The sequence below is a fragment of the Muscardinus avellanarius genome (genome assembly GCF_963383645.1).
Source record: "Muscardinus avellanarius genome assembly, chromosome: 7".
Classification (NCBI taxonomy): Eukaryota; Metazoa; Chordata; class Mammalia; order Rodentia; family Gliridae; genus Muscardinus; species Muscardinus avellanarius.
In genome coordinates, this window is record NC_137793.1 from 25,058,877 (window position 1) to 25,203,055 (window position 144,179).

Consider the following 144,179-nt stretch of genomic DNA (forward strand, 5'->3'; position numbering starts at 1 on the left):
TTTTTTATGTAGGTCTGGGATTTTCCTTAGTTCCCCAATTTGTGGGCAGGTGGCATGTTCTGATGATTCAATAAGTTTTACTGGACAATGGGAATCATGTCAGAAAATCTAGCAGGAGATCGATGCCCGGTCGCTAGATTGAAAACCGCCCAAGTGGAGCTGTTAAGGACAGTGCTGTTTTGAGCCTCCAGCCCTCCTTCCCTGGCCTCGGCTCCTGCCATAACCAGACTCCCCCTGCTTGCCTTAGGTCTGGAAGAAAGGCAGAAGGATGGTGAAGCTGAACAGCAACCCCGGTGAGAAGGGAGCGAAGCCACCTTCCGTGGAGGATGGCTTCCAGACCGTTCCTCTCATCACCCCCTTGGAGGTGAACCACTTGCAGCTTCCTGCTCCGGAGAAGGTAAATCGGGTGCTTTTCTTCCGTCAGCCCCCAGGACCCCCATCCTGGGAAATAAAACAGCAGACATTTCCACCCCTAGTCCTTCCATCAGCCAAATAGGCTCCTTTCCTGTAAAATGTAGTTATTCCTTCCAGGGATGAGACATCTTTTGTGCTATTTCAGTTTATGGTAAGTGTTTATTCATCTTTAATTCATTTTTTGGGATCCATATTTATGTATGTGGGCAAGCAAATGAACATTTCCTTGTTAAAATTTTATCTTGGCAGGTGAATGTAAATAAGCTTCCAGGTGGTGACAGAGAAAAATCCCATCTTGATTATTTTGGGGAGGTGTTTAAAAAATTGGCTGGTGTAGATTTGAGGACAGAGTTGGATTCAGTCCAGCAAGCATTTGGTTTTGCACCTGCTAAGGCCCTGGCCCCTACGCTAGGAGTTGCTTATAAAAAAAGGCAAAATTACAAAATCTCCGTTCAATTTAACAAATGAGCATAATGCATCATGGTGAATACTGTACTCGGACATTACAAAGAATATGAGGGTGCTTGGGGGAAGGAAGTGAATTCTGTTGAGGGGAGAAGTGGGTGGGAGGCTCTGGGGCGAGGATTGGGAGTATAGGTCAGGTAAGCTGCAGAGGAGAAAGTTTGAGCTGAGATTTTAAAGGTGAGTCAAATCTCCTGGTAGACTGGGGGAGCAAAAGGCCTTGAAGGCAAAGGACACACATGTGTGAAGTATGGAGAGCTTCGGGGAGCAGTGTGACTGGAGTAGTGTCTTTGGGGGAGGCGTGGCTGAGATTGAATGACTGGCTGATGGCGCATCTCCTGACATGGGACAGTCCACGAGGAAAGGAGGTGGGCATTCATGCAAAGGTGGGGGATTGTTCCCACATGGTTGCAGGTGGGGGAAATAGTTACCCATGACCCACCTGGGAGAACTTGGGGTCTTATAATGAGTGCTTCTGCACATCCTAAGAGAGAGATTTGGAGGTGAATAATGGAGTTCCCTGGCTGAGGAGTGAACAATGGATCATTCCATCTGTTTGATTTTCTCAGGGCATCTCCAGGAGGGCATTGTGTATCTTAACCAATTGGCTCCATCCAATCCAGAGACTAGGAGCCAGAGCTAGATAAAGAGCCTAGCTGATGGGCTGGGGGTTGAGTCATTTGTTTTGGAAGTACAGAGGTTGTCGATATGAGACTGTTCTGGGGTGAGACGGTAGAAATAAAAAATTCTTGAGCCATCTTGAAAAAGTGATAAAACCTTTAAAAATAAAATTTAAACAAGCAATTAACACTAAAGAAATGTGAAGAGACAGTATTAATTTGGTACCTGCTACATGCATAGCAAATGTTCTCAGTTTTTTAATTTTTATTTTTAACTACATGTTAAAATCACCAAAGGAGATTTTAAAAATTCCTGACATGTAGGCCACATGCTCGAACAATTCCGTCAGAATCTCTGGGTGTGAGACCCAGGTATCAGTGTTAATTAAATCTTCCCAAGATTTTATTAATAATACTGTTATACCTTGGGGGTAATACCCTTGGGGTTAACAGTATTATCTGTGCAGCCAAAGTTGAGAACCACTGTTTTAGATGTGCCAGACCCCGGGAGTCAGGAATTATGCACTTACATTTGCAGGTGAAAATTTAGTGAGTTATCCAAGCTCACAGGAAGAGTAAGTGGAAATGCTGGAATTTGAAGCCAGATATTAGTGGAAGTTGGGAAGGAGAGGGGAGTAGTGCAAGGTTCGGTGAGGCCCACAGCTGTGGCCTTGCTGACCTGCATGTCCCTGGGAGGTGAGGAATGAAACAGGTTATGGTGAGCCGCCTCTCCCCAACTTTCTGTACACCTGCAGGTAGATTGGAGATTACTGTAAGCTCTTTCTTCCCTTACTCTACCCACCCACCTTTGGGTTTTTTTCCTCTTTGAAAGAGGAAACAGGCCTGGTAACAACTGAGCATCCAGTCCAGAGATACCAGAAAGCTGTCTTAAGCCTAAGGATAAATACCTTATCTCTCATGGTGGATCTGCATGCATGACATACAAAGCAATGTATCTTTAAAGATGCAGTAGGTCCTAGTTTAAAAGTAAACCTTTATAGGGTCATATCCCTAAGGAGCACACCATGGACTCTCTCTGATGCTCATTACAAAATCTTTATGCCAGGTGACCTCAGTTTTCCAAAGTGAGGAGAGTCACACTACTTCACAATGTCAGAACACAGTTAGATGTGGCCTCATACATATGAAGTGTCTGGCACAAAACTAACGATAAAAGAACAATAATTACAATTCTTTAAGTGCTTCTTATATGTTAGATACTGTACTAAGCTATATGTATACACACACACATACACACAATTTGCTTTCAGTTTTTCAGTAGTTGTTATTTTGACACAAGTTTTAAAGAAATTCAAACAAAGAGCAGTCATGTAACTTCTCAAGGCAAAGAATTGGTACATCTTAGATGTAGAATCTGGGCAATGTTCTAGAACCTTCCCTTTCCACAGAAACATGGAGTGAGCTGGCCTGGGATTTCAAAGACCTGGGCTCCACCTCTAACACAGTCATGAGCCTGCAGTGCCACACTTCTCTTCCTTTAGGGCTCTGTCTTCCTGAAGTGGCGAGTTACACCAGCAGTTGTCTGAGCTAAAATTTAGATTTTATGATCTTTACAAGAGAAAACATACTTTCTCCCTGACATTAGGATGGATGAATTATTAGTGAATTCCAGTCAAGAAGCCAGAGTTCCCACCATGCTTAAGATGGTTCTGTGGCTGCAGCATGGAGTCCGAAGCCATCTCTTTGTGGGTTCAAGTCCCTGTCTCACCATTCATGAGCCTGCCGTGGCTGAGGACTTGGGTGAGTTCCTTAAACACCTCAAGTTCCTCGTGTGTAAATTAGGGTGGGAATGTTGGGATTTACCTCACATGTCTATGAAAAAGGGGGTGATGTGATCCCCCATACATTCGTTGGCCCTTTATTAGGTTCCAGTCATACTGTGACTCTTTAAAGCTAACATGATTATTGGAGTTTACCATTGGGGTTTTTGACCCCAATGTTAAGTCATAGTTTTCTCTTTGCAAAATGTAAAATGTGAGATGTGCTTGGTGTACTGGAAACCATCCTTGGATTCACTCACCAAATACTCTTCAGCAGTGTGGTATATGAATATCAGGAGAAACCATTTTGGAGGCAAAATGGAGAGGATGGTGTCCTAGGCCATAACAGAATGCCCAAGACTAGGTACTTTATAAAGGAAAGAGGTTTATTCAGCTCACAGATTTGGAGGCTGAAAGTCCAAACAGCATGGTGCCACAACATGGTTGGTGGCATCATAGTGGGAGAATGTGTGAGAGGGAGACAGCACATGGTAGCCAGGGATCCAGGGAGATTCAGGAACCAGACTTAATGCTTTTCATAAGGAGCTAACTGAGGTCCCAGAAGAATATCATCCCTTTGGAGGGCAGCACCTTGATGACATCATCATATTTTATCAGTAGGCCCTTCCTCTCAGCGCTGCTATCCTGAGGACCTGGCTCCTAGCACACAGGCCTCTGAGGACTCTCTCAAATCAGAGAAAAAGAGAGCACCAAGCATGTCTGCCATGCTTGCTCTGGGATACGAATGAGGCTATGTGGGCCCTTCCTGTCTGTGATTTAGTTCATGGTCCCTGCGGCCCTGTGAGGTAGGCTTTGGTGCACACATTTCACTGATAAAGCAAAGAAGCTCAGCTCAACAGAGGACCTGCCCAACCTTCACAAAGGGAGTGGAAGAGCTAGGTTTGGAGGCCCAGTGTACATGGCATCCAGATAGAACAACACCAGCACCCCGAGTGTTCCCTCCCTGCCCAGTTCTGGGAGACTGCCTGCTCAAAGGAAAAGCAGCCAGGTCTTAGGGCACCTGCCTCGTCTTTCTTAACTCAGTGCTCTGCACTGCTCCTAAGGCTCCCCAGACCTGTCACCGGTGGTTCTCCCATGGAAACCCTTTTCAGTCCCTTGTCCCCAATGATACCTTCCTCAAACCCTTACCTTGGCATTCAGGGTCTTTCCTGAACTCCCTTCCAGCATTCACTGCCTGTCACACCTTCCTAGAGCAGCAGATTTCATTGGGGGTAATCTTGCTTCCTGGGGGGGACACTTAACAATGTCTGGAGACATTCTTGTTTGTCACAACTGGAGCAGAAATTCCATTGGCATCTGGTGAGTAGAGGCCAGCAGTGCTCCTAAAAACCCTACAGCACACATGGCAGCTATCTCAGCCTCCAAAAGAATTGTTCTGCCCTAAATGTCAGCAGTGCTAAAGCCGAAAAACCATGCCCTCAAGTTTTCCACAGTGTCCATGGAATTTTGTGTCTCCTCCTCTTGCAATATGCCAGTCTTCTGGACAGGATGCCCTAACAATTTGCTTGATAACACAGTACTCTTCCTAAACTCAGCTCACACGGCAGCTCTACTGGATACTTTTCCTGATTACTTAAAAGTATAGCTATGGTTGTTTAGAAAGTATCCATCCATCCATCCATTTATCCATCCATCCAGTCTTGTTGGGTAACTTCTATGCAACAAGCACCAGGATATATATATATATATATATATATATATATATATATATATATGCATGAAAAGATAGCATGGTCATTGACTTTATGGAGCTCCAATTTCAGAGAGACAGAGAGAGTTTAAGCAACTTTCACTCGAGCAGAAATACAGAGCTGGGCGTGGTGGCACATGCTTGTAATTCCAGCATCTGGGAGGCTGAAATGAAAGGATCCTGGTTCATGGACAACCTCAGCTACTTAGTGAGGCCTTTTGCAACTCAGTGAGACCTTGTTTTAAAATAAAGAATAAAACATAGGGATGGGGGTGTAGTTGAGGTAGAATGCCCCTGAGTTCCATCCCCAGCACTATAAAAAAAAAAGGAAGAAGAAGTTCAGAGATGCAAGTGTGAGAAGGGCTACTAGGAAAGAATAAAGCACTCTAGTGTGAGAAAGGATACACTTAGGAGGATCTACCTATGGTAGGAGGATGGTCAGGGGAAGTCTTTCTAAGGAAGCAGGCCTGGCTGAGACCCAGTAAGAGGAGTAGGGGCAAAAGGACCAGGATGCAGGCAGACACCGAGGGCATAGGAAGGATCAGAGGGCAGATTGGCTGGGGATGCTGACAGGAAGAGCTAGAAGAGCTGGGCTGGGCACCAGCTTATAGGGGGCCAAGTGCATCTTTTTGGATGGGTTCAAAGCAGAGGAGTATCAGGATCAGAGATGCATTTTAGGGAGATGATGCTGGCTGCTATGGGATACCTTTGAGAACAGGATCAGCCTCAGGCTTGGTCTTCAGGGCTTCTCTTCTTTCTTTCCAATCACTCTTCTGCATAGCACCAGGGAAGTTACCCCCAAATACAGGTGGCTTGGTTTCCTGCAGCAGCCCCATAATGAGTGGTGGAAGGAGAGAGAGGTGCAGGGAAGTGGCTCTGTGAGGCTGCTGCTTGACCTCATGAGGAGATGGTGGCTGTGAGAGCAGGGGGATGAGAGGAGGGTGGATTTATTGTGACTTGCTGCAGGCTGGCCACGAGGAGAATTTTCTTTCTCTGCTCCACTTGCCCACCAGGCCTGAGGGCCCCAGATCTTTGTCATCTCAGTAGACTTAGTTCCCACACTCAGCTGACTGTGGAAAATTCCAACTGAATAAGGGCCCCCCTCCCTTCTCTAGTTGAAAACTGGGATCAGTTTCTCCACTTGATGAGTGGGAAAATGGACTAAAAAACTAAGCAGTCGAGTGGATTTCTGTAGTGTGGGGGAGCAAGCTCTTGAAGAGCTGAGGCATGAATGGGCAGACACCCAGTTCCAGGACATGGCGCTGGAGGTCTCACTGCCTTCAGTTGGTCCATGTAACCACAGCAGCCCAGATATCTTCACTACCCCTGTGGAACTACTACCATTATCCCCATTTAACTGATGCAGAAGCAGGTGCAGAGAGTTGACCTGCCATCCTGGGATGTACCAAACAAAATAGAGCAGCCAAGATGGGCACACAGGTGTGCTGGGAGATGCCAACAAACAGAAGGCAGGTTCCCAGACAGGAACAGCTCCACCTTGGCAAAGACCCAGATGAGTCGTGTACAGACAGGCCAGCTGCCAGGTTCTGGACAAAGGCTCCTTGCCTTTTTGCTGGTTCCCAAGTCTTTCATGAGTCCTGGAAGAGGCTATCTCACCTGCACGTGGATGAACACAGACATTTAGACACCAATTTTTAATGTTTCACATGCTTCAAAGTTTGCATGCTAGACTGCATACACTCTGGAGTCCTAGAGACCTGGGTTCATATCTCAGCTGAACTATTTATTTACTGTGTAGCTTTAAGCAAATTATTTAGCTATTTGGGCTTTGTAGTTTTCTAACTGTACAATGAGCATGATATCTACCTTATAGGGTTACCATCAGGAAGAAAATGTGAAATTATTTTTGGGTCTAGCTCAGAGTACAGCACACAGAGAGCTCATTGGTATAGCTTCACCCAGTATATGTGACCTGGAGGTGCTATGTTTGGAGAGAGACTGTAAAGGCGAAACATTCAAGAATGATGAGATTTGGGGGCAGGGAGCCGGGTCTGGTGCTGTGTGGTCTGTTGCCTCACAGGGGACATCTGGAGGGATGTTGGCTGTTTTTGTCCCTGAAGCCTGCATACCCCTTTCTTTGGTGTCTTTCCTTCCCTGAATCACGGGATCAGAGAAATGACAGCTTTTCCCCAGGGAGCAGCAGAAGGTGCTTTTCTGCAGTGCAGGCCCATGGGCCCCTTGTTGTTCTAAGACTCGCAACACACAGGCTGCAATCACCTAGTGCTGAGGCAAAGGTATGACGAGGCAATTCTTGCATCAAATGTAAAATGACCAATGCATATATAAAAACTCCATAATTCAAAAGCATAATAATTTTTAAGAATATATTTTCACTTATCAGATTGGCCTCCCCAACTTTTTTTTTAATGCCAGCAACAAGTTTGACCTCAATATATTCTTGTTGGTTATATAATTCAATGCAGTATTTTTCAGGAAGTATTTTGACATTGTTTATAAACTCTATCATATATATGTATATATGCATATATATGTATATATACATGGGCTTTTGCATACTTGAAAAATATATTTTAAAAAGTATATATATTTAAAACTTGGAAAATTTTAGATGCTTCCATAAGAAGGGGCTGGTGAAATAAACTGTTGCATGGACTGGAATACCAAGCAGTAGTTATGAGAAAGAGAGAGCTGACTGTGCTGACAGGGAAAGAAGCAAGGGGCGTGTTGCTCAGTTAAATGACTTCAGATAGAGGGATGAGGAGTGCCCATTTTTGGAATACAGATAATGAGTGAATTTTTATTCTGTTCTAGATATTTTATTTTGGTTGACACATAATAATAGTAAATATTTATAGGGTACAACATGGTAATATCTTTTTTTTTTTTTTGCAGTACTGGGGATGGAACCCAGGGGCTTTCTACCTTTAAGCTATACCTCCAGCCTTATATTTTATTCTTTATTTTAAATCAGTGTTTCACTAAGTTGCAGAGAGCCTCACGAAGCATCTGAGGCTGGTTGTGAACCTGCGGTCCTCCTGTCTAAGCCTCCCAAGTACTGGGGTTACAAATGTGCATGATCACACCTGGCCAACATAGTGTTTTGATACATGCACATGTTATGAAATGATAATACACAATGGAATATTATTCAGTCACAAAAGAACCAAATTGTGTCATTCGTGACAACTTGGATCAACCTGGAGAATATTATGTGTATATTTTATTCCTATAGTTCATAAAAAATGTTTTGAAAGGACATGAAAAAACTGTTAAATTTTTCAGAAACAAAGATAGGGGTGAGTGGGCTCCATTTGAAGACTTTTATCCTCTTTTTTTCTTTCTTTCATGAGCAAATATCAAATTTTTTAACTGAAAACAGGCAGCTCATTTCGCAGTTGATCAGACAGTGTAGGAGATCTGATGTAACGACCCACTCTCCCCCCACAGTGTCCCCTCACCCACAGAGTGAGCAGCGTCCCCACATGTACAGAGAGTCATTATGGCAGCATGGTCTGAATTCAAATGTCAACTCCACTGCCTACTTTCTGGTGAGCCTGAGCAAGTGTACTAACCACTGTGAGCTTCCAGTTCCTCCTAACAATATTTTCCTTTAAGGATTGCTGTAAGGATAAAATGAGAAAAATGCATACCAAATATTTATCAGCCTTAGTGCTAATAAACTAATGTTTATTAGTGTTGACACTGATAGGATTACCATCATCAGTTCAGACCTAGAATCAGGTCCCCTGTTCCTGGGGATCACAGCGGCTGCCAGCAGCAAGAGGAGATGAATCAGGAAGTGGCTCAGGACCCTGGAGCATGGAGGACTATGGAGAGCCCCTCATCTTGCCCTGTAGTTCACATTGCCATAGAACCGAAGAATCATACAGGTTTTGGGCCACAGGTCCCATTGGAGACCATAAGAGCCAAACTTTCATGTTGTCTCTGAAAAAGAAAAGGTCCAGCAAGGAAGAGGGACTGGTTCTCAAGGAAAGAGCCCAGGCTGGGGGTTGGTAGGTTTTTATTAGAGATCTGTTTCTGACTGGGTCTCACTGTGTGACTGGTACCAAAGCCCTTCCCCTCCCTGGGCTTCATCTTCCCACCTGTGAATGGAGACTAATGTCCCTTTTGCACTCACATTTCCCCTGTGTTTAGTTGTACTTTTTCATATATTCATTCATTCACAGTCCCTCTTGTGTCCCAGCCCTGCTGGGATCAGAGGTCAGGTGTGGGGCCCCCAGAAGGCATAGGAGGGATGGGACTCAGGCTCCTTATCTGCACAGCGGGGATAACCACCCATCCTCACAGAGGAAGCACGAGCATTTGCTGAGATACAGGATGTAAGCGCTGGGCCCCACCGCAGGTATACCTTGAGAACCTTAAAAATACATGGTTGTCAGGAGAGAGCATGATTGCTCTGAGTTTGCACACTGATCAACCACTTACTGGTCACTGGATTGTGGGCAATACACCAAACATACCAACTGTCTTCATCTGGAAAGTGGGAATAATACTGATTTTAAAGGAGAGAATTGAAGATGGGGGAGAATGGGGATTAAGTGACTCCCCGTCAGCAGCCCAGTGTGGAGTCATCCTGGCACACAGTAGGTGCTGAGCAGCCAGCTGTGCACCTTGCTGGCTCGGAACCTCTCTCCTGGCTGCAGGGAAGAGCCGAGGGTACAGCATATATCTAATTTTGGCCTGTGCAGGTCCAGCTTATCAAAAAAATAATTTTTTTTCCTTGTGGCACTTGTGCACTTTTATTTATTGTTCCTGCCAATCTTGGGGCCTCTCCATGTGGGAACCTCTTCATTATTGATAGTCCCGGGAAGTAGTATTTTAAATTTTTATGATCTGTGCTTTGTGCCATCTGAATCATCATGCAGTATCAGGGGATTCTGGCCAGACTGGGGGTTATGTTAAATTATGTTCCTGACATTAGCAGCTGAAAGGACAATGGAAGCCCACATGTAAAAATGAAAACAAAACAAAGCTTTTTTCTTGCCCCAAACCAAAGTAATACCTGAAATTCAGAGTTTCATTTTTCTGAATAAAATAAAATCCTACTTTAAATAATGAAAAGATTAGGAAGAGATTTTTTTTTCTATTTCCCTCTCCATGTTTTCTCCTTCCATTTCTGTTATTAAATCAAGGAGCTCAGGGCTCTGGTTTTTTTTTTTTGTTGTTGTTGTTATTGTTTTTTTTTTTTTTTTGGTGGTACGTACTGGGGTTCCTGGAAACCCTTCTACCTCCGGGCTATACTCCCAGACCTATTTTTATGTTTTTATTTGGAAACAGGGTCTCTTAAGATGGCGAGGCTGGCTTCAAACCTGCGCAATTTTCCTGTCTCCGCCTCCCAAGCGCAGGGATTACAAGCGTGCGCCACCATGCCCGGCTCAGGGCTCTGTTTTGCTCCTTAAAAAAAAAAAACTGCAGGTAAAAAGAATAATATCCAAATAGAGCCTTTCTTTGTCAGCTTCCTCTCTCTCTCTCTCTCTCTCTCTCTCTCTCTCTCTCTCTCTCTCCCCTTATGCAAGCTTATTCCTCCAAGGTACAATCAATAATGATGGCTAACATGTCTTCTTTTCCCCTTCATAGTACTAAAAAAAGGGTAATTGTTAGAGCATCTTTCATATAAAGGGAAATGTTCCTGGCTCCACCCATGGGGACAAAGCGCCAAGCTTCCTGTGAATCCTAGTAGCTGGGTGATTCCAGTAACCGTTCAGGGCTGCACCTTCCCTGTTGTCCATCTCTTTCTGCCATGCCATGCCTTCACTGTGGCTGGGGCTCCTTCTGTGCCTCTGATGCACATCTGGAAAGCCATCCTCTTGTCTTTGTCCTTCTCCAGCTCCTCTCTACCCTCAGGTGAACTGTCAGGGAGCTTAGCATGGCATTTCGAGCCTCTTTCTGCCTTCTACCTCCATCCCTGTCACATCCCCTCCCCTGCCCTGTTCTCTAGCCACTCAGAGTGGCCTCTTGGGGCTCCCCTCGGGGTCAGACTCCCGTGTCTTCTGAAGGTTTGCTGGTGAAGTGCTCCCTTGGTTGAGAAAGATCTTTTCTTTGTGTTTGGGGAGGCCAGAACGAAACCAAGGAAGCCAAAGATGATGAACAGATGAGTGTACCCTGAGCTGAAGAGGAGGTGGTGTGACTAGGCACACAGGCAAATTCAGGAAAAATACTTGAAAAATCTGAAGCTGAAATGGGTGGAAAAATGGAATGGGTTTGGGAACTGAAAGGAAGGAAGAGATGATGAAAGATCCTTGTGTTTCATTTGATATAAACAGTAGCAGGTCCATGCTGCCATCTTCTGGGCTGGGATTCCACAGGTGTCAAAATGTTGAGGGGCAAGGTCATTGGGGAATATGGGTCAGGGCCCAAGAGCTTGACCCTGGCTTTGATAAATTTAGTTGTGTGGATCCAAGGGCAAATGTCCAGTAGGACAAACAGAATATGGGGTGAGATCTGCATGGAGATGTGCTTTTGAGAGTCACAGAATAAAGGGTGGACTTGGCAGTAGGGGGAGTGGGTGAGAGCACTCCAGGGACTTTCAGAAGGAGAGAGGAGAGGCCACCACCTAGCTTTGAGAGGTCCAGCACTGAGGGATCAAGTAGAAGGGGAGGAGCTGGAGGAGGGCTGGCCAGAGTGGTAGAAAGGCAAGCAAGAAAAAATCGCCACAGACCCAGGGAAGAGAATGCTTCAAGGAGGGGGAGGGCAAGCCTGTCAAAAGATACTGCTCAACTTACAGTGGGGTTATGCCCAGATAAGCCCATCATAAATTGAAAATATCATCATGTCAGAAATGCATATAATCCACCTAACTTAGGGAACACCCTAGCTTAGCAACAGCACACGCTAGCGTCACTGGTTCCCCTCTTGACCTCTTGGCTGACTGGGGGCTGGGCTCCCTCATGCCGTCTAGCATAGAAGCAGTGCCTGCACATTGCTAGCTTGGTAAAGGACCAAATGTCACAATTCCAAGTAGTTTCCATGGGGTGTGCGCACTGTTTTTACACCATTGTAAAGTTGACAGTTCTTAAGGTAAAACAAGTTGTGGATTATCAGCACCACTGAGAAGTCAGGGAAGACTAGGGCAGAGAGACCTCCATCTGTCCCAGGCAAATGGCCCAGGCACTCTTCAAGGGTGATGGGGATGCAGGGAAAGATGCAAGGAAAATGTGGCCTAGCTAAAAAGACAAAAGTAGATGGCCATGACTCACACGATTTCAGGTACATACAAGTCCCCTTGGCCTGTGTTTGGGCTCTTTGGTTTGATAAGTGAGATGTTAAAGTAAAAAAGAAGTGTTTTCATTAGAAAATGACTCAGAGGATAAGCAGCATTTTATACATGTTGAGCAAAGCAGGACATGGATTAGAAGAGAAGACCCTGGCCCAAATCTTCCTGAATTCAATACCTCCTAACCTCATTACGGCCAATGGGAAGTGCTATACTTTAAAAACAAATGTTATGTAAATATACAGATTATATGTTATATATACATTTTATAATATACAAATTATATAAATAATGTATTTTAAATGTGCATAGATACAATTATACAACATATAGAGATCTTTAGTTTCTAATTTCTTCCCCCCACCCCGGGCCCAGGCCACTGGGGATGGAAACCAGGGCATCCTACCTCCAAACTATACCCCCAGCCCTATTTTTTATTCTTCATCTTGAAGCAAGGTTTCACTAAGCTGCAGAGGACCTCACTAAGTAGCTGAGGCTGGCTGTGAACCCCTGAACCCCGATTCTCCTGTCTCAGCCTCCCAAGTACTGGGATTGTAAGCATGCATCACCACTCCAAGCTTCTAATTTCTTTTGTTTAATGCATTGTCTATGAGATTCATCCATGCATATGTAGGGTTATAACATTCCCATTTCATGAATAAGCCACAATGTACTCTTTCTCTTATACTAGACATTTGAGTTGTTCTCAGTCCAAGGCTCTTCTAAAGAAAGTAGCTCTGAAAATTCTCTTATGCATTTTTTGATGGATCCATTAGATTTTTAAGTTGTTTTGTTGACACCTAGAAAACCTACTGATTTTTGTATGCTTATTTAGTATTTGGCTATCTTACTGAATTCTAATAGCTTTTCAGTTCATTTTCTTGGAAAATATTTATATCAAATAGAAATCTTTTAGTCTAAAGTAACAGAAAATCAAACCCAAATTGGATTAACGGCCACAGAGCACTTGTTTGCCCCCAAAACTGCAGAGCTCAACATGGGTCAGGCTTCAGGAAAGGTGTGATCCAGAGGACAGGATCATCAGGACCCAGCTCCCTTCTCTCCCTTCACAGTAGCAACAGTTGCCACAGCAGTTCCAGAGCTCTGGTGTTCATACATCACCTGAAGAGCATCATCTGAAGAAGACCCAGGAAGACCAAGGAGATATCTTTCTTCACACCCTGCTCACTTGGCCTCACATCTTATTGGCCAGATGATTGAATGGAGGGCCAATGTCTGAGCCAATCAAATGGTGTGATGTGAAGATAGTATTCTCTAATGAACCTAACTGGACAAGGGATGATACTTGTGGTTAAAGGAAGGGGTGGTTCTTATCAAATCACAGGGCTGCCACACAGTAGGTCAGGGGGCTTCTGAGAGGGTCCTTGGGAGCTTTGGCTGGAAGATGGAGATGGTGCTAACGAAGCAACCTCAAAATGCTGATCATGATGATTAGAGTGATATTGCCTCTGATAATTGTTCCTAGTTTCATCCAACATTAAAATTGTTTAGTTCTGTCTCTTGACTCTACATGTTGGCCAGAATACGGGTCTCTTCAGCTTATGCGAAATGATGAAAACTGCTGTAAGTTTTTTTGAGAAGCTCTGGAAAATAATTTTATAAAAACAGAGCAGTGGGAAGGACTATTAAGCTAATGATCCTTAACATTTGCTGTTCCAAGGTGAGATGCCAGAGATGAGTCTGATGGTTATATCTAGAAAGGAAGGTATAAAGCCAAGAGGTGATTGAGATGGGCTTGGCAGTATGGGAAGATGGTGATTAGCTTTCTATTGCTGTGGAACAAACTGACACATTTTTGTTTTAAAACAACACACACACACACACACACACACACACACACACACACAAAACACCCACCCTACCTCTGTGCTACACACCAGCCCTTTTTCAATTTTTAATTTTGAAACAAGGTCTCGCTAAACTGCTGAGGCTGGCCTTGAACCTGTGAACCTCCTGTCTCAGCCTCCCTACTACTGGGATTATAGGCATGTGACAACACACCAGTGTCAAACACAAATTTCCTACCTGCAGGTTCAGTAGGTCAGAAGACCACACCTGTGTTAGCAAGGTTCTCTGCCCAGAGTCCCACAAGCCTGAAGTCAAGGTAATGACAGTGTGGTGTTCTTATCTGGTGCTTGAGTCCTCTTCCAAGTTTATGACACTTACTTGCAGAATTCAATTCCTTGTGGTTGTAGGACTGAAGTCATCATTTCTTGTTGGCTGTCAGCTGAGAGTTGCCTTAGGATATTTGATGCAGGGTCCTGCCACAATATATCAGTTTAGTTCTTCACGGTCAATGGAGAACTCTCTTTCTAGTCAGCTAGAGTTTTATATAGAATAATGTACACAGGAAGGACTATATTCTACAATATGTTTTTGCTTTCCTATTCTTTGGCATAGGAGGCAAGAACAAAATAATAATAATGGAACATGTTCCCTCCTCCCCACCCAGAAGTAAGTCCTCATCTGAGTTTGGCTACAATACTTCCCTATTAAAAGAAGCCAAATGTTCTCATTTCATTGTTTGGAAGAGGAGACTGCAAAAAGACTTGGCTACAGTGGCAGAATTTACACCTGTAAACCAGCTGTAAAGGTCAGGGAGGGAGTGAGGGAGGCCTATAAGGATGTGCCCAGGACCTCTCTAACCAGCACAGTTAAGTGCGACATGATAAACATGCACTATGTGGTAACAGGTGTCCTCGTTCCTCTCCTTCCTGAGCTGTACCGGATCAATGGCATCCCTCACAGATCTTTTTGTGTGTTGCTGAGGATTGGACCCAGGGGCTATCTACCTATAGCTACACCTGCAGCTCGAATTTTTATTCTTTAATTTGAAACAGGGTCTACTAAGTTGTGGAGGGTGTCACTAAGTAGCTGAGACTATCCGAGAACCAGATCTTCCTGTCTCAGCCTCCTGAGTACTGGGATTACAAGCGTGCACCACCACGCCTGGCTTGCCTCATGGATGTTAAAGAACATTCTGCGTAAAGAATTTCTACTCTAGTCAGTACACTTGACCATTGTCTCCTGGAGAAGTCAGCAGTAGTTTTCAGTGAATATAGTGTTAATTTAAGCCACAATGGGAATTAAGAGTAATCATGGTCAGAAGCGACTTACTTAGCATTTCTAAACTTCAATTTCCTTGTCAGGAGATTAGAAAGAGTAGTAGTGTAGAGGTAAAGTATATAAAGCTCTCACTCTAGTTCTGGCACATAATAAATGATTTAAAATATTAACCATTTCGTCTCAACTCTCAAAGGAACCTTACTCCATAGAAATCATGATTATGATTACTGACCGTGTTTTCAGGTGAAATCCTGAGGCCCGGCAGCTTCTGTGTTCCTCACAGTACTGCATCCCTGGGCAGTAGTTATTGACTATCTATCAGGTGTCTTTTTCTTCCACTCTACCTGCACAGCGGGATGGAGTTCCATAGATGTCTTGGCTGACAGCATATCTTGGTAAGAGAACAGCTACCCTGCATAAATAGACAAATTTTAGAAAAATAAGATGATATAATAGATTGAGCAAACTTTTGTCTTTTTTTCTTTTTGCAAGACCACAAATAAATTAGAATTAAAAAAGTGCTCAAAGTTTTAGCTACAGGATGTTCATCATAGTTTGTTTATATAACTCAGACTGTGAACATGAACTGAATGTTCAACAACTGAAGATCGATTTTATTATATAGAAACATTATACTATACCAAAAGGCAAAATGAAAGTCTGGGAATGTAGGTAAGTGATAGAATGCTTGCCTAGCATGTGCTTGGCCTTGAGTTCCATCCCCATTACCCCCCCCCAAAAAAAGGCAAAAATCAGATTGTATACTTGTCTGCATTAGAAAATGGAAAAAGGCATAGTTTTAAACTAGATTATGAAGTATAAATCTATTTCATAAAAAGGATATATGTTTTCATAGATAGCACATATAATATACATATTAAAAACATCTGGAAAGATATAATCAAAATTGTCTCTGGTGGTTATCTCTGTTGGAATAGGAAAATATTATGGGTAACTTGAATTTCTCTTTTGTGAATTTGGGAGGGGAGATTTTTAAATATTATGATCTTTATGCTATGGATAATAAATTCTAGCTACTAGAAACAGAAAAAGAAGGAAATGCCTTCAATCTCCATACGTGTTAACACTAATTAAACATTTCAGGTGATTGTGAAGACAAGAACAGAGTATCAGCCAGAACAGAAGAACAAAGGGAAGTTCCGGGTGCCGAAGATTGCAGAATTTACGGTCAGTTTCCTTTTTTTCTCTAAAATAATTCTATTTCTTTTTTCTAAAAAGATACTTTTAGAATTCTATTAGTGCATTGTAAGTATACATCATAGGAAGATTCAAAGTGATCCGTGGATGCCTACACATATCTTGGTGTGATTCCTCTCCACACCCCACCCTCTCCTCCACCTCTCTCCCCCTACATGCAGTGAGGTTGGTACATTCACATACAAGCACAGAGCTATTTTGTCTGTTTCCTTCCACAAGCTCTTTTTCCCCTTCTCTCCTTCTTCATCCAATCCTCTTCCACTGCTCTACTGGTCTCCTTAATTTCATGAAGTTATTTTTCTTTCCTGTGTACTCTAGCTTCCATATGTGGGGTAAAACATATGGTCTTTCACTTTTGGAGTCTAGCTGATCTCACTTAGCCTGGTATCTTCTAGTTCCATTCATTTTCCTGCAAATGACATTATTTCATTTTTCTTCATGGATGAGAAAACCTCTATTGTGTGAATATACCACATTTTCTTTATCCATTCAGTTATGATCAGTTTCCCCTTAAGGTAACAGGAGGAAGTAGGGTGGGCACAGCCAGCTCAGCACGCCCCCTGCTGGTAGAGCAGATACTACCGCTCAGCGGGAAAACTGCACACCCTTCTGGGGAATTTCCTGAAACCACACTGTCCTGTCACTGAGTAGAATCAAATGACAAGAACTCTAGTCATGCTCTCTCGAACTCCAAAATGCTCTGATAATTTTGATAATTGTTGAATGCCTCTCTTTTATTCCATTTTGTCCTGTCCATTTTTGCTTGGACATCACCATCTTCAAAAAATATATGAAGAAACTCACAGTGTCATAAGTGGCTGTGGTTGCAACAAATGCAAACAAACACACAGCAGCAACAACAACAAGAGCAAAGCAAAACATAAAAGGAAAGAAAAATGGACTCTACTTCTTGGTGGTGGGGTCACTGGGCCCACTGGCAAACACATATCACTGGCTGTGGCAGGTTGCATGACTGCTCCATGGGATGGAAGAGGAGCCTGAGCGAGGTTGCTTAGCTGCTGAGAGACAGGAGGCGTCAGTGGAAGGGGTTGCTGGTGGCCAGGGAGAGTGTAGCTGGTGCAAAGGTCACAAGGCTGGAGGAGTGCTAGCCCCTGCAGAAATAAGGACAGTGAGCTAGGCTTTAGGAGAGAGTGGGAGTAGATGGCTGAGGCAGGAAAGGCAGACAGAATGCACACAGTTCTAGGTTTTGTAGACTATAGGGGAGAACTCAGGTTTTATGCGAAAAGCAATAGGAAACCATTGGAAGACTTCAGGAAGATGAGGGACGTGACTGGATTTGGGATGTAGAAAAATCTTGCTATCTTCTCTGTGGCTGACGGAGTGTAGATGGCAAGGTGGAAAATGGCGAAACTGTTGGTCTATGGTGGTAGCCCAAACAGAAGACAACAGTGGCTTAGGCGGGGATGGTGAGTGCGTGGAGAGAGGCAGGAGACCTAGGCGATATTTGGGAGGCAAAATCACTTATGGAGGTGGTAAAACAAGTGGTCTTGTGGACATTGGAGTGGACCGGCCAGGGTTGAGCCTTGTTCCCACTTTATATTAGCTGTGTGGCTATAAGCAAGTTAGGAAACCTCACTGGTCAAATGGAGTCATGGAGCCTTGTTTATCAAAGGGAGATAATATTAGGATTGTCATGAGAATACAATATAGAATACACGAGAAGTACTAGAGTCTGTAAAGAATATGTTGTGTGGCTAGTAGCAGCTGCTTTATGTCAACTGCACAAGGGGACTTTGAAGGTGAAAACAGCGCTTGGTTGGGTATCTGTGGACTGGAGTAGGTGCATGGATAAACATATTGGTCTGTTTCTGTCCTTGACTTTCTTTCTCTGTGCTAAATCCATGTTAGAGCATCTGGATGTGTGAGGCTGAGTGGGTATGTGGCACATGGGCATTCCCTAGAGGGTGGACCTTCTGGAACCATCTTCCCCTTTTCAAGAGCAGGAGCTGCTCTTTTACTATAACACACACTGTGGACCCATTCAGGAACCTGCACAAACAAGCCCCCACCTGCAGGGAGGAGTGCAGAGCTCTGGGGGAGGGCTGCTGCATCAGGCCAAGGTAAAGATGACCTGTCCTGGCAGAGGAGGTCATGGGAAATATGCCCAGATTGATATAACAGCACTTAATGCAGTGCTATTTATAAAATAAAAGTATTGTGAATATTATCCTTTCACCAACTTTCTTGTGATTCCATATATAAAAGCACATCTAGGTGATGGACTATTTTATAATTAAGACTCACTTTTTTTCAGAAAGTACTTCATGATAAAATAAAGCATTTGAGATAGTTTTATCTTCTTTTTTCTCTTTTTTGTGCTTTCAAAAAAATTTCTTTGTGCATGTGTATGGTGGGGAGGTACTAGGGATTGGACTCAGGGGCATTCTGGGCTAAGGTCCCAGCCTTGTTTTATTTTTTTATTTGGAAACCAGGTCTCAGTAAATTGTTGAGGCTGGCTGTGAACTTGTGATCCTTCTGTCTCAAGTCTTCCAAGTACTGGAATTACAAACATGTGCCACCATGTCTGGCTGTGATTTGTACAATGAGGATGTCTTGTTGCAATAATCAGACAAAAATTAGGCCGGGCGTGGTGGCGCACGCTTGTAATCCCCGTGCTTGGGAGGCAGAGACAGGAGGATCACGCAGGTTTGAAGCCAGCCTTGCTGGCTTAAGAGACCCTGTTTCCAAATAAAATATAAAATAGGTCTGGGAGTGTAGCCTGGTGGTAGAAGGGTTCCATCCCCAGTACCACCAAAAAAATAATAACCAGACAAAAATTAAAATTATTTAAAAACTTTTGCTTCTTTTAACAAATAGAGAACTGAGAGTTTTTAATGAAATCATAAGGACTGACTTAGAGTCCTTATGACTATGAAAACATGTGAAAGTTTGGGCAAAGACTTAAAAGATGATCTTAAATAAAAAAGTCATAGATTAAAATAGTATGCATTCTAGGATTGGAACTGTGGGAATCCTACTGATACAGAGGAATATAATTCAGGAAGACATGTATTAACATGCTACGTGTGGTGGAGTTCATCAGTGGATATGCTGGATTGTGTTACTTCCCTCTCTCTTCTTCAATATCTTCAGTCATGTGGCTGTTCTTAGTTAATTATGAGACTCTGATACATGGCATTACCTGTGGATATGCTTTCCCTGGGTTCAGTTACCCACAGTCAACTATGGTCCAAAAATATCAAATGGAAAGTTCCAGAAATAAATAATTCATAAATTTCTAGTTGTGTCCCGTTCTGAGTAGTTGGTGAAATTTTGTGCCACCTCACTCTGCCCAGCCCAGGGCATGAGCCTCCCTTTACCCAGTGTCCCCAGTGACCCTGCCTGCTAGTCACTTAGCAGATGTCCCAGTCATCAGATCAACTGTCATGGTACCCCAGTGCTTGTGTTCAATAAGAATGGCTCCCAAGCCCAAGAGTAGTGATGTTGGCAATTCATAAATGCCAAGAACAGCAGCAAAGTACTTCCTCTAAGTGAAAAGGTGAACATTTTTTATTTCACAAAGAAATAAAAAGAATTGTATGCTGAGATTGCTAAGGTCCATGGTATATTACTGTTGTTAATCTCTTACTGAGCTTAATTTATAAACTAAGTTTTTTCATAGATATGTATTTATGGTTGTTGTTAGTCTCTTACTGTGCTTAATTGAGAAACTAAACTTTATGTCTGTCCAGGAGAAAACATAATATGTATAGGCTACAATATGATGTGAGGTTTCAGGCATCACTGGGATTCTATCCCCATAGGGGAGGGGTAACAACTGTAGTCTCCCATTTCTCAAAGGGGAACTATGGTTTCAAGAGGCGATGGGACCTGCTTACCCAGTTGTCCAGAGGCAGAGCCAGTGGTCAGAACTGAGGCCTGCCTGGCTTTTTCCTTCTGCCATGCTGCCTGCATGCAGTAGGTGACCACCACATAAAATAGGAACAAGTTCCCTAGGATGAAAGGAGCTCTCAGCCAGGGTCCAGGGCTGTAGACTCATCTGTCCTCGGCAGTTTGGGGTTTGCTGTGCCTCAGTATCCCTTGTCAGGGTCAACTGCCAGGCATGGTGGAGGAGGGGTCTGCCAGTGGAGCAATAAAGGGAGGGATGAAGCACGTTCTCATTTGCTTATGTAAAGCTGCAAGCATTAATTAGCCTCGTTTTCTACTTTCTTCCAGAGAGCTCCCTTTGGGCTGAGAGAATGAATCTTCTGGCTGGAGGGTGGATGTGGGGTGATGGGGGAGGAAGCTGTGTGGAAATGAAGAAGAATCTGAGGGTCTGAGTTGAGTCAGCTCTGTAGAGATTAGGCTGCAAGTAGGGCTGCTTTTAGAATTCAGAAAGTGCTTCTGGTTGGAGAAAGGGTGGGTTGAGGGATGCTGGAGAGCTCCTTGGTATCTGGCTTTTCTGACTAGGCCCTAGGGTACCTTGCACTGAGATAAGAAGTTGGGGAATATATTGAGTGCAAAGTGCCTAGAAATTGTGTGTGGGAGGGGGAAGCAGGCCACTTGGTGGAACTGACAGATCTGGAGTTAAAGACAGAGATTTTAGCTGGAGGAGCAGGTGTAAGTCAGAGCTTACACTTAGTCTTAGAACGCTTGGTGCTAGTGAACAGTTGCTGGGCCCCCTCTATTGTGATGTAATGTCCATCACTAATGGAACCTTAGGAATGACAAAAGTCATCCCCTTGCTATGGGGGTCCCTTCAAAGAGGTAGGGCAGCTATGGCTTTGGATTCCAAAATTGACCTGGAGAGAGTAGTTCATGGCAATTATTGTCAGAGAGAAAAAGAGAGCAGGGCAGAGGGTGACTCAGTCAACATTCTCATTGTTCCAGTGCAAATTACTCACCACACAACTTAAAGGAAGGAAGATTTATTTGATCACAGATTTTGGAGATTTGAGGATTCAGTCCGTGTGAGACCAGCATCTGTGGAGCTCAAAGCATGGTAGCAGGAAGAAGAGAGAGAGGAAGAGTGCAAAGCTCTACTCACATTTTGGAGGCTAGAAGTAGAGATCAAGAGGGGAAGGAAAGACCTCATATAATCCTTAAGGCCACATCCCCAGGTACCCCTTCTTAGCCACCAGGCCCTGCTTCCAGTATTGCTATCTTGCTTCTGTGAGGCCTAGGAGGACATTCTAAATCCAAACCATCATACGCTGCCCCTGACCCCCTAGACCTCATGGCACCTCACAATGCAACATGCATTTAGTCTATCTCCAAGAGTTCCCACATCTTAACAATTTCAGCATTATTCAAAAGTCCAAAGTCTTCTCTGAGACTAAAGGTAAACTCTTGGCTCTGAGCCCCTTAAAAACAAAAAAGCAAGTTACATACATCCAATGTACAATGGCACAGAGACAACATTTGTATCCCAAAAGGGAGAGATAGGACCACAGAAAGGAGGAATGGGACCAAAACAGTATCATAACCCAGCAGGGCAAGCATTTGATCCTGCAGCTCTATTTCTGGCATCTGGGCACATGGTGGTGAGATGTGATCTCCAAGGAGCCTTGGCAGTCCCACCCCTGTGGCCTGGTTGATTGCAATGGGTGACATACTGACTCTTCTAACCTGTCTTCATTGGCTCACATCTTGTAGTCTTTCCCAGCAGTTGTTTTACATTTTTGGTACTTTCAAATTTTAAGAGTTTTCTTTTCAATTTTGGCTTTATCCTCACAGCCTTAAAAATTGCCTCATTTAGGCCTGCTTACAGGGATTCTGACCCCACCACACATCACTTGTATTCCAAGGCCTTACTTTGAAATCTGGGGGGAAGCCTCCATAATACCTTTTTTCCTTCAAAGCCAGCATTATATGAGCACTGAGTTTGATCAACAGCAGGAAAAATAGTCATGCCCTCTTTAATCACTGCCATTGAGCCCTTTTCAATCATAGCTACTGGATCCACCTTCATCCAGGTTGCTTCTGGACTTGCTGCCATCCAGGCCACTGCTGGCTCAGCCTCCATCCAGGCCACCGCAGGCTCCACCTTTATCATGGCCACCACGTCCCCCTTCCTTTCATCTACTATACTTTCTTCCACAGCATCATCTCTGGGCCCTAGTTTTAGATGTGCCTTTCTGGTCAAACTAAATCTATAATGTCTCTCTGCTTTACTCTCTGCTTCCAAAATTTGGTGTACAATTCACCGAACACAGACATTCATAATGCAGCTTGGATACTTTGCTATTTTGAGATTTTCTTCACCAGTCCAATCAGTCATCTTTAAATTTGTCCTGAAATACAAAATTTTAGGACACAGGAAAAATGTCAATAAGTTCTTTACCAGAATGTAGCACATGTGGCCTCTACTTCATCTCCCTGTGGAGTCTACCTTGCCCTCTGAAATCTCATGAACATTCCTACCATCCACTTTCCTTTTGGGGCCCTTCTAATTCTTAAAAAAAAAAAACAGCACCTAAATTGAACAATTCATGTGGTCACACATAAATAGCAATAACACAAATTCCTGGTACTAATGTCCATCTCAATAAAAAATCCAAAACAACTGACCACACAACTTAAAGTTTTTTATTTTTAAATTTTATTTTTATTGATGCACTGTAGTCATACATCTTAATGGGGTGTAAGATGGTAGAGGCTTACATGCACACATCACTTATTTAGCCCTTCTTCCCTTCCCATCCCATTCCCTCCCCCTCCCTCCTTCTCACATTTGGCTTATGATTGACTTTGATATGTTTGTGAATATACATCATGTGCATTAGGGAATGTACCTCTCCCCCCTTATTTGTTCATAGATTTTGAAAGTTTAGAGTTTCAGTCCACGTGAGGCTGGTATCTGTAGAGCTCAAGGAATGGTAATAGGAAGTGGGGAAAGAGAGATCACAGAACTCCACTCAGTTCATGGAAGCCAGAAGCAGAGATCAAGCAGGAGGAGAAGACTTTATATAATCTTCAAGACCACACCCCCAGGAGCTTCACCTTAGCAACCAAGCTCCACTTCTAACATTGCTGCCTTATTTATGTAAGGGATAGGGAGATGTTATGAATCCAAACCATTACAACTGCCTGAAAGTATTGCCTGCAGTTTTTGTCATCTCTGATCTGATACCAAAGAGGCTCTTCCTGTCATTGTAAAAGGCCAGAGACTTGCAATATTTTCAGGAGATTAATCTTAGAAGACCAGAGGTGCAGCAAATGCTAGGAGCTGGGGTTCTTATAATGCTGCTGACTTTTCTTTGGAGAGTGCTGGTGCTGGGAAGGTGCTGGTACAGTGGTATTGTTGGTGCTATGGCTGGGTACTAGTGCTATGGAGGACGCTGTTGGGGGCACTATGATGCTATGGAAGATGTGGTTGCTATGAAGGTGCTGTTGCTAAGCAAAGTGCTAGTGCTTCTTACATTCCTGCTATGTAAGATGTGGTGTTATGGAGGTGTCTGTCACTGAAGAATTTTGATGCTACGGAGAATACTGGTGGAGTGGGGTTGGCTAGTGGTATGGAAAATGGTGGTGCTTTAGAAGGTACTAGAGTTATAGAGACTCCTTAGATTACGGAAGGCTCTGGTGCTATGGAAGATGCTGTGTCCATGGGGGTGCTGGTTGTATGGATGATGTGGTGCTATGGTGTTATTGTTGTGTCTACCCACACCCCACACCTGCTCATTTCAAGTTGATCCACTAGTAGGAAGTGAGTGTTATATTTGGAAGCCATTGTGTCAAGAGGATGAGAAAAGTTTTAGGAAAACTTTTTTCCTAAAACTGGCCTGAGGCTGGGCTCATCTGAGCATCTCAGTTCATGATCTCCTCTTATAGCTTCATGACCTTGGGAAATCCTTCTTTCTCTTGATTCCCCATCATTAAAACCGAAGCACAATCTTGAGATAACAAACAGTGTAACTTCCTAATGCACTCTGGGGACTTAATAAATGATCACATATTTCCTTCCTATTTGCATTCTTTTTCTCTTTTCTGAGTTCTTAACTTCCTGCCTAATTAGCTGGGTTTTATCTGTTTGCTGGGCTCTGGGCCTCCATTTCCTGGCCATTTCTCATGAGATGTGACAAGGAAACCCTGGAGGAAGTGTTCAGTGTCAGGATTAGTGAGTGGCCTATGGATTTTAACAGTGACCCATGGAATCATGTCTTTACCTACTAATAAGTGTAGGCTATTTTGTTTTGGTAAACTGTTTTTCAAGACATTAGTTATAACATGAATAATTATAATGTGCTTAAAAATGCTTTTGCATCCACTTTTTAGCCTAACAACTACCTTGTGAACTAGACACTCTTTTTTGTTTATTTTTGTTATACAGGGATGGAACCCAGGGACCTTCTACCTCCAGGCAACAGTCCCAGACCTATTTTATATTTTATTTAGAAACAGAGTCTTACTAAGTTTCTGAGAGCCTCACTAAGCAGCCAAGGCTGGCTTCAAACCTGCACAATCCTCCTGTCTCAGCCTCCCAGGTACTGGGATTACAACTGTGGGCCACCACGCCTGGCTAGATACTGTTATCATTTCCATTTTACAGGTGAGTAAACAGATGCCTAGAGAAGTGAAGTGGTTTTCCCAAGGTTGCTCAGCCAGGAAATGTCAGAACAAATTAGAATACAGCTCCAAGGCTCCATATCCTACCCTTTCTGCCATAACTCAGTGTTACCCTGCCAGTGTCCTTGACCAGCTGTGATCTTCCTGCCTTCATTTTCTCCTTCTTTTCTTCTCTCCCTTTCTTTCTTTGTCTTTGTTAGTATTTTATCTGAGCTTGGCTCAATACCTGTTGCTGGGAGACACTAAGGTGGCTTAACAATATCCCTGCTCTTAGGAGCTTGCTGAAATGAAGAACAGACAGGAAACATTCCAGCCAGTTTCTCAGCTATAGTGTTCCTGAAAAGTCATTTCTCTGCAACTCCTATCCAGGTCATCTTAGTCTGGTTAAAGACTTCCTCTGGCCTATGTAGGATCATATGAGGGCCTCCATTGTAACTCTGCTTTAGCTGGAAGCCTCATCCATCCCTGATGCAGGGAGATGTCTGTCCACCTCTGTGTTCCTAGTTCCTGGCACAAGGACTGGCATGCAGCAGGTGTTGGATGTGCTGGAATGCAGGCCCAGTCTTTTGGGTTGCTCTCAGCAGTCCTTTCTTGCCCATGGCTTGACTCAGTGTTCAGAAGATCTGGCTCCTTGGGTTACATCCTGAGCAGGATCAGACTGGAGGGTGACTGAGGAAAGATGGTAGGGATGCCTGCGGAGCAGACACAGGGCACAATCCAGTGTGTGTGTGTGTGTGTGTGTGTGTGTGTGTGTGTGTGTGTGTGTATGTGTGTGTGTGTGCATGTAGGGGATAGAGTGCAGGACACGTTAGTCCAAAGGGACAGGAGCTCACCATTTCTATCAGCCAAATTTACCCCTAAAACTATAAAGCAGAGAAGCTCTGGACGTGAGAGGCTGGTCCTTTTCAAAGAACTGTCATTGCTGGGCTGTTATTCAGATCAAACAACCACAACAAACAAAACAAAAATGAGACAAAGCGTCTCGAGTTGGCATTTCTGGCCTAACATCCTTCAGCTCTAGCAGATCATTAGAATCAACCTCGCAGTGCTGGCTACTGTGTGTAACAACCTTGAGTTCAGGACCCTCCCTCTCGGAAGTCTCTAGTGACCATCCTTGCATCTCGTTCTCATGCCCTAGTCTAGTTTGGTTGTATAACTGCCTGCTCAGCCCCCTCCCTGGTCCTCTTCCTCCTTCCTTAGCTCCCTTACCTATTTTTTTTTTTTTTTTTTTACTGCCCCAAAGCCTAGCTTCCTGTCTATCCTCTGCTGAAAACCTTGTGGTGGTTTCTGCTGCTCACCTGCCTGTTCTAAAGTGGCCACGGGCTTCCACAGTGCTCACCTGTGCCCCATGATGCCATCTATGACTTTTATGCCTCCCTGTCCATATCTATACAGCGGGAAAGCTTTTGCTTTCTTCACCACTGGGCCTCCTCCCTGTTCCTCCCCAGCCCATTCAAATGGCCCCTGGTCTGTGCAGTCCAGTCTTGCCAGCAATCTCGTGCTAAGCCTGTTCTTCCTCTTTTGGATTCCTGTGCCAGTTACACATTGTTGGCATCAACAAGGTGCCTCCTGGGTCTTGCATGGACAGGACTGTGAGCCTCTTGAGGCTGAGATGGTAACCTCTTCATCTCTGCCGCCCACGTACCTAGCAAGAGCCTCACCAGGGCCACACCAAAAGATGTTTTTAGTAAGTGAATAGTGACATGAATGAGCAAACAGAAAGTCTCTCCATCTGGCCGAGAAATGCTTCCCCGATAACGCCAATGGCTCTGGCTGCCTTGTTTTCATTATCTTTATTTAAAATCGGGGCTTATCTTTCCTTCTGAGCTCTTTGCTGATGACACGTTCTCATAAATGTCTTCTCCCTGACCCTGTGTTCCTAGGGAGATGAGGCCTCATTTATAGCTTTGCTGTTTGCTTCTACTGATTTTTCATTAAAGATCCAGGGACTGCCTTCCATTGGTGGGCTTTCAATATTTGCTGACAGTAGCAACTAGAGATAAGAGATTTTACTTTATTATCTGTTGTCTTGGTTATTATTGCTCTCTCTCTTTCTCTCTCTTCATTTTAAAGAACATTTTTTAGGCAAGTTATTAAAAAAAAAACACTGCCTGCTGGGCTAGGAGTAGAGTCATTATCTGGCATAGAAATAATTTGCATATGAGTAGTTGGCAGAGAAAACCCGTGATAGTATTTAATGTTTATTATTTCACTTCTGGATATGGTTTTATCAAAAATCAGAGTAAAGATGCTGGTCTGTGTTTTGGGCTGGGTATTTTTTTCTTGCTGGATAGGTGTCCTATTAGAGTGACCTTCAATAATATATATTGTTATTAGTTGATAGATGAAAACCAAATAAGGTTTATTAATTTATTTTAAATGAAATATTTTTCTGAGAGAGAAAACATACATGGTGCTGTCTTGGAGGAAGGGGCGGAGGGTCTGGATTAGTGGCTGGGAGATTCAGTGCCTCCAAAGCCAAGTGACTGGGCTGCTTTTACTGCTGGCTGCTCATTCTGGTTGACTCAAATAAACCTCGGTAAATAAATGCTGCCTGCAATCAAACAAGTCATGTTAATAATCTAGCAAAGGAGACTAACAGAGTTTTGTGACTGTTCTTGTTTCCTTTGGGTCTCCTGCAGGGACGAGCTAAAGCTAGCTCACACCCACTCCCTAGAGCTGCTTGTGTGAAGCTTGCAAGGCAGTGGTTAAACTGTTGGAAGCTGAAAAGCAACCACGGTGGGAGTATTTACACCAGAGAAATCAGCAACCACTACATTTATCCTCCTTCCCCTGCCAAGAACTGGCTCACCAGAACATCACTGTGTATATACCAGGGGAAAGTACATAGGTTGAGGGTTTGACATTATGAGTTTCTGTGACTGCAGTGAGTCCTTTCCTTCCTTCGAATCTGTGCTTCCCACTCTGTAATACTGGATAATGATGTCTATATTATATGTTTGTTGTGGGGCCTAATGAGATAAAATAAATTAATACTCATTCCATAATAACCCCATAAATGTGAGCTGCCTCCTGTCTTTACATGACAACTTCATTTCTGGGGAGCCAGTCATCTTACTGGATAAGATGCTGCCACCGTGCTCATTCTGAGTGGGAGACCATGTCTGGAACCAATGGGCTGTCCATTGCAAGTGGTACTGTGTGAGCTCAGCTGCTCCTCCTCCTCCTCACTTCCCCTCTCTGCTACAACAGCTTTGGATTCTCCATTCTATCCCACCCTCTTCATCTCTGATAAACAAAGCCAGAGTAGATCAACAGATTGCTCTTTTGCTTGAGCAATCTTTGATGGCTCCCTATTTCCTTCAAGCAACTATGTGAAATCCTTAGCACAGCAAGGCAGGCTTTTCCCATGGTGGTCCTGGCTGCAGGTCCTGTCCCTCTGCCACTGGACATGCCTTTCTGCATGTCCAGTGCTTTGGGCTTTCTCAGTCTACAAAGCAGTCTTTCCACACCTCCAACACTCTCCCCAGGCAGCTTTCTCTGCCTCTAATTCCATCCCATGTTTCTTCTTGTGACTCAGCCCAGGTCTAACCTCCTCCTAGAACTTGTGTCCTTGATTTTCCACATCAGTTTTTTGTCTGGGGAGTTTATGGTCCCAGTGTTCACCCCATTCCTGCTCTTCTCTCTACTCTGAAATGGCACTTCAGTTTTCTTAGCATTGTCCTCCTCCCTGGCTGTATTGCTGAAGGTAATATTGAAGGTGGAGCTTCATATAGATTTCCCAGGTCCTAGGCTGGGGTAATGAAAGAAAGATGCTCATAGAGGGTCAAGAAACATCTTTAAAATCATTTTTTATAGCTGGACATAGTGATGCATGCCTGTAATCCCAGTACTTGGGAAGCTGAGAAAAGAGGATTGCCGTTCCAAGACCAGCCTCAGCAACTTAGCTATATCCTATTTCAAAATTAAAAAAAGATTAAATAGGGCTGAGGTTGTGGCCTGGAGATAGAATGCTACTTGATTTGATACTCAGTATATTTATATTTAACTAAATAATAACAACTTCCATTTTATTAAATGCCTGTGATGTGCCAAGCAATTTACTATTTTCTATTTTGTCTTTATTATACCTCATGAAGTAGATATTATTATAATTATTATTATTTTTGCAGTACTGGGGATGAAACCCAGGACCATTCTACCTCTGAGCTACACCTCCAGCCCTATTTTTTTATTCTTTATTTTGAAACAGGGTCTCACTGAGTTGCAAAGGGTCTCACTAAGTAGCTGAGTCTGTCTACAAACCGCAATCCTTCTGTCTCCGCCTCCTGAATGCTGGGACTACAAGAATACGCCACCACGCCTGGTTTAGACATTACTTTTGATGCACAGATGAGGACACTGAGCTTGGAATGGCCAACAGGCTCACACAGGGCAGAGTCAGCTATGTGTGTCCATTTGTGCTCACGTGTATGTGTGCACACAGACAAACACTCTCTTGCCAATGTTATCTTCTCAGTTGGGAAGCCCTGTACTTTTGGGGAATGGCCTAAATTACACTAACCAGAAAGTGGTTGCCAGAATACTAACATTTTGCTGCCTATCCTTATTTGCCAAGTATTAGGTTTATTTGGTTCTTTTCTTCTTTATTCTCTTTGAATAAACTCTTTGTTTAAATCCTGAAATGCACTTATCCAAAGGCAAAAAAGGGAAGCAAATATTTCCCCAGGGAAAGATGCAGTTTTCCTGGAGGCTCGCCATAGGACTTGCTGCATGACGGCCCACACGAGGTGGGAGGGCTCACCTCTGGCCTTTCTCCACCTCTGGGCCTCCACTGCTGCAATACATGATTACAATAAATGAGATTTTTCTTTGTCTTCAAATTGTGATGCTTAAGCTCCTGGAACTGTCAGGGGAAGACAGGCTCTAACAAAGTGATAGTGTGTGCAGCTTGTCATGTTACCACCATGTTCTATAATTATAAGGAAACTAGTTGTCATAGCAACTGCCGTAGAGCCCCGGCTTCCTCTGGAGGATGCTGACAAGCTGCGTGGCTCTGTGATTTGAGCAATTGGGAAGGGATTTAATTCTCTAAGGGGATTCAGCCCTCACTCGGGATCTTCATTAACTCATCCCAGTTCTCCATATGATCTGAGCTCAGTTTTACTTTGCATACGACAGATCTGGGTTTGAATGTTTGTTCTGTAACTTGCTGGTTTGTGATCTTGGGCAAGCCATGGTGCTTCCCTGAGCCTCAGTTTCCTTGTTTGTAAAGCGTGGATGTCAATGATAAAATGCTCATGGGTATGAGGTAAGTAGCATAATTCCTGGCATACAGATGAAAAGTGAAATGTTAGGAATAGAGAGGGTGTTTGTCTTTAAAAGAAATTTTTTAAAAAAATTATCCATTTTGGTAGTATCTGTGGCTGGAAAACTAAATTATTACATAGAGATTCTAGGCTGAATCATGGGGAGATAGAGAAAGAGAGAGAGAGAATATTAAATAAGTATTTAGTTAGAGGAAACTAACTTAAATGTCCTTTTTCCCATTGTATTTTTCCCATTGCATTTCCGTGCGGCTAAAAAATAAATCTCTAATCTCTAAAAAGCTTCCTCTAAACCACCAAGGAAAAACTTTTTTTTGAGTCTCTTGACTTCAGTTTCTCATCTATAAAATGGGTGTTTCGATGAGCTGATTTCCAAGGGGCCCTGGGCTCTGCTGTTTGAGGACAGTAGTCGTAGGGATGCTTTGGCTCCTCGGGCTTTGCAAGTGTCTGAGACATTTTTGGTTGTCTAATGCTGGGTTTCTCTGTATGTGGGTTATGAGCATCTCATGAGTAGAGTTCAGGAATACTGTTATATATCCTATAATGCATGGGGCAGCTCTCTACAGCAAAGAGTGCCACAGTCATTCCAATGTCACTCCAATGTCACTAGTCTCAAGGATAGGAAACCTCGATCTAGAATTTACTGGCATGTTTATTGGGTTTATAATCAGGAATCATCCCACACACATGCCACCTTGATAAGTCAGATTTATCCTGTATTTCTGCTTGTTATCCTTGCAATCTTCTAGAGATTTTAGGCCTTAGAAAAATTAGTGAGAGTAAAGACCAAAATACTTTTTGCAGTTTTAGAGGGCTTAAGGAAAAATGGGATGGCCGTAGGAGGCAGGAAAAGTACATTCCTTTAAAGGTTCTTTCCCCTCAGTACTGCATGACTTTAAACAAACCAATATGATTGTTTCATGCTCAAAAAATATACCAAATGAAATTTCAGGTATAGAAATAGCTTTATTATTTTTTTATCCAGGGCAATAAAAATAGATCTTGCATATATTTCAACTGCTTTCCTCATTTCTGGCTTCTGTCTGGGATCTTGATATTCCAAGATATAGCCAGCGTGCGTCTCTCCTTAGTCTCTTGTCATTTCCTTCTCCTCCTAATGACATTCAGGACATCTCCTGACTTCAGGGTGAGCTCCTTGGAATCTCTCTCTTGCTCAACTCTTCATTCTCCTTTCCTCCTGGCCTCCAACTCTTTATACTATCCTAAATTACTATGGAATCCTCGACACACTCTCCTTTACCTCACCTACACTTCTCTGCCCAGCTGATCCTTCATCCTGAGTATTATTCTTTTCCCCATGGTCTGCTGAACGCCTTATTCATCTAATAGCACCGAATCAAACACCAGCTTTTAGATATGTGTAGTCTTAGTGGTCACTCTTCTCATTCCCACTGACAGGTTGGGACTGTTTCCTCCTGGGACCTTATCCTCTGGACAGGTCATCTTTCCTCCTTCGTGTGGTTATTTCCTGGCATGCATTTTCTCTGTGGTCCTAGCAAAGCCTGTACTCTCGAGGATGGTAACTGCTCCTGATTCAGTTCCATAGCCTCTACACCTCTGTATATTGGAGCTTTGGATAGGATAGGTGTCCAGTAACATTTATTTTTAAGCAAGAGTAATACAAGTTCTCTTCCATCTCCCTTCATAATCCTTTCCAAATATCTGTTGTTCAGATATGTGCTGTCCAACTTGGATACTCCTAGGTCCCTTGTGCCTGTATACACTTAAGATGTACACCTAATCTATATACAAGATCCAGAATTCAATTCTGTAGTCATATGAGCCAACTTTCCAATGCTAATAGCCACATAAACCTAGGGGTTACCATATTGGACAGCTCAAAATAATAGAGCATTTCCACCTGTGTAGAAAGTTCTTTTAGAGAGCCCAGGAATAATTTCCTATCCAGAGGCATCTTCTATATGTCAGTATTGATATTTATATATGCAAATAAACACTTGGCATCTTCTTTCATTTTCCCAAATGAGACCATTTTACACACATTCATCTGTACCTTGCTTTTTTTCTCTTAATAATATAGCTCAGAGATCTTTCCACATCTGCACATTCAGATCTTTTTTTGTTCTTGTTAATTGCTGTAGACTGAGGATTTTTCATAATCTTTCTCAATTAGTCCACTATTGTTGCTCTAGCTGTCTTCTACTAAAAAACATCCTGCAGTGAGTTTCCTCACATGTGTCATTACACACACACACACACACACACACACACACACACAGCTATAGTCTGAGTGTTTTTCTTGGCTTCTATTTTATATATTGAAATACTAAACCCCAGAGCTACTGTATTGGTGAGAGCAGTCTTCACAAATGGGATTTGAGCTCTCATGAAATCCTGCAAAGGGAGCTTATCTTCCCCTTCTTCTATGTGGGGACACATTGAGAAGACACCACCAATAAATCAGAAAGTGGACCTTGCTGACAATGAATGTGCAGACATCTTGCTCTTGAACTTGCCAGGTTCCACAATAGAAAGAAACAAATTTTGTTGTTTATAATCTACTCAGTCTACAGCAGGGCATGGTGGTGCACGCTTGTAATCCCAGCATTCGGGAGGCTGAGACTGGAGGATCACGGTTCATGGACAGCCTCAGCTACTTAGTGAGGCCCTTTGCAACTCAGTGAGACCTGGTTTCAAAATAAAGAATAAAAAGTAGGGCAGGGGATATAGCTCAGAGGTAGAATGCCCCTGGTTCCATCCCCAGACCCGAAAAAAAAAATCTACTCAGTCTAGGAAATTTTGAAATAACAACCCAGTGGGTCTAAGATAGACAGACAAATAGATACACACAACTTTCATATATTTTATAAGTAAATTTGTAGGGTATGAGTATTTCCAGTCTTAGAAATTTTGTCAGAAGATATGTGAGCCCTCAATTTTAATAGACTTCACCAAATAGTCTTCCAAAAATTTTCACCAATTGGTATTTCCTCCATGACTTGTGATTCTTTCCACATTGCCACCACCAAATGTTAACAAACTTTAAAAGTTTTGCCAATAAGACAGATAGAAAATAACATTTAGCCTGGCGTGGTGGTGCATGCTTGTAATCCCTGCACTTGGGAGGCTGAGACAGGAGGATCACGCAGGTTCGAAGCCAGCCTCAGCTACTTAGTGAGGCTCTCAGCAACTTAGTGAGACCCTGTTTCCAAATAAAACACAAAATAGGTCTGGGAGTATAGCCCAAAGGTAGAAAGCCTCTGGGTTCCATCCCAAGAACCACCAAAAAAAAAAAAAAAAAAAAAAAAAAGAAAAAAAAGAAAATAACATTTGTATTAGTCAGCTTTTTGTTGTTCTGACAAAATACCTGAGAACAACAGCTTAAAGGAGAAAAGATTTGTTTTGGCTCATGGTTTCAGAGGTTTCAGTGCGTGGTCAGTTGGCTCCATTGTTTCTGGCCTGTGGTGAAGCAGAACATCATGGTAGAAGGGTGTGGTGCAGCAGAGATGTAATGCTCACCTCATGACAGCTGGGAAGGAGAGAGGGAGAGAGAGAGGAGAGAGAGAGAGAGAGAGAGAGAGAGAGAGAGAGAGAGAGAGAGAGAGAGAGAGAGAGAGAGAAAGGGTCCAGGGACAAGATCAACTTTCCCAGGGCAAGCCCCCAGTGACCTATTTCCTCCCACCAGGTCCCACCTTCTACAGTTTTACTGTCTTAATGTAGTGCCACCAGCTGGGGACCAAGCCTTCAACACATGACCCTTTGGAGGACATTCCAGATTCAAACTATATCAACACTTCATCTTTAAGTTTGCATAACTCTCATTACAGGGATTTTAAGCCTCTCCATATTCTTTTATTCAGCAATATATATGTATATATATATAGAGAATTATATTAGTGGAGTTCAAAGGGATCTCTCTCTCTCTCTCTCTCTCTCTCTATATATATATATATATATATATATATATATATATATATACAGTGAACACTGATCAAATACAATCTCCCTTTATCCATTACCCCTCCAACTTCCAAAATCACTATTCTACAGGTCCGCTTTTTTCTTTTCCTTCCACCTATGAGACAGTACATGTATACTGCTCTTAGTCTTTCTGTGCCTGGCTTGTTTCACTTAACATAATGTCTTCCAGTTTTATATATTGTGCTGCAAATGAAAGGATTTTATTCTTTTTTATTTAAAAAAATTTTTTTGGTGGTACTGGGGTTCCTGGAAGCCCTTCTACTTCCAGAATACACTCCCAGACCTATTTTTACATGTTTATTTGGAAACAGGGTCTCCTAAGCCAGCACGCGGCTGGCTTCGAACCTGTGCGATCCTCCTGTCTCTGCCTCCCAAGCGTGGGGATTACAAGTGTGCGCCACCACGCCCGACCAAAGAATTTTATTCTTATGAAAGGATTTATTCTTTATTGTGACTGAATAATATCCCACTGTGTGTGTGTGAGTGTGTGTGTGTGTGCATGTGTATCAATCACATTTTCTTTATCCATTCATATATTGGTGGGAACTTAGATTAGTTTCCTATCTCAGCTATTGTGAGTACTGCCATAAACATGGGCAAACAGGAATCTCTTCAGTATGCTGATTTAATTTCCTTTGGATACATACAAAGAGGTGGGGTATCATATGATAGACCTATTTCTGTTTTTCTCATGGAAATTCCATATTGTTCTCTAAAATTATTGTACAAATTTATGCTCTCACTAAAGGTATAAATGTTTCTTTTTCTCCACATCCTTGTCAACACTTGTTCTTCTTTGTTTTGTAATGACTATTTGGCCTTTGGATCTTTCCTGGAAAATTTGTTATTGGTTGGACTACTTGAAGTTCTTTCCTACTGATTTGCATGGCTGTGTCCCAAAGCTACAAACTCAGGCTTCTCACTTGCTTGGTATTTTCCTACTTTCCCTTTGCCTTCTAGCTTTGTTCATAACATAAGCTCTTTTTTATTCCTACAGGATTTTTGAGTTTTGTTTCAACTCAAATTTATTTTGAGCCTTCATGCTCAGCTTCTAAAATACTGATTTTTTTAATTTTATAGATAGATAACTACTTCCCCTGCATATAGTACTAATATTCTTTCTATTTTTCTGGTATTTAGTTTTCTTATGTTATTACCTATTTCAAATTTTTAGATTTCTAATGTAATTTTCTTACTGAATTGCATTGGTCAGTAACTGCATATCTGCTGTTTCTAGTGTTTCTAGTTAAATGAATCCACTCTCAATGCCCTTTCTGCATTTTTGAAGATGATTATATGGTTTTCATCTTTGATTCAATATTTTAATAAATTATACCAATCAATTTTTAAATATTAGGCCATTTTTGCATGTCCTTATTTGGTCATGGAATACCACTGAATATTTGCTTGGATATTATTTAAAAATTTTTCCTAAATACTAATACCATGATACTGTATTATACTGTATGTGTGTGTGTGAGAGTGACAGACAGAGAGAGAGAGACAGACAGACAGAGATAGAGTGAGCTATCTTTGTCAAGTCTGTTATAGTGTTATGCTGCCTCTAAAAAAATAAAATATATGTGCCTTTTTCTTTCTCCATGCCCTATATAATTTGAAAGAGAAGAAAATAATATATATATATATATATATATATATGTATTTTTTTTTTTTTTTTGGTGGTACTGGGGTTCCTGGAAGCCCTTCTACCTCCGGGCTACACTCCCAGACCTATTTTTTACATTTTCATTTTGGAAACAGGGTCTCCTAAACCAGCGCACGCTGCTGGCTTCGAACCTGCGCGATCCTCCTGTCTCTGCCTCCCAAGCGCGGGGATTACAAGCGTGCGCCACCACGCCCGGCGAAAATAATATATTTTTAAAAAAACATAATCAACTCATAAAATTATCTGGCTTAGTATTGCTGGCAGAGTTGTTAGTTTTTAGTAAATATGTGAAGTTACAAATTCCATTTATACCCAGCTGCCTCTCTAAAGCTTTGAAAGATTGCATTTAGAAACATGCCATTGCCATTGCGTTATTGTCACTCCCTTCAGCAGTCTGTCTCCAAGTGGCCTCATTCAGTCAGTACATATTCACAGAGTGGTAGCCATGTCCCAAGCCTCAGGGTGTGCGGTGAGGGTGATTCTTGGAAGCACCAGACACAGTTCACATTCTAAGTTCCTAGGATGCTGTCATACACTGCAAGCTTCCATTTATGTGAGTTTGATTCTAATGCAATGTCACTCGTCATTGACTATTAATAGAGTTTGAGGCTCTTCGTGTTTTCATTAGTCATCCTTGGATCTAGAGAGCAGTATGCCACTCCAAGCTGTACATAGATGTAATAAATGGTCTTTTCTTTTTGCTCCCATTTCCCATGTGGGTCTGCAAAGTGAGGCCACATTGTCCTGTGGGCTGGGGGCCCCACCAGACCTGGCTTACTTGTGTGATTTTCTTCTCTTCACCTCCCCGAGCTTTATGATTTTTACCTGTAATATGGAGATACTACGTTTTTGTTGCGGGACTCTTAAATAACACACATAAAGCATCTAAAACACAGATGACACTAGGAAAATATGTTTACCTTCTTGATTTGGTATTATCCCAAATACCAATACAGTCTTGAGATATGAAGTACCATGAGTTGTGGAATACTTGTTCAGATCTTGATTAGTTTTAGATCCCTTAATCGGTCTTTCTTCTTAAGTTTACCCTCTCCAAGTCAATTTCCACACAAAGTAATTTTTAAAATTCAAAAGGAATCCTGTCAATGAACATCGGATATTAAAGACAGTGTTAGCTCTCTAGAATTCCCAGTAATCTCTTGAGTCTGACACATCACTTCTTAAAATTACCTCTGTTTATCATAGAAGCACACCTTTCATTATCATGTACCTCTCCCCCATCCATGCCTGAAGCACCCTTTGCCCTTCTTTTTCCAGGCTCACTCAGTAGTACAAGCCTTGTTATAGGACTTCTGATCTCAGCTTACAATGGTTTCTCCTAGGAGCTAAAACCACATGTGTGCCATCCCTGCATTCCATGTGCCCAGCCCTGGGCTTGTAACTAATGAGGCATTCAGCCTGTGTCTGTGGTTCAGAAGATGATTAGTCTTTAGGCAACATGGTAATATATGAATGAAATTTTCTCCATTTCAGTTCTCTAAGGAATTCTGGGAAATTGTTTCTTAAAATAAATGAGAATGAGGCCAAGAAAAGCAATTGAATTTCTCAGCTGTGGGAAATGATGCACAAGTGTGACTCTCCCAAGCAGATCCCAGGACACAGCACTGTGACTGGGAGTTGAAGGTCCCTTTCTTTTTTTTTCCCATAACATCAGAATGGTTTAAATCTTTTTAGTCATTCATATATCATTATTTATTTGAAATCGATTTCTTCCTTTATTTCTTATTAGGTTTTTAAAATTAAACTTTTTGATCAACATATGATGTGTACTTCATGAAGTAGTGTGATGTTTTGATTCATGTACATACTGGGTCATGATCAACTCAGGATAATGAGCTCATCCATCACTTTTAACTTCAATCATTTCTTTATGATGAATACATTCAAACTCCTCCCTTCTACTTTAAGATATATAATGCATTATTTGAATTATATTAACCTGCTGTGCCACAGGACACCAGGGCTCATTCCTCCCATCTATCTGTAACATGATATCCATTGACCAACCTTTCTCTTCCTCTCTCTAGCCTTTTGTAGCTACTATTTTACTCTCAACTTCCATGAGATGAACCCTTTTAGATTCCACATGAGTGAGATCACGCCATTTTTGGTTTTTTTTGCCTGACATTTCACTTAACATAATGTTCTTCAAGTCTGTGCATGTTGTTACAAATAATAGGACTTCATGTTTTCTTATAGATGAGTATTATTCCACTGTGCACAAATATTACTTTTTCTTTATCCATTTGTCTATTGATACATACCTAAGTTGATTCCATAACCTGGCTATTGTGAACAGTGATGCAATAAATATGGCAGTATAGGTATCCCTTTGGCATATTGATTTTATTTCTCTCTGGTATATATCAGAAGTGGTATAGCTGGATCACATAGTAGTTCTATTTTCAGGTTTTTTAGAAAACTCCCTATTGTTCTCCATAGAGGCTGTAGGAATTTACATTCCCACCAACAGTGTGCGAGGGTTCCTCTTTCTCCACATTCTTGACAGCATTCATTTATTTTTTTATCTTTAGTGGTACTGAGAATGGAACCCATGGACATTGTACTTCCGAGCTACACCCCCAGCCCCATTTTTTAGTCTTTTTATTTCTTGAAACAGGAGTTCAGTAAGTTGCAGAGGGCCTCACTAGTAGCTGAGGCTGTCCACGAACCACAATCCTCCTGTCTCAGCCTCCTGAATGCTGGGATTACAAGCATGGGCCACCATGCTCGGCTTCATTATTCTTTTTAAAAAATCTTTTTGTTACTAGCCATTGGAACTAAGTGAGGTGGAGACTCATTGTGGTTTTTATTTGCATTTCCCTGATAGTGACACCGAGCACTTTTACATGTCCTTGTTAGCCATTTGCCCCTCTCCTTTCAATGTTTATTTCAAGAGGAACCCAGGCAGAACCCATTGCACTGGCAGCCATGCCTGCTCATGCAATCCAGGAGCAGGTGCACATGGAAAGCCCAAGCCGTCCTGTTAGCTCCTTTCTTCTTTTTTGGTAATGCCAATGATTTTACAGTTAAACACCCACGCTCCAAGATAACTACTTCAAGAAGTGAAGGCGGGGGTTGGGGGAGAGGCCAAAAATAAGACAGGAGGGTGAATCTTGGCGGAACATCCTCTGGAGTTCGGTGCTACGCTTACTGCATTTGTCATCTGCTTTGACCTTTGTATCTGCACTGTGATGGGAATGTGGTTTGGACAGAGGATAGAACAGAGGGTGAGAGGGAAGCAACTTGCCCAAAGCCATACAAATGAGACAGGAGCCATTTGGGCATCTTCAGAGTCATCAGTTTGTGTTTTTCTTCTGGGTTCTGGGACTGTTACCACTGATCCAATGCCTATCTTTGGTCAGGTTTCTAGAAAACCATAAGCCAATTTATTGTGCATGCAATTTAAAGATTGGCACTGTTATCCCCCTCCCTCCAAGGCATGCCCATTCTTGTTTTTCCCATTTACCTCATGTTATTTCAATTTAGTGTAGTGGTGATAGTACCTATCACCCATGTAGGCTGAGTACCCTTTGCCCAAAATGCATGCAGCTGAAAGATTTTTGGATTTCAGATTTTGGAATATTTGCATATATTCAAATCTTGGGAATAGGACTCAAGTCTAAACCTAACATTCATTTATGTTTCATATGCACCTTATCACAAAACCTGACAGTATTCTACTATAGTCAAATGCATCTGCATTTTGGCTGCAACCCATTGTATGATGAGGTATAGAATTTTTGACTTGTGGCATCATGTCAGTGTTCAGAAAGTTCCAGATTTTGTAGTACTGTGGGCTTTGGGGAACGTGGCTATTGGAATTTGGGATTAGTGATGATCAACCTGGAATCATTGTGAAAGCCATAGAAAGAAAAACAGAATAGAATAGAAGCCATGGAAAGTGCTGTGGGTGGGAGGGCATGCGGTGAGCCTCTGTGAATGTCAGAGGCTCCTAAACCATGAAGTCTGTCAGTTGCCTTACATCATTTGTGAAAAAAGATGGGGTGTGATTAAGAAAATAGATGAATGAGACTAGTCACATGGCATTTGCTGAGCAGAGGTTCTTTGAGCAGCCACTGCAGCCAAACCTGGCCAGATGCAGAGTCTACTGAGATGAATAGTAAAATCTACAGCCCTAAAGGAGTGAACAACCCAGTCAGAACCTGGCCTGGCATAGGCAAATCTCAAATGGGTGCTCAGCTGGTATATTGTGGTTTCCTTCCATGGAGTCTGTAGCAAAGAATAGTTCATATTTTCTGTATATCCTGTGAACCTTATTTTCGATGTTCAGGAAGCATCCCAGACCTGAACCTCATGTCAAACCTGTAGTTTGTTCACGGCCCTTCAAAGAGAGCTTTTCATAAAGGCAAGGCAGGGTCACCTTACTCCAGACCTGGTTCCCCTGACCTTTCCAACCCCATCCTACAAAACAGGGACTGCAATAACAGCTGCTTTAGGCTAGTGGAAGGTGATTTTGTTGGGTTCCAGGCCTTGACTGCAATGCTTGTGAGGTGTCTCTCTGTGGCTTCCCAGGCAGGTCGATGATTATTTTTCATGTTTGTAGAGACAGAGCAGTTTATAAGGAGCATATACTTCCATTATTGGCAAGTGTAGGTGAAATGAAAGAGTTTGATTCCTGCCCCAATGAAACCAGGAGAAAGCTAATTCAGGTGGTGACTCACCAGCCCATCTTGGTGAAATAAAGCCATGCATCCAGCTACTTCAGAGGCAAGAGGTCATGCAGTTGTCTGTATTGGTAACTGCACCAGGAGAATGTTTAAATAACCATGACAAGAATAATACCCAGCCTTTCCCAGGGCCTTACTTCCAGCCTCTTACGATGTTTTTCCTTTGCACTTGGGAGGTGAGTATTATGATTTATACCATTTTTTCAGATAAGGAGGCTGAAATTCAGAGATGTGAAATAAGTTACTTATGGTCACACAGTCAGTGAATAGTGACAGGGACGTTGGATCCTGGGTCAGTCTGATGCTAAGGCCTGGCTCCTCCTCCTGCCTTCCTCTCTCTTTTTCTCTTTCAAACTGCTGGGTTCCAGCCTCCGAATACTCCGAACTACGTGAGTCTATCTTGAACTCTCAGTAGCCCTTCATTTTCTTCATAATAAATTAAAATCATCTTGTGGCAGTAGTGAATAAACTCCATGACTTTGCATCTCAAACCCCATTTGCATGTTGGGACAGTTTGGGCTAGGGTTGCTACTTGTGGAAATAGCAAGGCCATACAACTTCTTCAAGTTGTACGAATTGCACTTTATGCCTAACAACCCTGTGAATGCTGGTGGGGATTTTCTTGTCTGGACTATTTTCCCAAAATGCTGGTGAAAGACAAAACTGTGGTGAAACCAATCAAGAGCCCAGGAAGAGGAAGGCCCAGGGCTGCTGAATGAATACCAGAAGGAAGTGTTCCAGCTGGCCTGGCTGTGTGATCCTGAGAAGTCCCCTCCCTTCTCTAGCCTTTAGTAAGATGGGAATAATAACATTTTCATCCAACTGTTGTGGGCCTGAAACAAAGCACTGTATGACAAGCCCGGTGCCTGGCTTGTAGCAAAAGCTCAATACATGTTAGGCTCTTCTTTTCCCCTTTGCCCAATCCCTCCACTGTGGTGCCTATGGGGAGATATTTCATGTACAAAGCTCCACAATCCTTTAATTCCCACCCTGTTCCACTGTAACTGGTCTCAGGGGCCCGTAGTGCCACTTGGGCGCTGGCTGTAACTCAGCCTCAAACCAATCACACTCCCGGCCTTATCTCTGACCTTGTCCAAAGCAGATAGGTGATTACTAGCTATCTGACCTTGGAATAAGCACTTTTAGGAGCATATTTCTTATAAAATAAGGATAAAATGCTCTACTTTACAGGGTTGTTGAAAGATGGAAATTGAATAATGAGGTTGCTGCCTCCAATCTAAGAACTGGGAAATTTCACATAAAGTTCACAATCTCTGATTTTTTTTTTTAAATCAGAAGGTCTGCTATCATAGGACCTTATTTAGTCCTTGACAACAAATTGGAGCAGAGAAGCTGGCATCCCCTGCAGATGGGTGTTTCTCTCCAGGTCCCCATAATTTCCAGTGTGCCCAGTGCCCTCCTCCTATCTCTTGGTACTTTTTGCACTGGTTGTCTGCTCTGGACTTGCCAGAGAAGCTGGCCAGGGATGGCTGGCTCCTTTTCTTTTGACAGGTTGGTTATATCTAGGTAAATAAGTTCAAATCTATTTTGCATTTACCTTTACTTTGTCTCTTTATAAAAACACAATCTTATGAGTTTAGGTCTCATCCTGTAAGAGGTTCCCTGTCAAAGGTCTTAATACCCTTTGGCCTAAATTGAATGATGATTTGAACTTTCAAAATGAAAAATACTTCAGGAGGCCAGAGATTTATCTCCTGCATAAGCAGGGCCCCAGACCCTCATTTCTCCTTTGTAATGATTATGCCAATAGCACATTAAATTGGGAAATGAGTTATTGCCTTGGAATGCTCCAATTTAAATGGTGCTTCTTCTCTTTCAAGGATTCCACAGATATTAATGAATTCCTGGCAACACACCCCAGGATCACACTTCTGTACCAGCTCCCCTCCCATGGGGAGTTTTCCTCCCTGAGCTCTGAAAGAGACTCTTGAATTATTGCTCATATGAAGTTTGAGGCCACAGATGTTTCATTTTCCCTTTACTCTCAAAAGGCAATTTACTTAGCAAGATTCACTGGGGCCTTAGGGAGTGGGATTCTTTAATGGATTTGGGGGGGCTTCCTTAGGGAGTCAACCAAACATTAGCAGCAGCTACGTACAGCCATGGGAGTGAATGTGAAGTGCTCACAGCTTTGGGGTCGGACTTGAATTCAAATCTCAGCTATTCCATTCATTATTTGAGTTTCCTGAGGCAAATGACTTAATTTTTCTGCATTTCATTTTCTTCATTTATAAAACAGGAAAAATGATAGGACCTACTTTATATGATTAGATTTGAAGATTATTAATAATATGAAATTAAAATAACCACATCATGTTAAATAAATCATAATGTCATCTTAACCCTTCCCGGTTCTATGGGAACGTAGCCCATGGCAAAGCTAACTTTTTCTTGAGCACTGACCTTAGCTGAGGACTTAAACTAAGTAGCACAGTGCACAAGACCACCCATTAGATGCTTGCTCCCAGACCTGTCTTGTCATTTTAGGGGTGGAGCTTCTACCCAAGATTGTAACTTCATAGAAATTGTTCAGATACATTCACTTAAATGTCACTTAACAAATATGCACTATTTCAGAGCAAAGCCAGACAGATGACCTCTGTGATCTCATTTCCCCTTGCAATGCTTGAATGCTAGAGATTACTATAATTCCTACCTAAGGGATAGAGAAACTGAGACTTCAAGATGTCACAAAACCTGTTCAAAGTCATGCAGATGGTAGTAGGGGGAGAAGCCACAGTTGAAGAACATGTTTGTTCTCAGAATCTGCACTGGCTTCAAACCAGCTCTGATCAGTTAGCAATGACCATCTTCAATTTCATTCCAATATTTCATAAAACACAAAGGTAATTATTTCTTTTCTCCTGATTAGGCGAAACAGACCAACACTCTGGTTATTTCCTATCCCCAAGTATGTGCTTTACTCTAATGAATACAAAGTATAATCAGTTCATTAGAATTTAATGAATGCAGTCTGTTCTCAAAGTGGGGAACAGGAGACAGGCAGGGGAAGGGATATTTTAATTCTAGGGCACATTAATTCTTCCCAGATACTTGGTATCTGGGTTCCTGCCCTGTGTGGGGCACTGTGCTCAGCATTTTCATACAATGATTTTATTTCTTATATCCCTGCCTCGAGGTAGTTACTGTTGTTTCAATTCCTAGATAAACAGCTAAGGCCATGGACATTTATTAAGAGAACCAGGAAAGGAGAGGTTTGGGGAACAAGTTTGTGGGTTTCTGGTCTCAAAACCAAGGTATTGGCCATTGCTCTTCTTTTCTGTCTATCAGGACAAAGAAGACTGATGGAAAGCATTCTATCTGAGGTCACAGTGAAACAGACACACTGACCTGAGATCATTTGGGCTTCAGGGAAACTTGGCTTCTAGATATTATTTAAAAATGAGATTGATAAACACCTACATACATGGGGCCAAATGCATGCCAGTCAGGCCTCCTCACCCACAGCATTGATGGGCAGGGATTAGAAGCAAGTTCTTGGTGTTACAATCCTACCACTTTTCCTCCTTCCCAAGACTTGCTTGCTGCAAAGGTCTACATATAAAGACAGACTCCAAGTGGAAGGCAAAGATCTTCTCTATTTCCCTAGCCTAGCAAGCGTTCAGTAATTTCCAGGAGCAGCTTCTCTTGTGGGCAGGGCCAGGCCCTGAGGCTCAGAAGGCCCTGGGAGAATCCTCAGCTTCTCAACCTGTGTGCCACTGCACCCCAGGGAGGGATCCCTTACTGCAGTGTAAAGAGGTGGCCATATAAGTCTATTTTTAATTGCTATAAAAATGCCAGGATATGCATACTTCATAAAGAAAAGAGGCTTAATTAGCCCAGGGTTTTGATTCCAAAAGTCCAAACCACAGGGCACCTGCTCTGGCAAGGGTCCCCTTCACTATGCCACATCATGGTAATGGGTATCATAGTGGGCACCTGTGGGAGAGAGAAAATATCATGGTATAACAAGAAGCCAAAGACCAGGCTGGGCCAGGCTTGCTCTATAACTCTAATGAGAATCAAGCAGGGTCTCCTGAAAAAAAATCTTAATCTCTTCTAAAGGCAGTGCCTCCAAATGACCTCATCACCACTACTGACACCATTTCTTAAAGTTTCTATCATCTCCTAACAGCACCACTCTGGGGAACAGGAACTCAAACCATATTTAGACCACAGCAGTAGCCCAAAGTGGACTTACCATCACCAAAGGAGAAATACTTAAGGTGGATTACAGGAGAAAGTGCATTTGTCCCATTTTGTAGCATCAGGCTCACTGACTATAGAGACCCAAATCAGATGGTTTGCTCCTTTATGCAGAAGAATAAGATCCTTACCCTCATCCTGACCCCTGAGGCAAGAAGGAAGTGTTAATGGGGCCCAGGCCCTGGCATGCAGGGACAGAATGATATGCCTGCCTCCTCGAAGACACAGGATCCCTAGCAAAGCCCAGCTCATTACTGCCAGGTTCTGAAACAGGATGCACATGGCTTCTCTTGTAGGAGATATCAGAAAAGGAAAGGTGGGAACTAACTTGGTGGTTCCTAAGACCACCCCCAGCTTAGTGATTCACCAGGAAGACTCACAGGACTCAACATAGAGCTGTGTGCATGAGTACAATTCATCACAGAGAAGGGTCTTGCAGCAAAGTATCCAAAGAAAAAGGAATGTGTGTCAGAGCCCAGGGGAGGCTGACCACACACTTACAAGAGTCATGCTACACACACACACACACACACACACACACACACACACGTGCTCAATTCCCCTGGGTTTAGTAACGTGTGACGTGTTGTCTCCTGGGGATGCTCATTAGAGGCCTGTGCCCAGGGTTTTCCTGGGGCTGCTCACACAATCATCTGCTTATCACCTGCCTAAGAAGAACCAGGTTCCCAGAAGAAAGACAGGCATGCAGCATAAGCTGCACTGTGTGCACAATTTAGGCCCAGAGGACACTCTTATCATTTCCAGGAATAGTGGAAATATTCTAAAATCCCAGACACCAGCCAAGGGCCAGCCTTTCAACCAACCTCTTCAAGGGGAGTAATCTTCAATCTCCAAGGCAGCGGACTCTTTTCTGCCAAAAAAACAACCTCCAAGTCCCTCCCAAGTATAATGCGTCTGTGTGAGGTGTGTAGAAGAGGTGGAAGATTCTGCAGAGATTCCTTCCTCCTTGTGTACAAAGGTAGTGACTGAGTGGAGGAACAGAAATGCCACCTCCCCAGGTATGGTTACCCTGTCCCAAGGAGATACTTCCATACGTGCCTGATTACAGCCTTAGTGGGCCTTGTTTCTTACCCTTGCAGGAATCAGAGGAAGACATGGATTCATTTATTTAGTTCAAGAACTCTGCTGGCCTGCCTAGCAGTGCCATCCATTGGAATTTGGAGAAGGGGGTTTCTAATTTTCCAAAGCAATTTCACTGACCTGATTATTTATTTATTTATTTATTTATTTATTTATTTATTTACTTTTTACCAACACTTCTGCCAAGAAAGGGGATTGAGGAATGAAAGTACCTTAATGGAATAAGCTCTTTTGGCTGCAGGTTTTGTGTCTCTATAGAGATAGGAATACAGGCTGTGTCTAGACCATCAGGCTGCCTGGGAGGCAGGGAGATAGTTATGTACCTCTGACTATCTCCAGGATCTGTATCAATGGCCTGATGGGCAGAGGAGATGGCCTGGCCTGTCACTTGGGACTGGCTGAAGCAGAGATGTTAGTCCTTTAAAGTTCACTCGTGCTCTGCAGGCCAAGCCCAGCCTGAGAGCAGGGCAGGAGGGCGCTGGGGCAGGGCTCCTTCTCTTGGGAAGCTCACAGTCTGGTGGGACAGGATGGCAGGTCAAGAAGCAGTGATAACATGGAGAGAGATGTATGGCCAGGATCAGTAGCCATGGGAGTCCAGGGTGGCCTTGTTCATGAGGGCTTCCTGGTGTGTGTGTGTGTGTGTGTGTGTGTGTGTGTGTGTGTGTGTGTGCCTTCCATGCTGAAGACAGGGAAGCCATGCCAGAGGCAGAAAACCTACAGCTTTTGAGAATGAGGGCATGTGTGTTTGTTTTCTGGGGGGTGATCCCTGAGACAGTAGTAATGATGTTGTAGAATACCACTACTAGAGCATGTGAGAATTTTGGCTTTGGCAAGGGGTCCTGAAATCAATCCACCTGAAGGACACTGTATTTGATAACCAAGGGACATGAATTCCTGGTCTTTTTCTCTTTAGATGCTAGACAGAGGATTTTGGACTTCTTTTGAGCTAATAGGCTCCAGGCAATTTGCATTCAAACCTCATGGATGTGTGTGGCTGTTATGATTTCTGGGTGTTGGGCAGACCAAGGCATTCAGGACCAAAACTCAGCCTCTGATCTGTCTCCTTAGCTGGTGCCGAAGCCTAGGAAAATCACAGGCCTACTGTGCCAGGAGATGGAAGTGAGCACAGGGATTTTAGTTTCTCATGTACTATTCAGAAAAGCAATTTAGGAAGATTCCGTGGTGGTCTGCAAAGAGAACAGGTTAGGCAAGGAGGCAGACCAGAAGAGAGGTGGGACATACCATAGGTGCTTTACTGTCCCCTCACCTTGAGTCACCAGCAAATCCTTTAAGAGAGGACTCTCAGGCCCTGAAAAGCTCAGAGACAGAGGAATTGGCCCTGCCCTGGGTGGAGGCTGTCAGTCAGCTAGGCAGGATGGGTCATAAGTGACAATGGGACTTTGTAAAACTCAGTGGCCCTGGTGCCAAGGCAAAAACTGTACCAAATCCAGTCCTAATGATGTACAGTTGTAACATGAACAACAGTGGGGAGAAGCATTGGTTCAACATTTTAGTGCATTCAGGACACCCTTTCTGTTTGCACCGTTCATCTTGATTATACCCCAGGACAGTTTGGTGCAGGTTAGTGCAAAGAATTAGTGCCACTTTATAGGTGGTGAGGTTGAGGGATAGATACCCTGTGTTACTGTGGAAAACTGGTGGGACATAGGTATGTGAAATGAGGTGGGGCAGAAAGGATCAGGTGGATGCTGGGATGTGGTGCCTAGGAACAGAAGCACATGTGCAAAACAAGTAAGGATGATGGTGTCCTCTTGGAATTCCAATATTGTTTCTGTGATAATGCCGCATACATTTTTATTTTTATATTTTTTTCAGGGCTGGGAATTGAACACAGGGTTTCAGACATGCTAGAAAAGCTCTCTACTACTGAGTTCTACATTCCCAGCCTCAATACTTTATTTATTTATTTATTAATTATTATTATTATTATTATTATTATTATTATTATTATTATTATACTGGGGCTGGAACCCAGGGGCTTTCTACCTCTGGGCTATACTCCCAGACCTATTTTATATTTTATTTGGAAACAGGGTCTCACTAAGTTGCTGAGAGCCTCACTAAGTAGCTGAGGCTGGCTTCAAACCTGTGTGATCCTCCTGTCTCAGCCTCCCAAATGCTGGGATTACAAGCGTACGCCACCACACCCGGCGTTCCAATACGTTTTAATACAAGCAAATCCTAATGTGTCTATGGGTTTATAGGCAGGCTAAGGAATGGTTAGGCAGCTGGACTTTCTGCCTAGGTAAAGTCATTTTGTCTGCCTCTGATGTAACTTCTGTAAAGTGGACACATGGAAAGTGGCTTCCCAGAGTATCAAGGACACAGAGAGGTGGCATGCACATGTGTGCTCCATGTGCCTTAAGGGCGGTCCTGCAAGGTGAAGGGTGAGCATGTCCTATGCACTCTATGCTCGGCCTTACAGCCAAGAGAAAGTCACCAGCCTTACCCCATCTAAGGGAGAGATAAACTGAGGGTCCCGGAGCCTCTTGTGCAGGTTCACATGGTAAAGAGTTGGACCTGGGCTTCAGCATAGATAATCTGGCCCCTCAGGCTCTGCTCCATCACTACTCAGTACTAGGGAAAGGTCTAAGAAAACCGAGTTGCCGTTTGGGTGCGATTAACAGAGGCTCTGATCCCCTGGGTCTTTCCACTCCGCTATTGCCAGGATCTTTGGGGCTGATCCAGAAACAAGGTTCCGGGCAGCCTAATTCTGTCTCTGGAGGTTTCAGCTGTCATGTACCAAAGACGAATGTCTATTGGATAACCCTGTTTTCATCTCCCCACAAATGTAATTCTGTGCTCTGAGTGGTCCTATAGCATCTGAGCCGCCTGGGTTTGATGCTTCATTAGAAAGGGCTGAGAGGGCATGGTGGCACACGCTTGTAATCCCAGCATTCGGGAGGCTGAGACCGGAGGATTACGGTTCGCAGACAGCCTCAGCTACTTAGTGAGACCTCTGCAATTCAGTGAGACCCGGTTTCAAAATAAAGAATAAAAAATAGGGCAGGAGGTGTAGCTCGGGGGTCAAATGCCCCTGGGTTCCACCCCCAGACCCGCAAAAAAAAAAAAAAAAAAAAAGAAAGAGAGAACTGTGCTCCGGCTGTCGTGGCGGTGGGATGCTGCAGCAACCGAATGTTAATGAAGTCCATGTTTCCTGGCACAGGGAGGTCCTAGATTAGTGTCGGGCTTGGTGGACAGTGGGAGAGAGTTTGCTTTTCTTTCTCTCTTTCTAGCTCCTGGGTTTCTACATCTGCAGGACATGCCCTCCTAGAATAAATTTACTGTGCGTGTCATGCATAACATCTTGTTTCCTTGTATGCCTGCAAGCAAATGCCGCAGGAGGATAGAGAAGCATTTGTCAAAGGCCATTTAAGGGAATGGTAGGGATGAAGGCCTTCAGAGACCCGCAGTTCCAGAGCTCTAGCCAGGCCCTGCTCCTTCAGTAACCCAACAAGCCTGCCTCAGAGAAGCTACTGAAGTCTGAGGTGCCTCAGTTCCCACTGCTGTAAAATAGTGATAATAATTGGGCTTAGAGGGTTAAAGGAGAAGATACATCAAGGTCACCTGCCACAGCACCCGCCACACTGTGGAACAGTCAAAAAGTGACTGCTGTTGTCGCGTATGGGTCAGGGCAACGCCAGGCAATTTGTAGGCATCATCTCATTGAGTTGTCACATCAATACTGTGAGACAGCAATATTTTGTCCCGATTAACAAGTGAGGAAACAAGGGCTCAGAGAGGTGAGGTACCTTGCCCAAGGTAACACATCTCATCAGAGGCAGAAGCAGGATGGGGAGCCAGTAGTCCATTCAGCTATCAACAAATTAACCCATCAAATGGTTTAACCCGCTGATGAGAGCGGAGCCTTGTGACGTAATCGTTGTCTAAAAGCTCCACCTCCAAGCTGGGCGTGGTGGCGCACGCTTGTAATCCCCGCGCTTGGGAGGCAGAGACAGGAGGATCGCGCAGGTTCGAAGCCAGCCGCGCGCGCTGGCTTAGGAGACCCTGTTTCCAAGTAAAAATGTAAAAATAGGTCTGGGAGTGTAGCCCAGAGGTAGAAGGGCTTCCAGGAACCCCAGTACCAAAAAAAAAAAAAAAAAAAAGCTCCACCTCCGAACCTTGCTGCACTGGGGACCCTGCTTTCAACACATGAGCTTTTGGGGGCAATCCAGGTCCAAACTATAATATAGTATGTGTTTTCTGAGGAGTACAGAAGACTAAGAGCTCAGGCCACACTTCACAGCTAGGCTTCTGGGTGTGTGACTTAATGAGCTATGTGACCTTGAGAAAATGATGCAGCCTTCTTTTCCTCATCTGGAAGGGGAGGCTGCAATAACACCTACCTGGCAGTGCTGCGCGAGGCTTTTACGAGCAGATTCTGTGCAGCGCTGAAAACAGGATGGGCCCAAGACCAGTGGGTAGCAAGTGTGAGCCAGCCGTGCCCTCCCATACTGCCTCCCACGAGGGGAGCAGGGGGTGAGGTTAGCCGCCTTGCACTGGGAGAAGTGGCTCGGAGCAGCAGACAGATGGGGGAGTGGCTGCACATTGTCCTGGGCTTTGGGGAGACTGGGCCAGTGGTGGTCCTTGGTCAGATCTACGAGGAACAGAAACTTGGCGGCTGGGAAGTGAGGACTTGCATTCTGGGCAGTGGGAAGGGCGGCTGTGAAAGCCTGAGGCTGGGGAATCTAGGGGTCCTGTAGCACCTCGGGCAGGTCCTGGGGCCAAGAGGGAAGTCGAGGTTATGTTGGGAATGACTGTCTTATGTTAAGACTTGATCATGTAGGTGTCAAGAAAGCAGAATGACTGAGTCGGCATGTTAGAAAGTCTAGCACATGCTGGATGGAGGCTGAGAGGCTGGAGGCTGGGGCAGCGAGGAGGCTGTAGCATCCAGGGGTGAGATGGTGGTGATGAAGACAGTGAGATACACAGCTGTTGGAAGCAGCAGTTGCTGGACCTGGCAGCCAGCTGGGCCGGCTCTGGGAGAGAGTGGAGGCAGGGAAGGCTAAGGGAGACCAGCCTTTGAGGTGGGGGAGGCAGCTGCCTCCACCAGGGTCGAGGGGAAGGAGGCTGAGGTTGGCCATCTGCATGAGGAGCTCAGGGGTCTTGTTATCTGGATTTAACTTCTAGCAACTGTGAAATTTACTTAGCAAGTCACTTAATCACTCAGAGCCTCAGTTTACCCATTATCAAAACAGGGAGAACAACTCTTATTTTTATGACTATAATGTTGCTATACAGTGTGCGCCCCTGGCTCTCAGCACCGGTGACTGTCCTTACGACTGCTCTTCCACCCTTACTCTTTCTGAGGCTGCGGCTGGGTTATGGGGAGCTGCTCACTGTGACTGCACTCAGGACCTCTTTGCCAGCATGGCCAACTGGTCCCTCTCTCTGGCCTCAAAAGCTGTCAGAGAAATCTTGGTGGATGTGAACCCAACCCTGATTCTTTTCAAGGTGACGGGGTTTCTGTTTGAGTGTGGGTAGAGGGAGAGTTGATGGTAGACAGGGTTAAGAAAGTGGGATGGAAAAGACTCACAGGCAAAGTGCATGTTTCCCAGGCTCTGTCCCACATGAACAGGGTGATCCAGTGCTTGCTGTGTGTGTGTGTGTGTGTGTGTGTGTGTGTGTGTGTGTGTGTGTGTGTGAGAGAGAGGGGGGGGGCAGAGAGAGAGGATGTCATCTCTGGTCTGTCCTTTCTAACAGTCACTGTAATGAGCGGTGCTGGCTGCCCAAGGCATTCCTGGTGGAAGGAGGGAGGGCTCTGAGCACCGAGGATGGAGTCTGGGAGCCAGAGGGCCCCAGATGTAGAGCTGGGACAGGCAGGTGCTCAGGGTTGGGGTGGGGTGAGGCCGAGGAGACCTTTTCTCTGGCCTTTGAGGAAGAACACATGATGGAGCTCCAGGCTGGGCCAAGACCAGAAAACCTGGAGAGTGGACTGGGAGCAGCTGGAGGGAAAGCGTGAACCGGGCAGGCATTGGGGACTGGAGGGCCAGGAGAGGCTGAGGGTGGCTGCGGTCAGTGGCCACAAGCAGAACGGGTGATCCTGGCCTCACAGGTTGGCCCCGGGCCTCCTGCCTCATCTCAGCTAAGTTTCCTTTGGTTCCCCTGTTATAGCCAGACTGCCCCTTCCAGGCCTTCTGGACCCCGAGCTCCTTTCCTCTTGAGGGCCTTCAGGCAGGCCGGGGATGCTCCAACTGAGGTGCCCTGGTGCCTGGCTCCCTCTGCCCTCCTGGACTGCCCCTTCCCTCACCTGTGGGGTCCAGATCTTGCTCTGATCTCCTGTCATGATCTGGTTATTCTCCAGGTCAGGGCTCAACTCTCTGTCCATGGTAAGATCCTGAAGGGGCTGCCTCTCAGGCTTGGCTTGCAGTTGACCCTGCAGTTAATATCTGCTGAGGGAGGGAATCAGGGAAAGCAGGAGATGGAGATGATGAGGGGGTTTGCACGTGGCCAGGGTCACATCTGGTGAAACGCTCGCAACTAGCACTGGAAAAATAAAGAGCTGTTTATTGCTGGTCCCAGGTTGTTAAACTCAAGAGGTGAAACCGAGGCCCTAGAATGTCTCCGTGGAATGAGGTTTTATAAACAGCGTCAATAAATATTGATGTGGAGTCGGGCTTTCATGTCCAGAGGGCCTTGGTGGGGAAGTGGGAGTTTCTCTCGGCCCTCAGGGACTCACCATCCACATTGGGAGGCCTTACTGCGAAGATCAAGCACTTTGGTCTCTGATTTCTACAAATCTTCCAGAAAAGGAGAGGGCAGCCAGCTCTGTAGGATCCCTCCCCCAGAGTCTGCCTGCAGGAAATCCACCTGGAGCCACAGCAGAAGTCTCCAGCTCTGACAACCAGTGCACAGCCCGTTCTCTAGATTTCAGACCCAGCTCAGACCTCCAGGCTCACAGCCCGGCTCCCTGCCTCACCCTCCTTAGCCACTGACTCTTTCTACTCCACTGCTGTGGCTGGCCTCGGCTTTTGGAGCAGGCCATATAACACTGGCCTCACCACTGGTGCCCCTACCTGTAGCCTCCTTCCCTGAGAACCTGCCTTCATGGTGCTTCTGAGACATCTTCCCAAACCGAATTTTGCTCCTGGCACTTCCCTGCTTAAAACCTCTAGGGGCTCCCTGTCACCCTTGAGATCAAGTTCAAGATGGAGTCTGTTCTCTTTTTACCTGCCCAGCACCTTAGGCTGCTCCTCCCCTGGTACCCTCTGGGCCAAATCCTGTGATGCTTCTGAGGTTGTGTCTCAACTTGGATTTTATGATGATCTTTCTGGTTGCTGTGTGTCAAACACACCACGGGGGCCAGAGGTCATGGGTTAAAGGCCACTTCCATGCTTCAAGGGGGATGCTGTGATGCTGTGATGGGCTGGGCCAGGTTGGAGAGGGTGAAAGTGGTAAGACGTGGCCAGCTTTCTGATAACGTAGCTGAAGGCAGAGATGACGGGTTCCCTGGGCAGACTGGAGGCAAGCATGGGGAACAGAAAGTCCCTGATGGCTTCCAGGTGTTTTGCCTGGTGTTTTGCAAGGGTGAGGTTGACACTGCACATGAGGAAGAACTCGGGCAGAGCAGGTGTGGAGTGGGAGGAGCTCAGCATCCAAGGTGTGCATTAGAGGTCCTAGGGAGGCGGGTAGGCAGTTGGTGTCTGAGACTACTCAGTGGTGACAGGGAGGTGGGCATAGTGGGCAGGACATACTGGAAGCCATTCAGTGACCACTCCCTGCCCCATGCAGCCGACAGACAAAGTAAACCACATGTGGGGTGAGGAAGGAGCCTCATCAATGACCCGCACTTGAGGGACCTATGCTTGAATTCACACTGCAAGTCAGTAACAAAGCTGAGACAAACAGGTCACTGCGCCGCCCCCTACTCCTTCCCGCAGCCTCCTGCCCGCTGGCTCTGGCTTTCGGAGCCGCATGGGTGCACTGTGTGCAAGCTGGGGATGAGCGAATCTGAGTTTTGTCTCCCTGCAGGTCACCATCCTCGTCAGCCTGGCCCTCGCTTTCCTTGCCTGCATTGTGTTTCTGGTGGTTTATAAAGCCTTCACCTATGACCACAGCTGCCCAGAGGGATTTGTCTATAAGGTAAGGCACTGCTGGTCAGTGGGTGGCCCCAGGTCACTGTGGACTTCGACGGGAGGGATTGTCAGTGTCTTCAGTGGTGTCCAACTTCTGGGTATGGCGACCTCCCTACAGGCTGTTTTAAATGCAGCGTGTGTTTGGCAAGGAATTTTCAGCTTTTCCTGAAGGACTCCGCCTCATGCAGGCAGTAGAGCTCCTCCCCTGGGAAGGCTCTGCCAGGGCCCGAGGGTGGTCCAGCCTCAGACTGCACAGCAGCGGCGAGCTTGCTCACTGTCACTTGACGCTGACTTTTCCACCTTTGAAAATGCTGCTGGCCCCAGGTCTCCTGGCCGGCTGCTCATGTGTAACCTCCACAGTGCCCCTGCAGAGGACAGGGAGCAGGTGTTGCTGAGGTTTCCACTCCCAGTCTTGAAGCCAGGAACCTGACCTAACTAACAGTCTCTTCCCCCAACCCTTTATCTGACTACTCTTTCCTTCAAAGAACTCCACCAGTAGCATGACCTGGAGAGTCTCCTTGCTTCTCTGAACCTGTTTATATAATGCCCTAAGCATTGTTGTGAGTTCTTTTTTTGTGGTATTAGGGGTTGAACCCAGGAGCATTCTACCTCCATGCGATACCCCCACCCCATTTTTATTTTTTATTTTGAAACAGGGTCTCACTAAGTTGCTGAGGCTGGCCGCAAACTTGAAAGCCTCCTGTCTCAGCCTTCTGAGGACTAGGGTTACAACTATGCACCACTATGCCCAGCTTATTGTGAGTTCTTAAGGAGAACATTTAAGTCAGATCAATTAGCAAAAGGCCTGAGAGATCATGGGCTCTCAACATGTTGGTTGCAATAAAAATGGAATTTGTTTTAGAGTTGCCACAGGTAAGAACATTAACTGCTACTCACTAGCCCATTGCTAGATATTTTCATAAACATCATCTCAATTAGGCCTTACAACCATTTTGAAAAACAGGTGTCATTTTACATATGAGGAAAGGGGGAAGGGCATTACATTGAGAGGGTTTTCCAAAGTGTGTGTGTGTGTGTGTGTGTGTGTGTGTGTGTGTGTGTGTGTGTGTAGGGGGGAATAATCAAATGGGAAACCTTCTGCTACAAAACTTCCTAAGACTACCCTGGTCATTATTAAAAGCTCAGGGTCCAAAAGACGGAAAACAACTGGCAACTAGCACTGGTGACAGCTGGCCTACCTATGATATATCCACATGGTGGAATTCTATAGAATGGTGAAAATCAGTGAGAAAGACCTTGGCACATAGACATGGGACATCCTCTAAGATAATATGGATAAATGAAGGAGAAGAGTTGACTTTTATGCAAGAAAATGGGAGGTGAAAGTTATTGGATTATTTTTCAAAAACAAAGTCTAGCAGGATAAATTTAAAAATTAATAAAAACTGTCATTCAGGAGGAAGAAAGGGAACAGGTTGGGGGGTGGAAATAAGAGCAATGTCCCTCTGATATGTCTTGTTATGTATTTCCATCCATAAAATATAGAAGTGGTTGAGATATCTGAAACATATGTAAATAAGAAAAAAGTAAACTCTGAGAATTAAAAACAAGCTAAACAAATAATCTAGTTCTATATTAAATGGAGGACATAATCTTGCCAAGAAAATAAGTATTTCAAATGGCTATAGATTACAGAATATTGACTGTAAAGATACAGCAGGTATGACACGATAAACTCATCATAAATGGAAATACTGTTAAGTCAAAATGCATTATTACATTAAATTTACCTCACACCATAGCTTAGTTTAGCAGAGTATAATTGTGCTCAGAATATTATATTAGCCAAAAATTGGGCAAAATCATATAACAAAAAGTCTATTTTAGTGTTGACTATCTCATGTAACTTAATGAATACTGTACTAAAATTGAAGAACAGAAGGGATGTGTATATATACAAACACACACACATATATATACATATATATTTTTTGTATTGTCATAAAGACAATAGACTACAAGCCAAACCCTCATATGCTGGGGACTGTCTATATTCTAAGGACAGAGAGAACTTCAGAAAAATATCAAAGTTCATTCAATATTACTATTCTGAGCAGTAATATTAGTATTATTCTGTGATTATCCTATATATTTTGCAAGATAATGCAAATGTGTAATTGTTAGGAACCAAGACTTTTTGATATAAAAGAGATAAAAGTATAAAAATAAGAATATAAAACAAACAGCCATCATCTGTGGGCAGTGGCTCAGAGAAGCCTCTGGGGACCAGACAAGGGGCCTGGCGGGAGTACCCACAGTCACACAGTCAGTAGCAGATGAGTAAGCCTGGAGATGAGGGGGTTTCGGTGTCAGGTCCATTTCTTCTGGCTTCTTCTAAGTGGGAGCACTGAGGGTGGAGATGGAGAAGGTGCGGGCTATTACCACCTGCTATGTGGCTGAAAGCCCAAGGGCTCTGGGTCCTCCATGTGGTGGTCTTGTGTCTTGGGAGGATTGGAAGCAGCCCAGCAAACCACTCTAACTCTATTTTTTTCTTCCCAGCACAAGCGCTGCATCCCGGCCTCTCTGGATGCTTATTACTCATCCCAGGACCCCAACTCCAGAAGCCGCTTCTACACGGTCATCAGCCACTACAGTGTGGCCAAGCAGAGCACGGCCCGGGCCATCGGGCCGTGGCTGTCGGCAGCTGCCGTCATCCATGAGCCCAAGCCGCCCAAGACCCAGGGCCATTAGAGGCCCAGCCCTGTGGGAATGGGGGGCGGTGGTGATGGAGAGGGAGCCCCCTGGCTGAGCCAAGCTCGTTCCAAGACAACACTGTACTCCTGGGATGTGGGGGTGGGGGCGGGGCCGGGCGGGTGGGGGGAGGCACTCTCCGAAAATACCGTGCACTGGAGTTGTCTGAATCGATCTTTCTTTTGTCCCTTGGTATCGTTGACTCGTCCCCAAGTCAGGCTTATGTACAAAGGCATGTTTCGTGTTGACTGTTCCCATGTAAGATATTTTCAAAGCCACTGCTTATTCTTTGTTAGGAACATTTCAAAACAGAAAAGGAGAGACGCAACGAACAGGAAGGAGAAAGCACGGAGACAGGTTCCATCTGGACGAGACAGAGGGCAGAAAAGGCCCGGACAACCTGGGAGGCTTGGATAAGGAATGACAGCGTCGGCGTGGGCGTTAGGACCTGTGAACTACACATTCTGGGTCTTTGGCTTGCCGCAGGCCCGCAGGAGAGGGACAGGGGAAGCTAGGAATGGCTGAGTCGGAGACTAGGATGGATTCCGACATTTCTAAGTCCAGGATGCACACGAACCAGAGCAAACATTCCCGACCACTGCCGCACTTTCTGAGATGAGCACAATGTTGATGTGGGCATCGTGCCCACGCCCGGGCAGACCCACTTGGCCTGGCCTCTCAATGCCACCCTGTGGCAATGTGTTCGGCTGAAGTGAGCATGGAGATATGGGCGGGGTTTCTTTGTTTCTAGTTTTTCTAGATGTGTACCTGGAGACCGCCCACGATTATAAGATGGCAGGGGGAGAGAGGGAGAGAAAGGAGAAGCTCCAGACAGAAGGCACAGCCAGGCACGTAGCCCTTGTCTAAACTAGAAGCACAGGCACCCAGTTTTTAGATTTGTTTGTTTGTTGTTTCCCAAAGTGCTAACAACAATTGGATTATAACCAGGACGCTTGAGTGACAGCCAGGGAGACTTTAGGATCAGGGCTCAATGATGCCAAGTCATTTTCAAAGGAAATTAGAAAAAGTGATTTTTTTTTTTTTTTGGCCTAATTCATTGTGTTGACTGGGGACATTTGTCCATGTTGCCCAAACAAGTTCCAGAAGCTTCTGACAAGGGCAGCATTTAGCACCATGTAGGCCTCCCATCCAGTGGAACCATATCAGGGTCTCCCACAAATGTTCAGGGAGGCCCGTTCTGTGGAGATGCTGGCTCCAGCCCCAACAGGGCGAAGACTGGCTGGGAGAACTGGTTATTTGGGATGTTATTGGTTCCTTAGGAGTCTCCAACAGGCCATTTAAAGAGTGTTTTCTGTGGCTTGCTATGTTGCTGAACGTATCGTACACTACAGCTGGGTAATAAGACTAGTGTAGTTAAAACTATCCTGCCAAATGCTCTCATCTGAGTTTTCCTCCCTTCTCCCAGCCCTCCCATCATCTTGAGTCACCTGTAAATTCATTTGTCATCCGAAGCGGAATAACAATTTGTCCCTAGCCAAACTGCTGAGCGCTTTATAATTTTGTGGTGTATTTTTGTCAGTAGGTAGCAGAAGCTGAAGTATTTTTTGGTGTAATTCTTGAACTTTTCTGACAGGAAACAAATAAAGGTAGATGTGTCTGAGAGCCTCGACCTTTCTTTGCAACTTTCTTTTCTATCTTCTGCTGAGTGATCCCGAAGGAGAAGATGTTGAGGGTGTAAGGCACAGGGGTGGGTGAGCCCTGGGGACAGAATGTCCTGTCAGGCAGGGGCTGGGGGTGGGCCACGCGGGGCCTCCATCTTCATGCCCCTGGGCCTGACACGATGCATGGGCCTAAGTGTGGCGCCTGTTACTGTCCTGCAGCCAGGGCTCCTCCCTTCTGCGAACCTCTGTTGCTCAGCTTCTGAGGCTGAGCTACGCATAGGCGTACAGCTCGAAATACACAGTATCTTAGTCTCTTTTTTTGATATAATAGAATATGGGCTGAGTAACTTATACAAGATGAAAATTGTTTCTCACTGTTCTGGAAACTGGGGAGGCTAGTATTAAAGTGCTAATATCTGCCAAGGGCCTTCTGGCTGCATCGTAACAGGCAGGAGGGCAGAGAGGGTGACAGAGAGTTCACAACCTCCATCCCTCTCCAGAAGGGCACTAATTCACTTGTGGGTGGAGCCTTATGACCTAAACACCTCGCCTTAGGCCCCACCTCCCATTACTTTACCTCCCAATGCTGGTGCCCCCGTGACTGAGTTCATAAGGCATGCATTTGAACAACATCTTCAAACCCTGGTAGGTAGTCACTGAAAATCTGGAGACCATACTGCATGTGGAAGTGCAGCAAAGAAATGTGTGATGATGGCTTTAACACAGGCACTAGTGTCTGGTCATCAGCTGAGGAGGAAGTCTGTAAACCACGAGCAGGCATTTCGCACAATCAACTGGTTTAAGTTTTGTATGACCTTGGCAGGTAGGAATTATTGACCCCACTACACAGATGAGGACACTGAGGTTCATAGGATGGAAAGACTGCCCTAGGGCCATAAACAAGGACCTGGAGTTTAAACCCAGGTTTGTGTGGCTCCTTTGCCCCCTACCCCATCTTTGTTCCGGGCAGGACCTGAGTAGCCCTGCCAATGTTGTAGTCATTCCTCAGAATGCCAAGTACTGAGTGCTTCGTATAAGCTCCCTCCAAGGAGGCAGGGACCCACCTTCCACACATTGCCATCAGGATTATCCCCGTCTCCAGATAAAGAACCGGAGGCGCAGAGCGTGGAGCAGCTTGCTCAAGGTTAGTGCAGCAAAGCGGCGACACTAAGCCATGGATCTGGTTCCATTCACGCGTCTCTGCATCTCTTCCTCTGGCTCGTAGTTGTGTCCACACGTTTTCTAACTTAGACTCGGGCCTTGGAGGAAGCCAGGAGTGACTTTGGTGGAGTTGGAAATGGAGACTCCATGTCAGCTGCTGCGCTGGAAGTTGTGGCCAAACTCACCTGGTGGGTGGGTGGGGGAGAGAAAAGAGATCACAGGGCTACCTGGCCTGTCTTTAGGGCGCGGTGAGCCGGAGCCCCAGGCGGGAATCTGGGCTGCTTTCCTACTCACAAAGGCCGGCTAATGCACATGGCCAACACGTAAACACCTACTGTATTTTTCAATTACACAAAGTCAATGAAAAAACTTGACGAGCACATGTTCAAACACTCTGTTATAAATGGATTTGCCACTCCGTTGCCTCCAAAAACAAACCAAGACTATCTTCTCTGCAATGAAGAGGCTACAGGCGTATAATTGGAGATAAGAGCAGTGGAAGGGGCAGGAGATAGGCGACAGCTATTTCTGTATTTAGAAGTGACCCTGGGACCATGTGCTATTCCTGGCAGAATTATGGTTTTCTCATCAGAATAAAAAGGTATACGTAGCTCCTCCCACAAATATTTGAAGACTGACAGATCAGCTAGAAGGGTCCAGCTAATGGAGGACTGGTCAGGACAAAGCCCCTCTGGGTGGTGTCTCAAAGAGGGTCAGTCAAGCCCTTCTGGTCCTCAGGGGCCAGAGGAGCCAGGCAGTACTCACAGAGTGTGCCTTGGTTAGCAGAACAAGCTCTGTTGGTGGCTTTTGCACTTTCAAAACTACTAATTGATATCAGGAAGAGTAGATTTGAGAGTGCTCCCAGATGAGACAAGAACAAAGCTTTGCAGGAGAGGTGATGGAGCAGGGACCAGAATAGCATGCCCACCAGGGGTTCTTGAAAAAAAAAAAAAGGCTTTATGACTGGGCCTTGAAGCACAGTCTGCATTTTTTTTTTTTTTTTTGGTCATACTGGGAATTGAATCAAGAGGCATTCTACCTACAAGGTAAACCCCTACTCCTATTTTTAAAAACAAATTTATTTATTTATTTATTTATTTATTTATTTATTTATTTATTTGTACTGGGAAGGGAACCCAGGGGCATTCTACCTCCGAGCTACGCCCTCAGTCCTATTTTTTAGTCTGAGTTGCGAACGGCCTCACTATGTAGCTGAGGCTGTCCGCGAACTGTGATCTTCATCTCTGCCTCCGAAATGCTGGGATTACAAGTGTGAGCCACCAAGCCTGGCTACAAATTTATTTTTAGACAGGGTCTCACTAGGTTTCTGAGAGTCTCACTACTTGCTGGGGCTGTCCTTGAACCTGCTATCCTCCTGTCTCAGCTTCCCAAGTACTGAGATTATAGGTGAGCACCTCCACACCCAACTCACAGGCTGCATTTTGATGAGCAGAATTCAGAAGGGAGGAAAGACTGTAGATCCGGCCTCCCAGGTAATAGGAATTATGTCTTGAAGGTGCAGAGGAGGGAAAGCCCCAGGAAATGTCCCTGCCAGTGTCGATACAAGGGCTAAAGATGGAGGAGCTGCCCCTGCTCCCTGGGGCTCACGGTCCGGGCGGGGAGAGGAGAGAACCACGGATGAACATCAATTGCTGATCCTGGGGAGAAGCACTGAGGCCCTGGGTGATCCCAGAAGTTGATCAGGTCAGAAGATGTTTAGTTTTCTGGAAAATTGAAAGACCACCTGATAAACGCCATAGACCGAACTATCTCCCCTCTGCCCCCACAATATGCTCTATCCAATTGGGAAGTCACATCGAAAAAGAAATAGATTCCTAATACATTTTCCAAGAAGCACCCAGTACCATCTCTTTAAAAAGGAGCACTCCTAAGCAGCCAAGGGAAAGGGGGTATTTTCCATGGTAATGTCAATTCCAGTTCCCAGAGATCAGTCTTGGTCCAGCACAGTGGGCTGTTTGACCCACTCCGTCCTGTTGTCAGAAAGTATCTGTGTCTGGAAATACAGACACAGCTCAGTGAGTCACCGTTGGCCTCAGAGATGGCCACCCCTCTCTCTGGATGCCCTCTGTCTCTTTCTGCTGTCTCCATATTTCCTTGTTTCCTCAGTCTTCCCTTTCCTCCTCCTCCTCCTCCTCCTCCTCCTCCTCCTCCTCCTCCTCCTCCTCCTCCTCCTCCTCCTTCTCCTCCTCTCCCCTCCTCCTCCTCCTTCTTCTTCCTCTCTCTCTCTCCTTTCTTTTCCTGGGGCTGAGATTGAACCCAGGAATGCCCTACCATTTAACTACATTTCCATCACCCTCCTCACCTTTAAACTCCTGAGATGGGGCCTCACTAAGTTAGCTAGGTTTTTTTTTTTTTTCAAAATCATAACCCTCCTGCCTCAGCCTCCCAAGTGGCTGGGGTTACAAGTGTGCATCCCCACACCTGGCAAACTCTGTGTTGAATATGCCGTCTTTATTTGTAAGGACACATATAAAAGCACTTTTTTTTTTTTTTGGTGGTGGTACTGGGGTTCCTGGAAGCCCTTCTACCTCCGGGCTACACTCCCAGACCTATTTTTTACATTTTCATTTTGGAAACAGGGTCTCCTAAACCAGCGCGCGGCCGGCTTCGAACCTGCGCGATCCTCCTGTCTCTGCCTCCCAAGCGCGGGGATTACAAGTGTGCGCCACCACGCCCGGCTATAAAAGCACTTTTTATGTTACGAAGGCTAGCATATTTTGGAGGAAGGTAATTAATGGTGCTATATCAGGGCAGAATTTACTAAGGCCTCCCAACTGAGAGTGATGATGGGTTCTTATTAACAGTCATGCTCCGCGGGCCATAGATAGCTGCCTCCATCTGCTCTTGTGGTATCTGGACCCTAGCAAAGACCTCAGAACCCAGCCTACTCCCAGGCTGAAGAATGGATGTGTCCCTGCTGAGCTCTGTGATGCCCCAGAAGTTCTCAAATGCTGATGGGCAGCTCATGGTGCCCTGATGGTGTGTGCAGGCTCTGGTGGAGCAATTATTTCCAATGAATTTCACTGCCAATGCCTCCAGTGCTCCACGGAATTTCAACCCAGATAGTTCTCTTGATTATTTTTTATCGTGTTAACTACACCCCACATCTCTGCCCTGTCCTACAGGGGACCTTTTCATAAACGAATATAAAGGGGTTGCACTGAAAGTCAATAACAGTAGTCATGCGTGTGTTGTAGATAGGTGGTTCACACATCCTAACCGTTCCTCTGTGCACCCATGGCGGTCTGAGCAGACAGTCACATCCGTCCTTCCCACCATTGTTGCAGCCACATAATCTTCCCCTGCAGAGTTCTTTGCATTCTGTCTTGCTACTCAATTTGATGCTGTTTGTGACAGAAATTGATGGCACTCTAGAAAGTAAAACAACCCTTTTCCAGAGCATATAGCTGCCACTGAGACCACCCCGATGGTCCTAAGTGGTAGGGAATTATTGTTCCCAGCCCCTATTGCATCTACACTTTTTTACATAGTAGTAATCGTCATTTGCATGGTGTGGAAGCAGTGTCCATCTGTGCCTGTGCTGGTCTTCCCATCTTCCTTGCGGCCCTCCACCATCTGGCATGGAGGCCCCCAGCCCACCTCTCCACTGGGCTAGCATTTCCCCCTGAAGCTTTAAATAAACACATTTGATTAGGAGGATGTGTCTTTCTATATTGGTAATTTATTCCCTTCTATGCAAAGTGTCCAATTAATTAAAAAAACAATTTAGACCCATAAGCTACTGAAAGAGAGAAGGAAGAAGCTGTCAACAACTCGGTAGCATCTACAGAATCCTGGGCGTGAAGTCAGACAGAACTGGCTCAGTGTCCCAGCTCCATCGCTCTCTCGCTGTGAGATCTCGAGGAGGTCACACCACCTCTGTGAGCCTCCCTTTCCTAAATTTTGAAGTGAAGATATCAATTTCTCCTTCACAAGGTGGATGTGAAGATCATTTGAGAAAGTCTATGAATATTTTAGAAACTCAAAGATGCCCTGGAAGTAGGGGAAGCAGATTCCATTACATCAATTTGCGGAAAAGCAAACTTTGGCCCATGCATCCTCTGAAGAACTCTTAGAGCCTGTGGTCACTCTGCTAGAAGCTCAGAGTCATGACTTGATGCAGGTCTCCCCAACTCTGCTGTGAGTTGAATTGTGTCCACCCCTAAAAAAGATACGTTAGCCTCCAATATCTCAGAACATGCTCTTATCTGGAGAAAGGATCTTTACAGAGATAATTAAACTAGAATGGGCACTAAGGTAGCTCTGAATCATGTCACTGGTATCCTTATGCAAAAGGGAATTAAACACAAAGACACAGGGTAAATGTCCTGAGAAGCAGATATCAGGTAGTCAGTCTTTAAGCCAAGGCACACTGCAGTTGCCCAGCAGACCGCCCAGCACCGGGAGGGGCCTGGTACAGATTCTTCCTCTTGCAACTCAGAGGAATCCACCTGCTGCTAATCTCTTGATTTGTACTTTTAGTCTTCAGAACCAGGACAATGAATTTTGGGTTTACATACATGTTCTGCCACCGTCTGTGGTCCTCATCACGACAGCTCTGACAAAGGAACACAGGCACCAAATGCTCTGTCCTTTCTGAAACTGCATGTGACGGGGGCCTGTTGTCCACCCCAGCAGTGCTCCTCAGCTTCCACCCACACGCAGGTCCTCCTAGGAACTGAGAAGGCAGCCATGGCTGCTGTAGTCCACTTTTCTGTTTCTGCAACCAAAATGCCTGAGCTGATTAGCCAAGATGAGGAGAGGAAAGATTAAATGGCTCATGGTTTCAGAGGTACAGTCTGTAATCAGCTGACTCCAAGACAGACATCATGGGCAAAGGACAACAGCTCAGGTCATGGCAGTGGGAAAGCAGAGCCAGCTAGGAAGTGACCAAGGATGGATACAGTCCCCACATCACCCCCCAGTGACCCACCTCCTCCAGCCACATTTGATCTGCCTGAATTACCACCCAGTAAATCCTTTCAAATTGTTAATCCTTCAAGGTATTTACCCACTGATGAGATTAGAGTCCTGATTACAGTATTTTGTCTCTAAACATTTTCGAATTGATAATACTGAGCTTTTCCAGGGGGAAGTTTTATATCCAAACTATAACAATGACTAAAGCCAGGCATGGTGACACACACTCGTAATCCCAGCATTTGGGAGGCTATGACAGGAGGATTGTGGTTTGTGGACAGCCTAGCTACTTAGTGAGGCTCTTTGAAATTCCAGGGGACCCTGTTTCAAAATAAAGAATAAAAAATAGGGCAGAGGGGTGTTGCTCAGAAGTAGAATGCCACTGGATTCTATCCCCAGTACCCCCCCAAAAAAGACTAAAGCACAGACCTTCCCCACTAGATGATGGTGACACATGCCACACAGCTCCCAAGTAATGCTCTTTCATTTATTTATTCTTTTAGATGTCACACAGTCACTCAGAGAGTTCCCCTGCTGCCTGGGTTAGCTCTCGGGAAGGGCCAGGCCCTGTCCTTGTAAAGCTTCCTGGTTAACTTCATGAGACCAGACACAGATAACAAAGTCTGGAGAGGAAACCCAATCAGGCAACGTCACACAACCTCAGGTTCTAGGGCTTCACAGTGGACCGAGGGAGGACCATGCAGTTAACAACACTGTCATGCCTATGCTCATGGCCACAGCAGCAACCCAGCCATCAGCTAGCTAGGAGAAAAAAATAAAATAGGAGCAGGGCTTCATTTGGACTAGATGAACTGGAAAACAAACCCTCTTTCTCCTGTATTGGCCATTAGCTTTCATTCGCCTCTTTTACGATCATGAGAGTTAGATAAAACAGCATCAGCAATTTGGGCTTGAAATCAGCAAAGGTAGTTGACATTTAATTGCATTTGGAATGAAAACACAACAAAATCTTTTAAAGTCATTATCGTATTTTCTGCAGCGTGAGAAGTAGTGCTTTTAATGAGTTGTCCTCGACCCCCTTCTCAGCAACACAGATGAAAGCCTGTCATCTTCAAGCTCTGCCCCCCACCCCGCCCGAAGGCAGCAAGGGGCAGCTCTGGTGGTCACATGTCCTCACTGGAAGGAGCCCTGCCCAGTAAAGTGGCTCTGACGGTATTGTTGGGCACTGGCCTGCGGTAGCATCCTGTGGCTCTGGAGAGGAAACCTCTTCTGGTTGAGGCCTGACAGATACATACAGCTGACAAGCGCACCAGAGGGTTCTGCTGCCTTTCTGATAGGTTTTTTTTTTTCATCCAGGCCCCTCACATGGCTCCGTTGTGGCTGATCAGATTCTTTGCAAAGAATTTTCTTTCCAAAAGGCAAAAGGACAGCTTTAGGCTCTTTCTCCCCTCCATGCAATGAGATGAGGAGAATTCTGTTCATCAGATTTCCTCTTAAGTAGAGCATTGTATTTATGTGGAAGAAATATCATGAGAAGCCAGTGGAGGATGGATGATATCCTAAGGCAGGAGTCTTTAAAGAGAAACAAAGAGAAAGAAAAAGAGAAAGAGAGAGAGAGAGAGAGACAGACAGACAGACACTGGGAATTGAACTCAGGGTCATTCTACTTCAAGCCCTTTTTATTTTGAAACAGCATCTCACTAAGCTGCTGATGCTGGTCTCGAACCTGCAATCCTTCTGTCTCAATCTCTCAAGTACTGGGATTATTGGCATGTGCCAGCACACCTGGCTTAGCTCTTTGCATGATATTTAAATTTATTGGATACAATAAGTCAATACATGTATACAGTGTATAATGATAAAAATCAGGGTGTCCATCCTTTCTACCTCCTCAAACATTGCTCAATTATGGGTTGGAAACTTTTGTATTCTGAAACGTGTCATAGATTGTTGTAGACTGTGGTAGCCCTGCCAGGCTATAGAACACTCGAAAGCTATTTTAGTTTTGAAAAATGTCTGCCATCTAGACTAAATGGCAAGGCTGTCTATTCCAACCATCAGCCTAGTCCACCGTATGTCTGAAGACATCTGGCTTCATTACTAAGTTTAAATAAACTTGACCTTGAGACAGTATCTCTCTTCTAAGCTCTAAGTGGGACTGACAGACATGGATAGATAGACAGTTGTCAGCCCATCAAGGTGCCCTGCGAGGACCTGCTCTGTACCCCACCCCCAGGCTCTTTGCTTTGCCTTAGTGACCGCCTTCTGGAGCTGTCTCTTCTCGGCCCTCTCTCTTCTCTGGGCCTGTAGGTCTTTGCCCTCTGCGGTGAAGCAGGTGGTAGCAGTAAGGCTGGCTGGGCACTCAGTCCTGCCTGGCTAAGAGTAACAGGAGCAATTTTATGTGGGGAGATAGAAAATATGAACACAAGCCATTGGAAGTTACCAGAGAGCCCATTATAGAGGCAAGGTCTTGGAAGCTGAAGGTTTGGAATTTTTATTCTCAGAAACAAACCCAAGTCTTTGTGTATACTCCAAGAGTCTGTTTCCTCACATTGAAGGTGCCTAGGTAGTATGAACAGAAAATAGGGTTGATTAAAGTGTGCAAAGGCTTCAGAGCTTCACTGAGGGCTGGAGAGCCTGGCTCTGCAGGGCTTAGCTTTCTGGGCCAGCAGTCAGAGCCATTCTGCAGAGGGGTCTGATAAGGAGGCCAGATGCCCAGGACTCGACTCACTGCCACAGCTGTGGGGTGGGAAAAGAATACAGAAACAGCACAAAAATATCTTCATCTCTCTTGGCCCCAATGATTCCCCTCTGGCATTAAATAGCCCAAACCTTTTTTTGAGTTAATCAAAGAACATACACATTGGCATAGGTTTTAATGTGTTTTCATGTTATAGTTCTTTCTTGTGCCAAGAAATCACTGTCTAAATTCAGAATGAACTCTTCTCTCTCTAGGCCCTGGCGGTAATGTGGGATTACTCAGAGGAATGAAACCTCACTGTATCGTGGTCCTTTCTGAAAGAAGAAAGAGGTTTCTGTGCTGGAGGAGTAACTAGTAAAACATTATCTTTCTCCAAAATATCGTGAATGCTTCCCAGGCAGCCACTGCCCTGGCAGGGCTCTTCTCTCTCTCCTGTATCTTGCTCAGGGGACACCAGAGCGAAACCATTTTTCAAAATATTTGCAAATTGTTGGTGGCAGCCTAGAATAATGCAGCTACTTTGAAAAAGTTTTGGAAGTTTTCTTTTAAAATAAGACTAAATATATGCTACCCTATGATTTAGCAGTTGCACTCCCAAAGCCCGTGTCCACATAAAGACTCATATAAGATATTCCACAGTTGCATTTTTCTTCTTTCTTTCTTTCTTTCTTTCTTTCTTTCTTTCTTTCTTTCTTTCTTTCTCTCTCTCTCTCTCTCTCTCTCTCTCTCTCTCTCTCTCTCTCTTTCTCTCTCTCTCTCTCTTTCATTCTTTCTTTCTCTCTTTCTTTCTTTATTTTCAGTACTGGGGGTGAAATCCAGGGGCATTTTACCTTCAAGCTACACCCCCTGTCCTCTTTTTTATTCTTTTATGAAATAGAGTCTCACTGAGTTGCAGAGGGCTTCACTAAGTAGCTGGGGCTGTCCATGAGTCATGATCCTCCTGTCTCAGCCTCCCAAATTCTGGGATTACAAGTGTGCACCACCACACCCCACTGCATTTTTCATAATAACCAAAATCCTGGCAAAGCCTAGGCATTCATTAATAGAAACACAGGTAAGTAAACTAGATATGTCTATAGGATGGAATAATATTCATGACAGAAGAATTGAATCATTGCTACATGTGGCACCATAGCTAAGTCTCAGAGAGAATTCAAATAAAATATTCTGGCTTCATTTAAATAAACAGTCAAACTGGCAGGGCGTGCTGTAATCCCATCATGTGGGAGGCTGAAACAGGAGCATTGTGGTGCTTGGACAGCTTCAGCTACTAGTTAGTGAGGCCCTTTGCAACTCAGTGAGATCTTGTTTCAAAATAAAGAATAAACAATAGGGCTGGGGGTATAGAATGCCCCTGGGTTCCATCCCCAGTACCACAATATAAACAAACAAACAGACAGACAGACAGACAGACAGACAGACAGACAGGCAGACAGGCAAACTAATGGTAGATAGCCTCTAAAGACAGATCAGGACAGTGGCTGTGTCTGAGGGTGTTTGGGGAGATCTGGGAAGGGGGCAAGGGAAGGTTCTAGGGTGATGGAAATGTTCTGTGGCATGCTGGTGTTTATATTACACAGGGCTATAATTTTTCAGAACCCATCAATAGATACTGAAATTTCTGTGTATTCCATCGTATTCAAGGTGACCTCAATAATTCCAAAAAGAACCGTAAACAAATGTTGAACGCTGGTTGATGATGTGCATGGAGGGGTGGAAAGGATGGGGCATGGGATTGGTCAGATGTAGGGGGAGGAGAGGGAAGCTTTTAGAATACTTAGAGGCCTCCCTGGACTCGTTGCCATCACCAGGACAGGGTGCCCAGAAGAAGCACCACGCTGGGGTGACAATCCTGTGTTCCTTTTCAGTTGGCAACGTGGGATGAGGTCATCGATGTGTCCACGAGGAAGGGCACCAGCGTCTCATTACAGACAAACACGTGGGCGAGACGTTTGGGCAGACGTCCTGCCTCACACAGCCCACGCTGCTGTGTGCCTTGGAAGTGGTTAGGGTGACTTGGTGAAACGAATTCCCGGATCCTAAAAGAAGACAAGTGATATTTATGTCCCAGTGAAGGTCAGGATTTGGACCGGCCTGGATTGAATAAGAGGCTTTCATTTGGAGTTTGAAACAGAAACGCCGAACTTCATTTTTGAATCTCCAAATTATGAACTGGGATTTGTGCAAAGTATTTTATTCCCCATTGACTCCAATTGTGACGATGTCAATACTTTAGGGCCTTTGTGATACAGTGCCAGGATTTATTAAAGGAAATAAATTCTCATGGCAGTGACAAAAATGTCATTTCCCCAACTCCCAACTCACAGGGCAGCTGGCGGCAGCAAGGAGAGTGAGGGGTGCGGTGGGGGCGGCTGAGCACATAAGACACCAGGGGGGTAAGACAGATCTGAATGTGCCAAAGGTCTTTCAGATGCGGATGTCAGGACCCCTGCACAGAGGCTTCCCCTCCAGGGTTCCCGGGGAGCATGGACCTGCCAACTCCTTCATTTCAAGCTTCCATCTCTAGCGCTATGTGAACTAATGCATTTCTGCCTTGGCTATCCATCACATGTGCCTTCCTAGAGAAGCCCTGGGAAATAAGCACAGAGCTATCTAACCGCTCCAGGGGAGGGTGGCCCGCCTGCCCGACCTCCCTTCGTGTGTGTGGTACTGGGGATAAAACCGGGGGCATTCTAACTCTGAGCTGTATTCCCAGTCCTATTTTACCTTTGTGTGTGTGGGGGGACCCGACCTATCACCTACCACATGACATTCCAGGAATAATTATTGCTTGTCTAAGATTACCATCTCTCTTACTGGACCATGTGCTCCTGGAGAGCTGCTACTGTGTTCCTTTTCTACAGTTAGGGTCAGGATTTTTGTGTCTGCAAAATCCTAACCATGATCATTTTTCACTGTGCTAGATATTTTTAACAATGCCAAGCCCTGGCCATGCCAAACTCTCCCTCACCTCTGGACCACTGCATACATGTGGTGTTTTTCCTAGAGTGCTCTTCCCTTCTCTTCCTCCTGGTGTGGTCCCCCTTGTCATTTGAGGTTCATCACCTCCTCCAGGTATTCATTCTGTAAATACACACTGCTCACATAGGAAGTGTCAGGGCTATCCTAGGTGCTGAGGATATGGACAGGAAAGAAACAAATTGTGAAAGAAACAAACTCGCCATCTCAGAGCTACATTCGGATGGAGCAGGGAAGGAGGATAGAAAGTAACCAAGCAAACATACTTGATGACAGGGATAGAAGAAAAGTCAAGCATTTAAGAGGATTAAGAGTGGCAGGTGGCAATGATTTTTAGATAAGGCACTGAGGTAGTGTTTGAGCTAAGACCTGGAAGAATGAAAGACATCCTGTGTCTGCCAGGGAGCATTTGCTCCCAGTCTGGGGACATCGGTTCTGGTTTGAGGGTGTAGAGCTACAGAAAAAGCACAGCGTTGTTTGTACAGTCTCCCGTTTTCTCCCAAATACTTTGTGCTGTGTGGAGATTTCCTTCCCTAAGGGTTTAGAATTTGGGAAGTGAAACACCATGATGAAGGTCTCCTTGTCTCTGTATTGGGCTCCCAGGTGCTGAGTTTATTAGTGAGTGCCCTTCTCAGTTCATATTTTTCCAGAGTGACAGTTCTCAGGTTGGATTCGAGTCTTAACAAAGCTGACAAATGCTTATCATCCTCTCTGCAACCAACGCAATCACCCTATGGGTGGAAAGACCTAGTGTGTGGGTGCCAGAGTGGAGCGAATGTGGGTTCAATATCAGGGAAGGCTCCGGAACAATTAGTGCTATATGACATTCTCATAATAGCCAAAATTATGACAAAAATAACTCTTCCCTTTTTAATGTGGCTTGCTATTTCAGAAGCACAGCCATAACCAATACTGTATTTGAACCTGCAGCCCTGGGAAGCCTTGAGCCTTGTTTGTGCAAAGGGAGGCTGGAACCCACTGGAGTAAGATGCTTGTCCAGGCTTATGCAGTTGAGCTGAATATTCAAGGCAGGGCTCTAATCCTTAAATCTGGGTTCCAGAAAGGGCTGTGTTGGGAGGCAGTAAAGTCTCTATCTGTAGATAAGCAAGGAAAGCCTGAGCCTCTCCTTAGCAAGGAGACAGAAGGTGTTATTGGGTGTGGGGTGGCATGTGTGACCTCTGCTGTTTCCTCTCGGGTTGTGGGTGCCTCTCTGTGAGGTCATGTGAGAAAGATACCTCCAGGTGCAGGGGACAAGGGACGTCCTCTCTCTTCTCACTTCCTCGACTTCAGCAGAACAGCTAGCCCCACCCTTTTCCACCTGCTCAGTCAGAGGCTGCTCAAGCCTTCTTGCAGAGTTAGAGAATTTGTGAGAGCTGGCCCACATGTGGACTTGGAACTTTACAGTCTGGCGTGCAGCCTCACACAAATACCAGGATGTTTTTCTATACATCCTGCTGTGTGTGCTGGTAAGATCCAGAGCACAGCCCATAGAAGATGGGGTTTGGTAATCTTACCAGGTCACAGGGCACAGATACCTCCCGGGGTGTCTTCTGTGTGAAGGGGTGATGCCAGGATTGAATGAAAAGATGCATTGAAGAAGGTCTGCTTTCGTGTGCCCTGGACCGTGCGACACAGTGGGGTGTTCATAGAGGACCACCCAGAGATCGGTCCTCAGGTTTCTGCCCACTCTTGTCTCTTCAGCAGGGCTCAGCCTGGAGGCCTTGCCAGAGGTACAGAGCAGTAGTTTACATACCCAGCAGGTATTGTACTTCAAGCAAAACACTCTCTGGCTTTTAAAAGCCCCCAGAGGCCCCAAGTTCAAATGTGCCATCTCCAAAAGCCAGTACCTTTTGCTCCAGAGCAGGTGTTCAGCTTCTCACACAGATAACACTCTCCATTCTGGAAGTTGCCAAGAATGAAGGAAGAGCAGGGTGTCGTCTCTCGCTTCTCTTAGCAGTGGCCGTTATGTCAGACAGAGCAGTGTCCTGTTTCCATGGCACACACCCTGAGGGGTCTTGGGCATGGTGCTGTGCCCTCTGAGCTTAACTTCCCCATCTGTGGCTGGATGCAGTATCCCTACACAGGAGGAGACATATATGTAGGGTGCTTAAGCCAGAGCCCAGTGTGACCTACTGGTACTATTCTCGTTAAAAAGGAGAGCGTCACTCTCATGGCAGAGGCTAAGGATCAATAGGCTGCAATCCTTTCTCAGTGTAGTAACGGCAGTGGCTGGGACCATCACACTGCCCGGGCTTCCTGTAGTAGACGTATGAGCAGGGAACACCTGTGGGGTCGGGAATTCAGCCCCTTGATTTCATTCTTACAGTCTTTAGCAATGACACAAAAAACCCTTTATCATACCTAATGACAAAATCCTGTCTAGCAAGTGCTTAATAAGTGCTTCCTAATCATTAACTCTTTTCATATTGCCAAGTCCACTGCACCCATGTTTGTAGAAAGCTTGTTTTGCAGATGGGAGGAAGCAAAGGCCTAGTGAGGTTATGTCACCCACTGCTGTGTAACAAGTCACTCGCTACCTAGCCACTTACAGCCACCAATCATTGCCTCTCAGTTGCTGTGGGTCAAGAGTCTGGGTGTGGGTTTATGGGGGTGCTGGGCAGGGTTGCTCCTGAGCCCATAGTCATGATGGTGGCTGGCGCTGAGTGACCTGAGGTTTTGTTGGTGCTGAGGACCTGATTCCACAAAGGAGCGCCAAGGTGATATTGAACATTCAGGCAGAGCTTTGGGGTGGGGAATGGGAGGAGGCTGGGGCTGGGGGCCAAATCCAGGAGGCAAAGCCAGGCCTGGTTCTGAGGACAGCAGGGGAGCATGTGAAAGGGTACCGCTGCTACTGGGGTTTGGTAGCTGTGTGGCCTTGAGATCAAGGAGGAAAGCATCTAGAAATAAGATGCTTACTCTGTTAGGTTTGGTGGCCCAAAGATGCTGGTGCTTCCCTAAGGGGAGGACCTGCAAGAAGCAAGAGTTAGGGGTAGGGAAGACCATCACAGGTAAAGCCCAGCATGCTTGCCATTTGAGTGTGTACCTCCATGAGGAGGTTAGGGCTGGAGGAGTGGGTCTGGGAGGCATCCTTTGTGGTACTGTGAAGTGAGATGGCCTTTGAGAGAAGGTAGACTCAGACTTTGAACTTAATCTTCTATGAGCCTCAATGTCCTTTGCTATAAATTGGGGATAAAAATTGTCCTGAAGACTATGAATGCATAGTGGATGCAGAATACTTTAGCAAACAGTGGCACCCTGTCAACCTTCTTGTAGCAGAAGGCCTAGGGAACTGTGAAGAATATAGGCCCCACTGGGGAGATGAGGGGCTGGGCCCTCCCCAGAGCTAGATTCAGGGTGTATCTGAAAGCTGCCAAAAACAAGGCTCTGTTCTCCCACCAGTTTCCAGAGACTGGCTCTGACTCATTGCTGCTGCCTTTGTTTTGACGGCTGCCTGATGCAGCCTGGCTCTGCAGTGATGCAGATGTGGATGCTGTTGCTAGGCAACTGAGCCACAGCGTGAATCCTATGAGGCCTGTTTCACTCACCCCTCATCCCAGAGCTGCTGACAGTGGTCGACTTGGAACTGGCTGTAAATGAGGAAGGGTTCTTGTGCAAGTCCCAGGGTGTGTTAGAACAAGGGCCATGTGTGTGTGCGTGTGTGCGTGTGTGCGTGTGTGTGTGTGTGTGTGTGTGTGTGAGAGAGAGAGAGAGAGAGGAAGAAAGCATTCACAGTCATAGCTCGCATTTACTGAGTGCTTGTCTGTACCAGATCTGTACATGGTTTAACTCATTTCATGTTTTTATAACAGCCCCAAGATGCATGCTCTAAATGACTCCTATTTTCCAGATGAGAAGCTCAGAATTTAGAGAGGCAAAGGGGTTTACCCAAGTCTACTTAAATGGTAAGTGATAGTGCTGAGATTTAAACATAGATTCATCTAATTTCAGGGCTGAAGAGAGGAAAAGGAGTCGACTTTCGATTTCCCCTGCTTCATCCATTGTCTACTGGTTCATTCTCTGCAAAACAATCAGAGGGTGTTTGAAAAATGCAAATCAGATCCTGCCCTCCTGCTGTAGCCCGCCATGGCCACCCAATATCCTTGGGATACAGTCAGCTTTCTTTAAATTGTGGAGCACTGCTGCGCTGAGCTATGATGGAGCTGGCTTGCTTCCCTGCTCACACTTCTTGTTCCTTTTCTGTATCTGCATCCTTTTCTGGAAGTGTTGTTTCTGGCCTCAGAGCAGGTGATGCCTCACCTCGACTTGACTCCTGTCCCTGCTCCTGACTTTGGCTCAAACTCTTCTCCTCCCAGCAGCCCACCTGGACATCCTCCCAGGCAGGTCACCTGGACATCCTCCCAGGCAGGTCACCGGGACATCCTCCCAGGCAGGTCACCTGGACATCCTCCCAGGCAGGTCACCTGGACATCCTCCCAGGCAGGTCACCGGGACATCTTCCCCTGGACATCCTCCCAGGCAGGTCACCTGGACATCCTCCCAGGCAAGTCACTGGGACATCCTCCCAGGCAGGTCACCGGGACATCCTCCCAGGCAGGTCAGCTGGACATCCTCCCAGGCAGGTCACTGGAACATCCTCCCAGGCAGGTCACCTGGACATCCTTCCAGGCAGGTCACCGGGACATCCTCCCAGGTAGATCACCTGGACACCCACCCGGGCAGGTCACCTGGACATCCTCCCAGATAGATCACCTGGACATCCACCTGGGCATGTCACCGGGACATCTTCCCAGGCAGGTCACTTGGACATCCTCCCAGGTAGATCACCTGGACATCCACCCAGGCAGGTCACCTGGACATCCTCCCAGGCAGATCACTTGGACATCCTCCCAGGTAGATCACCTGGACACCCACCCAGGCAGGTCACTGGGACATCCTTTGCCTCTTCACAAGACTCCTTTATCAGGTGCTGAGATTCCACATCTCGTCCACCACTTCATTTACTCTGAGCCTGGCCCAGGTCCTGGCACACTGGATGTGAGCCTACTTGGGCCTTCGACCTGAATTGATTTGGAAGAAGCACTGTGCTCACATTTCATCAGCTTCCATGGGCCAAGTATTATGGTGGGGCCAATGGGTCACCAGTCATGCACTAATGTTGGCAGAGAACCCACTTTGCAGAGGTGAGGAGCCTGAAGCTCAGAAAAGAGAAGGTGGCACAGCTTCTGACACTCTCATTGGGTCTATCTGGTTCAATAGGTCTGCCATGAAGTCCTGAATGTGGACCAAATCCTGCCACAGGTGTTCTCTTAGGCAGGGCCCTTCACTGGTGTCCCTGAGGAGTAACGGTGCCATGTGGGCCTACTGTTTGAGATGAGGTATGGGAGCTTATGCCTGGCATTCAGATAGTGTCAAAAGAAATACAGTTTCCTGTCTTTTTGAAATTCCTTGCATATTTCCGTGGCGTATACATGGATTTATCCAGAAGCAGATTGGCAGTGAGCTCAATGTCTATGATTTAAAATGTGCTTGTCTTTAGAGCTCACTCGTCTTTATCAAAACAGCATGGCACACACCTCCGAAAGCAATCAGCATCCTCATCAGAGCTGAGGGCTGCGATCAATGGCTACTACAACTCATCCCTAGAAAACTCCAGAATGTGCCATGGCAGAGTGAAACACAGAAATGGAAAGCAATGCATTCTATGTGACCCATACATTTCTGACCTTCGTTTAAAATTTTTTTGAAAACTGAATTTTCAATGAGCCTCCAAAATTTGATTATTATTTATGCTCAATTTAAAAAATGAAAGAATAAGTAAACCTCGATGGTTGTTTTCACTCTACATGCACCTGCTCATAGTTTTGGGAAACTGGAATCTGAATGGATTCATGAAAAGCGAACATGATGTTTTATTTACAGATGTGTTGGCTGGTTTTACTCTTACAAGTTGGGATGTACCAGGAAATGAACACTTCATTTTTTTTTTTTGTTAAGGAATCCCTTTTCCATCTTTAACCTCTTCCTGTGGCAGTTGACATTGAGGCTGCAGTGACCTGCACAGGTTAGAAGCTCTGTGCTTACCTCTTCTCCTTGAAGGGGCCCAGCTGTGGGATCTGGCCCTGGATCTTGGGCACACGCACCTGCCTCTCACCTGCCTCTCCTCTGACTTGGGGTGCCATGGAAGCTGTGGGAGTAGTACACTGGGGGTTCTGAGGTCACTCTCCATTCCCAGCTATGACAGTCAGGGCCAGCTAGTCCCCTGGTTGCTGGGGCCTGGGGGAAGCTACATGAGCTGTGAAGGTCTGGCTCATTCCTCAACCTTCTTCGCTGCTCAAAACCTCTACACAAGAAATTCTAAGATGGTGCTCACAATTGAATCAAGAGTCTGGAGAGTGGCCTAGCAGGCCCCCACAGCCTGGCTGTGGCCATTTCACAGTTCCCTTCAGTCACAGCCGCTGCAGGGGCCTGTGTCTCAACCCCTCATTGTCCTCTCTCCAGTATCAGCTCCTCAGAGGGGCTCTCTCTGACCACAGTCCCCTTAGCAGCGTTATTTGCCTTCTGAGCTCCCGTCACCCCTTGACATGTTTGGTCTTTTTGGTTGTTGTTCATCACGAGCCTTCCCCTTGAAGAATGTCAGCTCCGTGAGAGCAGGAGCTTGTTAGGGTCACTGCTATATCTCTGGTCCTTGGAACAGTACATGGTTAGTGGGAAGTATTAAAAAATTGTTGAATGAATAAATGAATGAATGGAGTGAGATTTGCCAAATACCTTGACTGTTAGTTTCCTCTTTTTTCATCAGCTTTATTGTTGCTCTGACCAAAATGCCTGATGAGGACAAATTAGAGGAAAAAGGATTTATTTAGTTTCAGAGGGTCCATAGTTGGCTGGCTCCAAGGCAGGCGCTTCAGCGGCACTGCCAGGACATAAAGCCGGAGGAAAAGCCGCTCTAGTGACACAGCAATTACACCACTGAATCAGGGGTTAAAGCAGACTGTGTCCTACTCCATCCATCCATCCATCCATCCATCCATCCATCCATCCATCCTTTCATCTAACAAATATTTTCTGAATGCCCATCAGGTACCAGGCACTGTTCAAAGGATACAGAGGCGAGTGAATAAAAGTCTCTGTCCTCACTGAGCTGCAATTTGGAGTGAGACACATAATTAGCAAATAAAAGCATTACCTATCAGATGGTGACAGTGCCCTGTCTGAGGCCAAAACAAGGCAGAGCAGGAGCCGGTTGCAGAAGCCTCAAACTGGGGGTGGGCCCCTGTGCCACCTTACCCAGGGTCAGCCCAGGTTTGGACTGGTAGACAGGGCCTCCATGCATCCAGGTGGGTGGTGTGGAGCCCAGGTGGGATGCCACCCACCCCGACATGCAAACCTGATCTCCTGGAAAGGTAGCTCTGGAGAGGGCTCATCCTCAGTCACATGGCCCTGGGCATGAGAATGGTCTTTGCCCATGAACTGTGCAGAGTCAATTTGCTGGGACTCGGGTATTAAAGTGTCTAGTGGGAGCTGGATGTCCTGTTGTTCTCCTTACAGCTTCGAGTGCTCTCCTCTCTTCCCCTCTGTGCCAGGGAAGTCCAACAAGCATGCAGAGTTGCACTTTGAGCATCATCCCTGGTTGAGCTTCCAGGGCCAGTGAGTCCCCTGCTTCCTGCTCTGAGCCTCTGGGGAGGTAGCAGTTAAGAGGGTGAGCTGGAGTCAGATGCACCTGTTCAAGCTCTGACTCCACCAGATGCTACCAGGTGGTCCAGAGGAGTCACACAGCCCCTCTGAGCCTCACTTCTGTCTGTGCAGATTGATAAAGGATACTGCCCTCACAAGGATGTTGGAAAAATAAATGAAATAGGTTAAAGTAGCGGGTTTGGAGTTGGTGCTTGGTACATGAACTACTAACGAGCATTACTGTAATCACTGTGCCCTCTACCCCATCTCTGATCCCACTATGCTCTTGAAATATGTCTGCATTTCTAGACACTGCTCTGCATGAAGAAGGGGGCTGGGTCCTGCTAGGTCCTGCTCTGGGTGCAGAGCAGAGGTGAGCAAACTCCGGCCCACCCCTATTTTTGTAAATTAAATGATACTAGACCACAGCCCTCCTGTTATCTTAGGCATCACCGATGTCACAAGAGCAGTGTTGAGTAGTTGTAACAGAAACCACAGGGCTCGCAAAGCCTGAAATTTTCACTGTTTTGTCATTAGCAGAAGACATTTGCTGATCTCTGGCCTTGAGCAGCTTCTGCCACACCTGACAAGTGTTCACAAGGCTTGTTCCGAAAATGAGCAAATGCATGGGTGCCACCTCACCGTGTCATGGGCTGTGGGAATGGGTTTGCCCATCTTGAATCTTCCTCTTGTTAGTTTTTTTTTTTTCCAGGTAGACTTTCCCCTTGAACTAACTGGTACTTAAAGTTGACACCCTGATTACTGACTTCATTAGAATGTGGCTGGCTGTGTAGGTGGGTGGTGGGCCCTAGGGAAAAGAAAATGAGAGGGAGAATAAGCTTAGAAGAGAGAGGAGGAGGCCTAGGAAGGAAAGGCTGACTGACTGTCTCTTCTGGTGGGCCCTGCAGTGTCAAGTTTGGACTGCCCCAGTAGCTCAGCCCACCACCTGCCTGGGGGAAACACACAGTTAATTTTTGTTGAGTGAATGAATGAAACAGCCACAGATCATTAGGAAGGGCCTGAGCATGGAACCCAAAGACTGAGTTTACATCTGAACTTCCTCTAGTTCCTGAGAGCCAAGAGGACTGCTCACCCCTCTGTTCCAACAGGACCAGGGTCTTGACCCGCCCACTTGTAGGAGGGTGGAGGCCAATGGCAAGGTAGGTACCAAGAGGAAAAAGGCTCATTCGGGAGCAGGAGCTACGTGCTGGACACTGAGGAGGGGATTCTGTACAATTTACTGAGACCATTCTCTAGCCGTCATCTGAATTCAGTGAAATAGTCTAAAGATACCAAAGGAAAATAATGCTACCATTTTGTGAGTTCTTCTTTTAGCTCACACTCGGACTTGCTTCCACATGCAGTATTTTGCTAGCCCTGCCCAGCCATGTGATGGAAATCATTTTAAGTCCATCCTAGAGATTAGGCAACGGAGACTCTGAAAGTCTCAGAGACTTGCCCAAGGCCACCAGCGAGAACTAGGATTGGAACTCTGATCCGTGCGAGACACGCGAGGGCCTCTCGTCCTGCTACTTACTTGTCATTGCAAATGGGTTCGCTTTGTTTTTGTTCTAGAAAGCATTAGCATATAATTGATTATCATGATTATAATACTGCACAAGTAGAGTTCTCAGTGTCGCTGATCCAACACCACAAACACAGCCCTAGTAGATGCCTCTTTAAGAGACCTGATAATTAGGTTCTTATAATTACACAGCCTATTTTCTCAGAGATTAAAAAAAAAGTGTTTTGTATGTTGAGGGAGAGTTTATTATCAATTGTTAGAAATGATGCTCTGATCTGAACTGAGGGAAATGGGAACCGTAAACACATGCCTTGGGGGTGGGATACAGGGAGTATGGCCAGCAACTCTGCATCTGGAAGGCTCTTACCTTTAATGATTCTCTAACCAAATACAAAACGGTTGAGGCAAGGCTTGATTTTAGATTGGATTTCAGTGAATGCAGCTGGTGCTAGAGGCAAACATTTGATTGTGGTGTGTCCTGAGGGGCTCTGTGCTATGAGCTTGGGCATTGACCTCCCTGGCACACATTTTCCCTTCTCCACCAACAGTCTGTATCTTTGCATGGAACATATCCCTCCTCCACTCCTGGGGGACAGCCAGGGCTTAGCAGATCTGTCTCTGAGCTCACCTGCTTTTGCTGGTGCTCTGGGCAAGTGGACTGACCTCTCTGAGCCCCAGTTCCTCATCTGTCCAGCAGTCAGAGAGATCAAGATCATACCTGTGCTATAGAATTGCTGTGAGGGCTAAGACACAAAAGCATGAACATTTTACAGAAGTGATCGGAAATGTTAGCTGTCACCATGGTTATTACAGCTTGTCATGGATTATGAAATGGTAGTCACCTTCCCTATGCTGTGAAGTGACACACTGATGTTATTACGGTTCCTCTGCGGATACCAGCCACCCGTTTCTGCTTGCTGGGGGCCAGACACATGCTTTACCTTCTGAGCTCCTCTATTTTATTCCAAGTGGTCACTAGTTGGCCTGGAGGCTAGTATCTCTTACAGCAGCTCTTCTCTGGGTGACAGTTTTTTGGGTGGCTCACTGGTTTGGGAAATGTCCTTTTCACAGAATTGGTGGGACATGGTGCTAATGGCTGTATAGGGGCAGGGAACTGGTTGACCAGCTGTCCATACAAGAGTGTGGCTGTTCTGCATGATATGTGGTGAACTCCTATTCCTGCTAGGGTGGTGTCTGTAAGGCGATCTCTGGTACTTTGCTCTCCTTGCCAGGACCCCACACTATTTCATTCTCACCACCAGCCTGTGAGGAATAACTGTATTTATTGTCATCGTATAGACTTGGAAAATGCAGGAATGGAGGTCAATATATTATTTTATGTTTCATTGCTATTGCGAGACAGATTACTTTATAAAGAAAAGAGGCTTATTTTGGCTCATGGTTCTGGAGGTACAGAGCCTAGCTGTCTCAGCTAGTGCTGGCCTTCTAGCTGGCAGTGTCCCAGGGCAGTGTAGAACATCATAAGATAATAGACAGGAAGTCTAAGTGACTCTGCGTGCGTGCGTGTGTGTGTGTGTGTGTGTGTGCATGTGCACATGTATACATACACGCGCTGCTCTCTCTTCTTATAAAGCCACCAGGATCCAATCATGAGGGCTCCACTTTAATGACCTTATCTAACCCTAACCACTTTCCCAAGGCCCCACCTCTAAACACCATAGTTATTGAGTTTCTACCTTCCTCATTCTATTAATATATGACTTTGGGGGACTGACCCTTGCATAAGTTAGGGACAAACCATATGTAACATAGAAATTAGAGTTTAGGGAAATTGCGAAGGAGGCAAACACCAACCAGGTTATTAACAACAGCTTTAATCAAGAATCCGGCACCTGTGGGGGAAGGGATCAACAAGCCACGCGTCTGGAGAGTCACGCACAGTCCTGATCAGCTGACTGAGTCACCTATGGTGGGGCGGAAGTGCCTGTGTTTTAAGCGGGTGGGGGTTGGGGTGGGGCTAAGCATGGGAACACCAATTCTCTCGTGACAGCTGGAGCCTCGCGATGCCTGGGATCTCACGGCACCTGGATTCTAGCGATATCTCCACTTCTGGCTTCCGGGGTTCTGCCTCTAGTTCCTGCTGCAGGGTCATGTGGGGGGACCTGACCTATCACCATGTTCAAGCCACAGCCACCAGCCAAGGTGTCACAGGAGTAGCTCATGAAACCAGATTTAGAACTCAGATGTGCCTGGGTCCTGTCACACAGCTCCCTGCCTGACCATGCGCACTGCCTCGGGCCTGTGGAGTTATCGGGAGCAAACGAAGAAGCCACTGTAAATCCGGAAACAGCAACTGAGGTTCCCGTGCAATTTAGACACACCTTCATCTATCACAGTTCCAGGGTGCTTTTACTGTGGTCACATTTAATTATCTCCCCATCACTTAGTTATGAAATTTAAAACACATTTATTGCACATCTCCTGCATGCTGGACACACCATTAAGTTTTCCCCCAACATCCCTTTATTAATATTTATAAAAGTCAATGCCGGATGTGGTGGTGGACGCTTGTAATCCCAGCGCTTGGGAAGCTAAGACAGGAGGATCACACAGGTTTGAAGCCAGCCTCAGCTACTTAGTGAGGCTCTCAGCAACTTAGTGAGACCCTGTTGCCAAATAAAATATAAAATAGGTCTGGGAGTGTAGCCCAGAGGTAGAAAAGCCTCTGGGTTTCACCCCCAGTACCACAAAAAATAAAAATAAAAAGAATTTTAAAATATATTTATAAAAGTCACTTTAATAACCCCAAAAGGATGGAAGATGTTAGGAAGATAATTCTACACATACAGAAACAAACCCCCAGGCTAAATCATAGCTCATGTGACCCAGCCAGTGACAGGTGGTGCTGGTTCTGGGGACTTTGTGAAAGAACCTCCTGATTGAGGCTGCAACTACTCATTTTTATGTCCTTGAGAAAATTATAAACTCTTACAGAAACTTACATTTTCACACACACACACACACACACACACACACACACACACACACACTTAAATATAGATGTACAGATATTGAAAACACCATAGCTGTGTGCAAGGCTTGCGCTATTGTTAGAAGGATTAATTACAGGATTATAAGACAAGTCCAGTGGGAAGAAAGCCATTATTGGACTTGTCTGTGCTGGCCACATCGATGTTAACTAAAGACCAGAACTTTGGGACAGAAGTGGACTGTGTCCATTTCCTAGACGAGACCGAGGCCAGGCAGGAGAAGGTTGCTATCTCCTTAAGGGTTACAGAGGGACTGCTATTTCTTTCTCTGCCTGTTTTTCCTGCTTTCCACTTTGCTGGCTGCCTCTCTCCTTTGACCCAAAGTCTGTGAGCTCGTCAGCAGGGTCCCCATCAGAGGCTCTGCCCTGTCCTGTAAGGAGTCCTTTTAGATTCCTGCTGGGTCCAGATGAGATGGCTCAGGCCAGTGGATGCTCTTTGCATTATACCCTCTGGGAAAGCTGGATCTATCCTGGCTTTTTCTTCAAGAAATCAGTATTTTGGATGAAGCAAAACTTTGGGAAAGAACCCTCCTATCCCGGAGCTCCAGGGCTGGGTAGAATATCAGTAAATTTCTTGAGTTCGGCTGTGGAAAGGAGATAGAGAAAAGCTTTAGCCTGATGAATCCTCTCCCGGGGGCATGCAGGCAAAATGTACCAGCTGGAGCGTGTGAAAAAACATAAATCCCATGACTCCAGTCCCAAAAGCAACTCCTGGAGCCCTGACTTGTCTTGACATGGGGATTTGGGGATTATATTATTCAGGAAATGGAAACGGAGGCTCAGAGAGGAAAGATGGCCTGCGGCCCACAAGATGGCTGGTTCAAGAATTGTTGAAAACTTCTAAGAAGAAATGAGACCAGGACTAAAGGAATGTGAAGTCGAGTATCGAGGGTCTGTTCACAGTGACACTCTAAATATACGTACTCCAGGCCCTCAGGACTGGGCAAAATGAGCAGCTTCTTTTATATTTGCAGTGACCACACTTGGTGAATTTGAAGATTGGCCACATGACTTCTGGGGACTCAGCACGCTTGTAGATGCTGGGTGTGGAACCGCAGAAGGCAAAGATCAACTTCCCACTCTCCTTTGTCCTAGTGAGAAACTGTGTGTACGAAAACAATCACAACCGGAAAGGCCAGGGCGCAATGGCTGAAGGTGAGGGGGATGGCGAGGGGGAATGGCCACGTGGCCTCTGGCTGCTTGGTGCTCAGGGGCTGGCACAGACTTTCATCTGCTTTCTGCACACTTCAGCAGGAAGGCTCCAAACCCTAGGAACTAGGTTCCAGGATTGGGGGTGGGCCGAGGAAAGTCAGAGGGTGGAGGTCAGGAGTCGTGGCATCCCAGGAGCCAGCCAGCCATCCCAGTGAGGCCCGTTCAGGGGTGGGGAGTATATAGACAGGCTGTAAGACACAGGACTGTGCCTGGGGACAGCCATAGGGAGCTGCCCCAGCTCCCCACAGCTCCAGACAAATTTTGCCTGCACCACGTTCTTTCCCATAGTACAAGAGAGAGTTGTCCTTTGTTTTTCTTTTCCTGAACAATTGCTGTGGCATGCATGAAATCAAGAAATGAATGGGTACATTTTCAGTGTGGAAGATTAAAACAATCTAGAAGAATACAGAGCAAAGTTAGAAATTTCTTTATTCCCCTCCCCATCCCAATTTCCTTCCCATTTCAATCTCCTCCTCTAAGGTCTCCATTGTGCACAGTTTAGCATACATCTTCTGGGCTCTTTTCTGGGAAAATATGTTCAAACTGTACGGTAGGAACTGGACTTGAGGTTCAACTTGTAATTTAAAAATTTTATTTTATCTCTTTGTACTCATAATGGTGCAAAAGTAATGCATACTGAGGATAAACTGCATTTCTGATTTTGAATCTGGGTCTTTTCCTGGGCTAGGGATGTACAGTTGCATCTTTTCTGGCGATGGAGGGCAGTGTCAGTAAGCTGAAGCCCCCCGCCAGCTAGGAGATTCAGGGCACAGTGCTCTGCAGCCTGCTCCCAGGGCCATTCCATGCTCATTTCCAGGACAGTATTCAATGAGTTACAGGAGGCATCCAACACTATATAAAACAGACTGTGTTAGCTGATCTTGCCCACCTGTAGCTATGTAAAGTTAAATTTAGGTTATGCTGGGCTAAGCTGGGATGTTCAGTATGCTGGCATAGTAAATGCACTTCAACTAAGGATAATTTGAGTTTTTAATGATTGTCAGGACATAGCCCCACTGTAAATTGAGGACCATCTTTATTTGTACCTTAAATCAGAAATGGAATTATTAGACTATACTCTTTTTGCCATTAGCCTTGACTTCCCTTTTTTTCTGCTTTATACTGACTCTTCATGTCAATAAGTAGATGAGTCAATCTAATTATTTTTCAGTGTTATATTCCACAGCATTTATATTGATGTCCTCATTATTTTTCTACTGAGAAAGAAATATCATTTATTGAGTAGACAACATGTTATCATAAAATAAATTCTCAAATTTATCCATGCTATATATTTTGTTATACTAATCAAAAGTTTATCTCTGAGCCACTAAACACACTGTTTTCATTAGCTCTCCTATCTCTAGGACCAAAATAACCAAAAGAACTTAGAGGAGGAAAAGTCTATCATCTGCAAGGCAGAAACATCATGATTACAAGATGTAGTGAAGAAAAGTTGCTGAGCTTATGGTAGCTGGAAGGAGAGAGAGAGAGAGAGAGAGAGAGAGAGAGAGAGAGAGAGAGAGAGAGAGAGAGAGAGAGAGAGAGAGAGAGAGAGAGGGGAGATGAATGAGCAGAATGAGCAGCCAGGGACAGATATAGTCCTCAAGGCCACATGCCTAGCAAATCACCTCCAGTAGCCACACATACCCTGTGTAGGAAGTAGGAAGGTCCATATTTTTATTCTTTTTTGAAATTGTTCTAGTAACTTTTAAGCATGTTTTAAGTCAAGTTTAAAATCTACTTATTTTTATTACAAATTATGCTCAAATTATGATTGGTATTGTGTTGCAAGTAAGGAGTTAATGGAGAGAGTTTTGACATTTTTATAATTTGTCTTCCTATCTAGGTTATTTATTTATTTATTATTTATCTCTTTCTTTTGTTCTTGGTGCTGAGGTAGAAATTAAAGTCTTGTTCATGCTAAGCAATGCATTCTATCCCTAAACTACAACTCCCAGCACCTGAATTTTGAATTATTTAGGGGTTTTTAAATTATTGTTCATTTCATATGGCTTAGTAATTTCCTTCGTGGAGGTCTTGCACAATTCTTGTGAAGATTATTCTAATATATGTATGTTTCTTTGTTTTATTATACATAGAAATGTTAATTGCAGTTGTTATGCACTAAAGGAAATTACTAATTTTTCAATGTTGTGTATGTCTACTCCCCATTTACTAATAACTTTTGTTAGTTGTTATTTCATTAACTGATTTTCTTTTATTTTATTTTTTATTTGGTGGTACTGGGGTTCCTGGAAACCCTCTACCTCTGAGCTACACTCCCAGACCTATTTTTATACTTTTTATTTGGAAACTGGATCTCTTAAGCCAGTACGGCTGGCTTCGAACCTGTGGGATCCTCCTGTCTCTGCCTCCCAAGCGTGGGGATTACAACCGTATGCCACCACTCCTGGCTTCATTAATTGATTTTCCAGAGAGAAATTTCCTACATATAATAAAAATTTTACTTATTTGAGTTTTATCACACACACACACACACACACACACACACACTTTTTTTTGCCTTATGGTAATCTGGGACATTGAATACAACATTTTATAGCAGGAATGATACAAAATGCATTATTTCCTGGTCAAGTCTCACAAAAAATGGGTTTTTATTTCACCAGAAATCTTATGCTTATTAAATATCAATTATTAGGTTATGATTTTACTTCAGCATTAGTGGAAGTATAGTTTTATTAGGTATTTTGAGGCATCTAGTCAAGCAATTATACATTACTTTCTTCTTTACTTTGTTAAGATGATGAATTATATTAATAGATTTTGTTGGTTGGTTGGTTGGTTGGTACTGGGATGTATTTTACCTCTAAAGTATACCCCTAGCCCATCTCAGTGTTTATTTTAAAATAGGGTCTCACTAAGTTGCCAAGGCTGGCCTTAAACTTGTGATCTTCCTGTCTCAGCCTCCCAAGTATTGGGATTATAGGTATGTATCACTATGCCCTGCTATTAATAGATTTTTCTGATATTAAGTAGAGAAATATCCTTGGTAATATTATTTTAATATACTATAGAATTGGATTTTCTAATATTTTATTTAGAATGTTTATATCTATGTTTCTAAGTACAGCAGGCCTACTACTTAATTCCAGTTTTGATGCCAGAGCTTTTCTGGGAGATGAAGGGGATATAGTTTTATCTTATTTGATATTTATATTGATAGTTTTTTTTTAATTTGGAAGACCTTGACATAGCCACCTGAATGTATATTCTTTTTAAGGGGTAGATTTTTGGTTACTTTTCTAATTTATTCTATGTTTATTGATCTATTTAGGCTTTCTACTTCTTCTTAAATAAATTTTAGTAATTTATAGTTCCATAAGAAGTTATCTACTTCATCTAGATCTTCACATTAGGAAATAATGAAATTTATGGTTACATATTTATTGACATGATGTTATACTAAGTGTTCTTACAGGCATTTTTAATATCACCCTTCATTATCTGAATTTCTTTGTTTTCTCTCATTTCTAAAGTTATTTTTTAATATCACCTCTCTGATTTACTTGGTATTAATTATATTGGTCTTTTCAAACGACCTTCTCTGGTTATACTGAGCAAATCTACTGATTTTGTTTTACTTGTATTCTATTTCATTAACTTCTTTCACCTTTTAAAATTACTTCCTTAAGGTAGTGTCTTCAGTCAACAATCTCACTGATATAACCCAAGACAACTGGCCACACAACTTAGAGGAAGAAAGACTGATTTGATCTCAGCTCATGGTGGTGGGAAGCAGTGAGAGAATGAGAGAGGGAGGCTCTACGCTCACATCATGGAGCCTGGAAGCAGAGAATAAAGGGGAAGGAAGAAAGATATAGAATCTCCAAGGCCACACTTCCAGGGACCCCCTCCTTAGCAACCAAGCCTTGTTTACAACATTGCTACCTTATATCCATAAGGGCTAGGGGACATTTTAAGTTCAAACCATTCCAGGGAGTAAGTTATTTTATTATTTCTGCCTTTTAAAAATGTATGATAAGTCCTCTTCTCGTTAAATATTATGGCTTTTTTTTTTGTGGTGCTGGGGGTGGAATCCAGGGGTCTTCTACCTTTGGGCTATACTTCCAGACCCATTTTATATTTTATTTGGAAACAGGGTCTCACTATGTTCCTGAAAGCTTCACTAAGTAGCTGGGGCTGTTTTCAAACCTGTGCCATACTCCTGTCCCAGCCTCCCAAGTACTGGTATTACAAGCTTATGCCATCAATCCCAGCTATGGTGTTTTAATAAATGCATTTAAGGCCATAGGTTTTCTTCTATAAGTGATGGGCTAGCTAGAGATGCTAATAATACTGAACAATATAGGACACGATGCCTCTGGTCTTTAGGCATGCTTCAATAATCATGTCATGAGCCTGGTTGTCCATCCAGCTTCAGATCAAGACTTGTCAAAAAAAATCATGAAAATCATGTTTCAACAACTCCAGAGCAGCTTACAAATCAAAAAGTAGCTTGTCCTGGCACAACCTCTGGTTGGCTCAGTTAGCAGAACTTTTAGTCACAGTTGTACACTCTCTTCTTTCTGCTGTCCATCTGCACCTGTGTATCCATGCATATAGCAGCCAACCATCCAAAAAAAAAATAAAATCCAGAGAATCTGCTACATGTTGAATTCAGAAACTAGGTGTATTCTCTGTCCTCAGCATTCACAGTCTAGAGGATAAAGATACGTAAGAAGGCAATTTTGAAGGTGTGCGTGTTTGTTCTGCACAAAGGTAGAGAGAGAAGACCACACAGGCAGCTGCCACCGTCTGTAGCTGAATGTTCAACCAGGTGTTTCTGTGGCTCACAGGCAAGGGTACCACTTTGGGCACAAGAATTCACTTAAATAAAGAAAAGAGGTCAGAAGAGACATGGAGTGTCCAGTTGGAACTCAGTCTAGCTGGACCAATGGACACATTTGGAGAGGATGGCCCTGGAGGGACAACATAAACCCACCAGGTATGGATGATGTTCAGGGCTTTGCTCTGTGCTGTGGAAGCAAAGGTGGGGCACGGTGGCTGGATCTATGTGTCTATGTGGGCTTGGTTAAGATGGGCCTGGAGTAGGGACATGAAAGTTACAGAAACCAAGGCAGAGGAGATGCAAGTCATCCAGACTGTGAGTGGATCTAGAAAAACTGGGTGCCTGGAACTATGGTTTGGATATGCCCTTAAAAGTGCACGTGTGGGAACTTAATCCTCCAAGTCATATGTTGGTGGTACTTGGAGGTAGGGCCTTTGGGACATGATTAGGATTTGATGAAGTCATGAGGGTGGGCCCATTGATGGCATTAGTGATTTGACAAGAAGAGGAAGAGAGGCCTGAGCTGGCGTGCCTGCTCGGTCTCGCCAGGATGTCATTCACTATGCTAGAATGCAGCAAAAGGGCCTCTTCAGATGCTGGGATCTTGCTCTGTAGTGGACTCCCCATCCTTCCAAAATAAATAAACCTCTATTCTTGATAAATGATCCAGCCTATAGTATTTGGTTATGGCAACAGGAATGGAATGATACACGAGAGTTTGCATCAGCACCACAGGCTGAAGATGCGGAGCTGAGACATATACTGCATCCCTTCATATGTATCCCTATCGGGACCTGGGTCTTCAGTTTAGGGGCTTATAGCAGGGCCTCAGTTTCCCCCAAATGCTATTGTGAGCTCACCGTCGTGGTGGGCAGAAAGAAGCTGCAGAGCTCCCCTCCCCCACCCAGCTCTGAGCCCTAGAAGGCTGCCATGTGTCTCTTAACCTTTCCTCGCCCATAAAACAGGTGGTTAGGAGAGTTTAACATGATCAAGCACCCAGAGTCCTTATTGTCATTATCACATTGTTTTTGAACACAAGCATCTTCTTTCCAGTTCTCCGACTGGCACAGAAATACCTCTCATTAGTTTTACTTTTCCCCCTTACAAAAGAAAAGCCTTCATTGGTTGGATAAAGAAATTATTTATATATTTTATTTAAGAGGAAAACCCAAAAATCCTGCCACAGAAAAGGGCTCTGCTGCACCCTATGGCATTGCCCTCTGAGATGTCTGCATGCCTGGCTTTGTCTGTAGCCTCCCCCACAGCCTAATGACATTCCCGAAGGTGGCAAAAGAGAGCTTTGGGTTGCCATGGAAACCGGGTGCCAGCAAGAATCCAGAGCATTCTAGCCCTTAAAGGCTGAAGATTTATTTCCCATTGCTCAGGGAGCAGAGCTGGCTACACAGATTAGGAGGTGGGGATGGGCGAGAATTTTAGATTTGACCTTAGGTTCTGTCCAGAGGCTAAGAATTGCTGGAGAGTCAGCAGGTGTGCAGATCATGGAACTATTGTCTGAGGATACCCGGGATGCTCTTGGGGGCAACCTCTCTTCCAAGTCTAAATATGAGCAGGGTCTAATTATACCACCCAATATCCTTTACAAGTGGCAAAGCCCTTCCAAATGTGCTGATTCATCAGCTCTTCATTGTAGCCCACTGAGGCAGGGCAGTCGGGTGCCCATTGCACAGATACAGGTGTGGAGGCCAGAGGAGCCAGGTGTGGAAGAGTTCCTGGTGAACTGCAGCTTCCAGTCCTGTCATATGAAGATCTGTCAGGAGCCAGGGAGAGAGGGGACCCCAGAGGAGACTGTGGGAGAGTACTTGGTTGGCATGGTGATCTTCACAGTGAGAGGGGTTTGGAAGAACACAGATTGCCATGGTAATTAGACAAGGGTTCCCAGTGGGGGTGGCACTGAGCCCAGTACTTCCTTCCATTAGAAAGTGTCTCTAGGATGTCATCTGACTGCAAGAAAGCACCTGCACCTTACTTTGCAGAGCTTCGCCCCAACACCCCAGCACAGGATGACTGCCCACTCTGCAGATGTGGAGACTGAGGTTCAGAAAGAAGGACTTGGCTCAAGTGAGTAGAGAGCATGGTCAGGGGTTGAGCAAGGATTTGTCTACTCCCAAAGCCTCCCGCTGGACCCTGAGGCCAGGCCACCCCCAGGGGAGAGCAGACTATTCTGGGCACAGTGCCCTAAGGTGGGACAGGCCCTTGCCACACATGCGTGCTCTCTCAGGGACACACTCTGGTGCACTCACACACACTCCAATACTATCACACACCTGTTCACATTCATGCACACTCACAATCCTACACATACACTCTGCTCACATTTACACACACATGTACACGTGCACATACACCTGCACTCATATGCATACACAGAACTTTTCCTTGCACACCCACACATTTGCACACAGCCAGATCACCAAAGACCTATTCGTGGACTGCCACTGAAGTAGCTTTTGGGAAGCCGTTTTGGTCAGTGTGGGCTGCCATAGCAAAGAACCACAAACCTGGGTGGTTTGAAGAATGGAAAAGTACTTCCTCCAGCTGTTGGAAGGTTGGTTCTCCTGAGGGCTCAGAGGATCTGCTTCCTGCCTGTGCCATAGCTTCTGATGGTTTGCTAGCAACTCTGGTGTTCCTTGGCTTGTGGGTGTGTCGCCCCATCTCCACCTTCATCTTTACATGGAATTCTTTCTATATGTATCTGGCTCTAAGTTCTCCCATTTTAAAAGGACACCAGTTGTATGGTTTGGGGGCCCACTCTACTGTAGTTTGACCTAAAATAGCTAACTATAGCTATGGTAACTGCATTCCCAAGTAAGGCCACATTCTACAGTTTGGATAAGTTTTATCCTTCAACATAAGATTTATTTATGGGATGCAAGTCATCCTATTAGCCATTGTCATGACTTACTGCAGAGGAGGCTGGGAAATACTTCAGCACCGTGCTGGAGCAAGCCCAGCATTTGCATATAACCTACGCTCATCCTCTTGTACACTTTAAATCAGCTCCAGAGTACTTATAATACCTCGTACAATATAACTGCTATGAAATAGTTGTCATACTGTATTGTTTAGGGAGTAATAACAAGAAAAAAGTATGTGCATGTTCAGCACAAATGCATTTTTAAAAGACTATTTTCGATCTATCATTGGTTGAGTCCATGGATGCAGAAACTGTGGACTTGAAGGGCCAAGTGGAATTACTTCAAGGTGCTATTATAAGCATTAACTTAGCTTAGCACAAAACAACTGCTAAAATAGAATACTTTGCTATTTTGCTATATCATTCACACACTGTGTTAGGCAGCTTTCCATCGCTGCGAGAAAATGCCTGAGGCAAACCACGTAAAGGAGGAAATGTTTATTCTCGGCTCACAGTTTTAGTCGCTGGTCAGTTGGCTCCATAGGTGTGGGGCAGTCTATAGCAGACGTTTACGGCAGAGGAAGGCTGCTCACCTCATGACCTCATGACCGCCAGGGAGCAAAACAAGAGGGAGAGGAAGGGGCTGGAGTCCCGATACCCTCTTCAAAGGCACTCACTCAGTGACCTACTTATTCTCACAAAGCTCCACCTCTTAAAGTTTCAACCACCTCCCAATAGCACCATCAGCTGGGGACCAAGCCTTCAACACATTAGCTTTTGGGGGAGATATAAGATCTAATCAGTAAGGCACGTGCCTGTAATGTCAGTACGTGGGAGGCCGAGACAGGAGGATCACAGGTTTGAGACCAGCCTCACAACTTAGCAAAACCTTCATACACCTAGTGAGACCCTGTTCCAAAATAAAAAATAAAAAGGGCTGGGGTGTAGCTCAGAGGTAGAACACCCCTGGGTTCAATCCCCAGGACCCAAACAAAACAAAACAAAACAAAAAGAAACAAATCATAGCACATATTTTCAACCATTTCTTCCAGGAAGGTCCGAACTACCCCATCTAAAATGGCTTTTGCTCAGTTCCCTTCCAGCATGCTGATCTACGACGTACCTTCCCTTGCTACCCTGCAGCCCTTGCTGGACTGCAATGCCCAGGGCAGACCTACCTCTCTTGCTGCCCTTCCCCAAGCCCTGTAGGGATGAGCCCACGGTAAGGACCTAGGAAAATCTGTGTTAATGGCTGACAGCTCTGGGGCCTCGCGGACATAGCTTCTTTCTCTGAACTTGAGTCTTTCCCTTGGAAAACAAAGGGTTGGTGTCCCTCTGGGAAATCCCTGCCAGGCCTGGTGGCCCCAGTCTCAGCCAGTTCCTGCTCAGTTTCCACAGGAGCCCACACAGCTCCACACTCAGCCCTGTGGGTTCCCTCTGGCCAACGCCAGGAGCAAAAACATTGTGCGACCATGTTCTTTGACTCTGAAAGGCAGCTCTGTCACCACACCACAGGCAGGTGTGGAGTACAGACAGGTAAACACACAAGCTGCTATTTATTGAGCGCCAATGGTGTGCCTGACAGGGCATCTGGGTTGAAACACTAGCTCTTAACAATGGCCCTTCAGAAAGGAGCTTGTCAGCCTTATTTAGCAAAGGAAGAAGTGGTAGTGAAGTCCCGAGTTGTCCACCTGCAGGCGCAGGGCTGTGGTTGTAGGGCAAGACTGGGCCAAAGTGTCTGGGTTCAAATCCTTTTTCTGAAGCTTGCTCCAGAGATATCACAGGGTTCCCTGGAGGATTAGGCGAGTTCAGCCATGTCCAGGACTGAATAGCTGCCATTTCATCTTTCCACCCAAGTCTACATACTCACCCAGTGATTCTCAACGTCAACACCCAGCCAGTGGACCTGACTGACATTACCCTGACTTGCTGAAAATGCTAATTCTCACACCCCATCCCAAATCTGCTGAGTCAGAAATTCTGGGCGTGGGACTCCGGATTTGTGTTTCTAGAGCCTTCCGGGTAATTCAGACACACGTGCAGGTTTTGGAAACCAGCTCTTCCCTGCCGGCTTGCGGCAGAAATAACAAATGCTTAGGGATATTCCATTGTGCTTATAAGACACATCGTTATTTCATATGCCACTAAGATAGAAAGAGAATTGTCAACTAAATTATAATGCAGTTCTTTCTTATCATGATGATTATAAGGCCCTTTTCCTTCAGAGATGTTCAAATGTGAGAAGAAAATTGCCTCTCAGCATCAATGAAATTGAGCAGTGGGAACATTTTGAAGGTAAGAAACTAAGTTGTCATTTTTCTCTCCTCTCCAGTGCTTGGAAGCTCTGATGCCACGCAGCACTCACGTGGCTGCAAATGTCAGTTTGAAGATCCTCATGTCCAAATAAGTGGATCTCATAAAAGTGGAGAATAAAATGGTGGTTGTCAGAGGCTGAGAAGGTAGGGGAAGGAGGGAGATATGAGGAGAGATTAGTGAGTATTCAATTCAGTTAGAAGGGAGCAAGACCTTCTGGGGTGCTTTGCACAGCAGGGTGACTATAGGTACCAATGATACACAGTCTATTTTAAAAAATCAGAGGAAAGGATTTCCAGTGCTTTCATCATACAGAAATGATACATGTTTGAGGAGACAATTATATTTAACCTGATTTGAATGCTATGCAATGCATACATGTACTGAAGCATCACATGTTACCCCATAAAAACATACAATTTTGTGTGTTATGTATAAGTTAAAAATAAATTTAATTACAAGCCTTCCCGTGTCCAGCTTGCAGGCAGATGAGTCACAGGGGGATCTCTGGGGCTGAGATCCTAGGTATCAGCTGCACTGACAGCTGCCTGGGAGGCAGATAGACCTTATAGGAATTGCAATTTGCAACCCTGCTTTAGGACTTAAACAATAATGAATGCATTTGAAATCGACTCTTGGACCAAGCATTGCTGGCAAAGTACAGCAGCTCCTTTGAAATAAAAGCCATATTGACTGCTAAACACTTGGCCAGGAATAAACCCTTATACATAGGACTGATGGCTTTTTCAATCTGATATGCATGTGCCCAGTGGATACCTTGAAGTCCCAGGGCCATGTCATGAGCTGGGCCACCAGATCAAAGGCTAATACCATGCAAGGGGAGGAGGGGCCCGGAGATGTCAGAGAAAATCACCTCCGCCCTCCGCGCAGTCGTGCTCAGCTCCGAGTGATTTTGTACAGAGCCTTCTGAGGAATATTGGAAATAAATGAGTGCAAATGTTTCTGCTGCACCAGAAGACACCTTTCCTGTCATGGGAGTAGGAAGAATGAGGTCACACAAATGCTGTTCTAACCAGCTCTGCAGGTAAATCTCAGACCCTGAACAAATGTCCCTTCTTTCTCTAGTGGCAGTGATGGAAAGAAACCCTCTGTGCAGAGCTGTGAGTGTACCGAGCACTCCTCTCATCCTCACCAGAACCCTTTGAGGTGGGGGGCTGACCCCTGGTTTGCAGATGAGATGGGGAGGGTTGGCCCCCAAAGCCAAGATCAGGATACAAGAGCAGGGAATGTGTGCTGAGCAGGCCAAGATGTCAGTCCACGTGAGGGAGGGAGGCAGATCCAGCGCATGGTGGCTGTGCCCAGGGACAGTTGCCCAGGATCTGCTGGGGTGTCCGTCCTCCCGACTCTGCTAGGGGAGCACCTGTCTTCCACGCTCCAGACTCACGTTCCACAGGATCCCTGGGCATGCCTGTGATGAACTGTCACCTCTCCCTCTCTAGTCTTTGGAGACAACCTCTTGGCTGCCCATACCTCCTCCTCACCTGGGCCCCAGAACCAGCTGGCCTGTGGACAGCAGGCAGGAGATGGGGAACAGGCATGGGCTGAGGGAGATTACAGCACCCTGATATCATCATCACCCTGCTTCCCATTTGGCCACCACCAAACTCCCCAGTGCCAGGTGCATTCATGGGCATCTGTTGCGAGCCCCCAAATCTGAAACCTCGTGCCACAAGAAGACTACTCCACACCATGGAGCTTTTGCTTCATGCATAAACAATAATTTAAAAACTGTGTAAAACTGCATTTAGGAGCTCTATATGGGTATATATGGCACAAACTGAATTGTGTGTTTAGAGTTCGGTTACACCCTCAAGACATCTCATTACGTATAGGCAAATATTCCAAAATAAACAAACAAACAAATAAATCGGAAATACTTCTGGTCCAGAGCATTTTGTCTAGGGATCCTCAACCTGTAATGTACCCTTCCCTCTTTAAGTGGCTGAAGTCTGTGAAGGCTCCCATTGTTTTTGTAAAATCTATGAGCCAGGGAGGAGTCAGAGGTATCAAAGAGCTGGACTGAGTCTTTGCAGTTAAAGCAGGAAAGGCTTTGTGGTGAGGGGCAAGATCAGGCTGGGCCTTTGGGTGCTTCTAGGGAGAAGCACACTGGAGCTTTAAGATCACACGCTGTGTGAGCTGTAGTAGGGAGTCTGGGGAGAGGCCTCTCTTAGAGAAAACCATGGCTGGGACTTATTTGGGGTCAACCTTGATGAAGGAGGCCCTCAGAGGACCTCAGCTGCTCCTCCTCCTCTTTCTCTTCCTCCTCCTCCTCTTCCTCTTCTTCCTCTTGTTTTCTGGTTGAAATTGCAACTTCCCTGTGCTTAAGCCCAAGCACTTTGAAGGGAACAGGGAAAGAAGCCAGCCCTGCAGGGTTCCTGCCATGGAGCAGCTCCCGCTGGCAGGATGGCCTTTCAGCACCGAGGGGGAGAAGATAGCATCTCATCATGCCCAGAGGAAATGTCAGGAGTGATTTCTAGAGAAGCTATGCAATGCCGAACCCAGACAAATACATCTCAAATGCATCCTGCTTGGGGACAATAATGAAAGAGGGACATGAGAATTCCCTTTTCTATCTGGGACAACAGTTTCTATAAGGGCAGCAGGAGGATGCCAGGCATACCTGGTCTCCAGGTTGGCATGCTGTTAGTTGGTTTATTAATCGGAGAGAGGGCTGCTTTCTATATCCATGTGATTTTGTAGAGTGGAGGTCACACCCAGAAGTGTGCTCTACCAATATTCTAGGCACCTTTCCATCCAGTCACAGGTCCTGACACAATCCAAGCAAGGCCTGCTGTTTCTCTAACATACCATGAGCCGGCTCCTGCAGGACTTTGAGGAGGGATGACGTCCTTATTGGCCCCACTAAGCAGCCAGGTGGTCCTTGCACCAGGCCCAGGGGCCTCTAAGACCTTAAGAGTGAGATTGCTCTTCTTTCTGCACAGGGTACCACACTGCGATACCCAAGGAACAGCAAGGCAGCCCCAACAATGTACCAGGTTTTCCCCAAAAGGCACAGGGAGCATCAAGGTTCCTTGATGACTCCCCCAAGGGGCATGTGAGCATTTCCTGTGTGCCATGCAATTCTATGTATTAACAACCATTTACTGAGAGTTTGATAATTAAAAAGGTTGCTCTATTCTCTTTATGAAAAATCTGCCAAGGAATGATTTGTCCAAGGTCAGGGCTGCAGGCTCTGGAGCGCAGGTGCTGAGTGGGAGCAGTACACACCCCGGCTCGAGTCCTCTAGTTCTCCCGGCGGCTGTCGGAGGTATGGCGTGGTTGGGAGGTCAACAGCAGCAGCGGAACAAGGCTCCAAGCCCAGTCCACAGATCTTTCCCGGCAGTCCTGCCCCAGGCCTGCCCTCTGTCTCTGTCCACCAGCAGCTGTGGGCTCACCCAGGAATGCACCTGCTCCTCTCCCTGCAGAGAGCACAAGCAGTTTATGTCCACAAGACTGGTGACTTTGGTCTAACATCTGGCACTCAGCGAGCGAGCAGCACATCTGTCTCCTCAGAGGGCTCCTGGCTCTCATAAAGGTGATGAAGTCCCCCCAAGGCTGGTTGCAGGGGCCTGGGGGTTCTCTGGGGTCCTTCCTGTCAGGGCCGAGGAAGCCACAGCTGGGCCAGAAGAAAATGAGAAATCTCCCATTTCTGTGTGGGATTCTCTCTTTATACCGTCAAATGTCCTCCTTTGCTTACATACTGATTGGCTCATTGAATAAGTAAGTGTCCCTCTAGGATTCATGTTTCAAAGATTTGGTCCCCAGGGTTGTGACACTGGAAGGTGGCAGAGCCTTTGAGAGATGGGACCAATTAGAAGATCTTTGGGTCTTTGGGGGTGTGGCCTGGAAGGGGTTGTGGCACCCTCCTTCCTCCCACCCTCCTTTAATTCCTGATGATAAGGTAACCAGTTTTGTTTCCCTACACCCTGCCATTCCCATACCACACCCCCACCTGAGGCTTGGAAGCCAAGGTTCTGCCTAGTTCTGAACTGGATCAAAACCATGAGCCCAACGAAAGCTCTCTCTCTCTGAGTTAATCGTCTCAGGTATTTTGTGACAGTGACGGGAAGCCAGTGAATGCCGCCATCAAATCAGACAAATCTGGAATCCAGAGCGCTGCACGGCACTGTGTAGCTGTGGAGAATTTATCAGAGGAATGAATGCATCCAGGCTCCATCTGTGAAACATTTAAGAAGCATTTACTCTGTGATTGAACAGGTGTGAGGCAGAGGAGACAGGGATACAGCTAGGTCCCGGCCAGGAACACTCGGGAGCTCACACTAAGGGAGAAAGGCGAGGGCTGCTCGCCCCCCTAGGTGGTAAGTAGGTGCGTGTGCTGAAAGTCCCGGGGGCTTCAGGGCATTAACAGATGGCTCAGGACTGGGCTGCAGGCCTGGCCTGCTGAGTGGAATGGAGATCAATTAACCACTCCCCCTCCACTTGCCAGTTAGCGCTGGACTCTGCTCCATCTCTGACCCTCTCACTTTAAATATTGCCCTTAAGTAATAAATTCTAAAAAAGAAAGAATCCTCTCCCCAACTTCAGAGGGAAAGCAGAACCAAGCCCTAAGATCTGTCTCAGCTTCTTTCTTGCTAACTGGGGACCTCTAAGAAAACCTGAAGTTAATTAGACCTCAGCTGGATGTGATGGCACATGCCAATAATCCTAGTAATTGGGAGGCTGAGACAGAAGGATTGCAGGTTTGAGGCCAGCCTCAGAAACTTAGAAAGACCCTGTTTCAAAATTTAAAAAAATCAAAAGGCCTGGGAATGTAGCTCAGAAGCAGAAAACCCCTGGGTTCAATCCTAGTTTGAAAGGAAGGAAGGAAGAATGAAGGAAGGAAGGAAGGAGTTAACCTCCCTAGTGGGGCTGCATTTCTGCCTGCTGACAGGCGTGGAGTGCTATAGAAGCTGCTGGGCTCCACGCAGCTGACTCCTGATAGAGCTGTAATGGGGCTTGAAGGAGAAAGATGGCCGCAGCCTTCTGCCTGTCAGACAGAGCATTCATTTTGTTTGGTAACCTTGACTTCAGACTGAGCTGTTGATGGGCACTTCCTTCCTCCAGCAGCAGGGGCTGCTTTCAGCAAGCTGGCGGTGCGCATGAGGTGTGGGTCTAAGACCCCAGTGAGGCCTTCAGGGACAGGGCCACCCCTCCCCCAGCACCCGGGATTCCTGGCTCCTCCAAACTCACTGCAGTCCCCTTGTTACCATGGCAACGGGGGATACTTCCCGCCTAGGCCACTGTACACACACCTCACTGTCTTGGGAGCTGGCCGACCTAGGGTTAAATCCTCTCTTCTACTCTTCAAGTGAGGGGGTCTTGGAGAATTTTTCCTCTGTAGATCCAGGGGAAATCATTTAAAAGCATGGGTGATGACAGTAATGGATACTTTTTTATGGTGATGGGGAGGGAACCTAGGGGTATTCTACCTCTGAACAACGCCCCTGGACCTATTTTATTTTTTCATTTTGAAGCAGGGTCTTGCCAGGTTGCTGAGTCCTGTGAACTTGCTGAAGATGTCTTCGGACCTGAGATCCTTCTGTCTCAGCCTCCCAGGTACTGGAAGTATAAGTATGTGCCGTGACACTTGGCCACTGAGGACTTTTAATAAAGCAAAATGGTAAAAGATATCAAAATTTGATACAAGTAGCCCATACTTGGAAAGCTCAAAGATGTTTCTCCCCTCCCAGGATACATGAGCATGCAAGGATTGTTATGGATTATTTTGCAGCTGTTAAGAAAGAATAAGGTAGTTCCATTTGTTCTAACTAGGAATCAGCTCTAAACTTGGGAAAAGCCGGACTTTATCTTCTGCTGTTTCTACTCCCTCTGAGACAGCTAGGTAAGAGGACCCATGGACACCTCCACTTTGGGCCCTTGGACACCTCTTGGTTACAAGCAAATGCCCTCTCATGATTTCTTTTTGCAATGATCAGACTTGCCCTGAAGCAGTTGAAGCCCCAGGCCTCAGATGGCAGAGGAGGCTGAATGACACAGCAGTTTGAATATAGTCACCAGGGCTGGGCCTGCTGGCCTTGAGAGGTGTGATTTATAGTGAAGAAAGGTATCTGTGCTCTAGCAACCACCTAACCTCTCTAGATAAGACAACTTCCGGTGGCCTTGAAGGGAGGCAGGTGGCCTTTCTCACACATAGCCCAAGGCCACTGGACACAGGCACCTTCCGCTGTTGTGCTTCCAAAACCACAAGGAAGGGCCTGGCTGCCCTGAGCACCCGCAGGCTGCTGCAGAGGTTGCTCAGGGCCGGCAGGTGAGAGACGTCCCTCTTCGGCCAGGGAGTCTCCTCTTCATTCCGCCAAAGGCCTGGGGAATGCTCTCTAGTTGGAATCATGCATTATGTAGCCTTTTCAGATTAGCTTATTTCACTTAGTAATATATTTCGGGTTCCCCAGTGTCTTCATGGCTCAACGGGTCATTGTCATTTGGCACTGGATAATATTTTGTATGGACCACAGTTCATTTACCCATTCACCTCCTAAAGGATATCCCTGTTGCTTCCAGGTTATGGCAGTTATGAATAAAGCTATGATAAGTATTTGTGTCCTTATTTTCCTTGTCAACTCCTTTGGGTAAATTCTGAGGAGCAAATTGCTGGATCGTACGGTAGGAGCATATTTAGTTCCATAAGGAAGAGCAGAACTGTCTTCTAAAGTGTCTGCACTGTTGGTATTCTCAGCAGCAATGAAAGAGACATCCTAGCCGACACTGGGCGTAGTCCATGTTCTGGATTGTGTACCTTCTGATAGATGCAGGGTGAGTCGTGTTTTCTTGGGTTCATGGAATCACCAGTTACATGGGTGCTCAATTTAAAAGCAGAGCAGTTAGTAGAAACTTTCTTCTTCCTCAGCTTCTGAGGCAGTAGCAATGTTTTGGACTCCCTTTCTTATGCAAGAGGTATTTCCCAGACCTCCTTGCCGTTTACTGTGGTCACCTGACAAGGCCCTGGCCAATGAGTTGTGATCAGAAGTGATGTCACCACTGGCAGACCTGGCCTGTGAAGCTCCTCCCACTTGAGCCTGTGAAGCTTCTCCCACTTGAGCTAGTTCTCATTTCCCCATTTGCATATGGAATGAAAGGAAAATGAGAGTGCTAGGAATGGTGGACTCTTATGAGGGAGTCTGGATCCCTGAATGGAGTAGAGTCACCAGCAAATTTTGACATAAACAGGATAAATTTAAGCCATAGAGACACTGGCATTTATCACTCATCATGGCTGGTGTGACTGTATCTAATACTTTCCAACTATAATTGGATTCCAGTGCTTAATGTAATAGACTATTATATTCTCATCTGAAAAATGGGAAATGTTATAGCACTTTTCTTGGGGTATATCATAAGTATTAAATGAGGTCTTCGTATAAAGCTTGTTGGACTTGGCATTTAGTAAGTGTTCAGTAAATATTAGGATTATTATAATAATCTTTCCCACGTGGCAAGAAATTTTTGGCTAAGTAGAGGAGATGGTGAGATTGGGCTTACATACAATAGCCTCATTTATTATCTTTCTTATCTATCTACTGCAAGGATCCCTCCCTGTTAAGTGCAGGGAGCTAAACTCAGACTCCTTGATGTCCATGGAATTATCCTTTTTTTTTTTTAATGTTTTAGTATAGTAAACCTTGCCCCTATGTTCTTTTTTAGGTTATTTCAAGGTTGTTGTTGAGGAAGGGGTTGAGGAACCCCTTGTAGAAAACACATCATAGGGCAGACTGTGCCAGGAGGAACTCACTGACGCAGGGCAAACACCTTAGTCATGGAGGAGAATGGCTTGACTTAGGACGGGAGCTCAGCTGAATTCTTGCCCACAAGAATTAAATAGATAAAGACCAATAGTCACATTACTTCATTTAAGCTCCAAAATCTTAAGAAGCTCAAGCAATACAATTTTGGGTTCCCTACAGTTGTGATCCAAAGATTGCACACCATCCCCCACCCCACTTTCCAGAAAACTCAACCAGGGCCAGTGTATTAGTTTCCTCTTGCTGCTGTAACAAATTAACACATATGCCATGGTTTCAAACAACACAAATTTATTCTCTTAGCCTTCTGGAGTTCAGAGCCCAAAATGTATCTTATGAATCTAAAGTCTAGATGGTGGCCGGGCTGGCTCCTTCTGGAGAGCTCAGGGGACAATTTCTGTTTTTTTCCCCTTCCACCTTCTAGAAGCTTCATTGGCTCATAGTCACAGCACTCCAAACTCTGTGCCATTCCACAACACCTTTTCTTTACTCTCATCTCCAGCTTCTCTCTTATAAGCACTCCTGTGATGTGATCAGTTCCCCCAGGATAATCCAGCTAATTTCTTCAATTTAGGATTTTTTTCACTTACTCATACTTGCAAAGTCCCATCTGAGGTCATGTCCACAGGTTTCTGAAGTTAGGGTGTAGACAAGGTTCAGGACCATTTATTCAGGCTGGCACAGCTGGAATGGAAAAGTAGCATGGCCAATGCCCTGCCCAGCTGGCCAGCAGCACTGGCCACTGCTGGGGAGTTGCAACAGCCCCAGGATCAGGAGACGCTATGGCACCCAGTGTGGGTGACTTGCAGAGCACCGTGAGGTTCTTCCCAGGGACTCCAGGGAGGACTTGGCCCAGGGCTGGGGAGCAGGCAGGGGAGAAAGGACTTGCAGAGATCAGAGGGAAGTGTACACTGGAGCCAGGCACTCACAATGAGCCTCTGTATTCCAGTCTGCTGGCTTCACAGGGAGGACATTTTTTCAGACCTTAGAGTCAAGTAAGGAGAGGTGAGTGCCGGCAACATGCACACCTTCATGAAGCGCAAGAGGTGACCTGAGCTCACTGCTGTCCTGAGCTCCATTAATGGAAGGCCCTGGGTGGCCGCAGCCTCCTCCCTCCCGATTCCACTCCCAGACCAGCTCTCGTCTCAGGTCCCTGAAAAGCCTCATGCACAAGCTACAACCAATTAATTAGAGAAAGTGGTCGCCACTCGTTTTCTCTCTTTCTGGAGAGAAGATAATTGGATTTCTGTGGTAACAAAGATAAACTCAGCTCGCGCTCTCCCAGGAACGGGGCTCTTTCTGTGACGAAAGCCGCAGATTTCGCTAGATGTGATTCTACAGCCTGATGGGTGCTTAGTTTATAACTAGGGACTGCCAGAGGGCTGAGGGATGGAGGAAAAAACTACCTGCACCCCAAAGAGAGCGCAGGCCTCCCCTGGGGGGCTTTCTTTTTGACATCAAGACAGTACAGGAATCTGGTTCTGGAAGCCTAATCTCACTGCAGCTGCTAATCATTGTGGAATAAAGGTCAACGGTGCCTTCCTCCCCGCACAAGTACATTCTGGAACTCACTGCACCCAGTGGCTGCTCAGCCTGGGCTGAAAGGGGAGCTCTGTCCTGGGGGTTCTTGCCTTGCTAATGGCACCAAAGTCTCCTGGCACCAAGGTCTGCCTTAGACTGAGCCAGTTGGCCAGACTCTGACTCGTCCCTGCTCTGGGCAGCATCCCCACTCATGCCTGGGCCCAGGGCTTCCATCTATCCTGGGTTGGTGGTGTCCGATGAGAGAAAGCGACCTGGAACCCCAGTGACCACAGCAAGGAGAGAACCACTATCACCTGCATCCACTCAGTCTCTACCTGCGTCTCACCCAATGCTATGGGGCAGGTATTGCCATCACCGGGGATGGGTGAAAAAACCGTACCAAACAGCATGCCACCTGTCAGATCACCCCAGTGTCAGAGGCAAAAGGGCAGAGCTCACTGTGGCGCTCTGTCCTCTTCTCACTGCTTCTGGAGAATTCCATGCAAGTAGCAGACACTCTGCAGGACTGTGCATTCAGGACCCCTGCACCCATGTAGGAAAATAAAAAAAATGATTCCAACCTTCCCCGACGCCCAGCAGCAGTTTCCAGTTCCCCTTGCCATGTGAGGAAACAAAGTGCTTCCAGGACAGCAGGCAGCAGGGGACCGCGAGGGGCCTGCTGCACACCAATAACTTCCTAGTCTCCTCTGACAACACGGGGAAAATTCTAGTGAGGCCAGGACTCGTACCAGATTCCCCACTAAAAATTCCTAGCCAGTTGGCCTCATCTTCTGTGGTTGCACTTAATGGCCAAATAGATTGCCTCGTTCCCCTGTTACCCACTTTAGGGAGCCCCGAGCATTCCCGAGGGAGTGGCTCAAATTCTCCCCAAGTCTTTTAAGGCAATGCCGGCCCCCAGCTGGACTCTTGACCCCATTAGTGTCTCTGCCTGAGGCTGCTGTCTCCTCTCTCTGCCCTCTCCTTTCTGTCCTAGGTCCTCTAATGTGGAGTGTGGGGGTGACTGATTCATCCTGAAGGGCTGGAGTGAGGGGTTGGGGTTGTCACGAAGGAGGGCCTTAAGAGCTAAGAGCAGAAAAAGAAAATCAAATGGTATGAACATTCAGTAGTAGAATGAATATGTTCTGGGGACCTAAGACAGCATGGGGACTATGGTTTAAAATGCTGGATGATATACTTAAAATTTTGCACAGACAGTGGATCTCAAGTGTTCTCATCCTGCCCCACCCCCTACAGGTAACCATATGAGGTGACAGATGTCTTAATTGGACTGAATGCCGATGGATTCATAATGTATACGTATGTCAAATCATCACATTGTGTAACTTTAAAATAAGTTTTTACTTTCCAATTTTTTTATTCCCTGTTACGAATTAAAACAAATAAGAAAAATTTTCTTTTCATGTGACCTTGGCAAGAAATTTTGTTAGATCAGCATTTTTGAAATGTAATAAGATTTGGAAATATTTTGCATCAACACCTACCAGAATCTCCCAACCCAGAAATCTGGTGCTGTGCCTACGGAAGACATATCAAATTCCCATCACCCCTTCACACTGGGGATGGCTGAAAGTCAGGCGCCTTGATTTAAAGCTGTGTTGTTTTTATTTGTCAAATATACTCTCATAACGCTGAGAAGAGCTGGGCTGTGGCTTAGCAAAGCACCGGCCTAGGATGCGCCTGGCCCTGGATTCCATCCCTAGCACTTTGTATAAATAAATAAATAAATATTAAAATAAATAGAAAAAAACTCAGAAAAACACCAGAACCATACACACTCACAAAAAATAAGTCCGTGGTCTTAAACCCCACTTCTTTACCTCCACCAGTAGAATTCTCCTCAGGCTGTTTTTCTCCCTATCACCTGCCCCTCGTGTGGCTGGGACTGTCTCTCCTCCCTGCTCTTCCCGGCACCTGTACCCTTCCTGCCTGTACCCTGGCTACAGTGACAAAGCTCCCCATCCTTGTCACTTCATGAGACAGAGACACAGAGCACTCATCTGCTCCTCGGGATGGGCTTCCTTTGTGTTAGGCCCAGGAATCCAGGAATAAATTTTCCTAAATAAAATAATCCTACTTATCAAAATTGAAGCTGTATCAAAATTGAAATTTGTTGAAAGCAGGAGCTTTTGCCTGGTGAAATACATGAAATTGGAGTCACTTAGAAAGCCTGGCTTTTTTTTACACAATTGGCCTCCACATCCATGGGCTCCACATCCACAGATTCAAACAATCTGGGATTAAAATCGTTCAGAAAAAAGGAATTGCCTGTATTAAACATGTACAGACTTTACCCCCTTGTCATTATTCTCTAGCAATATGCTTTATCAACTATTTCATTTTGTGTGTGTGTGGAACTGGGGGTGGAACCCGGGGGCCTTCTACCTCTGGACTATACCCCTAGAACTATTTTTATATTTTATTTAGAAACAGGATCTCACTAAGAAGTTGCTGAGAGCCTTACTAAGCTGCTGAGGCTGGCTTAGAACCTGCGATCCTCCTGTCTCAGTCTTCCAAGTACTGGGATTACAAACGTGTGTCACCACTCCCGACTCGGTACCAACTATTTCTATAGCAGTTGTATTGGGTAATTTAAATAATCTAGATGTTGATCTAAAGTATATGGAAGGATTGCAGAGATTATGTGCAATACTGCATTATTTTACATAAGAAACTTACACATTTGAGGATTTTGGTATCCCTGGGAATCCTGGACTCAATTCCATGAGGACACAGAGCGACTGTGTTAGCAACAGGTCAGGTTCTTTGGCAGGCCCCCACCCTCTACCAGTGTGGGAAGATCCCTCCAAGGAAAGCTGACCTCCCACCCACCCTCTGCACCCTAGACACCTGGTCGGGATAGTTCAAACTTGAGGCAGCCCTCCCTATGGAGGGAGGCCGAGACCCCAGGTAGAGGTGAGTGATTTGAATAAAGGTCACAGGCAGAGCAGAGGGGAGACGGAAAGTTCAAGGTCAAGGATAAAGAAAGTCCTAGAAGAAGAGAAAGCAGCCAGCAGCATTTTGCTGCAGAGAAAAACTGAGTGGATGAGACACGAGATTAGCTGGAGGGGTGGTTTGGTTGCTAAATTGAAAGGTCAGGTTCTTTTCTTATTTTTACGCTTTGGTTCTTGAGCACAGAAGGACTTCACTGTGTAGACAAGATAGAGGAGGGAAAAGGACAAGAGATAGGGCGCTCGAAGGTACAGGGCCTGCAAGATACACTTAGAGGACGGATTATGTATGGCTCCGCACTGACTCAGCTGTTTGCTGTCCTGGAAAAATGAAAAAAGATAAAATCCACAGCCAGCTTTTAAGCTGTATCAAAATTGAAATCTGTTGAAAGCAGGGGCCTTCAGGAGCCAGCCACGCGGGACGGCAGCCCCTGGGAAGGTCACAGAGAACAGTTAATGGCGCAGGCGGGTGTTGTGTGAAGACATTCAAAGTAATATCAATATTTTAAAACCCTGACACATGCAAATAGACGCAGGGAAGGCCAGTGAGCAGCCCTGTGCAGGCTGCGGTAGGGGGAGGGGGACACATCTGCCTCTTGTTTTAGGTGGGATGAGGAAGGGTTTCTCCACAGGAAATCATTCCTGCAGGGAGTACTGAGCCCCAGGGTGCCCACTGCAAAGGCATTTTGCTCCTGAAAAGCATTGGGCTCTGTACTGAACAGGCAGATCTATTCTGATGTACAATTTCTGATTTATTAATTGCGCAGGAGAATCTATTAGTGTGTGCATTGGGTCGTATTCAAGCAACAGTCATCACTGCATTCTCCTCTATGTCCCCCTCCCTGAGCCTGGCATCAGCAGAAAGTAGGGACTCCTGTTCAAGGCTGAGCCTAAGAAGAGTACTGGCTCCTCCCTGTTCTCAGAGGGGGCGGCTGCCGCGAGGAAGAAGGCACCAGGGAATCAGAGATCAAAACTGGAGCATGAGTCTCACATTTGTTCTTACTTTCTCTGTGATGGGGCACACATTCTTCACCTCTTTGTGAGTGTGTGTGTGTGTGTGTGTGTGTGTTTCTGGGGATTGAGCCTAGGGGCATTCTACCTCCAAGCTACACCCCTAGCCCTATTTTATTTTTATTTTCAAACAGAGCCTCACTAGGTTGGTGAGAGTCTCACTACTTGCTGAGGCTGGTTGCGAACCTGTGATCCTCATGTCTCAGCCTCCCAGGTACTGGGATTACAAGCATGTGTCATTACACCACCTCGTTGAACTTGGTTTTCATGCCTACACAGTGTGAAACAGTTAATGCTCCCCCTAACCCCAATACACACACACACACACACACACACACCCCACACACACACACACACCGGGGTTTGTAGGTATCAAGTAGGACCAAGGGTACAAGTAGCATCCCAGGGTCCTGGCTGCTGCTTTCCAGGAAAGGGTCAACGAAACATAACTGAGATATACTTAGGATGCTAAGCCTGAGCCAGAGATAAAATATGGAAAAGGAATTCAGTAGAAGAATCCTGATTTCTAGCTGCCTAAAAAAAAAGACTGGGTGTGGCCGTGAGATGTGATTGGCTGGGAATCAGCTAGGAGGGGTCTAGCTCCTTCCAGGTATCCTCTTCCTCCCACTACCAACCAGAATGACAGGTTACTCCAGCAGCCCCCCAAGACCACCACACAGAATAGCTGCTGCAAATCCCTTAACTCCACAGCTCCACAGCCCTGCCACCCTCATGCTCGCTTCTTTTATGTGAAGGAAGGAGACTCACGTCTTTTGAAAGCCCTTTTCACTCCTCTGTCACAAGCAGCCGCAATGATGCTATCTAACAGAGTGGAGGAGGATGATTCCCGCCCCCAGTGTACCTGCATCTCCCCATTTTCTTCCATGGGGTCAGCCCTTGCTCCTCTGCCAGCCTGTGTGGACTTGGCAGAGTCGACTGAACTGTGACCCAGCAGTCACGATGCTGTATCCCCTGGTGACTGATTCAGACATGTGCCCTGAGACTTCCAAACAGAACAGATTCCAGGGGTTTGTTGAGAATATTGGCTCTTGGAGGTTTGCTTCTTTGGGCTGTCTCAGGAGCTCAAGCGGGCCATTGATAACAAAAAGTGGGGGAGCCTGTAGAGAAGGAAGAGCATTGTAGAAAGCAAAGTGAATAAATGGAGGGAGAAATCCACTTGGCCCTATGATCCTGCCCTTGGATCAAGCCTTACCTGGAGCTGCCCAATTATTCCGTTTCCTGAGCCAACAAAAAGGTGTCCCAGAAATATTTTTTTTGTCATTAAAAATTTTTTTTTCTGGTGGTACTGGGGTTCCTGGAAACCCTTCTACCTCCAGGCTACACTCCCAGCCATATATATATAATTTTCGAACCTGCGCAATCCTCCTGTCTCCGCCTCCGAAGCGCGGGGATTACAAGTGTGCACCACCATGCCCGGCTTGTTCATTTAAATTTGTTTAAAAAAATAAAATAGTTATTGTTGTAGCAATATAAATATAAAAATTATGGGGATTGGGGGAGAAATCACCATAGTCCAATCAGATCAGTCTGCAGAAAATATACTGGTTTAGATTCTGTTGGGGCTCCTGGGTTGCCAAGCCAACCTGTGCATATCTGAGCCCCGGGTACAGTGAGTTTGTGCACTTTCCTTGATGGACTGAGCTTGGGGATGTGTCTCCCCCAAGTCCCACTCTACTTCCCAGGCAGTAAGGACTTTTAAGATGCTGAGAAGAAAATCTGCCCCAGAGACAAAAGTGAGGTTTGGAGTGGGAGATAGTTAAGAGAGGAGAGGTCTGGGTGGGAGAATTGCTGATCTGTGACCTGTCCAAATGCATCCTGGGGGATTTCTTTCTTACACAGAAAACATCACTTTCTTTCCTAAAGCGTGGCTCATATACCTGGCTGGTCACCAGGATAATCTTTAGTAATACATAAATTTAAAAAATATATTTTAGTAGTTTCTAGTTGCATCATTTAAAAAATCTTATTTTTCTGCTTCAAGGGAGAATATGGACTTTTCTTTTTAAATATATGAATGAAAAGAACATATTAAGTAATGAATAGCAAAAGAGGTGCATCATTTTGGTGACAGTGGACTAGGTGTGTATGAATACCTGCAGTCTGGGAAAGCTGCTTTATCTCTTAAGACCTCCCTTCTGGACACAGTACCGTGCTCATCTCACACACAGGGAAACTAAGTCTGGGGAGGAGAATGAATGGTGGTGGATATTATTCAGATTTCATGGACTTTCCTTGGCCCCGGGTCCTAAGACTCGACCTTGGGCTTCTACCCCTTGACAAAGCCTGGGTCTTCCGGCCCAGTCAATGTCCAGCCTAGCCACTCGCAGGACCTAGACTGGGGACAGAGGTTCCCTGCCCGGGGTAGTGCAAGGGCCTGCACTGGGGTGATAACTTGAACTACGGAAGGAAGAACGCAGAAGCTGATCTTCCCAGAACTGCGCCAACCTTTGTTTGAGGGGTTTCCAGGGAAGCCTAATTAATCCCATTGTTGATGCTAATGCACTGCTTTTTTAAGACTCTGAGTTGATGCTGCCAGCAAATTTCTCTTTGATTTAAGGCTTTGGAAAGAAGACAGAAGTTTTATCAGACGTGCCTGGATTTTGCTCTGGGCTCCACACACTGAGAAAATGAAGGCCTGTTTATTACCGTGACAGCACCGCCACTCCCCACTAAAAACTCCACTTCTTTTTTGGCCCCTTTCCAAAGACTCTTTAGTTGGAAATTGTGTTGGTTGGTTTTTCACTCTGTGGACTTGCTTTACAAGCACATGGATTAAGAGCCAGGCAACTACATACATTCTGTGCTCATGACAGCAAGATAATTGTAATAATAATAGTCACCAATGTGGTAACAATAGCTATCATTTATTCAATTCTTACTACATGAAAACATTAAAACATTTAGAAACACAGTTCAAGTACTGGAGATATTTACTTCAATGGTGTTCTGGGCCCACAGAAGTAAGTTGGATATAGTATGTATGAAAGAATAAATCACTGAGGGAGGCAGTCATATATCATTCTGATAAAGTAAAGAAAGGTCTCCCCCATGGAAATGACCCCAAGGAGCTATTTGGGTCAGGTATTGAGGGATGAATAGAAGTGTGCTGCAAGAAAAGTGAGGATGAGGGGTATTCCAGACCTGGAGGACACTTACAGAAAGTAGAAAATCATGGGGCTAGAAGGAGCGGAATGGTCATTTAAATTCAGGTTTGGTTGACTCAGAAGCCCAGGCTGAAGAGACGTCTACTCTTTTCTTGAGGAATTAAAGTTGCCACTGCTTAAAGATGAGCAGCTAAAAATGACTAAGACTCCACTGTAGGTGCCTGGAGGGTGGTATGGCCGAGAACACATGTCAGCACCCCAACATCCCCCTCTCCCTTTAGTAATGAAACCTCCAGCTTTCTGATGGCACTGGCACAGAGATTGTATTTCCTCCACCCTTGGAGGTAGGCGTGGATTACCTAGGCACTTAACACATTTCTGTGTTGTCGTTGGTTGCCTCTCGGAGCCCCTTAGGTCCAGGTTGGACGCTTTGCCAGGCCCTCTGGCACATGTGGCCCTGAGCTCAGAAAGCAGCTCACATCTGACTGACTCTCTTTTCCTGATGTTAGTGGCCTTTGACATCTAGTGCCAATATCTGTAATTTCTCTGGGGGTGCAAAGTGGCTACCATCCAGTTATAACTTCCTTCTTTGCCAAGCGATAAGGATAAAATTTCCCCTTGTCAGCTATTTGGTCATGCTGAGATGCAGTACAGATGTGTATTGCTGGTTCACCCCTTCGTGAACACTGTATGGCAGGCCGTCTTAACCTGCATGGTGCAGTACCCTATCCACCTCAGCCATAGGGTGTGGCCTTTGCTCCAAGGCTACAAACTTGTATAGCATGTAACTGTATTGAAGAATCTGGAGGCAATTGTGACACAATGGTGTTTGTATCTTTAACATATTTAAATATAGCAATTGCTCAATAAAAATACTAGGCTAATGGAGTTTTTCAGCTCCATTTTGATCTTAGGGGACCTAATCATATATGTTCTATTATTGATAAAAATATAATTATGTGATGCATGGCTATATATGTAGAATTTAATCAGACTTTTTGTGTCAAAACTACACCTAATCATCATAGAGGGTGATACCACTATAGGCAGACCCTATAGGAGAAATAAGTTGGGGATAGAAAAGGAACAAGGATGAGTTCAGGCTGTGTTTCAAGCATGGAGGTGGCTTTGTTTCATAAGTAAGATGAATCTCAGGGTGGATCATGGTGAGGTCAGGACAGGAGGCACTGTGATTACATTTTCAGTTTTTAGTTGGCAAAAGTCAGAGTATCGGTCAGCTTTCCATTACTATAACAAATTACCTGGACTAACTTATAAAAAAGGAAGGTTTATTTAGGTTCACAGTTTCAGAGGTCTCAGTCCATGGTCTATTGATTTGTTGCTTTGGGGCTGTAGTGAGGCAGCAAATCATGGAAGGAGTATGTGCTGAGGACAGCTTGTTATTCTTATAGCCATAATAAGAAGAGAGAAGAGGAGAGGTCAGAGTTGCTGAATCCCTTCTGAGGGCATTCCCCAGTGACCTAACTTCCTTCCACTAAGCCCTTTCACTTACAGATTTCATCACCTCCCAATAATATACAAGGCTTAGAACCAAGACTTCAACATATGGACCTTTAGGAAACACTTATCTAGACCATAGTAGTCAGGAATGTGGATGGCTCTTCCTCAGAGCTCAAAGCATTGCGTGGTCCAAAGCAGGTACCTTCTGTTGACAAGTGGTTGGGTGATTAGATGGATGGATGGATGGATAGATGGATGAGTGGGATTCCATTGTATGTGACTTAAAAGAGGAAGTTGCCTTTTGCTGAGATGAGACTTCTGCAAAAGACATTGTAAGGCAGAGAATGAGAAGAAGGAGATCGTACCTTCATGTTTGAACACACTGGGGTCAAGATGCCCTGTGAGTTCCAAAAGAAGATATGGTCTGGATGAACACCTACTCAGGCCTGGCTTTTGGAAAAGGGGTCTGGGCTGGTGACAGGCAGCGACTATTCACTTGAAAGTCACAGATCATGCTGGAGGCAGGATGAGCCAGGACTTGACATTTCAGAGAGCATTCAGTAAATGGAGAAGGACTGTGAAGCTTTGTGAAATATTTAGAAGAGGTTCTGTTCCACCACCTCATTTATCCCCCTCACTTCAAGAACTTGAAAGATTTTGGAAGACCAGGTCATAAGCCAATAACCTGTATGGTTTTTCAATTTACTTTGACAATAAAATCTTTTATTCCTATGAATAAGCTCAATAAATAATGAAGCCCATAGGTAAAAGGCAAACAGATCTGGGTAAAGCAGAGTTGTGAAGAGCAGGATCCCACACACGCGAGCTTCCCCAACCCCTAAGAACACTGATGGCTTCCTGGGATCCATGGAAAGCAGGCTGCATCCTACCAGCCGGGATGACTTCCTGTTTGCTTTCATTTCTAAGGATACCTGACTTACTCTGAGGGTGGCGGGGTATGCTGTCCACCATCAGCATTTCCATCCTGGCTTGCAGGGAACCCCAGGATCTCATCAGAACTCTAGGTCATCTTAACACACATCAATTCTCTCTGAACTTCAAACACTTCAGAGATTTCCGGCTGACAGAACTCCAAATAGGCCAGCTTGTGCAGAAGGATGCGACTTAGAAACACAGTTTCTGCCACTCGAGTGTCTCTTTGACAATGAGGGCCTGCTGGATTTCCCGAGTGGCACTCTTGTTAAGGAAAGGCAATTAAACTGTCAGCGGAACTAAGGGCACGTGTTGGATACCACTCAGTGCCATTCGCTCCGCGGTGACAAAGACGCAGAGGGTGCCAGGAGAAGCGCATGGGTCTGGAAAGAGGAAGGGAGGGGTAGCATTTGAGGAGTTTGGTAGTGCTAAATTGCTCCATCTGTTACATTAATAACCAATCAGTCCAGGGGACTGGGAAGATGGGTAATTGAAACATACGGTACCTATTAGGACCTATCTGCACATATGTAACTGCTCATTTCATCTGTACAAATGACTACTTACTTATGCAAATGGAAGATCGGAGTACCCATGTTGGGAAATTCTGCTAGGAAGGCATTTCCTTAGGAAGAGCTCTATTCAACCTTCTAAATGCTGAAAAGTCTGGGAGCTATAATGTCAATGATGCATAAAAGAAAGAATGAAAGCGGCAAGCCAATTGAAAGCGCGGAGTCGTAGTGGGTGTACGTTAAGTGTTGGAAGGCATGCTTTTCCAGGAAGGTCTGGCGAGCATGGCTTGCACTGGCCAGGAGGAGAGTGGGGTCTTATACAGTGACAATGTTCCAAGTGAAGTCGCTGACAGAAGAGGGGCCAAATTATAAGACAGGTTGGATTAAAATAGCCCAGTGAACCTGTGGTCCAGCGACAGTATTGAGGATGATACACTCCTAGCCACATTGCCCAAGGAGAGCGGAGAGTCCCTGTTGTGCAGGCCCCATACTAAAGTCCAGTGAGAACCAACAGTCTCTTCCTGATATTTGGGAAATTTATGGGGAAGGCTTATTATGGTTCATTCTGTCTTTATACTCTTGCTCCCTAGCGTGATATTTACTTCACTCTACAACTTTCTAGAGATCAGAATAAGCTCAATCCTTGATTTCTAGGTTCTTGATGCTAGGGCTTCAGACTAGATTTAGTCCCTGGTGGCTTGGCTCTGTTGCCACTGGGCCTGTGGCAAAGCAGAGCCTCATGGTGGGGAGCATATGGAAAAGGCATACTGGCCAAAAAGCAAGGGGAGTACCCTTCAGAGTACACCCTTGTGACCTACCTTCTTCCCACCTCGTGTCCTCCATCTTTAATCTGAGCCAGAGGTGGGCAACCAGGCCTAAGGCTCCTGGTCACTGGGAGACATTTCAGATCAGATGTAACACACTCAAACCATAGCAATGAATTAGATCAGAGTGCCCATGTTGGGAAATTCTGCTAGAAAGGCATTTCCTTAGGAAGAGCTCTATTCAACCTTCTAAATGCTGAAAAGACTGGGAGCTATAATGTAATGATGCATAAAAGAAAGAAAGAAAGCGGCAACCATAGCAATGACAAAGCAAATATTTCCTTTGTGGCAAAATATGTCTCTCTTCAATGTGGTCACCCAAGAGCTTTGAAGGACCCATAATTACATGAATAACGATCATGGTTCTGTGAGTTCTCAGATCACTCTCCCTCCATCTCTACTCTCCTAGTCTGAAAGGTGAGTCTGGATCTAAGGCAGAGGGCCCCAACCTCAGGGAAGAGGTGTGTTCCCATGGACTGGTCATGTCTGAGTACCCTGGTTGGAGCAGAGTACGGGGTATCTTCTTCTGAACACCACTTGTGTGTTTTCCCCAGAGGCTGGGGAGGCCGAGGTCAACCTGCGGTGGGTCCCAGGCATGAGGTATTGCCGTAAAGTGGATGCACCTCAAAGTTCGTGTGTTGGAAACACGTCCTCCCCTGCATCCGTGCTGAGAGGTGGGGTCTTTTGAGAGGTGAGTGGGTCACAAAGGTGCTGACTTCACGAACAGGCTGATATTATGGAGGAAGTGCGTTAGTTGTCAAGAGAGTGGGCTTAGTGTAGGAGTAAGTTTGGCTTTCTCTGGCTTTCTCTCTCACGTATGTTTACTTGCCCTTCTGCCTTCTTGCCATTCAGCAAGGAGGCCCTTGCCACATGCAGGCCAGTGTTAGTCAGGGTTCTCTAGAGGAACAGAACAAACATATTTATTTGTAAATGGAGTTTTGGTAGATTGGCTCTCACAATCAGAGTCTGCATAGTCTTCTATAGCCATCTGTCTGCATGCTGAAGAGCCAGGGCAACTAAGAGCTACTCAGCTCAAGAAGCCAATGATGCAGCCCTGAGGCTGAACACCTGGAAACCCCTGTAGCCTAGCCACTGAGGGTCCATGCTGCAAGGCTGAGGGGCTGGATCTGCTGTCTGTGAGTAATAAGAGTAGCAAGCAACACGTTTGCTCAAAAAATGAAGCTTGTATCCACTGTGGCTTCCTCCTCCTTCAACGTTTCTTCATTTGGGCCTCCAGCATATTGGATGGTTCTGCCCACATTCCAGGAGGGTGTCCTTCTCCTCAGTTGGATGTCCCAAATGGCAATCACCTCTACAAACACACAGACACCGCAGAGGTGAACGATACTACTTGTCTAGGCATCAGTCCAATCAAGCTGACAATAAAAATTAACAAAGCCTCTCGACTTTGGATTTCCTAGCCTACAGAACTATAAGAAACAAATTTCTGTTCTTTATAAATTGTCCACTGTCAGATATTCCATTATAGCAGCAGAAAATGGACTTGGACAGATAGGTATATTTTATAGATGAGGCCACTGAGGCTCAGAAAGTTGGTTGTCCCGTGCAAAGTCATGCGATAGCCAGTGTCCCAGCCAAAACCCAGACTGGACTTCTCACCCAGGACCCTTTCCTAAGTCCAGGCTGCTTCTGTCCTATGAACACCCTAGTGGCAGGGAAGAAGGCCATCTGAACAGCAGCTTAGTGGCACAGAGACACCAGGTGTAACACAGAGACACTAGGTATAACTCAAAGAACACTACGTGTTTCACAGAGACAGTAGAGGTGGGGAATGGGCTCTCAGACCATGTTTGCTCTTGGTTTTACCTGCTGAAATAACTCTCAATCTAGAGTCAGTGAGAAGTGGGAGGAGCTGCTAAGTCCCTTTGGTAATTTATCTCCCATCAGTATCACTCTTTCTCATTACAGAGCAAGGGGGTTTCTGCTTCAGCGCTGCGCAAATGGTCTGCCCCATCACTTTCCCTACCTTGGCTAAATGAATGCCAAGGTAGGGAACACCACGGCTACACAAGTGTGTGGAAGTTCCTCATCTGCCCATCTACAAATTTGCACACATACCCCACGTCCTCCCTGTTCTTGACCTCTTCCTGAGAAACGTATTTTCTTTGGCCTTTATTTTTTATTTATAGCCTCTACTTTGTTAAAACCACTCTTTTAAGTGGCCTCTGTTTCTTTGTGGATTAAAACAGGATAGAAGGAAATACAATATTGTATATTTTATCAAAAAAGGATGTTCGGGGAAATGTAAAGTACATTTATTTGTGTGTGTGTTGTTTTGTGATAGGAACGGAAACCAAGGAAGGATTATCCAATTGCAAAGGTTTTGTGCTCTGGAGAACACAGGGCTGTGATGCTTCGTGTTAAATGCATGTGATGCAGTGTAAATTTCCATAATTGGGATAATTGTACCCACATTGGCTTTTTTCTTCTTTATTGTCTCTTTCATAGAGTACTGTTGGGAGGAGGAAAGAGCAGACTGTGAAAAATGCCCTTATTCTTTCATTCCAAGTCATCTTTGCTGATCATTTACAGAGTCAAATTTATCCTTCTTAAATAATCAGTTCAATGAATGTCGACAAAGGTTTAGAGTCTTGTAAACACCATCACAACTCAGATACGGAACATTTCCCTCACCCTAGAAAGTTCCCTCAAGATCCTTAATAGTCCATAACCTCCCAATGGGCTCCCACTCCCACCCATGCATCTGATCCCTGTCCCTCTGGTTTTGTCTTTTTCTCCAGTTTGTCATATAAATAAAATCATATAGTTTGTGGCCTTTTCAGTTTGGCTCCTTTCAGCATGACACTTTTGAGGATCATCCGTGTACACACATGGATCATCTGTGTACTCACATGTATTCGTAGTTCATCCCTTTTTGTTGCTCATTAGTATCCATTTCCATTATACGAGCACAAAAATTTATCTCCTTATTAGTTATAGAACATCTGGATTGTTTTCCACACTTGGCGATTACTAATAAAGCTACAAACACTTGCATACAGGTCTTTTTGTGAACATTTTCCTTCATTTATCTTGAGTGAACCTGTATAACAGGATTGCTGAGTTATAGAGTGGCTATATATATTTAACTATACTATATAAGAAATTGCCAAATTTTTGACACATTACTCTCAGGGGCTGATAGTGCCATTTTGCATCTCTCCTGGCAGAGTATGAGAGACCTAGCAGCCCTGCATCTTCCACAGCTCTTAGTATTGGTGATGTTTGTTTTTGCCATTAAGACAGATGTGTAGAGGTATCTCATTGTGGCTTTAATTTGCATTGGTATAGTGGGTAATGACATGGAGAATTTTGTGTCATTTTTTGCCACTCATATCTTTACTTGATAAGATCTTTTTTCCATTTATTTTCAGATCTTATGTCCATTGTTTTTGTATTGGGATTGAAGCCAAAGTCATTCTACTTCCAAGGTACACCATCATCCCTCAGTTTTTTAAATTTGAAACAAGTCCTCATTAAGTTGTTGAGGATCAAACTAAGATGCTGAGGCTGGCCTTGAAACCACAATCCTAAGTATTGAGATTATAGGCATATACCACTATGCCCAATTCTTTCATTCATTTTCTTTTTTCTTTTTTTCTTTTTGTATTGAACCTAAAAACACTCTATTTCTGAGCTACGCCCCCAGTTCTTTCCATTTTTTTAAAACTTGTAACAGGGTCTCGCTAAGTTGTGAGGCTGGCCTCCCACCTGCAATCCACTTGTTTTAGCCTCCTAAGTATTGGGAGTACAGGAATGAGCCATCATGCCTGGCCATCATCCACTTTTAAATGGTGTTTATTTCTAATCACTGCATTTTAAGAGTTTTTTGCATATTCAGGATACAAGTCCTTTATTAGATATGTTTCTTACTTTCTTCCAATCCTTAGTTTTTTCTTTTCTCATTTTCTTAAGATGGTCTTTCTTTCATCCTTCCTTCCTTTCTTCTGTCCTTCCTTCTTTCTTTCTTTTTCTTTTCTTCCTCCCTCCCTCCTTCTCTCTCTTCCTTTCATCCCTTCCTTCCTTTCTTCCCTTTTCTCCCCTTTGGTGCTGGGGATTAAATTTAAAAACCAATACATGTAGAATGCATGCTCTATTATTAAGCCACACCCCCCCAGCCTTGACAGAGTTTTTCAAAGAGGAGTTTTTAATTTTAATGAAGGCCATGTTATCAATGTTTTGGTTTTGTGGCTTATACTTTTGGTGTTCTGTCTATAAAAAATTTCTGCATAACCCAAGAGCACAGTAATTTTCTTCCACTTTCTTCTAGATGTGTTATATTTAAATCTATGATGAATTTTTAGTTGCTTTTGTATATGGTGTGAGCTGAGTGTTGACATTCATTTTTTCACATGGGCACGTCAAATTGCTCTGTCACCATTTGCTGGAAACTCTCCTTCTTCTCCCTCAGCTTAGCCTGGCACCTTGGAGGATTCTCTCATTCTGGACTTGGAGTGAGATGCTACCACTTACCTCGCCCTTGCTTTCCAAGTCTCAGCTTGGCGTTGAGCCTCAGCGGGGATTTTGGTTGCAATAGGTAACCATCTGTAAAAGGGAAAATGTTTGCTGTAAGTGACTAATAAAAAAGCCTCCTCAAGCCTGATGAATTGGCCTCAACATCTAAGTGCTTCCCCCAGGTTTTAAAAGGAAAAGCTGAAAGACATCCAGTCTCACCTGCTCAAATGAAATTCAGCTTTCTCTGATTGGAGGGCCATAAAATAAGCTTTTATCTGCTGCCCTAGCCTTTTGCAAAAGAAATCCAATTTAGCAAGTAGAATATAAAATCATTCCAGCTGATAAATGCATGCCGGTGGAGCCCTGGTGAGCCCCAGCACTTTGGCATCTGCAGATGTGCTGAGATGGAGGTGGTGGTGCTGGAGTCCATGGCAGGCCCTTAGTCCTGAGGCCAATGGGGCCAACAGCAGCTGCTGTAGTGGGACCTCCAGTGCCCAAGGGGAAACCAGGGAGCTTGAGAACCACCAGGGTCTGTCACCTATGAATTATCTGATCTGGATGAGTTTTGTGAGCTTAGGGTAAGTTTTTTTTTCACGCTACTCTGGGGCAGAAGTCTAACTGGTCCTCTGAATTCACAAGTTATAGATTAATAGATCAAAACCATTAAAGATGTGTCTAGTGTAGAATTTTTTCTTGTCAAAATTATTTCCTAGACAATAAACAGATGACAACAATTTATGTAGCATTTACAATGACTTAGTTTTTTTTTGAGATACCTAATTCTAATATCTAGAGATGATTTAAAGTATCTGGGAGCATGTGAATGGGTTATATGCAAATGCTACATCATTTCATAGAAGGGACTTGAGCTCCTGCAGTTTGGGGCATCTGTCCATGGCAACCACCCCTGGAACCAATACCCTGTAGATCCAGAGAAACAATTCCACCCTTGAGTCAGAGTAAAGAGAAGAGATAATAGAAACAAAGCAATAAAAGAAAAAACCCCGAGATGCTTTAAATGTAACTCAGGATTGGAGGATGGAGGAGAAAGAGATAAGCTAATTAGTTAACAGCTGTAAGCTAAACCCAAAAAAGATGGTTCCCCATTCCTCAATGTACACTGAAACCTTGACTCAAAATCACAGGCACTAGCCCTGCTCACAGATGAAGGGTTAACTACGAACCCCAACCAATTAGAAGCAACAATGCTTCTCCTTAAGGGCTGTCCTCCTACCATGAAATGTTCCCCACTGAACATTCTCCTGCCTTTCTTATCTACAACCAATACAGTATTGAAGTAAATAATTTTTGCCTTCATTTCTGACATTTTGTTATAAAAATGCTCTTGACTCTTAGGTCTAGTGCAAGTTTTTTTTAAGTGCTATCTCGACTTCCTGCTGACAGTTGTAGAACTTGTTCCAAGAGCTGATCCTTTGTAGGGTAGCACCTGTGAGGGCTCAATACATCCTTTTATTTCAGACAACTCCTTTTAATAGTGTTGGTTTAGCAAAAGTAATACAGGTGCTAGTCTAGTACTCTGTACTTAGGAAATTCTCCACAATGATAACCTGGTTAAAAACAATCAAGAAGGTTTTTTTTCAAAATGGTGACTGAGGGACACAGCACTTCTCAGTAGCTGAAGCAAATAAAGTTTAAATACTTAGAAAGCAGTGTCTTAATCAACAAAATAAATACATACCAGGAACCAAAACACATCCAGGTACCTCGGCGGAATCCTGAACTTGAAGAAGAAGAGCAAAGATCGGACACGGGACCTGCTGCAGATACAATCGGAACGCTGATCGGAAGGCCGATCGGCGGGCTGCCTTTGCAGCTGCCCAAGGAACTGCCTGCCCGATATTACCACGGCAAGATAATTCGGGACTAAAAACGGACTTAGGACCGCATCTTAAGCAGCGAGCAGCACCACATCAGAATTCTGTGTGCCCACCAGCAACCGGATCACAACTGCATAGAGACTCCCACAGACTCCTGCACCAAGTCAGGTACCTGAGGGCGCCCTGGTAAGTTGGGGTCCTAGCATGTGCGCAGCCTCAACCCCCCAGCACGGGCACGAGCCCCAGAACCGAGCACTCTCCTCGCGCACCTTGCTTGCGCCACAGTCCCCTGCTAGTAGTCAGTGCCGGTACCACTGCCACCCCTAAATTGGAGCCTGCTTGTGTATCTAGCCCCTGACACCTTGCCAGAGCCTGCCTTCCAGGCTGCGAAAGCCCTGTGTGACCCGGAAATCTCCTTGGGGCACCCCCAGCTTCTACGTCCCACGGGAGGCAGAGACCATTGCTGGACACTGTGCACTGGACCCTTGAGCACCTACCCTGCACCCCTGGCCCACCGCTGGGTGTTCCCACCCTCCTGGTAGCCAGATGCTTAGTTCTAAGCGAGAACACAGCTCAATACACCTTGGAATAGCATACCAGCAGCAATAGACAGCTGCATCCACTCTCACTTGGGTCCAGTATTAGCAGCGCATCCAGCCTGCACTCTCGGAATAGGCAGAGCTCAGGCAGTAAGTGTGGGCATCCAGGAACCAGTATCCATTTGCCCAGGGTACATCTTGGGACCACATCGGCTAGCCCAGCTGGAATTTCCAGAGACACAAGAAAATCCATCGGGCCATAATATCTGCACAGGACCTCAGGGGGAGGTTCCAATTATACTTTGGTCATTCTCCACCCCTGCTGTAGGGAAGCACAGGCTGGAGGCTAGGGTGGTGAGTGCAGTGGTGCTGACCACAGGTTAGAATTTCGCAGAACCTGTGAATTATACAGAATTAATAACAGTGAAACCAGACATCCGGACACATAAACCTAAAGCAGCTAAAGGAGAGAAAGTTGTCCAAACACCCAGAGTGACCTAAGAAGATAAAAATAGAGTACAAAGAAAACTAAGAGACATTGGAAGGTATTCTGAAAGCTACCAAAGCAATCAGATACGCACATATTATATGGACCTGACCCCATATGCGTAAATAAGGAGGACTGTTTGTTTTACTTTTAATGTGGATGTTTTGTTTTATTTTGCTGTTACAGTGCTTTTGTTTTGGTATGGTTATTGCTGTTTCATTATTTTTTTTCTTTTAACCCACACTTCTTTTACTCTAACTTGTTGGTTATATATATATATATATATATATATATATATATATATATATGTGTGTGTATATATATATGATAGTTTGCCTTATTTTTTATTTCACACAGCTGCTAGTTCCTTTTATTTTATTCTTCTTCTTTTTTCCTCTTTCTTCCTCTTTCCTTCCTTTTTTTCATTCTCCTCCTTTGATTGGTTTTCCTTCCTTTTTCTTGGATTACATAATAGTCTTGGCATCTTGTGTGGATTCTTTTTTTTTATGTCTGACTGCTCCTTCCATCATCCCTATTTACAAACCTTCCCACACTAACTTACATACTTTTCTACCCCAAAACTTTTCCCCATAATATACCTCCTGGTTTAATACTCAAAGTATTTCTTATATCCATAATTACTCTACTAACAACAAGAGTCCTAGTAGTTAACTCTCTCTCATTCCTACCAAGTTATTACCTTACCATACTTAAAGTATTTTGCAACCTAACATATCCTCTACCTAATCCGACTCCTTTACCAATCACCCCAGCTCCTCACACATCACCCGCCCTCAACATTGGAAAGGATCTGCTGACTAGCCAATACCCCTAAACTCCTAATATTAAGATTTGACTAAGCACATTACTCACGAACGATGGGTAGAAATCAGAAAAACAGGACAGAGAATGCTATAAATATGAGAACCAGGAATTATGAAGAGACAGCAGAAATCACGAATACTGACCTACTAGAAATGCAAGAAGGGGAGGTCAGAATCTTGTTGTTCAATATGATGAAAGGATTTAAAACAAGTATAGAGGAGGTTAAAGGTGAACTAGAAACACTAAAAAAGAATCAGAAAGAGGTCTGGAATGAAATGAAAGAGGCAATAAGTGAATTGAAGACAGCAATAGAAAGAAATTCTGGAAGATTAGATGAAATGGAAAACAGAATATCAATATTAGAAGACAGTACATCCCAAACCGAAAACACAGTCAGCGATATACAGAAATCTTTACAGCAACAAAACCTAAACATCCAGCAATTATGGGATAATATGAAGTGCCCTAATTTACGGATAATAGGCATTGAGGAAGGGATAGAGGTACAGACCAAGGGCATCTGTAATATCTTCAAGGAAATAATCTCAGAGAATTTTCCAAATATGGAAAGAGACTTGAATCTTCAAGTCCAGGAGGCATACAGAACTCCACTGAGACAGGACCAAAGAAAAACCACTCCACGCCACATAATAACCAAATTGACCAGCATAGAGGCCAAGGAAGGAATCTTAAAAGCAGTGAGAACAAAAGGACGGGTGACATATAGAGGCAAAACAATAAGAATCACCCCAGACTATACAACCCAGGTCAGGAATGCTAGGAGAGACTGGTACGATGTGATTCAGACTCTGGAAGAAAATAACTTCCAACCAAGGCTCATCTATCCAGCAAAACTACTATTCAAGATCAATGGGGGAATCAAAGTCTTTCAGGATAAACAGAATCTCAAAAAATTCATGAATTCAAAGCCAACACTAGAGAAAATTCTTAAAGAAATAAACCATAAGGAAGAAAAAAGAAGCAGACTCCAGAATCAGAGAAGAGAGGAAGTTAATAAGTGGGCCATTTAAGTAAAGAAGAAAGATCACACCACCCAAGAGTAGACAGAACACAAAATGGCAGAAAACAAAAATCATATTTCAATAATATCTCTTAATGTTAAAGGACTTAACTCACCAATCAAAAGACATAGACTGGCAATGTGGATTAGGAAACATAATCCAAATATATGCTGTCTGCAAGAAACTCACCTCACAGCCAAAGACATTCACAGGCTGAACGTGAAAGGATGGAAAAAGATATACCATGCCACCAGTGACCAAAAAAGAACAGGGGTAGCAACCCTGATATCCAACAAAACAGACTTTAAACTAAAACACATCAAAAGAGACAAATCAGGGCACTTCCTTTTATTAAAAGGAACAATACACCAAGAAGATATAATGATAGTAAATATTTATGCCCCAAATATGGGTGCAACCACATTTGTAAAACAAACCCTTCTGGACATAAGATCCCAAGTAGACCCAAATACAATAATTCTGGGAGACTTTAATATGCCTCTCACACCACTGGATCGATCTTCAAGGCAAAAGATGAGTAAAGACGCTTTAGAACTAATGGAAACCATAAACCAAATGGACCTAATAGACATTTTCAGAGTATTTCAACCAGGAACTACAGAATACACTTTCTTCTCAGCAGCCCATGGAACCTTCTCCAAAATAGATCACATCCTGGGACACAAAAAAAATACCAGTAAATTCAAAAAATGCAATATAATTCCATGCATCTTTTCAGACCACAATGGAATAAAAGTAGAAATCAACAACAGGAAACTCGAAAGAAAGTATTCAAATTCATGGAGAATGAATGATACACTATTGAATGACGAATGGGTAAGAGCAGAAATTAGGGAAGAAATAAAGAAATTTATGGAAACAAACGAAAACAGAGACACAACCTACCAAAACCTATGGGACACCATGAAGGCAGTACTAAGAGGAAAGTTTATTGCATTGAGTGCCCACATAAAAAGGACGGAGAACCACCAAGTAAAGAACCTAATGACACAACTCAAGAATCTAGAAATTCTGCAACAGTCTATTCCCAAAGCCAGCAGAAGACAAGAAATCATCAAAATTAGAGCAGAAATAAATGAAATAGAGAACAAAAAAACAATTCAAAGAATCAATAAAACAAAAAGTTGGTTCTTTGAAAAGATTAATAGAATTGATAAACCCCTGGCCAACCTAACCAAAAGAAAAAGAGAATCAACTCAAATTATCAAAATTAGAAATGAAAAAGGAGATATCACCACAGATAGGGAAGAAATTCAAAATATTATCAGAAACTACTTTAAAAATTTATACTCCAATAGATTTGAAAACCTGGATGAAATTGACAGATTTCTAAGCACAGTTAACCTTCCTACACTCAACCAAGAGGACATAGCAAGCCTAAACCAACCAATAACAACCAAAGAAATAGAAATGGCAATAAAAATTCTTCCACTAAAGAAAACCCCAGGCCCATATGGGTTCCCAGCTGAATTCTACAAAACCTTCAGTGAACAACTAATACCAATACTTCATAACATGTTCCGGGAAATTGAAAGAGATGGAACTCTTCCAAACTCCTTCTATGAGGCCAGTATCACATTAATCCCCAAACCAAATAAAGATACCTCAAGAAAGGAAAACTATAGACCAATATCCTTAATGAACATAGATGCAAAAATTCTAAACAAAATACTAGCTATACACATTCAAAACTATATCAAGAGAATAATACACCATGACCAAGTCGGTTTCATCCCAGAAAAACAAGGCTGGTTCAACATACACAAATCAATACATGTTATTCACCACATAAATAGAACCAAGAACAAAAACCACATCATCATAGCAATAGATGCTGAAAAAGCATTCGACAAAATCCAACACCCATTTATGTTAAATACACTGAAAAAAATTGGGATAGAAGGAAAGTACTTCAACATCATCAAGGCAATATACTGCAAACCCAAAGCCAACATTATAATGAATGGGGAAAAACTGCAAGAATTTCCGCTACAGTCAGGAACAAGACAAGGATGCCCACTATCACCACTCCTTTTCAATATAGTCCTTGAGACTCTTGCTGCAGCAATCAGACAAGAGAAGGAAATCAAAGGAATCCACATAGGAAGAGAGGAAGTAAAATTATCCTTATTCGCAGATGACATGATCCTTTATCTGGAAGACCCAAAGAACTCAACCAAAAGACTTCTGGAGCTGATTGACAAATTCAGCAAAGTCGCAGGTTACAAAATCAACCTAAAGAAATCAGTGGCCTTTCTTTATGCCAACAACGAATCCACAATGAAAGAAACAAGAACAACAATTCCATTCACTATAACCTCAAAACCAATAAAATACCTAGGAATAAACCTAACCCAAGATGTAAAAGACCTCTACAACAAAAACTATAAAACATTAAAGAAAGAAATAGAAGAAGACCTTGGAAGATGGAAAGATCTCCCGTGCTCATGGATAGGCAGAATAAATATCATCAAAATGGCCATTCTGCCAAAACTGATCTATAGGTTCAATGCAATTCCCATTAAAATACCAGTGACATTCTTCAGAGACCTAGAAAAATCAATCATGAACTTCATATGGAGAAAGAAAAGACCTAGAATAGCCAAAGCAATTTTCAATAACAAGAAACACGCAGGAGGCATTACAATCCCAGACTTCAAACTATACTATAGAGCAATAGTAGTAAAAACAGCATGGTACTGGCACAAAAACAGATATACTGACCAGTGGATTAGAATAGAAGATACAGAAACAAACCCACACATCTTTAGTCAATTAATCTTTGACAAAGGGGCCAAACACATACGCTGGAGAAAAGACAGCCTTTTCAACAAGTGGTGCTGGGAGAACTGGCTAACCATTTGTAAAAAGATGAATCTAAACCCCTATATCTCACCTAACACAGGAATCAACTCAAGATGGATCAAAGACTTAGAAATTAGACCTGAGACTGTGAAGTTAGTAGAGGAGAACATAGGTTCAACACTACAACATATTGGCACAGGCAGTAACTTTCTCAACAAAACCTCCAATGCTCAGGAAATTAAAGCAAGAATAAACAAGTGGGATAATATCAAACTAAAAAGTTTCTTCTCATCAAAGGAAACTATCAATAACCTAAAGAGGAAGCCCACAGAATGGGAAAGGATCTTTACCAGCCACCATTCTGATAGGGGGCTAATATCCAGAGTATACAAAGAGCTCAAAAGACTCTACACTAGCAAAACAAACAACCCAATCAAGAAATGGGCAAATGAACTAAATAGACACTTCACAAAAGAAGAGATACAAAGGGCCAATAGATACATGAAAAGATGTTCTTCATCACTGGCCATCAGGGAGATGCAAATCAAAACTACACTGAGATTCCATCTAACCCCAGTCAGAGTAGCAAGCATAAAGAAATCAAACAACAACAAATGCTGGCGAGGATGTAGGGAAAGAGGAACTCTTTTACACTGTTGGTGGGAGTGCAAACTAGTTCAGCCACTATAGAGATCTGTGTGGAGATTCCTAAGAAAGGTGGGAATAGATCCACCATATGATCCAGCTATACCACTCCTGGGTATCTTTCCAAAGGGGTTGAATTCAGAGAAATACAGCAACATATGCATACCTATGTTCATAGCAGCACAATTTGTAATAGCCAAAATATGGAACCAACCCAGATCACCATCAACAGATGAATGGATAGCAAAACTGTGGGAAATACACACAATGGAATTCTATTCAGCCATAAAGAAGAACAAAATTATATCATTTGCAAGAAGATGGAAAGCCCTGGAGAGCATCATGTTAAGTGAGATCAGCCAAGCACAGAAGGAGAAGATACACATGTTTCCTCTAATATGCCCAAACTAGAAAACACAACGGATACCAGTGGGACTCCAGATATTAGAAGGGAAATACTAGCTACGTTTTAATGGAAAGATAGGAGAGGAGAAAGGCCGATCTTGATTAATGAGGGTCTATACCTGAACATGTGTAAAATTATGAATAAGACATGGTTAACCTGGACAACCATTGGTGGGAGGGGGGAAGAGAAAACGGGGGCGGGGGGGAGAGGGCACCAAATATAGTGTAAATGTATACTATCTATGTTCAATAAAAAAAATTGTTAAAAAAAAAACAATCAAGAAAACATTCCAGGAAGGCGTTAGGGTTGAATCCTGGCTATAAAACTCTATTTAAGTATGACAATGGGTACCTTTTTTCTCTAATGCCCACTTTGTAGGGTGATTGAGTGGGTTAAAACTGGTATGATTAAAGCTCCAGCCCAGGGTAGAATTCTTGCCTACCATGCACAGACTTTGGGTTTAATCTCCATTATCATGCATGTACATAGATGTACACACACACACACACACACACACACACACACACAGCCCCTAGTCTAGTGTTCTCAACAATGGCAGCACTTAATAAAGAGATGTTATTTTGGTATTGTTAATTATGATAAGTTGAACAATGTTCCAAACCCACAAAAAATTTCCACAGGTCCTAGCCTGTGGAACATGTGAATATGTTAGCTTACATGTTTGCAAGCAAAAAATAAATCCTTTTATTCTTTTAATTCTCACACTTAATGCAGAATATGCCTATACCAGGCTAGGAGAATTGGGTTCCTCCAACACCTCAAGCAATTCTCCAGCAGACACTAAGCAGGTATTGGTATCATCGGTAGATTAGCTAGATATGAACAGCAGTGGGAGGAAGGGGGAAGGGAGGACAAAGGAACTGTGAAAGAGCTCCTAATTGGGAATTGACCCAGAGGTACCAGTCTCTTTCCATATCTCAAAAAGAGGCCCCATACTCTTTCCCAATTACAAGTACGCATCATGTTCCCAAGGTCACACAACTGTCCACAAACTGCTCTGAGGGTCATTTCACTATTATATGACCTTCTGCTGGTAGCACTAGACCAGAAAGGGAAAAAATGACCCAAATGTGCAGGTTGCATGCCCTCAGGTTGAATACAGTGGAGGAATATGACTCCCCCAAATAAGCAATGGATACAAAAGCACTGGGCCCAAAGACGCATGGCCATCTGCCACTCCAAGGTTTCCAGCCACGAGAAACAACCCTGCCTCCATCCTAACTAAAAGAGAGTTGATTGGTTCAGCCCCTAGTTCCACAACCCGACACCATGTAATAATGCCTGGCACCATTTGTCCAATACTCTGGTAAAGATGCTCTCGCCACATGCAGGGTTTAGAGACTTGGAGTATGGCTACTGTAGCTCAAACCAAATTTTTGTATCCCCGAACCAATTTATGTAGTGAGGCTAAAACTTGGAGAAATATGGTGTTTTAAATGGTGGCCTTGTACAGCACAGAAAACCACACAGGTGCAAAGATAGAGCGATGAGAAAAGGGTAGATTTTTAATAAAAAGTATCTATATGCCAAAAAAGCTTGTGTTAATTTTTTCAGTATTATAACAATAAATACCAGAGATAATCAACTTATGAGGATAAAGTCTCATTTGGCTCACAGTTTGGAAGCTCCAGTTCATGATCGTTTGGTCCCAAGGCTTTGGGGCCTCTGGCAAGGTAGGGCATCATAAGAACGCATCTGAGGAAAACAACTCAGCTCATGGCCAGGAAGTAAAAGGAAAGGCAAAAAGGACCAGGCTCCACAACCCCCTTCAAGGTCACACCTCCAATGACCTAAAGACCTCCCACTAGGCCCTGCCTCCCAAAAGCTCCACCATTCTCCAATTTTACTTCCTTGGGGACTTAGCCTTTAATACATGGACCTTTTGAGTGACTTTTAAGACCCCGAAGTATAGCCAGACTATTTAAAATTAACTTTTAATTGACTAAAATAAAAAAGAAATCAGGCATGGTGGCACATTCTCATAATCTCAGTACTTGAGGAGGCTGAAATAGGATGGCAGGTTCACGACCAGCCTCAGCTACTTAGAGAGGCCTCTGCAACTTAATGAGACCTTGATTCAAAATAAAGAATAAAAATAGGGCTAGGGGTGTCGCTTGGAGTTAGAATGCTCCTGGGTTCAACCCCCAGTACTTCAAATACATAAATAAATAAAACAAAAGATTCCATTTCTAAATTACATTAGCTGAATTTCAAATGCTCAGTAGCCACATGTGCCAGACAATGAGTATTCTCAAACATTTCCTTCATCCATGATGGTTTTATTGGGTAGTTTAGTTCTGTTCCAGAGGTACCCTGGATGTTACTGAAGTTTGTGGTTCTCCCCAATCCTGACTCAGATTGTCCGACAGTGGCTGCTGGTGGGCTCTGCTGCGAAAGATTTTGATTGCAAGATGGGCAGAAAAGAGTGCCAGGGTAGATTAGCAGGATAGGTTAGCAAATTCATCCACTGTAAGGGTCAGGGCATCTTATTTTGTGAAGCCTGCTTCGGGGGCTGGGGCTGGCTCCCTGCTTGGATCATTCCTGAACCTCCCAGGTGGTGTCCCCGAGAACTCTAAATCCCAGCCAAAACCACCAGCCTCCCTCCTGAGTCTGTGCAGGGCCAGGCCTCTATCTTCAGCATTTGTTGGCTTGGTCTATTACTGAAGCCCAACCTGCACCTGGGATTGCTATTCACCCCCAGCCAAATACTTCTATCTGGGCTTATCTGAGTGTCTCTCCTGTTATTCATCAGAGTGGAAAACACACCCTGCAGCCTCAGAGGCTGTAAGCACAGAGGGCCTGATCATTTCAAAATCCTGCAGCTGCTCTGGGCTCTGCCTGTAAAATTCCACTCAGGCTTTGCTCGAGACTATAGAAGGTCCCTATACAACGCTGCCAGTGCACTGAGCTCACAGCCCAAGATGCCACAACAGTAGCCGATCTCTGTTACCATCTTTTATCTCCATTCTTTCTTCCTCCTTTCTTCTCATTAATATTAACCAAATGTCATATATTATGTGCTAGAGACTCGGTGCCTCTTTTTCTCTTTTAACCCTCATAGTAGCCTCACGAGATACATTTTTTTTCTTACATGAGAAAAAATTTCATAATAATAAGTGGGTGAGACATGATTTCCAAGAAGGACTATTTCAAAATGCACTGTACTGCCCATCCTCTCGTTCACTGAATTAGCACAGCTGTGAGAGATGGCACAGCTGTGCCCTCTTGGGAATTCATGGTCCTGTGCTGGAGACAGGCTTAAAAAATGCTAATTACCATGCAATGTGGTCGGTGCCCCTGCATTACAGTGGTTACCTGAAGGGGGTCTGGGGGTCTTCGGGAACAATGAAGGGGGTCGGCGCAGGAAAGACCCAAGACCAGCTGTCGGAGATAAGCAAGCAAGCAAGCAAGCAAAAGCTTTATTAAGACAGCCCAGCTCCCTTTTATATCAGGCAGCTGGGAGGAAGGGGCTTCCGCTCACAGCGGAAGATGGCACAAAGTACGGGGCGTTTACTGATTGGGTGGCTCATACCCCAGTGGGTGTGTTATCAGGGGACTGATTGTTGGGCATCCCGTGGCCCCTTTGGCAAGCTATGAGGTAACCAGCACAATCCAGAAGAGAAGCCAGAGAGGCGCCATCTTTGGCATAACTGGGCTGCTTATCCTAACATTACCAAAGTGTGGACCCTCATCCCACAGCATCAGGGTCATCTTGGTGCTCCTTAGAAATGCATACACTTAGGCTTCAGCCCAGGTCTAGTGATCAGAAAAGCCCTGGGGATGAGGCCCAGCTCTTTGGGACTTACCAAGCCCTCCAGGTCATCCTGATGCTCACTAAAGCTTCAGAACCACTTTCGTGAAACATGGCGTGATGAGATAAGGAGGAATGAACCCTTCCAGATGAGGGAGGAAGTCATTCTTCCCAATGGTCAGGAAGGAGCAGAGAAACCACACAGTGCTTGGTCTGGACATGGCTTGAGTGTTCCCCAAGGCCTCATGTGCTAATACTTAATCCTCATTGTGAGATACTGACATGGTGGAAACTTGGTCCAAATACAGTGTTCAGAGGTAGGGCCTTCAGGAAGGGATTTGTTTTAGATAAAGGCATAGAGGTGTAGCCCCATTATTGTACTCTGGTGGCTTTATAAGAAAAAAAGAGACCAGAAGAAGAGACATACTCGTGCTTTCTGTCTCTTGCCATGTGATACCCTGCCCCAGATTGGACTCTGCCAGCAGATAAGCCAAAACAGATGCAACTGTGAGCCAAAATAAACCTCTCTTCTCTATAACTTATCTGTGGTTTCCCATTATTAGCAATAAGAAAATGGGTTGGCAACAAAAAACAAAATAGGCAATGTCGCCATGATATTAAGCATTTGTAGTATGCTGAGAGGCAAGAGTAACAGGGCCCAAGTACCAGGGATGTGGTGGTAAATGAGAAATAAGTGAGTTTGAAAAGGTAGGTTGGTATCAGACTTTGAGGAACACAGAAGTCTGAGAACTTGAGACTTTACCTGTAAACAATAGGGAGCAACCTAAGTTTTTTTTAACAGAGATTAGAATCCTTACATTTGAATTTAAAGAGCATCATTATAGACTGAAGAAAGAGAAAAAAGGTATATAATAAATTAGTAGATTAGAAATGAAAGAAGAAAAGAGAAAAAAGAAAAACATGAGTCCAACCAGCAAGTAGGAAGTATCTTACTTTTGATCTGGAGTTTTGTTGGGACTTCTATAAGAAAATACCATAAACTGGGTACCTTAAAAACAACAGAAGTGGGAGGTTGAGACAGGTTGATCACAGGTTTGTGGCCAGCTTTAGCTACTTATTGCGGCCCTCTGCAACTTAGTGAGACAATGAGTAAATGGAAACATGCCTAGATTTCCAGAGCTGGGCCTATATACAGTTAAACAATGGGTTGTAAATGGAGAAAATAATTTCATGGGTTTTCTGGTTTCTTGTAGAAAACTTTTTTTTTTTTTTTTCCGAGTCTGGGGATGGAACCCAAGGTTCATTTGGCCTCCGAGCTACACCCTCTGCCCTATTTTTATTCTTTACTTTGAAACAGGATCTCACTAAGTTGCAGAGGGCCTCACTAAGTAGCTGAGGCTGTCTGTGAACCGCGATCCTCTGGTCTCAGCCTCCCAAATGCTGGGATTACAAGTATGCGCCACCACACCCGGCCTGTAGAAATCTTAAAATTTAATATACATACAAATCCTCTGAGGCGCTTGTTAAAATGCAGTAGGTATGAGGTGGAATCCAATAATTTGCATTTCCAACAAGCTCTAAGTTCAATCAGATGCTACTTGTCTGAGGGCTATGCTTTGACTAGCAAGACTGAAGCCAGATCCCATCATAGTCATTGCATGGCATAATTTTTCTCAACCAGGACAAACCCATAAGTATATGATGATACATGTATTGGGTACCATTTTCTCTCCAGTCTATTTCCCCTGACATCTGTGTATACAGAAGTAGCATATGCTATATGAACATGTATCTTTTCTTTAAAAGACAGAATCTAACTGAATGAGGTTTAAATCTCAGTTCTTTGAGTTAATGGTGAGTGGCCTTGGATAAACCATGCATGTTTCCAGAGTCTCCTGCCTTTAATGTTAAAATGGGGATAATACCACTTGTCCTAATAAATAAAGATGATAATAGGTCTAAATTATATCTGCACTTGTCACAGCTATGGTCCTGGTGGTGTAAACTGCAGGATCCCGTATGTATGGATAGGACCCTAACTGCCTGACACAGACCAGGCTTCTGACTGCGTCTTTGCCTCAGGCTGTATGAATTAGAAACAAGACTAGTGAGGCCTGTTTACTCTGTGTCACACAGGCCCCCAGAGAAGAGCACTCAGTACAACAGAATACATTTTTTTCAAAGCTCTAAAGCTGCAAGATAAGGATTCTGCTTCATTGACCACAGCATCCTGAAGAGATAGGGAAAGCGTACAACAGGCCCCCAAAGCAAGAGTCTTTAAATCAACTAACCATTATGTAATGTAGGGCAGCTTGAAGATTCTGCAGCTGAGAAGTGAATTGGCTGCTTATCCATCAATTCTCATCCTGCTCTCCAATTGCTGAGCATGTAGACAAAATGGGAAAGAAGAAAATATAAATAAAACCTTGTAATCTTTTCCAGGAAGGCAGCATGGTACCATGCTGTCAGGTTGCTGTGGCTTTGGATTTCAGCTCTAATACTAGCTGGGCAACCGAGGATGAGCTACTTCATTTCTCTAAGCCTTGTTTCATTATCGGGAAGTAGAGATAACTCCTGCTGGCTCCCAGAGTGGTTGGGAAATGAGATCATACACATAAAGCAGCCCAGGCACGCTTTGGTCTCCCAGGAAGCCTTTGGGAGTTAAGGACTTCAAATTATCAGGCTGATAGTCAGCTCTCTGTGGTCAGCAACAGTCTTACCCATTTAGAGCCCTGCCTTAAACACAGTAGGTCTTCAACAAATACCTTCCGAGTTAAATTTATGCATCTATATTTATGTGATTTAACATCAAATGTTTTAGGTTTGAGTGGCATATTTTACTCTTTCTAGATCAGGAATGCTTGCCTTAATCACAGAGATGGACACACAGGCCCGAGTGTCACCCCAGAGCCATCTGGTCATTTTATCTCCAATCGATTGGCAGCAGTTTCCTGAACTGCTGTATGGAGGTGGCTTCTAGGCAGCGTTGGAAAGACACTCAGATGTATGCCCAATTTGTGATGTCGGGCATAGGTATGGAAGGAGAAAGCGACAGTCGTGCTAGAATGTGAATCCCTAGATGTATTTGTGCATTCTTCTGTTACTTTGATGAATACTTGAGGCTAGCTAGTTATAAAGAAAATAGGGGTTTTTTTGGCTCACAGTTTTGAGGGTGAAAGTCCAAATGGCACAGCTGTCCCCCTGGCAAGACTCTCCCCAACACTGCCTTGAGACAGATGGCATTAAAGTTACGGGAGCACACGTGTAACCGAGAGATCAGGTGGTGGGACAGGCAGCCAAAGAGGCTGAGGAGTGGCCAGCCTTCTTTTATAACAATCCTCTTGTGAGAATTAACTCAGAAGTCGCACCTCTAATAACCTAAAGATTTCTTATTAGGATCAACCCTTTAAAGAACCGATGCCACCACATTGTGGGCCAAGCTTCCAGCACATGAACCACTGAGGGATATACTGAAACCTTATTCGCACCAGAGCCCTGGCCAAAAGATAAAGTCCACAAGTATTTAGAATTTTTTTTTTTTTTTTTTTTTTTTTTTAGTGGTGGTACTGGGGTTCCTGGAAGCCCTTCTATCTCCGGGCTACACTCCCAGACCTATTTTTACATTTTTACATTTTTATTTGGAAACAGGGTCTCCTAAGCCAGCATGTGCGGCTGGCTTCGAACCTGCGCCATCCTCCTGTCTCTGCCTCCCAAGCGTGGGGATTACAAGCATGCGCCACCATGCCCAGCTGTGTTTAGAATTTTAAAACAAACTTTTGAATAACTCATGAATTACAGACAAACTGATACGAAAATTTCAAAATGCTTCAAATTGGATAATGCTAGAAAAATACCATATACCAAAATGTAAGATGCAATTAAATTGCTTTTTAGAAGAAATTTTTTCTAAAACTTTAGATAATGGTGACATTAGAAAAAAAGGAAGAGAGACTTCCGGGAAGATGGCCACCGAGAAAAGCGGGGCTTAAGAGCCCCGCTAACAACCAATCTCCATTACCACAAAATCAGCGCCTTTCATAGCCAGAAAACACCATCACCAGAGAAACAAAAAAATCACCAGGCTCCAGAGAGAAAGCAGACTGAGAACAGAGCTCAGAGCCACAGAGGAGATACACAGGGCTCACACCCAAGGATGCGGAAGCAGCGCCATACTGCTGGCGGCAGCGGCAAGTTCACCGGACGGCTACAGCAAGACGAGGTGAGCCGCTGCGGAACAGCCAGGTGGGATTTTTCAGCGCAGGGAGCATCTAAAGCTCCCAGTGGCTGAGCTCAGCACACACTGTAGGGATTCAGAGTGGAACTCAAAACCAAGAAGAAATAAGCCAGCCTCACAGCCGAGGGCGTAGCAGCGGTGCCATATTGCCACCGGAGGCAGCAGCAGCGAATTCACCGAGTCCAGTACAGCTACATCTGCGAACTCAAGAACAGTGAGTCAAATTGAGGGCCACAGAGGAGAAATCCCAGTACTGTACTCCCTGGGACTTGACCCAGTAGGGGAGTGGCAGTGGCAGAGATATCACACCAGAGGAGAACGCCCAACCTGGCACCCCCCCACAGTTTAAAGCAGCCTCTATCGACTCCCTCTGTCAGAGACTCTGTGATACAACCCAGTAAAGGAGTAGTGGGGTCTGAGATACTACAGACTCGAGATCCAGAGCACCTTAAGTGAAGTCATAGTGACCCAAGGGAAGAACCCAGAGAAGGCACAAACTTCCAAAATCATGGGAAAGAGGAATAACAATGGAGCAATGAATGCCCACAACCCCACAATATCAGAACCCAATAAAACAGAAAATCAGAGATTTCTAGAAGATCAAATCAGGAAAATAACTCTAGAAATAATAAAGGTGCTTCGAAAAGAACTCAGAGAGAGCCAAAAAGAGATAAAGGATGCAATTAATGAAGTAAAGGCCTCAATTCAAAGCACAAACAACCGATTAGACCACATGGAGAACAGAATCTCTCTCTTAAAAGATGATCATTCCAAAAATGAACGCATAGTTTCTAATCTAGAAAAAAATATCCAACAGCAAGAATCTGACATTGAAGAAATATGGGCCCATTTTAAGAGAGCTAACCTAAGAATAATTGGAATAGAGGAGGGAAAAGAAAGTGAAACCAAAGGGATCAACAATCTCTTCAAGGAAGTAATAGCAGAAAATTTTCCAAACATAGAACAAGAGGTTGATACACAGGTCCAGGAAACTTATAGAACTCCCTTTAGACAGGATCAGAGAAGAGGATCCCCACGCCACATAATTGTCAAAATGACCAATGTGGAAGCCAAGCAAAGAATCTTAAAGGCAACAAAAACAAAGGGCCAAGTGACATTCAGAGGCAAACCAATTAGAATCACTCCAGACTTCCCAAACCAAGTCATGAGAGCCAGAAGGGCTTGGAGTAACATATTTCAAACTCTGAAAGAAAACAACTTCCAGCCAAAAATTTTCTACCCAGAAAAACTTTCTATCAAATTAGATGGGGAAATAAGAAGCTTCCATGACAAACAGAAACTGAAGGAATTTATGTCTTCAAAACCAGCACTAGAGAAAATACTCAAAGAGATTAACTACAAAGAAGAAATAGGTAACACTCACCAGAACCAGAGAAACAAGATTTTCCATCCAACAGACAACTAAGATTGGTTATCTGTGGAGATTCGTTATTTATGTTAGTCTTTTACCTATCTCTAAATGGTATTGTTTGCCTTTATTGTTGTTAATTGTTAGGATGTCTAGTTGGAATATTAATATACCTTCAGATATAGCATTTGGAAATATTTTATCCAATTCTATTAGTAACTTTTAGGGAGTTTGTATACTCTTCTGTTGCCTGTGCCATTGAAATCATATCCAAGAAATCACTGCCAATTTCAATGTTGTGAGGTTTTATGACCCAGATTTTCTTCTAAAAGTTTATAGTCTTAAGATTTATATTTAGGTCTTTTATCTATTTTGAGTTAATACTTGTATATGGGATTAGGTAAGGGTCCAATTTTATTCTTTTCCATGTAATTATTATTTTTCAACAATATTTAGTTAAAAGATTATTATTTCCACCACCAAATGTTCGTGGAAACCTTGTCAAAAATAACTTGACAATATAGGAAAGAATTTAGCTCTAGGCTTGTATTTAACGCCAATGGTTTATATATCTGCCTTTAGAACAGTACTACACTGTTTCAATTATTGTAGCTTTATATGGTTTGAAATCAGAAAATATATATCTTCTAGCTTTGTTCTTTTTCAAGATCGTTTTGGGTATCTCCAATCCATATTCCATATTAGGATAGATTTTTTTCTGAAAAATAAATATATAAATTTATGATAGTTTCACCTAAAAAAATAGAAAAAAAATATTCTCTGGTAAGAAAGAAAGCCAAAAGAAATATTGAAATGTTATCTTTAAGTCATCAAAAGCTTGGTATCAGACAAATGAAACTGTTATGTGAGATTATCATTTTTAATTTTGGATAAATTGCTATAATACTAGATGTCAACCACTAAGCCAAGCATAGGAAGGAGGGATGGGGAGAGAATGGGGTGGGGATCAGGTTGGGGCTGACTGGGTGAAGTGTGCATGTATGTCTACAAAAGTTTGTATCCCACTATGATGTATGAATACAGTGCACCAATAAAAAAATATAAAAGAAAAGAAAAGAAAAGAAAAAGATAAAAAAGGAAGATGGGAAAAAAGCATCCAGGTTAAGAATTTAGAAAAGCACAAGCATATAAACTCAAAGCAATTAGAATAGAATAATAAAGTCAAGCAAAAAATAAGATTAAAAACAAAGATATGGAGAATCATTAACTCCAAAGCTGATTTGTTTTGAAACTTCTAAAAAATTATCACACTACTAGCAATATTGATAAATCTCAAATAAGATTGATATGAGGCATAAATAAAAATTCAACAGAGATTTAAAAATAATAAGGGGCCTTATGAATAATTTTGTGCTGATGATTAAAAAGCAGGAATAATTGAAAAGTAGCTATAAGAGAAAAATAGAAATAAAAAAAATAAAACACTTGAATGGTCAAATAGTTGTTATGAGAACTGATTATAAAATTATACTTTTTCTTAGAAATAAAATGCCAAAATCTACTTAATATTAAAGGAACACATAACTTTAACCTTTGTACAAATTTAGAGGAAAAAGGTAAATACTTCCTAACTCACTCTCTGAAGGTGTTAAAACTTTATTGATACCTAAACTGGTTAATATTAAAAAGCAAACTATTACCCAATATTATTCAAGAATATATCCAAAAAGTTTCTAAATGAATTATTAGAAAACCGAGTTCAACAATGGATGAAAAGATATCATAATTAAATTGTTTTTCTCTCAAGAAGGTAATGTTTACTCAGTGATAGAAAAGCTCTTTATTTAAATGACATTATAATCAGATTAAAAGTGTAAAAATAATTTGATAAGAATATTAGATACAGGGGAAGGATTGGGAAAACTAAGTCATACTTCATGATTAAAAATAAAGCAAAGCTTTTATAGTAGAAGTTACTATAAAGATAAGTCCTTTTGCCTGCTAAATTTTACGTAAAACAAAATAACAATAAAAATCTACTTAAACTGCTCAAAGATGAAATGGTGATCACATTCCTTTCATATCAGAAATAAAGCAAGGAAACTGCTGTCTCTACTTATACTCAGTCTCTTACTGAAGGTCTCAGCCAGTACATAAATAAGAAAAAGAAATAACAGTTGTAAAAAAGAAAAAAGTTTAATAATTCATAGATACAGATATCTACTTATGAAACTTAAAATAATTTATTAACAAATTATTACTGTCAGAGTTAATGCATGATTCTTTAATACATCATATAAATATAAATCAATTACATTTATGCATACCAGCAGTAATTAGAAATTTTAAATAAAAATACCTACAAAATTACAAGACCTATACAAATATCTGCAAAGTATTTATGTAAAAATATGTATATAACTATATAACTCTCTTACACTGTTGGTGGGAATGCAAACTAGTTCAGCCACTATGGAGATCTGTGTGGAGATTCCTAAGAAAGGTGGGAATAGATCCACCATATGATCCAGCTATACCACTCCTGGGTATCTTTCCAAAGGGGTTGAATTCAGAGAAATACAGCAACATATGCATACCTATGTTCATAGCAGCACAATTTGTAATAGCCAAAATATGGAACCAACCCAGATCTTCATCAACAGATGAATGGATGGCAAAACTGTGGGAAATACACACAATGGAATTCTATTCAGCCATAAAGAAGAACAAAATTATATCATTTGCAAGAAGGTGGAAAGTCCTGGAGAGCATTATGCTAAGTGAGATCAGCCAAGCATAGAAGGAGAAGGTACATATGTTTCCTCTAATATGCCCAAACTAGGAAACACAGAGGATACCAGTGGGTCTCCAGATAATGGAGGGGAAATATCAGCAAAGTTTGAATGGAAAGATAGGAGAGGAGGAAGGCTGATCTTGATTAATGAGGGTCTACATCTGAATATGTGTAAAATTATGAATATGACATGGTTAACCTGGACAATCATTGGTGGGAGGGGGAAGGGAAAATGGGGGTGGGGGGAAGAGGGCACCAAATATAGTTTAAATGTATACTATTTATGTTCAATAAAAAAATTGTTAAAAGAAAAAAAATATGTATGTATATAACTAAACCTTACTGAAACATACTTTCAAAAACATCAAAAAACTGGGAAGACATACCATGCTTATGGAGCTAATGGACAGGAAGAATCAATGTTATTGAGATATCAATTCTCCCCAAATTGACCTCTATATCCAATATTTTGCACATCAGAACAACATAATTTTTCATGGACATTGACAAGCTGACTCTAAAATGGTAAGTAATAGACTAAAAATAGTCAAGAGATTCCTGAAGAATAATAACAAGTTGAGAGTTTGTTCTTTACAGACAACAAGACTGATGTTGTACATGGATTGACAAATAAACACGTGGAAAAGAAGAGAGAAACCCAGAAACTCACACGAATGTTATAACTTGTATATGATAAATGTGGCATTGTAGAATATTCAATAATTAGTAGAGGGACAATTTATTATCTGTATAGGAAATATGAAATCAGGTGACTTCCTCATATAAAAATCTACCTGAATGAATTAAATGTTTAAATGTAAAGGGAAAACATAAAAGTATTAGAGTGAACTTATGAACTTAGAGTGGGGAACTATTTCTTAAGTTAAAAACAAAACTGCGAGCCATAAAGAATGTCAATATATCTAGCAACATTAAAATAAGAGGCCAAAGTGATTGAAGGCAAGTCACAAACAAGGAAAATTTATTTGAAAACTAAAAAGGGTTAGTGATAGAACATGTAAATGACCTCATAGACAGCAATAAGAATTCCCCCTCACACACATGCATGCGATCTAGTAGAACAAGGGACCAAAAAAAAAAAAAAAAAAATCTGAAATGGGCAATTCAGAGAAAAGGAAGTACAAATAATCAAAAAAACATGTGAATTTGATCAATTTATAAAGAATCAAAGAAATACGAGCTACAACCACAAGGACCACAAGGAGATATGCTTCAATACCCAATGTACTTGCAAACTTTAAAAAAGTAGGTTACTGTTCAGTATTGGGGAAGACAGAAAAGGATAGAAAAACTTACAGTATGAATTGGTATGAATACTTTAGGAAAAAATTTTATTTTCATTGCCTAGTAAGCTTTAATTTGTGTACACATGGGCGCCACAGCTCCTTGGTCTTCTGGGTTAACCCACGTAAAGGCATCAATAATGGAGCATGTCTCCCTGAGGGCTAGACATCCCAGCCTGGCCTCCCATGACAGTGTAGTAGAGGATCGCATAGGGCAGGCAGGAAGATAACCATCTCAGTTGAGACCACATGATGTGCAGTCCCCACCACCCCTAGCCTCTTGCTCTCCTCTAAAGTGGTGACAATACTGGCTTCAACTTAAGAGAATGGTGGTCTCTTTCTCTGGGACATTTTTCTTTCTTTTTTTTTTTTTTTGCCAGCAGATCTCTTCTCAGCTTGAACAACAGTCTCTGGTCTATATTAATTTTCCAGCTTAAGTAGTCGAGTGGTTGTCTGGTGGTTCAAGACCTTGATGAACGGGCTAATTTCAGAAGGCATTTTCTGCTTATAGAGAATGTTCCTGTGCTACTGCTATATGTAACTGGGCCATTTGACAAAGATGGCGAGATTCCCTTTGGGCTGGTCATCCTAATGCCAGAATTCTTAGGCTGTTTCTGAAACAGTAGCATTTCTTGGCCTCCTGATTGTTCACGATAGTAGGGCCAGGGCCACCTTCTATTTGGTCTTCTTTCCTTTCTTCATCTTGGGTGGTTGGAGGGGCGCTGAAGGTAATTTCATACATTTTTAGGGCACCTGTGTTTTGGCTTTAACACATCAAGTAACGTTAAGCATGAAATTCTCCACTTTAGGGGTCATGTTAGTGCTCAAAAAGAAAGTTATGTTTTATAGTATTTCAGATCTTTGTATTGAGGATGCTTATTCTGCACATACTAAAATGTCAGAGAGTCACCCATTTTCAAGTAGGTGACTATGATAGGTTAATGGGATGCTTTGTACAAAGAGCCTCCCTAACAGTAGAAGATTTCTCATCCTTTCTTTCCTCTTCTCTCCCTATTTCTATCCAAGAGAAGAGGGCTAATCAGATTTCTCCACGCCAGGACACCTTCACTAGAGGACAAAAGAGGTTGTTTCAGCCAACATTCTCATTACTCTAATCCAAAACAAATGACCACACAACTTAAAGAAATAAAGATTTATTTGCTCACAGTTTTTGGATATTTAGAGGCTCACTTCCATGTGAGGTGGAGTCTGTAGAGTTCAGGGCATCATGGTGAGAAGTAGGGAGAGAGAGAGTGCAAGGATTCAGTCAAGCTTGGATCTCTGGGCAATTATCATCCCCTCAATCTGAACTTCTAATGGTGAATGGAGGTGACTTCAAATTATATCCAGAGAAAATGGTGCAGGTTCTGTTCAAAGATCAAGGCAGTTGTAGGGTGTGATGTAAAGCAAGTGTTAAACCTGGACACTCTAGATTTAAAATTGGACTCAGGACCATTGACAAATCACCTCATTCTTCTTCACCCTTTCTATTATTCTAGCAGCATCTGTCTTCTCTCAGCAGAATTCAGCCTTTGGGTGTGTCTGTGCTTTTGGAGGGAGATAGAGAGATTTTGTTAGTATTTGCTCTATTAAAATGAAGCATCTGGTTAAAAGCAAAAATAAATGTCAGCTCTCTCATTTTTCTTTGGAAATTTTGACTTTCTTTTCATATTATTATGCAGGTAACAAATGTTCATTACAAGAAAATAAATTAAAGAGAAAAAGGAGAAAATTAAAACACATATTTCTATCACTCAGAAATAACCATTATTAATATTTTGATATACTCCTTCCAGATATTTTGCTATGTATCAATCATTTAAGAAAAAATAGGGATGCTTCTATGGACATTCTCCTGTAGAAATAAATATAGATCTATATAATAATTATGTTCAACAGCTACAAAATATCCTATTTCACGGGTCCATTTTTGTTGCATATTATAATGGACATTCCTTGGTTGTTTAGCCAGAATTCATATAAGCATTTTGATATAAATTGTAGTTACCTAATTTTTATTGAGAAGATCATACTTTCTCCATGTGGCCAGGGACTGAGTCAGGCCCCACCTGCCCTATTAGTTCCAGGGGCCTGGTTGGTGTCAACCAGCACATTCCATTCCCCTGGACAAAGTCCTTTGTGATCGTTCCATCACCTCAGTTAGTCTACTCAATTAGACTTACCTCACTACTACTCTGTCTTGGAATGGCAGAACAGATGTTTCCTCTCTCTTTTTTATGGAAGAAAACACAGGTAACCCAGGAGGTATTGGCAGCCATCTCATAATGTTACACAAAAGAAACCAGGCTTAAATCTTCCTTGCTGATTTTTTATTCCAATGGCTAAAAACCATTGTTTCATGTATTTTTTCCAGTCCTTTTGGTTGTTTCAGGTGGAAGGTTAAATCTTCTTGCTCTCTGTCCTCCATTTTGGCTAGCGGTGGAACTAAAACATATAGAAATATTAACTGGAAGTCAAAACTCTAATTGTTATGAATAGATCACAATCCCGTCTGTGAAGGGACAAAGCACTCAAAAGACCCTCCCAGGCCACACATAGTTGATGGGCGAGCTCATCAAAGGAAGTGGATAAAGCAAGCTGTGCCTGCTGCACCACGTTGCTGGGTTATGGGGATGAGGGACTCAGCATTCCTATAAACCTTTGCTAGCTCTGGCTTTAGGAGCTGATAAAATAACATTCATTTTCACAGAAGATAAGCAAGTTGTGGTTGAAGTATACAAAAATGGGTTGAAAAGTGGCTTAGAAACCATCAAAGAGGCTGGGAATGAAGGGAGAAATCTGTTTATATTGGTTGTGTGGGAAGTCTTATTTATTGCCATGGGGAAATCACAATAGACACTAGAAAAACCTGTTTTTAAGGGGAACATTAGCCATCTGAAGGAAAGAAAAGAACCTCAGTGTATTTCTTTTCAGGGATCTATAAATATCATCTAAAAGAAAGTTGAAAATGCAGTGGTTTTTTGGCCTAGAGAAAAGAAGACTGACTGGAGGTGTTACATTGGATGGAGCTTGTTCTCCAGGGCCATGGGTTGGAAGCCTGCTCCCCATAGTGGTGGTGTGGATGCTAATGGAACCTTTAAGAGGTGGGGCCTAGAGAGAGGCCCTTGGGGCAATTGGGAGTATGCTCACAAAAGGCATTAAGGCATTACTCTAGAGGCCCTAGCCAGTTCTCCTGAAAGGGTTATTATAAAAGCTTAAGTGCACCCCCTACCCTTCTCTAGCTTCCTGTCCCAAGAGGCAATCATGCTTACACACACACACACACACACACACACACACACACACACACACTTACCATTGCCCTCATCTATTGAGATGTGACACAACTAAAAGGGTCCCCACCAGAACCAAGCCAAAGCAGGCACCACACACTTGAGCCTCCAAATCTGCAAGCTGCATGAACCTCTCTTCTTTATAATGTTAGCCTGCTTCAGGTATTTTGCTATGATAATGGGAAACTGACCAGTATAGTGGAAGAGAGATATTTTGATGTGTCTAAGGGGCCATCATGAAAAAAGGGATTCTAGTTGACTGTGCTGCCTTGCTTACCTAAGTCATCAGCTACTGAGTGGCAGAAATGGACTAGTTTATCTGATACCTGGTCCGGTGCCCTTTCAGAGAGAGTTTTTAGCAAGTAGAATTATTTAACAATGGAACATGTGAGTTTCTTGTTTAACAAGTGAATTCCTTGTTCCTGGATGTACTCAAGCAGAAACTAAAGGGCATTAATTATAAATGTGGCAGAGAAGCTTGTTCCAGTGGGCAGGAGGCTGGCTATGTTGTCTTGAGGTCATTTCTAGTCCAAAGAATCTAAACCTTTCTTCTAGATTGAGTTCTCTGTGGGACTCCTGGTTCTGCACACAGTATAATATGTGATGTGTTCTTCATTCTTTCAAAGACTCTTGCAGACATAGATCCAGCAAGAGCATACCCATTGTACAATAAAATAAATCTATATGTATATATTTTATTTTAGTTGCTCTGACTTCCAGAGTACATTCCCTCCAGAAT

The 144,179-nt window shown here is 44.2% G+C and overlaps 1 protein-coding gene across 1 annotated transcript; it reads left to right on the top strand.

The window, feature by feature from the left end:
- Positions 1-268: 268 nt before the first annotated feature.
- NSG2 (neuronal vesicle trafficking associated 2) lies at positions 269-56,803 on the top strand (the record flags this gene model as incomplete). The annotated part of the gene is made up of 4 exons (XM_080698548.1): positions 269-397; positions 16,396-16,479; positions 53,988-54,098; positions 56,612-56,803. The coding sequence occupies 4 exons, from the start codon at positions 269-271 to the stop codon at positions 56,801-56,803; spliced, it is 516 nt and encodes a 171-aa protein (XP_080554674.1).
- Positions 56,804-144,179: the final 87,376 nt, after the last annotated feature.